The following is a 136,510-nucleotide window of genomic DNA, read 5'->3' as shown; positions in this document are numbered from 1 at the left end:
CCTGCGGTCACATAAGTTGTGAGCGTTGGTTCACTGCAGTTCTCTTTCCTGTCCCTTTTGGAACAAAACTTCCGAAAGCGTACTGTATGGAACCTCACCGAATGAGTTTCAAATCTCCATCAGTGATGTTCAGGCTTACTGTTTTGAAAAGTGAAAGTAGCTCAGTTGTGACCGACTCTTTGCAACCCCATGGACTATACAGTCCATGGAATTCTCCAGGCCAGAATACTGGAATGGGCTCCAGTGGATCTTCTCAACAAAGGGACTGAATCCAGGTCTCCCACATTGCAGGCGGATTCTTTACCAGCTGAGCCACAAGGGGAAGCCTTACTATTTTAAGTGCAGACAAAAATTAAACAAATCAAGTACTAGGCACTTAGGAATAGGTTTGGATGTTTGATCTTGAAAGGCCTTGTAGACCTCTTTTTTCCTAACTTTTTTGCTTTTTTTAATCTATGGTTCTAACAATATAAAAGCCCTTAAGAGATTTCTTTTATTCACCCTCCCAAGTTAGTGTGTTAGTCGCTTAGTCGTGTCTGACTCTTTGTGACACGACTGTCACAAGAGGAGTCTGCCAGGCTTCTCTGTCCATGGGCTTCTCCAGGCAAGAATACTAGAGTGGATTGTCATTTCCTTCTCCAGGGGATCTTCCTTATCCAGGGATTGAGCCTGGATCTCCTGCACTAAAGGTGGATTCTTTACCATCTGAGCTATAGGGAAGTCCTAAGGGTTTTAAGCAATAAAACCCTCACTGTTAGCGTAGATTGCAAAGAAAATTCATTTAAATTAGACATTTGGCTCCAAGGATTGTATTAGACACAGGTGAATACAACAGGACCCAACTCTCAAAAAATTCAGTCTACTGGAAAAAGCTACTAATAAATATTTGCAGTTACCTTTGTTGGTGTCAGACACTGGTAAGCACTAGTCTCATCAATAATTAATGCTGTTTACCCTCTTTATCTCCAGAGGTGACTGCCCCACCACCAGCATCCAAGTCACTTCAAGTAAACACAAAATCTAAGCGAAAACAAATATGCTTACTTTTGCAATCATAGTGTTGTAGCCACGGTTCCAGGAAACAAACTCACTCAGAAGGACAATGCAGATAGATAGTGGAGTGCAGTTTATTACACCGGCAGGCCCAAGGCAGAGTCTCCTCTTACCCAAGGACCCTGACCAGTTTTTGTGAAAACCTTATATACCCTAAGTGTACTTGCTCAAACCCGCCTCCCCAAATTCCTTGAAATTAGTCTGGACAAGGTAAAAGAGAGATACGATCAAAGTTAATCCATGATTCAAGTGTCATAAGCCTAGAGAGTTAACAGTGGACATTTATCAATAGGCCTGTGGTCATATCCCGATAAACATAATGGAATTTCTGTGTTCTGTTACAGAGATAATTAGCATATTCTTTTAGGTGACGGAGAGTCCAAATACAAGTCCTAAGGCTCTTTTATCCCGGGGGTCTGATTTTCCATTGGTATGCCATTTCTATAGATACGGGGCACAAAGTTCAGAGTTCATTGGGAGGGTGACCCTGCGTGTAGCCTAATGTTCGCAGCCTGGCCTAGGATGGAGTCCAGCTCTGTCTGTTTCCTCCTTCACTAGGTTAGGAAAGTCCTGTGGCCTCATTTCCACCAGACTGCCATCCTTCAATCTATCCAGTACAGCAGTGCTGGAGCCACCAGCATCGCATTGCCCCAGTTCTCAAGAGGAAGAGCAGACGCAAGGAATTAGCCCCAGTCTCACAACAAGTTATTGACAGAGCTGGGATTCCAACTCAGGTGTTTCTGATTTCAGAGCCCAAGTTCTAAACATTATAATTACACAAATTAGGAAGGAGCACCATAAAGTGAAAATGTTAGTCGCTCAGTCGTGTCCCACTGTTTGCGACCCCCATGGACTGTAGCCTGTCAGGCTCCTCCGTCCATAGGGATACTCCAGGCACGAATACGGAGTGGGTTGCCATTTCCTTCTCCAAAGGATCTTCCTGACCCAGAGAGCGAACCTGGGTCTCCTACACTGCAGGCAGATTCTTTGCCATCTGAGCCATCATGCGGGGATGTGACTATTTCATCTGCTGGGCAGCCTCCCAGGAGCACCCTGAGTCTCTCTCTCCTAATTACTTTCTAGGTCTCATTCAGGGGCCATGGAAAACTGTGGTATTGAACCCAGGTCTCCCACACTTCAGGTAGATTCCTTTCTGTCTGAGCCTTCAGGGAAGCCCTGGCACAATGAAAGAGTGGTCAGTTCTATTTGAGAAGGTCAAGTCAGGCTTCATAAAGCAAGACGCTCCTTAGGGAGGTGCTGGGAATGAAGTTATCTGTGGGGACTAAGAGCATCACTTTATATTTCACAACAGCTTTTACTTTTCAAGGTGAACCAGCAGGGTAGATTTTTAGTAGTCTACGAAATTTTAATTTCTGACTTCTTCAAAGGACTTTGAATTTTCCAGGGCTTTCCCAGTGGCTCAGATGATAAAGAATCTGCCTGCAATGTGGGAGACCTGGGTTCAGTCCCTGGGTTGGGAAGATCCCCTGGAGAAGGAAACGGCAACCCATTCCAGTATTCTTGCTGGAGAATTCCATGGACAGAGGAGCCTGGTGAGCTACAGTCCATGGGGTCACAAAGATTTTTACAGTCTGAACAAATTTTTACTTTCTGACTTTATCAAAGGACTTAGAACTTTCCTTGATCTTCTACCATAGTCAGGATATTAGCATGGATGCCCGTGGCCAGGGCTTGCTTCTTGCAACCAGCACAGTCACCCAGGGTAGGCACTTAGAAGGTCTTGGGGCTTAATGCTCTGTGATTGTGGCCTTCAAATTCTGAATAATTTTATCTTTAAATTTGTGTCTGCTGGGACGATGGAGCAAGCTCAGGGGTCTTAGAACCTCAGCTGCTGCACAGGCCTCTCTGGTGTCCACTATGCCCTGGCATCCTGCCCTCCTCCTCAGCCTAAGACCTGCTGGGGACCTCTGTCAGGGCAATAACCGGGCCTCATTAGAGGGGGCCTGGTGAGCAGGAAGTCTTGTGTTCAGCCGTGGTCATCCACCCCTCTCCCCATGGGTGCTTGAACATTGACAAGGAGATGATCAGGCTCAGGTACAGTTCCCCCAACACCTTCCTGTGTCTCTGGGGGGCGGGGGGTGGGTGTTAAGCCTCCACCCCTGCCCTAGGCTGGCAGTTCCATGGCAACTGGCCGGCAGTTACTGCACATGGCCAGGCACAGAGGCTCCAATCCCGTGGAAGGCAGGTCCCCACCCCATGTGGGAAAGGAAACTGACTTCCCTGTCTTAGGCCAGGACCCCACATCTTCATTTTGCACTGGCCCTGACTATGCCCTTTATTATCTGTGTCCTCGGGCAAGTTACTTCATCTCCCTGGGCCTCTGTTTCTACCCAGGATAAGAGTAATAACAATAACTATGTCAAAGTGGTTGAGGACTGTTATGAAGATTAAAAGAGGTAATCCAGGTGATCCCTGGTAGGCAGCAAGAATTGCACAGGTGCTGGCTGACCTTGGTACAATTCTACCAAGCAGGACATAATTGACATCTTTTCCAGGACTGTAGAAAGAGAAGCAAAGTGACTTCCCTCAGTGCTGAGCTGTGGCACCCTTGTTAAACAAAGATTTTTGTTTGTTTGTTTCCTTATTTTTGTTTTTAACTTCTGGCCCAATCCTTGAACTAAAAATAATGGCCTTTATTTGTAGTCCACCATATCAAATTTTCCTCCCTTCAAACCATCCTGTCTTATGATAATTACTTTATCCTGTTCTTCCGTATCCATTTGTGATCAAATGGGTTTGCAATGTGGTGATGCTGGAAACTTGATATGATCACTGCATCCATATAGCCAGCAGGTGAGGAATGTTTTTAAACACTGAAGATGGCTGCTGCTTCCAGGGGCAGTTTCCACTCAGTGAAGAAAACCTACATTGTCTTTAACAAGCAGTAAGGGGGTGAAGGGGGGCTTCCCAGCTGGCTCGGTGAGTAAAGAATCTGCCTGCAATGCAGGAGACATAGGTTCAATCCCTGCGTTGGGAAGAACCCCTAGAGGAGGGCATGGCAACCCACTCCAGTATTATTGCCTGGAAAATTCTATGGACAGAGGGGCCTGGCGAACTACAGTTCATAGGGTCACAAAGAGTTGGACACAGCTGAAGTGACTGAGCGCGCAAGGGGGTGAGGACGGAAAATAAGCCAACATCTGTTTCCATCTTCCTCTTAAGGTTCTCCAGCTATCAGCATATTTTCACTTGATCTTTAGGGTGTGGAGCAAATCTCCTTGGGAGAGGCCCTCCCAAATGACTGAAAAATTCCTGTCCTGCTGAGGTCAAATAATTCTCTGTCTATTAATAAACACAGATGGTGGCCCCTAGACTTTGAAATATTTTAATTTACACACAATAGTTTAAGGTCACTCTTTTCTCCTAATGCTGCCCTAAGTTTTCTTGGAGAAGTATAAATAGGAACAAATCTTAGCTCACACAGAAATGAGTGCCAGACCAAAGACAGTGCCGTTTCTTCCCACAGATGACGGAAGCCAAGAGTGCACTCCCGCAGAGTTGGGGGTGGGGGGGATATTTTTCCTCTGGCAGATAGTTAAGTCTGGATATTTGCATTTCCTCCTTCTTGGAGTTACTTGAAGAAGCCTACAGGCGCATGTTATTCATCTCTATCTGCTAGGTACCAGGTTCATAGTTCAGTTCAGTTCAGTCGCTCATAGTAGGAATTCAACAAGTATTTGTACCTGAATAAAAGTGTATTCAATGAAAAGCAGCCTGGGCAACAGTTGATTAGATAGCAGGGGAAGCGAGAATTCAAACTGCAGGTTAGAGTCTGCACTTTTAAGTCGCTTGGATACAAACAAAGACCTAATTTTTAAATGAACACAATAAAACAAATACATAAAACTCAAGGACTAAAATGCACATATTATTTAATGGCCACTTGCCAAATTCCAATTTTAGCAAATGGTACGGGTCTGAAGCCTTGCCCTCTTCTTTCACTGAAAATAGGAAATTCCTTAAGCTCTTGCGGCAACTATGGGTCTTCCAACCCTTCCCTGAAGATGGTGAGGAACAGACCTGGATGAAGAAGTATTTGAATCATCCTCCACCACGTGGGGCAATAAAATGTGAGCCTACTGGGGAGACTCAGTGATTGTGAACAAGGACCTCCTGGTGATTTTTTTTTTTCTTTTTCACAACACACAACCTAAACTGGTCACATGGTAGGGGGCCTGATGAGACCACTCTATGATTTGTATTCTGTCTGTTTTAAAATGAGACAGGCTGGGACCTGGGACCCTTTACTTGCTTTCACCTAGACAAGGGTCTCCTCCAGGATCTGAATACAAAGAAACTTGAAAGGACTGAAAACAACTACATGCATGGATAGTAGGGGCAAATTATGAACAAGATACAGAAAGGCCAAAACCCAGCTGCCACTTCTGAGGTGTCAGGAAATAAAGCAGGGTACCATACATACACCCTGCACACATCACCAGTGAGGGGGGTGGGCAGACCACCTAAGCTACCCCTCTGGCCTTACCCACCAATCCACCCCTCACCTCCCCTCATTTCAGGGACCAGCTCACCACCCACTCAGGGAGTAAGCAAGGGAACCTGTTCCTTGTTCTTGCTTTCTCGTCTGGCCTCTTAACAATTTCTGTTGATTAAAGAGGCCAAGAACCCAGGTTAGTAACCAAAATGAAAGTTAATGGTCTGACTCTTTCCTAAATAAAGGTTTACTGATGGCCCTCTGTGATTTGTCTCCCAGCCTCTCCCAATAAGACTGGAAGTTTGGGGGGCTTCCCTGGTGGCTCGGTGGCAAAGAATCCACCTGCCAATGCAGGAGACACGGGTTCAATCCCTGGGCTGAGAAGATCCTATATGCTGCGGGACAACTTAGCCTGAGCTCTAGAGCCGGGAGCCACAACTGCTGAGCCTACTACACGTTACAACTACTGAAGCTGAAGCACCTAGAACCTGTGCTCCACAATAAGAGAAGCCACTGCAATGGGAAGCCCATGGACCCGCACTTACAGAGTCGCCCCTGCTGGCTGCAACTGGACAAAAGCCCTCAGAGCAACAAAGACCTAGCACAGTCAAATAATTAAATGATAATAATAATAAAAGACTGGAAGTTTTTGAAAGCAGGGATGGTCTCCTCCATAGGAGGAGACCTATAGAGGTCTAGCACCTAACTAGCACCTAACTACTCACTGGACGCTAAAATATTAAGTGAGCCTCAGTGAGGACTGGAGAAACAGGGATTTGCATCCAATACTTCAGGAAGGATGAAAATCAATAGGGCAAGAGGAAGGGCAATTTTGCGATAGCCATCAAAAAATATGTCAGGAATTTCATTTTGAAAAATATATCCTGAGGAGACACGTACATGTGACATGCCATCTATCCGAGCTTATTCTCTGAAGCAATTTTTTTTTTTTTTTGGTAACAGCAGAAGGTTGGAACAAAAACCCTAAATGTTCATCAGTAGGCAGGGGTTGAATAAATTATGGTACTGCCATACAGTACAGAATGGGATACTACGCATCTATAGGAAAGAATAAGGAAGTTCCTTAGGTAGAAGCTATAAAGCTGAGAGGTTAAAAGCAAATATTCTTGTGTCAGACTGGGTTTATGTCCCACCTCCACCAGTTCCTAGATATGTGACCTTTAGGTATTGATCTTCTTGGACCTCAATTTTCTTGCCTATATAAAAAAAAAAGAAAAGTGATGAAGATTATAATGGCATCTGTAGATAATGTATCACAGGAATGTTAATATCAAATTATTTAGAGAGTTGGTATATAAGGTATGAGAGCCAAGATGCATTCAGTGATCAAAGCAAGGTGCCCAAACACATGCAGAGTAGGCTACCATTTGTGTAAAGGAAGAATGGAAATAAAGACTACATATACCCGGTTCCCTGTGTTTGCATAGAATATCTTTGGATAAATACAAAGGGAACTATGGCATTAGCAGCTTTTCCAGTGGAACACTGGGCATTTGGAGGAAAGACTGGAAAAGTGTTTACCATATATCCTTTTTGGTTTGTTTTTTTCCAAACTTTAAACTTTTTGTGCTGGAATATACCCAGTTAACAATGGTGTGATAGTTTCAGGTGAATGGCAAACAGACTCAACCATACCTACATATGTATCCTTTTCCTCTAAAATCCACTCCTATCCAGGCTGGCACATAACATTGTTGGAACAGAGTTCCACGGTACACTTAAAAAAAAAAAACATTTATTTGTTAATTTATTTGGCTATGCCAGGTCTTTGTTGCTCTGTATGGGATCTTTTTAGTTGCTGCATGCCTTCGTTGGGAATCTGTAGTCTTAACCACTGGGCCACCAGGGAAGTCCCTATATGTTTTTTTATCTTTGGATTTTGAACTATTACCTAGTGCAACAATAAATGAATTATGTATATACACACACACACACACACATATATATATACATATATACGCACACACACACACACAGAACCATCTCATGCATTTTAAAAAAAATTTTAAGTGAAACATAACATAAAATTAGCCATTTTAAAGTGAACAGTTTAAGCACACTGAATTTTGATTTTAATGCAAGAGATTTTAACAAGACCTTACCATTTTCTGTCTCTGTTGCCTTGGCATTGGTCCCCAAATCCATCAAGGTCTACTTCCAATGCTGCCACCTCTTTGACATCTTCCCTGGAGACTGTTGGCACCTGTCTAGATGTCTTCCGGATTTCTAAGTGCAGGGAACCTGTATGCTGCCTTGACCCAGGAACTTGGCTATGTCAGAACCAGTGCAATTGTCACCTTCCCTAGAGTTGAGCCAGGAGTTTCTCTCGTCCCGAGGCAGCCCCATGCTTCTCCATTTTCCCAGGAGTACTATCCTCGGGGCTTTGAGGAGGTTATCCGATGGACGGAACAGTATTCAGAACCTGACTCAGCCTCCGCAGCCTCTGGGACGACGAAACTGCGCCCTCTACAGGACTGTTTTAAAATAGCTGATGAGGAGGGTGTTCTCAGCCCTGGCCGGGGAGTTCCCTCAGCTGGGGAGCTGGGACACCTGATGAAGGGAAATGACAGAGAAGGCGGCAGAGCCCTGACCTCCCTGTCCTCCTCCACCCGCCTCCTCTGGGCTCACCGGCTTCAGGGCAACAGAAAACATGCAGTAGAAACCGGGCTGGAGTCAGCTGCTGTCCCACCCCTAGAGGCTGTAGAACAACTATCAGAGCTGGGAAAAAATTTTTTTCTTCATTTTGAACAGCCAGGGGTTGTGGGCAGGTGAACTGCACGGTCGTCACAAAACCTGGAGAAGCAAAACAGCTTGCCCAAGATCCCACTGCTAGTCGTGCCACCCTGGGACTTAGACAATCTGATTTCTGAACACGAGTGTTAAGCCACAGCCGTCTGACACAGGCAACTTGGTCTGGTTATTTCTGAGCTTTATCTTTGTCACCTCAAGTCTTCTAAGCCACTCACAGTCCAACTCCGAGCTCCTTTCCATGTTTCTCCCCTGCTCTCTGTCCTGAGTTGAAGCTCCGGGTCCCCAAAGCTCCAGCCAGCCCTGGGCTGGGGTGGGGCAGGCTGCTCATCTCCCCAGCTGGTTCTATTGCTCGGCCTGTTTGTCCCTGGACACAGAAGGTGCCTGGTTCAGAGGATGCCAGCCTCACCTTGCCCCTGAGCAGACGGCTGGCAGGGCGATTCCACAGAGATGCAGCCAAGTCCTCATCCCTGGGATGCTTTGTGCCCTATCCTTGAATGAGGGGCTTGAAAGTGTTGCTCGTTCAGTCATGACAGACTATTTGGGACCCCATGGACTGTAGGTCACCAAGCTCCTCTGTCTATGGGATTCTCCAGGCAAGAATATGGGAGTGGGTTGCCCTTTCCTTCTCCAAGGGATCTTCCTGACCCAGAGAGCGAACCTGGGTCTCCTGCACTGCAGACAGATTCTTTGTCCTCTGAGCCACCATGCGGGGATGTGGCCATTTCCTCTGCTGGGCAGCTTCCCAGGAACACCGTGAGTCTCTCTCTCCTAATTACTTTCTAGGTCTCATTCAGGGGCCGTGGAAAACTGTGGGTCATTTCCAAACCCCTTGGGAGATAAGAAGAGTCAAGGGGCTTTTGCAAGCTCTCCAACACCTGGAAAGACTGTGCTACCATTTCAACTACTCTCTGCGCAGGCCCAGGGGAAGGGAGAGCATCAACAAGGCATCACACACTGGAAGTCCCATACAGGGGGGCCAGACTCGGGCCCACTCTTCTCTTAGGTCCCCTGAGCCATAGGGTCACAGGGTGGGGAGGGGGTGAAGGTGGTGGGTAAGTGCAGGGACACTTCGTGCTGCTCACTCTGCTCTTTCTCTCTGAGGCTGGTCTCTCCCCAGCTCAGAACTCTGGAGAGAGAGAGAGAGAGACAGTGTGTGTGTGTGTGTGTGTCTGGAGTGGGAGGGAGAACCTGTTATTTTGCTTGGCTTTTCATCTCACATCTCTCTTGACCCTTTGACTCCTGGGATAATAGAAGTCAAAGTCTGGCCTCTGATTCAGGGATGATCTCCAGGAGACAGCAATGAGAAAAGCTTGTTGGTGTCTCACATTGTGATGACTGACAACTTAACACTTCACACATCATCCAAGCGTATGAAGGCTGTGTCTCACAAACTTAAAAGGATGTGTTGTTCCTTCTTGAATTTTAACTGAGGTCAAAGTGTTGAGTTTAGATCTTAAAATTTCTGATACTCCAAAACAAAACGAAACAAAATTTCTGATACTCCAGAGCTGGCTGGAGAAAAGTGAGGGACCTGGCCTCCAGGCTATTTCTCCCAAGAGTGGCACTTGAGAGAATCTTCTCTTCCTTCCAAGTTTTGCTCGGGGCTGAATCTGGTTTGAAAGTCTGGTAGAACAGTGGGAAGAACTTCCGGGCCACAGAGGAGGACCACTCGCATTTGGAGCCTACTAATCTCAGAGGGAAAGAGGAAGCTGTTGTTGTCATAGGGCCAAGAGAACTCTCTCTAATAAAAGCAGGCAAGCATGCCTCCCCAGTGGGTTATTTGAGCTCAAAGTGCAGCCAGGTTTGTTCTGAGCTTGGCTTAACCCATCCCCACTCACTGAGAACCTGAAAGGCTTATTGTTCAGGTGTTGCTATAAAAGGACACAGAGGGTGTGAAAGACCCACTGTTTTCTGTTGGAAGTAGTCATCTGCCCCAAGGTTTAAATGTAATCAAAATTGTTTTTTTTTAAAAATCTTTTTTGTCTAAAAGTAAAAAAAAAAAAAAAAAGAATGTAAGGAATGGAAATGGCTGAGCTGCAAACAAATATCGCACTATTTTTGAGAGTAACTTTTTCTGCTTGAGCACTGTTAATGACCAGCCATTCCCCCGTCTCCCCATTTCCCTCCAGAACACTGGAGTCTATTCACCATTCATTCATCTGGTCTCTGGAACAGAACCTGAGGGCAGCCAAGTAAAGCACCAAGCCAGGCAATCTCAGACTTTGCAAATATCTGACGCAGGTCTAAGAAGCCTGAAAAAAAGTGTTAGGGCTCAGCTGAATTGGGGACCCAGAAAGAGAGGGGAAAAAATGCAATCCATCCTCTCATCTCACATGAGACAACTCAGACTAAAGAAAAAATACAAAGAGAAGGTTAATTTGGAACCATGTGTGTGGTCAGAAAAATAATCAATTCATTTTCATTTTTTTAATGAGATTTTTTGGTCACACTGGGTCTTAGCTGTGTCCCATGGGATCTAGTTCCCTGACCAGGGATCAAACCCAGGCTGCCCGCATTAGGAGCATGGATTTTTAGCCCTGGACCACCAGGGAGGTCCCTCAATCTGTTTTTAGAAAGAAGTCTCTCTGCTCTGCTTTTTTCTTGTGTCCTCATATTGCCAGGATGCCACTTGCCTCAACCTAAAAGAGAGACTCTGCCCCTCTGGGTCATAGAAGGAGCCCCTCATACACTGGTGAGGCTGACCTCAGAGGGAGCGGAACACAAACCGCATGCAGAGTGGGGAGCAAGCACTGTGATGCGCAGGGGACAGGCAGGCAGGTCCTAGTGCAGGGAGTGGTGGGAGGGGAGGCTTGAAGATCAGCCTGAAAGTACAGCTCACAGGGCCCTGAATGTCATGCTAAGGATTTGGGGATTTATCCTTAGGCGTGTGGAGCTATAGTGGGGTTTTTACACCATAATGATTATTTAAGTATTATTAGGTAATCATTTCCTATTACACAGTAAAAGTTATCAGAGAAACATAGAGATTAGCAAATCTCCTAATCAGAAACACAAGTCATAACCTGCTGCATAGGGGTCACCACCAGGAACATTTAAGGGAAGAATGGGCTATATATACATCTTTCTCTAGTAAAACAAAAAGGGAGCATTCTTCACACATGGCTTTATAATCTGATTTTTTTCATTCAACATTTGAAAGTAACTTTCTTTATGTGTTAGGGCTCCTACATAGTTATTTTTAGTTTTTTTCCTGACCTAACATTCTTGAGGAAGCTAACACCATCTCAGGGGTTGAACGAGTGGGTTTTTTTTGTTGGTTTGGGGGGGAGATTGTATTTTTGGCCATACTGTGAGGCCTGTGGGATCCCAGTTCCCAGATAAGGGATCGGACCTGGTCCCTTGGCAGTGAGAGTGTGGAGTCCTAACCACTGGACCACCAGGGAATTCCAAACGTGATTTTTAAGGAGGGGGGCACTCCCTTTTAGAAGCATTGGTCTATAATAACACTTAGGTGATAGAACTGTATTTCATTAAAGTTCTTATTGGATATATTAATTGATTCTAATCTTACTCACTTGCCAATAATTCCTCTGTAGATATATTTGAATTTATAGTTTGCTATACTTATCTCGTTAAATTCTTTTTTTTAATGAAAGAAATGGAAAATTTTATTTGAGCCAAATTTGAGGATTATAACAAGGGAACAGCATCTCAGAAAGCGCCAAGAAATGTTCACTAGACTTAATTCTTTAAGATAACTTCTTTGAAGTTCAATTTCTGGGTCAAAATCTCTATCTGTATATTTGCATTAAAGAAAAAAGAGATAATTCAGATGTCATCAGAGCTGGTGACCTTGTTTTTGCTTTTGAGATCTTGGTATTACTTAATATTTTCAATCTTTATAGTCTTTGTCAATATGGTTGACAAAATGTTTATTTTTAAAAATTTGTTTTTCTAGTAGTCATGTGTGGATATGAGGGTTGGACCATACATAAAGAAGGCTGAATGCCTAAGAATTAATTCTTTTGAACTGTGGTGTTGGGGAAGACTCTTAAGATTCCCACGGACTGCAAAGAGATCAAACCAGTCAATCCTAAATGAAATTAGTCCTGAATATTCATTGGAAGGACTGATCCTGAAACTGAAGCTCCAATACTTTGGCCACCTCATACGAAAAACTGATTCATTAGAAAAGACCGTGATGCTGGAAAAGATTGAAGGCAGGAGGAGAAGGGGACAACAGAGGATGAGATAGTTGGATGGCATCACCGACTCGACAGACATGAGTTTGAGCAAGCTCCAGGAGCTGGTGATGGACAGGGAAGCCTGGTGTGCTGCAGTCCGTGGGGTCGCAAAGAGTTGGACAGGACTGAGCGACTGAACGGAACTGAACTACACAGATGTTTCATTTTTCTAATTCTTGACCATTCAGGTGGTAAATCATTATGCTGTGTCTAATTCTTTCCTTAGTGGAATCAGATTCAAATGATTTGAACATATTTACTAATATTAACTCTTTGATATAATAGTTTCTCTAGTTAGTTGTCTTTAAATTTTATAGTTTTACATTTTTAGTGCTAAAATTCACGTATTCATTTTCATACTGAGCCATTCTTGCATTCCCAAGAGAAACTGCTCTTGGTTGTGGTGATTATTCTTTCTGTATATTACTGGATTTGACTTGATAAATCTGTTAAAGAGTCTTCAGTCTAATTTCATCAGGCATATTGGTCTGGAGTTTTCTTTGAATTGTTTCTACCTAGTTTCGGTATCAGGATAACGTTGGTTTAATGAAGTAAGTCGAGGTTGAGCCTCAGAAAAAGAAATTAATATAATAATTATAGTATGACTTATAAATAGCTATATGGGGTCACTTGCTCTCTCTCCTTCCCCTCGCCAGTCTGCATAGTGTGTTCCAGTTCACCCAGATGCCCCTTTTCAGCCCTCTGGCCCAGAAATCTGGAATTTTAGTTATTGCATTCTACCGCACACTTTTACGGCTGCACTCAAGCCCAAGGCTAAGCAGTGAGTTTACCGCTGGAAGGGGTTATATGGCAAAATTGTTGGTTTGATGATACTTCTGGTCTTTTCCAATCTGCATGCTACTAACTGTGGTTCAGGGGAGACTAACCTGGTGGTCCAGTGGCCAAGACTCCATGCACCACCTGGGTTTGATCCCTGGTCAGGGAATGAGTTCACACAAGGCAACTAAAGATCCTGCATGCCACAACTAAGGCCCAGTGCAGCCAAATAAATAAATAAAATGTTAAAAAGAAAAAACGACTATGGTTCAGGATCCTCACATTGTGGTTTTATGCATTTTATCCAGATTTTATAGTTGAATTCTGAGGGAAATATGGGGAGGAGAGTACTTACCTCGTCTTATCAGGACCTGGAGCTCATAAATTTGGTTTTGACTAATATGGCTGAGTTTCTTCACTGTTCACCTGAGACTATCATGACATTTTTATTTTTTTTTCTTTTTTCTATCATGACATTTTTAATCGGGTGTATCACACTACAAATAAAAAAGTTCAAAAGTAAAAGAAAAATTTGTTGTAGCTGCCCTTCCACTTCACCATAGTAAGCCCTCTCCTTCTACTTCACCATAGTAAGCCCTCTCCTGTTTTAAATCTCTTTTGATATGCACTGATTCTATAAAAAGAAAAAAGAACTCATGTAATTAAGATCTTGCCATCTAGAACATCTAGAAGCATTTTCCTGTTAGCCCATTTTCCTCTCCTCTTAGCCCAATCAAACAGCAGACAGGAAGACAGGCAAGCTGCTCGACTGTTACTGTGAGATTTTTAAAAGAGAGGTTTTGTTCTCCATTCTGAAATAAAGGATTCCCTTGAGGCTATGGCTTGCTTAAATTTCAAGCCTCCTTCCTGACTTTTCTCTTGAAACAACCAATGAAGGAAACGTGTCAAGTGTTTCTTTACTGCTGTCTTTTACATTAGGTCAGGGAGACATCAAAAACCCTAGTTTTTGAAACATGTGATTACAGAATTGAAGGATTTTGGAACTGACAGTAGTTTTACAGTTTGTCTGCTCCCTAGTTTAACATATGTGGTTGCACATGAAGATTGGAAGTGTCCATAGGTAAAATGTCAGGGATCTGAAATATAATAAAACCAGATCCCCACAGGGTCAGACTGGTAGACAAAAGTAGAGAACAGTAGAGGCTTTGGTAAGCTGTCCAGAACAGGCTTTATCTTAAATTTTTCCTCTACAGGGAGTAAGTAGCCATTACTCTCATCATAGGAACTTTGCCTTATGTCATCAGATCTTCCAGTTTGATAGAAGTCAGATTGGGATTTTCTAGTGAAATCTTTGTTTAATACTGGCTCAAAGTTTCTAACAGTATTTGTGCCAAATGAGACACAGTTACATCCTCGGTATAGTACTTTAGGTATCATTTTTGATTTATGGCTTAAGTAAAAATGCAGAGCAAAGGAGATGGAATTTCCTCTTTTTTCCTACCCTTACTTAAACATTGACCTTTGAAAGAGATTTGGCTTTACAGGTTCTTTAGAATAAACTGGGGGAAAAACAGCTGATGAAGTCTTTGAAGCAGACCAAAATTGGGATACTTGAAATCTATTTGCATATGTCTTTTTAAAATTTTTAATTGGAGGATAATTGCTTTACAATGTTATGTTGGTTTCTGCCATACATCAACATGAATCAGCCATAGGCATACATATGTCCCCTTCCTCTTGAACTTCCTCCCACCTCCCACCCCATTCCACCCCTCTAGGTTGTCACAAGTACCAGGTTTGCGCTCCCTGCATCATACAGCAAATTCCTACTGGCTCTCATATGGTAATGTATGTTTCAATGCTATTCTTTCAGTTCGTCCCTCTGTCTCCTGTACATCATGTCTTAAGCATTAAAATTCTGCAGAAAGAGGTTTGACTAAAGCAAAAATTAATACAATGTTGTAAATCAACTATATTTCAATAAAAAATATTTTTAAAAGGACAAATCTATAGGAGGTACATAGCATAAAGGTTTAAAGTTCAGGCTTTGAGGCCAACAGGACTTTTCAGGGAGGTAGATTTCTGATGCTCTGACACATTGGAGAGGTGATACTCACATGATCGTTACAGCAACAGCATGTCACGTCACCTCAATCCCTGGATGATTCATGTGTGATGAATATCTACCACCTAGTGATGTCCTGAAGATGAAACCACATATACCATATTAGCACAGTGATGTGGAGTTGCTTGAAGGTGTTTTGAGTAGCAGTGATCAAATGGATGCTTTAGGAGGAATATACTGGGGGTTGTAGGTTGAACAGTGTAAAAACTGGAGACAGGAAATAAAAAGGCAAGATTGGAGACCGGATAGAAAGAAAGGATTTGGAAATACATTTAATAAAAGGAGTATCTGAAACTTGGAAGATGGATGAGGTCGCTATCGTATATACATAAGAAGATGCTGATGATAGAGCCATGGAAAGTACTACAGCTGACCCTTGAACAATGTAAGGGTGGGGGCCCAGTTAGAGGAGTCCGTCCTCTGCAGTGGAAAATTTGCGTAACTTATGGAAGGTCTTCCGTATCCGGTTTCTCTGTATCTGAGATCGTGCAGCGGGGCTGTATTTACCACTGGAAAAAAGTCCGCATGTAAGTGCACTGCTGCTGCTGCTGCTGCTAAGTCGCTTCTGCCGACTCCATGCGATCCCATGGACGGCAGCCCACCAGGCTCCCCCATCCCTGGGATTCTCCAGGCAAGAACACTGGAGTGGGTTGCCATTTCCTTCTCTAATGCATGACAGTGAAAAGTGAAAGTGAAGTCGCTCAGTTGTGTCCGACTCCTAGCGACGCCATGGACTGCAGCCCAGCAGGCTCCTCTGTCCATGGGATTTTCCAGGCAAGAGTACTGGAGTGGGTTGCCATTGCCTTCTCCATGTAAGTGCACTAATGCAGTTCAAACCCATGCTGTCAAATGTTGATTGTACTCAAAAGTGGCGGAAGCAGAGAAGGAATGTTCAAAGGTAGGAGGAAAAGATCCAGGGAAAGGGAAAAGTTGAGGTGTAGAAAAACCAGCACCCACTTTTTTCTAAAATATTATTCATGTTTGTATTTTGACTGACATGAAATAGTTCTTATCACCTTTAAGAACATTGATCATTTTGAGTTCCTTTCAAATGATCTTTACTAGGTACATAGGGCTTCTCTAATAGATCAGTTGATAAAGAATCGGCCTGTAACACAGGAGACCCCAGTACATGGACCAATAGTATAAAACCATTTTAAACTCAGAAAAGATGTTTTTATACCTAATGCCAAGAATCTTTTTCAATTTTTTATTTTATATTGGAGTATAGCCTATTAACCTTGTGATAGTTTCAGGTGGACAGCAAAGGGACTCAGCCATACATGTATGTATCTGTTCTCCTCTAAGCTCCCCTCTAATCCAGGCTGCCACCTAATATTGAGCAAGAGTTCCCTGTGCTACACAGTAGGTCCTTGTTGGTTATCCATTTAAAATATAGCAGTGTGTACACGTTGATCCCAAGCTCCCTAATTATCCCTTCTCCCCATTATTCCTCTGCTGGGTTGTTCTCTGAGTCTGTTGTAGATAAACTCATTTGTATCATTTCTTTTTAGAGTCCACATATAAGGGATGTCTTATGTCTCAGCTTCCTTCATTCAACATGGCGATCTCTAGGTTCATCCATGTTGCTGCAAGTAGCATTTATTCTTTATAATCGCCGAGTAATATTCCATTGTATATATGAACGTCTTTATTCATTCCTGTTATGGACTTTTAGGGTGCTCCCATGTCTTGGCTACTGAAACAGTGCTGCAGTGAACATTGAAATGTATGTTTATGTTTGAATCATGGTTTTGTCTGGGTATATGCTCTGGAGTGGGATTACTGGGTCATATGATAGTTATTTTTAGTTTAAGAAACCTCCATAGTGGCTCTATCAATTTACATTTGCATCAACAGTGTAGGAGGGTCCCCTTTCCTCCATACTCTCTCCAGCACTTACTGTGAGTGGATTTTTTGATGATGGTCATTTGGACTGGTGCTAGGTGATACCTCACGGTAGTTCTGATTTCCATTTCTCTAATTAGTAACGTTGAGTGTCTTTTCAAGTGCTTTTTGGCCATCTGTGTGTCTTCTTTGGAAAACTGTCTACTTAGATCTTCCACTCATTTTTTTGAACGGATTTTTTTTTTTTTTTTTGATACTGAGAAAGGTGGTTAATTTTGAACGTGGTCAACAACTTCTTTGCAAGTGATCCTATCCATTTTATTGTTGCAGTTGTTTAAAAAAAGCCATTTCAACTTTTTCCCCTGTAGGTATTCATATCAGATGGTACTTAGAATCCATTCTCTCCCCAATGTCATCTTTTATTCCTCTTCTGCGGTTCCAAATACATGCCATACTTTTGAACAAATTCACTATCTTGGTCACTCTGAGTACCACATTAAAATTAATGCCCAGAGCACATTATCCAATTACACACAGATATATTCCATATCTATTTAATAACATCCAAAAAGTTACCATCAAGCAATTACTGTGTCCCCTGAGGTTTCATCTTATATTTAGTCTGGCACCTCCCACCCCAAGTGTGGGCCTCTATCTGGGCAGCCTTAGCATCTCTGGGAATAGTCCTACTGCAGACTCCTCCCACCGAAGAGAATCAGAATCTGCATTTCAACCAGACTTATTCACACATCAAAATTTGAGGAAAGCTGGCCTGCCTCGAACTCCAAGGAGTGTGGGCACCTTAGTTAGTTGGACTGCACAGGATTTTCTGGAAGTTATGTTTGTGATTCTGTCCTACAACCAAGTTGCAGTTTAATTTTCTCCATAGTCGTCATGTGTTTAGAATGTAAGCTTCATGAAGCAGGATCTGTGACAGACCCATGTACAGAGAATCTTGCCTATAAAGGCTTACAGAACTATCTCACTAAAATTAGTTGTGGTTGGTAATGCAATTAAAAAAATTTTTTTTATTTATTGGTTGTGCCAGGTCTTAGTTGTGGCATGCAAACTCTTACTTGCAGCATGTGGGATCTAGTTCCCTGACCAGGAATCGAAGCCATGCCCCCCTGCATTTTGAGCATGGAGTCTTAGCCACTGGACCACCAGGGATCCCAGTCATGCAGGTTTTAACTTCCCTCCAGCCCTCCACACTGTGCATTAGTAAAAGACAAGCCTTGTTTCTAGCTACATTATAATACACTGAGACATAACTTTCCTTTAAACAGCTTATGGCAAAGCTCAAGGTAAATTACAACACCCTGGACTTTTTCTCAAGAACCTGTCATACTGCATTATCCTGTATTTATTTAATATAGGGTCCATACTGATCCAAGCCCTAGGTATGTCCTCTGCTGTTTCCCTTTCTACATCTGAGCTAATCTGTGTGTATTTTAAGAATGATTACTTGGGATCAGACTTAACTGCCTTTTCATACTTTCATTCAACAGATAATACTTGATTTTTAGGAATATTTCACATGAGGTTACTAACTGATCAGTCCTTTCTAAACTGAAGACCCTGACTCTAGTACCATGTATTTACTTGGGACTATGTTAGGATAGAGTGAATAGAGTAGCTTTATATTTACCATGGAACCAGCTTAAGTATTGTTCAGAAAAACTACTCAAGCTTTTAAATTAGCTGTTTCCTATTTTCAGTTTTTACATCGAATATTATTACACTAAGCAAGATAAAGGACTAAAATTACCTAGATGATGACTAATCAATAAAATTGTTTATGGAATAGGGATATTATGATTTGCTGAATATTACAGGTAACATTGCTATATCATAAAACCCCTTTGTTATTAAATTTAAATAATTTAAATTGTAGAGCATGCTTATTAAAGCACGACATCACAATCACCTATAACTGAAGAAAAACATTACTTGGAAATGGGCCTACAGTACTTGTTAAAGATGCAGTTTCCCTAAGTGGACTTACCCAGAACAATCTCCAAGACTCCAAAATATACTAAATGAGAAAAAGTAAAGTACAGAACAATGTACACAATATGCAACCATCTGTACAGAGACAAGTGGGGCACACACGTAAGTGCACAGACCATGTGTGAATGCACAAATGGATTAACACTGCCTCTAGAAAGGGGAGCCATGTAATTGGAAAACAAGGGGAGGCAGAAGATATTTTATGCTGTATACTCCTTTACACTTTTTGACCTTTACAACATGTTATGAACAATCTGTTCAAACAAATAACTAAGATAAGTCATCCTAAAATGCACTTTCTCAGGCTTATTCTGGCCCTCCTCAGTCAGAATCTTTGGAACTAGGGCTTAGAAATGTTAATGTTTAGAATGGTCCCCAGATGACTCTCATGAATAAATTTGAGATCACTGCTTTATTATCTACAACACTATAAAATTTGCCCTTTATTGGGAAAAATTTAAGATAGCTCTGCCAAATTCAGTAACAACAACAAAAAAAAGGTGAATCCATTAAAGTAACTGTTTATAACTTAAATTCACAACTTATACTGACAACGTAATAGCATGACCAAACAAAAGGCTTATTATGCTCTTTTGTCAATAAGCAGGAAAAAAATGACTTAAAATACCATTAACAAAAAAATCAGAGATCCTTTCTTATAGCAAGTTTGCATTTTTGATACCAGCTTATTCAAAGACATCAAAGAAACAATAGTGGTGAAGACAGAAATCTAATTTGGAATGTATATCATGTAACTAGGGAGTGGGTGAGATAAATCAGTTTATCTGGGTTATCATTACTGGAACATAAGCATGCACTGTAATAACAGGGAGAGCTAGTCTGAGATGCAGAGAATAAATCAGCTGCCAAAACAACTGGTTCAAGAACGCATTAGCATGGTGAGAACCGATGCTTGACTAGAGTGTTTACAGTTTTAAAAATTGTCAAAGCAGAAGAAAAGATACTAACAGATACTGAAGTCAGCCTTATTTCATATAAGATAGTTAATGCAGATCTAGCTAGAGCTATGAAAACAATTAAGCCATGCAAAAAATAAATAATACTGAAAAAAATTTTTAGTGGTATCACTTGTGTATCTGGATGAAGACAGCTAAAACTAAATGCAAAAGTTGGGAATTTGGGTTGAAAACATTTTTAGAAGATAATTAGTTGCAAGATCAAAGGAGCAGACTCAGCTTTGCTGAGCATAAACTTTTGATATCTATCAATTTCAACCCTGTTACTAAATCAATGTACTAGCTTTGGTTAGCCACTCAGGGCTTCAGTTTCCTCATCTGGAAAATAAGTAATATAGTACCTTCACTTATTGTTATGATAGTTTTAAACAGGAAAACATATGAAAGATCTAGCATGATAATTATCATTAGTACATGATAAGTATCAGCTTTTTCCTTCTAAGTAAGAGAACTGTGAGAAACATAATTCCAAAATTTTCACTGGGTGACTAAGTATTCAAGAGTAAAATGAGACCTGGAAAGATTAAAAAAAAAAACACACTTGCCCAAAATAGAAAGATTGCGTATCACAAATTCGGAAGAAAAGCCCAAGTCTCTTGTTCCTCTAAGAGTCTGGGGGAAGACTGTGCCCAAGAAAGAAACTGAACCAATATGATACTGAATGATACACTTTTCTGGAAATTATGTGCCCAGGAAGTACCATTTGTCAGGAATAACAAGATATAAGTACCCAATAAATTTGAATATGGTTTTACGGAAACATTAAGTCATTTCAAAGCAGAAGTACTTATGTCAATTCTAACATATAATACATTTAAGCCATTATATGAATTTAAGTTTTTATTTGTGTATTTCACTGTAGTGCTGTGACAACAAAATGACATCTGTATACCAGAGCATACATAGTAACAGTAAGATGTAACTTTTCATTACACCACTGCTAGAATATTTAGCTTTTTGTAGGACACATAAGCATGTAAGATGGCCACACCAAATAATTTTCTGGTTGTTTTCTTAGATAATCTTAATTTTTTTTTCAGTAATACTTTATCAACCTCACTGTTAATAGAACTGTAAATTATCTGGGTGATGGGGTGTAGGGGCAGGGGGAGGGATCATTCAACTGTTATACTGTAATAGTTGCTAGAGTAATCTCACACACACACCAATAAGGAACTGTCTTCATAATTAAGGGCTAGTTATTGTTGTTAGTTGCACAATGATAAAGTTCTTTGAAAATATTGGTTAGCCCACTTATATATGAAAAATGCCCTTTCCACTTATGCAGAAGAAAAAAATATTCAGAAAGTTATTTTTGGCCTTGCTATGTCAAAAAGTCAACTGTACAAAGATCTATGTGTCAAACCTAAAATTATAATTTTAAAAGTCTATTAAAAACAAAAATGTCATGCATTTTTATTATCAATTATGCAGAGGCTTTAAAACTGTTGCAAGACCATATATTATATATTAGCTTTTATACTGCTAATGCACAACTAACAGCAAACTTGATTAGATTAACAGAAATCTGTCTTAATTACACCTTTATATATCACACTAGAGAGACAAATGCCACAAGATCTGCAGAAACATTTAGTTCTGAGCACTTAAATGGCAGGATAACTTTTTGTGTTGTAATCCATCACATAAAGAATAACAAAAGGAAAAAATTCTGCAGTCTCACGTTACAAAAAAACGTACTGCTGTAAAATATTAAGAAGGCGTAAAGGATATCTGTAACACAAAGTAACAACTAGTATCAAACAGCAAACAAAACTAAATAAAAATATCAAAATACACATAGTAACTGAAGCACAAATACTGCATTAAATACAGTAAAGATTTAATAGGACTAGTTAATAAAAGACACAAATATAGGGGGAGCTAGGGCAACCAGTAAATAAAAACTGAAATAACGGGAAAAAAATCAGAACCATTGTAATTCCCCAAACTGGAGCACAATTTTGTGGGGGTGGGGTTTCTTTCCATTCATATAATACCTAACACTGTACATTAAGATTTTAGTATCATAGAAAAACTTGGTTCTTCCATGAAATTCTTTGAATTCTCAATAATTTTTTCGAAGTAGACATCATTATGAATGAAAAACAGCCAACGAATGGGCACCTGTTGTTTTTTAACACTGTAGATTTACAGAAACTTTTTAAAAGTTATCATAATCTTTTTTGTCTTTTTTCCCCTCAGCTTCAAATCCATCAACTCCATCACTATCCCTTCTTCGTTTTCTGTTGTTGTGGATGTTGAAACGCTGGTTCATCTGTGGTAGTGGATCCATGCCTAGAACTTTGTGTATCTGGCGGAATGCAAGGAGTCGCAATGCAAACTGCAACAAAATGAAAATTTAGTCAAATTAAAGAACCAATATTAATTCTTATTAGGTTTACAGCCCAACATAACAATATAAAAAAGCATGTTTAATGAAAGAAACACCTTAAACAATATTAAGGTTCACAAATGAAAGACTCTGTATGTTCTGAAGTTTTTATTTTCAGGCTTTTCTGTGTGCATGCTATTTTTTTTTTAATGTAAGTTAAAAAAAATCAACAAAATTATTATGCTCATTAAAAAATCCTAAGACAGTATACAGCAAAGAAAAAAGCATCTCACTCATCAAATGAACCTCTCTTTGGTTCACATTCATGTATCTTGCAACTTTTCCTATGGATGCCCATGTGCTCATCCTCAGGCACATGTGCCTCCCAACACACACCTCCCCAGGTTTACAAAATGAGGACTATACTTCTTCAACTTGTTACTTAGTGAACAAAAAAAGATTTTTCACTTCTGTGGCTATGTATATATATAGGAATACATTAGGCATCAATGTCACAAGACCTCATGTGTCATAAGATATTTTGAGACATAGTTTCCCAATATTCTGAGGGATATTTAAGGAGATTCTACAGTCATTTGATTAAAAGACAACTTTCACTATGTGGTTAAACCTTCAATAGAACTGTTTAGACTACTTCCTGAGATATAATTCCATATAAGACTTGTTTTTTTTAAGTGTACAATTCAGTTGTTGCTTTTTCTTTTAGTATACTTACAATTTTTCAACATTAACTACTCTCTAATCCCAGAACATTTTCATCACCTTCCCAATGTTCCACCCTCCCCTCACCCCAAAACCCCATGGCCCAACAGCAGTCATTCCTCAATTCCTTTACCATGAGGCCCTTGCAACTACTAATCTACTTTTGTAACTTGACAGATTTGCCTACTATGGACATTTCATATAAACAAAACCATACAATATGACTTTTTGCATCTGGCTTCTTCCACTTAGCATAAGGTTTTCAAGATTCATCTATCTTGTACATATCAGCACGTCATTCCTTTTAATGGCTGAGTAATTTTCCACTGTACGAATATATCACATCTGTTTATCTACCCACCCATCAACTGATACACACTTGGGATGGTTCCACTTTCTGGTAATTATGCATAATGTTACTATTTATGAGGTGAAATTAGGGATTATTTATCATAATAGGATATAGCATTTATTTAGAGTTACTTAAAAAAAGGCAATTTCCCAAAGATAAACAGAAAAAGGTTTTCTTTTACATTTAAAGAAAATATCCAAAGTTAGCTGCTGCACCATAATGAACAGTAACACACTTTTACTATAGAAATATTGCTACTGATCATCAGCCTATTCTCATACTACTGCTACTACTACTACTAAGTCGTGTCAGTCGTGTCTGACTCTGTGAGACCCCGTAGACAGCAGCCCACCAGGCTCCCATGTCCCTGGGATTTCCAGGCAAGAAAACTGGAGTGGGTTGCCATTTCCTTCTCCAATGCGTGAAAGTGAAATGTGAAAGTGAAGTCGCTCAGTCGTGTCCGACCCTCAGCGACCCCATGGGCTGCAGGCTTCCAGGCTACTCTGTCCATGAGATTTTCCAGGCAAGAGTACTGGAGTGGGGTACCACTGCCTTCTCCAATTAGGAGTTTCTAAATAGAAGAGTACTTCAGTAAGGAAAACTACAGTAGCATCTGAGGAGCACTGTAAGCATCTGAGCACTCTGTAAGCTCTTGTTCTGCATGTGATTTGCATGTACTTCTAAATTCTAACAAGAGACATTTCTAACATATAATTGGAAATTATTTAAAAGCAAATGAAAGTTGATGATACGGAAATTATTCCCATATGAAGTCATCTTGGAATTTTAAAAACAACATAAAAGAAGATGTAACGGTTTACTTAATCCTTTTTTGAGAGGGAAGATAACCTTACAAATGTGCCCTTTTAAAGATATGCTGCTCTATTGGACACTTACAGGAAGGCATCTGAATAAATGACAAAAGCTACATCTTGCAGAAGCAACTCAAAAAAGATCACTAGAGAATACAGATACAAAAACAAAGATAAATATTACGGAAGGAAAAGAAGAAAAATCCCAGACAAAGGAAAAAAGCAAATTATTAATATTGGCACTATGGCCCACTAAGAAAGAAACAGAAATGGACCTAGGTCCAATCCATAGAGCTTATTCAGATTTCACCAGTTATACACACACTTGGTTTATGTGTGATGTATATAGATCTATGTAACTTTACCAAATGTGCAGGTTTGCATTAACCACCATCACAAGGCACTATACTATCACCACAAGACTCTCACCAGCCACATCTATCCTCACCCCTATCCCTAACTCTGAGGAATCACTAATCTGTTAGTTCACAAATGTTATATAGATGGAATGGTGCAGTATACGTAACTTCCTCACTTTTATTTATCCAAGTATAGTTGATGTACAGTTATTAAATAATTAAAAGTGCCCAATACAGTGACTCATAATTTTTAAAGGTTATATACAATTTAGTTACTAATATATTGACTATTTCCCTATGCTGTAAATATATTCTTATAGCTTATTTTATATGCAATAGTTTGTACCTTTTAATTCCCTACCCCAATACTGCTCCTTCCCACCTCCCTCTCCCCAATGGTAACCACTAGTTTGTTCTGCGAGTTTGCTTCATTTTTTTGTTATATTCACTAGTTTGCTGTATTTTCTACATTTCATATAAAAGTGATGGGCTTCCTAGGTGGTACTAGTGGTAAAGAACCTGTCTGCCAATGCAGGAGACAAAAAGAGACATCGGTTTGATCCCTGAGTCGGGAAGATTCTCTGGAGGAGGGCATGGCAACCTATTACAGTATTCTTCTCTGGAGAATCCCATGGACAGAGGAGTCTGGTGGGCTACGGTCCATGGGGTTGCAAAGAGTCAGACACAATTTAAGTGACTTAGCGTAAGTGATACACAGTATCTGTCTTTCTCTGACTTACTTCACTTAGCACAATGCCCTCCAAGTCTATCCATATTACTGGAAATAGCAAAAATTCTATTCTTTTTTATGGCTGAGTAGTATTCCACTGTATACATACCACATCTTCTTTATCCATAACTCTGTGCTGGTGGCTAAGACAGCTAAGCATCTGTCTACGATGCGGGAGACCCAGGTTCGATCCCTGGGTCGGGAAGATCCCCTGGAGAAGGAAATGGCAACCCACTCCAGTACTCTTGCCTGGAAAATCCCACAGACAGAGGAGCTTGGTGCAGGCTACTATCCCTGGGGTCGCATTAAATTAAAGTTTTTTGTTTTGTTTTCTGGCCATACACCTAGGAGAAATTGTTGGGTCATGTAGCTCTAGTTTTTCTGAGAAACCTCCATACTGTTCTCCACAGTGGTGGTACCAACTTACATTCCCACCAACAGTGTATGAGGTTCCCTTTTCTCCACTGACTTTTAACACTTTTTACTTCTTTACTTTTAACAAGGACATTTCTAACTACCTCCTAAAATCAGACCACTTTCTTCAAAGTCACATTAAAGGTTTCCTTCCTTCCAACTAAGAATTCTCTTATTAAGTTTTCAAATGCCCTGCTTCTTACCCCAAAAATAATTTAAGTACCAACGAAGAAAAAAAAGCCACTTAGGGTAAATTGTCATCTTTCCTAGAAAATTAAACCCAAAGAAATTAAAACAAAACTTGTTTAATACACACAAACTGGAAATCTTGTGAGTCTGTAAAATATTCATAATGTCCTATTATTACTGACTCTTCAAGTTACTTTTAACCTAACAATTTACTTTAATCCTGACCTCTTTCAAATTATCCTTGCCAGAAGAGACAACAGAACAAAATCTTCAGTCCAACGAGTGTAACTGCTTTAGACTAGATTGTTATTGTTTATAGTTGGTAGCCATTTCTCCTCTTAGTACACTTCTGGAGTCAAAAAAGCTGTATACCCAGAGGACATGAATAGTTGCTCTACCGATCCTGACATAAACAACAACTAGATTTAATGATCCTGAAAATACTGCAGTATTTTTATATTCATACAGGATACACACAGAGTTAAAATAATAAAACTGAAGACTAATGAAATCTAGTTTAAATTATATCCTCTCTAAGAGCTTACTTACTAACGAAGCAGAATAATGAATACTACATGGTAATTTCTTCTAGAGGACAACTATAAAAAACCAAAACGGTAAGGGAAGTGATAAAATAAAGCCCTGGGATTAGGAACACAATGGTACCTGTGCACTGGATGTGATGTCTTCACGCTGCTGGTCAGTCATTGTTGCCAAGGTATCGAAGGGATCCTTCTCACAAGGATCCAGAAGTCCAGGACTACCTACAACAATCACCACAGGCAGAATAAAACATCATCATCATCCATTTGTAGAAGAATGAGTAATTCTCATTCAACTATCAAACACACAGACAAACATTAAAAATGAAGTAAAACTTACCTTTAAGAATAATCCCTGAAGAAATGCACTCAAAAACTCTTCTCAGAGCATCTCCAGGGCTTTGAGGACTAGAAGCACTACTGATTGCTTTCTCTACTAGTAACTCCATCGCCTAAAAACAAAAACATAAAAATGTGTTTGACAGCTTACAGCCCAAAGGAATTATTCATTTTCAGAATGACAAAATACTTATGAAACCGTCATTAAAAACTTTAGAGATTGGGGCTTTCCTGATTGCTTGGTAGTGAGGAATCCACCTGCCAGTGTAGGGAACGTGGGTTTGATCCCTGGTCCGGGAGGATCCCTTATGCTGCAGAGTAACTACGCCCGTTGCCACACTATTGAGACTGTGCTCTAGAGTCTGGGAGCTGCAACTACTGATGAGCCCATGGGCCACAACTGCTGAAGCCTGAGTGCCCTGGAGCCTGTGCTCTGCAATAGGAGAAGCCATCGCAATGAGAAGCCTGTGCATGATAACTGGAGAGAAGGCCCTGCTCGCCTCAACTAGAGCAAAGTCCACACAGCAAAGAAGATCCAGTAAAGCCAAAAATAAAAACAAACAAGAAAATTATTAACAAAAAATTTTAAAGATTGAGAAAATCACACTGAACAAGTCACAAAATTAGAAAATAAAAATTACATGTAATATAAAATTAAAAACAATAAAAAAAGGCAATATATAACTTATATCTTAAAAATTATTTTGGAATGTGTACTTAATGAAGAAAAATAGATTAATGGGTTTTTTGTTTTAGATTTTCAGTTACTGCTATCCTTTTCCATTAAAATATGACAGTCCTTAAAATTCTTTAGATATTTAGGGCTCACATATACTTGTTCTTTAATGCCTACATACTAATACTACTGAAGAGCTATAGCAAGACCATATTCTACCAAGTAAAGATGACTTTCATTTTTTCTTTAAGAACAATTATCTAAATTTTCATTTAACATACAACTGTACTTCTATTATCCTTAAAATATAAATTATACTTTCACTGTAAATTATACTTGAGACTCAAAATGAGTTAATATCAATGAATAAAAGAAAGAAGTATGGATTTAGATCCAGAAAGCATTTTGAAGAGTTTATTAGAAAAATCTGCTTCCATTTAGATTCTAAAAATTAAGATATAATGTACAATTCAGTGGGTTTTAGTACATTTACAAAGTTTTCAACCGTAACCATTTTCTAATTCCAGAACATTTTATCACCATCAAAGAAACTCCATACCTACTAGTAGCCATTCTCCATTCTCTTTCCTCAGCCCCTGGGAACCAATAAACCACTTCCTATTTATATAGATTTGCATTTTCTAAATATTTCATACAAATGGAACCATATAACAAGTCATTTTTTGTGTCTGGTTTCTTTTACTTAGCATTATGTTTAAGGTTTATCCACATTGCAGCTTTTACTCAAATTTTAAATAAAATCACGAGTAACAATTCAAAGAATCTAAACAGACTGAAACTAGAATGAAACCCTTAAAATGATAATGAAGTTTAAAATACTGAGGATCCATTTTTAGTTGTGTACTTAAAAAACTCATAGATTTAATTAAGAGTAAAAACTACATTCACCTACTCACCCCAAGGCCATTACTCAGATCTTTTAAGTAAGAATAATTCTTAAAAGACTGGACATGTGGAGGTTTTAGTTCCAAACAAATGAGGAATAAATTGTAAGAGAGATACGAATCTGAAGAGAGAGTACACATAAAAAGCTAAAAAAAAAAAAAAAAGACGACAGCTAGAAGCATGAAGTTTAAAAATCTGAGAAAAACAGGTGTTAATAATGATAGATGTAAATTACAACAACAAAAAATTAAGATGGTTCAGTCTAATTCAGCTGAAGAACGTAGGAAGTTATTCAAGACACTTAAAGTTGTTCAAGACACAAGACCCTTAAAGAGTCTTCATTTAAAAATTTTAGTATTTTAAGGTGTCAGCTTCAGTTATCTAGGCAACTCTATGAATGCATATTAAACACTTTTCCTGTTCAGACAATTATTATTTCAAGATGTCCAAAAGATTGAAATCTTTGAAATTAAGGATTGTCAATTGTCATTTATGGAACCCCTTTGCCTAGCATAAATGGCTGGCATATAGAAAATACTTAATAAGTATCTATGATCAGAATACTTTTGGAAAGAAATGTGAAAATAATCCTGCTAATTAAAGAAATCAAGGGTTGTAATTAACAAGTTACTAAAATACAAAATTGATGTCTTAAAATACACACCATTCCAAAAATACCTCAAATTTATAAGTACTTTTAGAGAATGTTAAGGGAAAAACAAAGGTTCAATAATCAGCTATAACACAAGTGCGTGCATACTAAGTGCTCAGTCATGTCCAACTCTGCAATGCTAAGGACTGCAGCCTGCCAGGCTCCTCTGTCCATGGGATTCTCCAGGCAAGATTACTGGAGTGGGTTTTCATGCCCTCCTCCAGGGGATCTTTCTGACCCAGGGACTCAACCTGAGTCTCTTAAGTCTCCTGCGTTGGCAGGTGCGCTTTTTTAACTACTAGCACCACCTGGGAAGCCCCAGAATATAGATATGTCAAGATACAAAAATATTAAAGGTAATCAATGCTTTTTAAAAACCTGCTTATTGACTGACCTCTAGTGGGAATATGTAATTTATACTTATGTATTAAGATAGAAACTAAGTAAGAACCAAGAAAGAAATTTATGAATCACATATATTGAATCACAGTAAAACTAAGTCAACTATCTGCCTTCTGAGATCATTTGCTGTGAAGCAAGCAATTTAAAAATGTTAATTTTCTACGGAACATGGCTGGTCTCCAAGCAGATGTCTACAGTTAGGAAAGCAACAAAAGTAGAACATAGGAGGTTTATATACTCTTAAATGCATGCATTCAAAAGTAAAAGGACCAAAAAAGTAAAAGGACAACATCAAAGACAAACAGAATCAAATAAGGGAAATGATTACTTAGGCAATAATGTAAAGGATTCTGATGGCAAAAGTTACTTAAAATAGAAATGCTCTCTTAAATATTATATGTTAAATGACATGAAATCCAGGATTGCAATATTTGCTTTAGGAAAACATTCATGTGGTATATATTCTTCCTTCCCATCTTTAACAGTAGTAACTTACTCCTACAAGCGAAAAGAAAGTTATTTGCCCTGTGATGTCAGTGTTCTATCATTTAGAATCTCCTCACTGGTTCTAAAACTGACAGACAGGAGCTCTCTCACTACAAGTCATCATCACTAAAATCTAATACACTCTTCCAAAAAAAAAATAGGGTTTTCCAGGTGGTTCAGATGGTAAAGAATCTGGCTACAATACAGGAGAGTGGGTTTGATCCCTGGGTCAGGAAGATCACTTGGAGAAGGGAATGGCTACCCACTCTAGTATTCCTGCCTAGAGAACTCCATGAACAGAGGAGCCTGGGAGTTACAGTCCATGGGGTTGCAAAGACCTGGACACACGGAGCAACTAACACTTGAAAAATAAAATATGTGAAAAGATATGTGGAGCACATAATTTAACTGCTGTATGAACAAAAAGAACAATTATGGCCTCTCAGCATCTTCTGTGGGGACTATCTCATCATTTCACAGATAATTCTTTTTTTTTTTTTAAATAAAAAAAAATAAAATTCACATAATATAAAGTTAACTATTTTAAAGTGAACACTTCAGTGGCATTTAGTACACCTACTATTATTATGCTGAACAACAGCCACCTCTATCTAGTTCAAAACATTTCTATTACTCCAAAGTAAAACCCTCGGCCCATCATACAGTTTCTCCTCATTCTCTCATTCTCTAAGCCTCAGGCAACTGCCAACCTTCCTCTATCTATCTGGATCTGCTATTCTGGATATTTTATACAAATGCCATCATATAATGCATAATTTTTTGTGTCTGGCTTCCTTCCCTTGGCATGATGTTTCGGAGGTTCATCCATGACAGATCATTTTCTTTCATAAAATATTCCTTAGCTTAATGTAGATTTAAAAAATAAAATATACAATAAACATTAAAACACTAACTTTTTGCAAAAAAAAAAAAAAAAAAAAAAAGGCCTTTTTGCAATTTACAGCAGGTATACCACTCTAAAGGAGTACTAATCTAAAGGAGATTTCTATTCTACACAGCAATTCTTAAGTCAGATCAACCTTACAAGAGAATTTACCTATAGCTTTCTTTACTCATCACTATAGATTTAGGACAAAAGAAGAACTAACTTGAAGGCAGTATATTATTTGCTGTACTCATTGTAGTGGTAAACATTAAAGGCAGGTGTTAGGACTTAGATTTATTCAAAGTAAGTAATCTGAAAGCTAAACAAAACTGAAGATCAAGTTCACAAGAACTTCAAGTTTCTTTCATGCAAACCAAGAAAAAAGCTACTCTCTGCTTAAGGTGACAGTACAAAGCCAAATCGCAAGATCTTTTGCCCCCCAGACCTGGTTATGATTAAAGAATTATGTATGAAGCACACTACCATCCCCCAAACAAATATAAAATGGCTTCAATTAAATGGAGGAAAAGGCCAGTGAAAGAGTATTTCTAAGAAAGTGAGTGGGCTTGGGCAACTCTCCATTTACAGTTCCCTAACTGGCTCTATAGAAGAAAATGGGGAAGGGGTTGGCAGTTGAGTGGGAAAAAAAATCCAAAAATTTCACCAGAACTCTCCCAACTCAGAGAGTAAGAACAGGTCATGTTGTGGGCAGCCTGAGGCAAAGAAATTTTTCTAAACATAACCACCTTTCATCCAAAAAGAGAAAGGAAAAGCAACAGAATTCATCAGTTTGAAGGCTCTTTGCGGAAGACAGGTAGGGAAAAGTAAAATTCCAATTATCCACATCTAATTATCTCTAAGAATAGAGAGAGATTTGACTAACATGCAGATAAAACAAACAAACAACAAAAAAAAATAAGATCTTTCGAAGGAGGAATAGGGGGAAATTAATATCAAAGCCTGCTCTGAACTCTCAATGCAAGTTTCCCAAAGTGGCTTCACACACCTCAAACCTTCTGCTGATTCAGGTAAACAGAAAGCTGTTCTTGAAAGGAGATGGTGAAGAGTTTCAGGAAAAAACCAGAGCAAATTCTGCACAGGCAAAGGCTCTAGGAGGCCATCGTGGGTTTTAAATCTGAAGCCTAAAGGTGTGCCAAGGGAATCTATCTCAAAGACTACCACAGCACACTGAATTAGGGAACAGAAGACAGAAAGCCCATGTCTGGAAACTCCCTGGCAGTCCTGTAGTTAGGACTCAGAGCTTTCATTGCTGGGGCCTGGGTTCAATACCTGGCCAAGGAACTAAGTTCCTTACATGAGGCAGCCAAAAAAAAGAAACAGGACACACTCAAGAGAGAAAGCCAAACACTACTCCTTTCCGTAAGCAATCCTTAAAGCAGAGCTCACGGGGGAAGAAACAGAAGTATTTTAAAAGGTGTGAATAAACTAAGACAGCTCTTGTTTGCATGTTTTAGTATCAAAGAATGACTTAGAAATAGAACTGACAATGCTAAGCCCTAAAGAAATGAAAAAAACTGAAACAAACCAGGCGTGTTATCTTTGAATTTGGGTGGAACACAGAGTGAAATATTTCCTATGGGCTTTGAGAGTCCCTTGGACTGCAAGGAGATCCAACGAGTCCATCCTAAAGGAAATCAGTCCTGAATATTCATTGGAAGGACTGATGTTGTAGCTGAAACTCCAATACTTTGGCCACCTGATGCGAAGAGCTGACTCATTTGAAAAGCATCATCTTTCCTGATGCTGGGAAAGACTGAAGGCAGGAGGAGAAGGGGACGACAGAGGATGAGATGGCTGGATGGCATCACCAACTCAATGGATATGAGTTTGAGTAAACTCTGGGAGTTGGTGATGGACAGGGAGGCCTGGCGTGCTGCAGTCCATGGGGCTGCAAAGAGGTGCACACAACTGAGCGACTAAACTGAACTGATGGACTCTGAATGATACCGTTAAGTCACTGCTTTTAATAAATGTATCCATCTGGTGCAAATATTGAGAAGGAGATTTTGTATGTGTAAGGACAGACAGTATGTGAGAACTCTGTACTTTCTGCTCAGTTTTGCTGTGAATCAAATTTTTATTATTTAAAAAATAATATTTATTTAGAAAATAATTTATTCTGGAAGACTTATAATTTAAGGGAATGAAGATACAAGTGTCAACATTTTGAGTTATAGAGAACTTAATAAATAAAAAAACCAATAAAATTAAAACCTCAAGGTTGAAATGAAAAGGAAGACTGCAGAACTAATTAAGCAAACTGAACATTACTATAAAACTAATAAATGAATTATAAATAGTAAATATTGGGACATGGGTGAAAACCAAATTACTGCCAAAGAAACAGTAACAGGGGACAAAAGAGGAAAGAGAACAAAGATTAAAACAATCACAAAGATAATAAATATATAGGACAAAGGGAATTCAATATAAGGGTAATTGGTGCTAGATAGCATATTCAAAAGCAGAGACATTACTTTGCCAACAAAGGTCCATCTAGGCTATGGGTTTTCCAGTGGTCATGTATGGATGTGAAAGTTGGAATGTGAAGAAAGCTGAGTGCCGAAGAATTGATGCTTTTGAACTGTGGAGTTGGAGAAGACTCTTGAGAGTCTCCTGGACTGCAAGGAGATCCAGCCAGTCCATTCTGAAGGAGATCAGTCCTGGGTGTTCTTTGGAAGGACTGATGCTAAAGCTGAAACTCCAATACTCTGGCCACCTCATGCGAAGAGTTGACTCACTGGAAAAGACTCTGATGCTGGGAGGGATTGGGGGCAGGAGGAAAAGGGGACGACAGAGGATGAGATGGCTGGATAGCAACACCAACTTGATGGACATGAGTTTGGGTGAACTCCAGGAGTTGGCGATAGACAGGGAGGCCTCGTGTGCTGCAATTCATGGGGTCGCAGAGTCGGACACAACTGAGCGACTGAACTGAACTGAAAATAGAGGATCATATTAATCATTTGTCAAATGTGCAGACAAAGATTTCAGTGAAATGACAACACTAACAACAGATTCCAGGACATTATTGGTTAAGTTACTAAAATTCAAGGATAAAGACAGAATTTTTTTAGCAGAAAAAGTAAAGGCAAGAAAATTAGGCTGGACTTATGGTAGCTCAGATGGTAAAGAATCTGCACAAAATGCAGAAGACCTAGGTTCAATCCCTGGATCGGGAAGATCCCCTGGAGAAGGGAATGGTTAACCACTTGAGGATTCTTGCCTGGGGAATTCCATAGGCAGAGGAGCTAGGAGGGCTACAGTCCATGGGGTCACAGAGTTGGTGACCCCATGACTAAGTGATTAACATAAACTAGATTTAGCAATACTCAATGCTGAAAGATAATGGAGCGGCACCAAGAAATGGAGGAGAAAAAATTGCGACCTAACAATATATTTTTCAATAAAGTAATGGTAATTTGCAAGGATTCTCAAACATGAAAGAAATTTTAAAAACTTAAAACACTTTTTGATAAAAACTACATGATAATAAAATGCAGTCAACCAAGAAATAAAAAGAGGAAACCCCAGTAAAGCCCTAGTGGTTGGCACCAAAGCATTTAAATAGAGAACATTAAATAATTAAAGGGAATATATTGACACATAAGGTAAATGTAGTTATTTTTAAACCTTTAAGATTTAAAAAGCATTAAGTGTAAACTTTCCTGTTTTCTAAGTGGAATCAGCATTCACTGAGTAAAACAGATAAATCAAGAAACAGGTTTTGACACATTAAAATAAATGAATGAAACAAATGAAAAAAAAATGAACAAAAACCCAAGAGGACAGGAGGAGTAGGAGGAAGTGATCATTTTCTCAGCTTTTATAGATGAGAGGTTAACAGACATTATCTAAAATTGTTAAACAGATGCATGAAAATACCACATAAAACGATATGGTCAACAACTAATTGTCTAAATAATCAGAAAAGAAACATATTCACACATAGAAAAGAACAAGAAAAGGATAAGAATTATGGCAAAGGATAGAAAAGTACCAGAAACATATCAGATAAATGCTAATAAAAACTAGAGTTTAGGAGGGTGCAGTATAGCACCCTTCATGAAATATATGAAGGGGATTTAGAGGTTAAATTTCCAGCTTTTAGATAAGAAAGTCACAGGTATATAAGTGCACATAGGGAATATCGTCAACAATATTGTAGTAATTGGTCTTACTGCAGTAATCTTTTCACAATGTGTTAAAATATGGAATTACTATGTTGTACACCATAAAACTAGTAAAACTGCACTATAATTGTCTTTTTAAAAAGGCTAGAGTTTTGGCAGAAAGTGTTAATTAAATGCCCTTTAGAATGACAAAAAGTTCAAACTCACAATAATGATATAATTATTAAATGTTTTTATGTCCTAAATGTTACTGCAACAAAATAATACAGTACAAACTCTAAAAAACACAACAGAAAGAGCAGATTTTAACTTATCTTTGTCACTCCATGGACAGATAAAGTAGACAAAAAATATGAAGGAAAAGAGATAGAAAAACAAAGTAACTGATGAAGTTGAACTAAGAGGTACATATTATATGCTGAGAACACATTTTTTAAAGTGCCCACACTTTATAAAAACTGTACAGATTAGACCACAAAGAAAATCTTAAGATTCCCCATATTGCAAATAGAATATATTTTCTGCTTCCCAGGTGGCTCAGAGTAAAGAATCTACCTGTCATACAGGAGACTCAGGTTTGATCCTTGGGACAGGAAGATATCCTGGAGAAGGAAATGGCAACCTACTCCAGTAATCCTAGCCTGGGAAATCCCACAGACAGAGGAGGCTGGTGGGCTATAGTCCATTGGGTTGCAAAAAGTCAGACATGACTTAGCAACTAAACAGCAACAGAATATATTTACTGGATTATATGCTAGATGGGGAAACAGTGGAAACAGTGTCAGGCTTTATTTTTGGGGGCTCCAAAATCACTGCAGATGGTGACTGCAGCCATGGAATTAAAAGATGCTTACTTCTTGGAAGAAAAGCTATGACCAACCTAGAGAGCATACTCAAAAGCAGAGACATTACTTTGCCAACAAAGGTCCATCTAGTCAAGGCTATGGTTTTTCCAGTGGTCATGTACGGATGTGAGAGACTGTGAAGAAGGCTGAGTGCCGAATTGATGCTTTTGAGCTGTGGTGCTGGAGAAGACTCTTGAGAGTCCCTTGGACTGTAAGGAGATCCAACCAGTCCATTTTAAAGGAGATCATCCCTGGGTGTTCTTTGGAAGGAATGATGCTAAAGCTGAACTCCAGTACTTTGGCCACTTCATGCAAAGAGTTGACTCATTGGAAAAGACCCTGATGCTGGGAGGGATTGGGGGCAGGAGAAGAAGGGGACGACAGAGGATGAGATGGCTGGATGGCATCAGTGACTCGACGGACCTGAGTCTGAGTGAACTCCGGGAGATGGTGATGGACAGGGAGGCCTGGCGTGCTGAAAGAGTCGGACACGACTGAGTGACTGAACTGAACTGATGCTAGAAAAATGGAAGTTATTTACAAAAGAAAGAGCAACTCTTCTTCAGTCATGTAGCATTAAAAAACTGCCTCAAAATTACTCTTGGCTTAAAGACAACACTGAAATCAATTTCAAACTGCAGAGAATATAAAGAGAAAATATTACATATATAGCCAAAACCTACGTTCAGCCTTAAATAACACCTTTAAAATTTATCTATATAATTAAAGAATGAGTAAATTAAACAAGTATCCAACTCAAGAAGTTTGGGGGAAAAAAAAAGAAATTAAACCCAAGGAAAATAGAAAATTAGAGATGAAATTAGAAATTAATGAATTATGGGAGGGTGGACAGGAGGGAGGTCCAAGCGGGAAGCTATGCATGTATTCATATAGTTGATTTACTTCATTGTACAGGAGGAACTTATACAACATTATAAAGCAATTATATTCCAATTATAAAAAGAAATTAATGGATTACTAAGAAGGAAAATAGCATATCTGGCAGCTAAATCCAAGGAGCTGGCTCTCTGAGGCGAGAGGGAAAAAAAAAGGCAAAATGGATAAATTACTGCCTAAGTTGACTCACTGGAAAAGACCCTGATGCTGGGAGGGATTAGGGGCAGGAGGAGAAGGGGACGACAGAGGATGAGATGGCTGGATGGCATCACCTACTCGATGGACCTGAGTTTGAGTGAACTCCAGGAGTTGGTGATGAACAGGGAGGCGCGGTGTGCTGCCAATTCATGGGGTCGCAAAGAATCGGACACAACTGAGCGAGTGAACTAAAAGGATATAATGTTGAGAGCTATTTAAATGTCAAAATACTGACATTCTGGTGTGCTTTAAACTACCAAAATACTGGTATTTTATGTTATATGTACATGATTCCAAAGACTGGCCAGCAGCTTTCTCTGCCCTCCCTGATTTGTCCATCATTACTGTGCCAAGGCCCATGTTCCCCCAGTTCCTTTGACCTGTGCATCCTCTCTTTCCACTCAGTTCTTACAGCTCTGCACCCTCAAAGCAGAGAGGGTCCCTTGAAGTTTATGGCTCTTTCTGAGAAAGAGAAAAAGCAAGGTGTAGGGTAAAGGCCCATCTGCAGTGAGACTTGCAGACTTCAAGAATAGCTGAGGAGTGCCTGAGAGTCCAGTCTCAAAAGTACTGAAGCTTAGATATACTACAACAGAAAAAGTCTCAAGGACACCTGGGTTGTACGGACTGAAGCTGAAAGAAGCAGGAAGTAAAATGATAATGTAGAATGCTTCTACATATTAAAAAAAGTTTAAGTTATATAATGCACATACATTTTTATATTAAAAATCTATCAATAATTCAATGAATTTTCATCACAAGTAAATACTGAAACACCTATTGGTTATTTTGCTCCAATACTGCACCTGCTATTACTGACTAATCAATCAGAGAATTGAAACAATAAAGATGCTATAATAGGCATTTTTAAAACTTTAAGAGCACAGAACTCTATTATATAAAAATTTGAGTATCTGGTTGAATGGGTCAATTTTTCTAGGAAAAGTTGCCAAAATTAACCCCAGGAGAAGGAAAAATTAACAAAACAGTTACTCACAATAAAAGAAATCAAGAAAGCGCTACCCTCTTTATAAGGGCCTGGGAACTGATAGTGTCAAATGAATTTTACAAATGATCAAAAAACAGTATTTTTGATGATCCTAAAAACTGTTTCAGAGTTCAGAGAAAGAACAAAAGTTCTAAATTAATTTTTATAGAATTAGTCCAAATCTAACAAAGAAGACAAAAATAAAACAAAAAACTTCATCAAACTGAACAAAATGGCAGTCAAGTTCTTTTGGAAAAAGAACACGAGAAAAACAAAACAAAACAAAATACACTTAAAACAAAAACAGAAACAAAACCCTGAAACAGTGCAAGATGGTGTTTATAATGAGCAGCAGAGAACGGAGAGGGGGAAACTGATGAAAAGGACATCAGAAGTTTAAAACACACTATGAAGTTTTAAAAATTAAAAGAAATTAAGGACTTCTTTGGTGGTCTAGAGGTTAAGAATCCACTTTGCAATGCAGGGGACATTGGTCCAATTTCTGGTTGGGGAACTAAGATGCCACATGCCACAGGAGAACTAAGCCCATGAACTCCAACTGTAGAAGCTCAAGCACTCTAGAGCCTGTGCTTGGACTAGGATCCATGTACTGTGAGGAAAAATCCCACAGGACACAATGCAGATTCCGTGTGCCATAACTAGACTCGATGCAGCCAGTTAAAGAAATACGTAAAAAATCAATAGAAAAAAGCGTTTAACAGAGAAGACTGAGGAATGAAAGACTATTGTAGAAACAGGCCTGCAACAAAAGAACTTTGGTTTAAGAAAGGGTTCCTCTTCCTCAGTGCCATTGATAACGAGTATCGACAACCAAAAATATCTCCAAACATTACCAAATGTCCCCTGGGGGCAAAACTGAAATGCGGCTGAGAACCACTGGTTTATGATAATGGTGATATTTCAAAATGGAGGTTGGGAGAACGAACATCACTACTAAATAAAATGCTAAATGGTATTGGAATAACTGACGATTGGTCTGGAAAGACATATTGCTGGATCTACCTCTAGTCCATTTATGATTTTCAAATTAATTTATAATTATACAAATAATGTCTGTATATTTTATCCTAGTAAAATCCAAACATTATAGATCTCTAACCTAAGCCCACTTCTCACTACTGAGAGACAACTCCTGTTGTAATACAGAATATATCCTTCCAGGAGTAAATAAGCAAACATCTATAATAAACATAACTTGATTGGGGGAAAAAAGCTCTAGAAGAAAGCATGTGAATAATCTATAACCTAAAACATATGAGAGAGTATTTTGTAGACAGAATACAAAGTTGTTAAGTCATAAAACACTAATGGATTAGAATTTGTGAAAATTTTAAACCTTTTATAAAACAGCAAAAATTATTAAGTTGAAAAGCAAATGAAAACTAGAAAAATTATTTTAATATAGGTAAGTGCTAATTTCTTACAGAAATTATAAATTATGAGAAATATGAATAATAGGAATTGGCAGTTAAGAGAAAAATACTTATAAATGCCAATAATTACTTAAAGAAATTAAAGTAAAAAATGAGACTCCATTTTTTACCTAACGTGTTAAGAAGTGTGATCTTATCCCAAAGTTAGTGAGGATGTGAAGAAAATGCTAAGTTCAACAATTTTTGGTAGTTTTAAATGATCCACCTTTCCCAGTTACAATCAAAACATGTTCTTTGACCTTGGAATTCTATAGCAATTGACCCTAGCCATCACATGTATATAATACTCATAAAAGCATAACCACAATACAATGAAAATTTAATAGCAAAAGACTGCAAACAATGCAACTGTCCATCAGACAGATACCAGTTAAATAAAATATGGCATGTCCATACACAGGAAATACCAAGTAGTCAATATAGCTCTCAAAGAGCTCCCAGAATTAAGATAACCCTGGCTAGTCAACTCTCCCTAACCCAACTCTAGAATCTGTAGGTTCAGTTATACTTTTGAATGATCCTTCTATATCTGAATTTTTGCTATTTAGAAACTCAAATATTTGAACATCAGAGATATTTGCACATAAATAAAAAAATAGGAATATACACGATGTGCATATAAGCATTTCTCCTTCTTGGAAAAAAAATCACAACAAATTGTGCCATGATAACTTGCCTTTAAATGATGAGAAGGCTTTCACTTCTTATTTTGTGCCTTTCTGCATTATTTGAATTTCCTAATTTTATGCATTTTTTTGGATAATGCTTATTTTTAAATGTTAAAAATTCCTTATACATCATTAAAATATCAACAAAATCCTGCATAGGGAGATTAATAGCTCACTTAAAATTTTCTTTGTATCTTTATATATGTACAACTAATAATTGCATCTATAAAAGTAATAAACACTGTGTGAAGAGTTAAAAAAAAAAGAGGAAAATACAAAAAGAAAATCAAGTATAATTCTTAGCAAGTTAAACAGTCTGATAAGACCCTAGGATTTCTCATGAGAAAAAGAAAAAACTCCATTTAGGAAATGGAAATAAAGCTGATAATTAGATGTAAGATAAGGCTATAAAAAACTGCAGAAATATTTCTGAGATGTTTATTTTTCACATACAGTTACATATTACTTACCCAGCTTGGAAAATCAGACCAAGTTGGAACTCGCTGACAGAGGTCCCGGAGAATACGTATGATAATCACACAGGACTGTAGACCATTAGCTCTAGCCTTGAGAGCAACACAAAAATCAACTGAATTAATCTTAGAAATATTAAAAATATCCCTTGATGAAAAAAAAGTTAAAATACCACTGTTCAATGGAAGCTCAGATAAAAATAAAACAAAAATAACCACACTTAAAATTGGATTCTATGAGCTGCCATTTACAGCAATATTTTATGCCAGGGTTAGTATTTAAAAGCTGATATTTTAGGTCAAAGTAAACAGATTATACAAGAATAATTGTTCTTGATCCCCTGTGAACCTTGACCTGTGTTCATTTAAATCAGTAAACTTAAAAAAAAAGTCTGCCTACGTTAGAAATAAAAGAAAAAGTAAAGAGCTAAAAAGTTTGTCTAGGGACTGAAAGATTAAGGAAATCTGTTTGGTTTCCTTTCTGTGCCTTTGCATAACTGCAAAGTCACTAAACCAAACAGCTGCTTCCTCACCTTTCATTCCCTACACTTATTAACTTAAGAGAAAGAGGGGAAAAAATCTTAAAACTATACACAAAGCTTTAAACACATATTCCATTATTTAAAGCAAAGTTAATCTGCAGCCTTATGGAATATAATATATATACACAAACATGTGATGTTCCTGAACAAGTCAGCTTCAAATATAGCCACTAAAAATAAAAATAAAAAAACCCAAACTACAAAACACCCCCAAAATCCTAGTTTATTGTCAAATTAATAGTACCTGCAATATGCAGATCTTCATACCCAGCTTTCTATGTTAACATATTTTCTGATATTTAAAGTAGTATTGCTTGGGCAATCTTTTGAAATGTTTAAACACAGTTAAACATGTTGTACTGAACTACTCTCTCATAAGGCTACAAGAAAAAAGTAAAATGATGTTCCGAACCTGGAACCACTTAGCGTGGCGTAGAGCAGCCAGAGCGTCAAGGCATTTTTGCCTGTCCAAGACGTCCGGTGGGTCTTTCACCATACCCGAGGTTACATCTAAAATGGATTGAATTGGCAAAATGCAGTGAGGAATGGGTGTTTGACCAGGTGAGCAAGACACTTCCTTAAAGTAGCATCAGTGTCACACGAGCCATTTGAGGGTTTTGTCAGCACTTTAAAGTAACCCAGGAAGTTATTTAACAAATTTACATAAATCTAATATGAAGATCAAGAATTGAACTCTTTTAGAAATATAATAAGTAATTTCTACAAATATAAACCCTACCCCACCAAAAGAAAATCAAAAGGAAGGATTACTGGATACAGTGCACCAGCACAAAGACAACAAGAGGGAACACAAAAATCCACCTTAATAAATGAGAATGTACAGTAAACTATCCTGTTTGTTCAGTATTTTAAATGGTCACAGGTTATTTTGGGACTAAAATGTCAAAGAACTAATGATAAATATGGGATGATCAATGTAGTAACAATCACAGAAAAAATAAGGAGCCAAAAACAGGCATTTCTAGGAGTTCAATGATTTCTCTTCCACAAGAGCACTTTAGTTGTAAAGGAATATGAAATGCCCTTTAAAATTCAAAGTTCCCATAAAGTATTCCAAAGAAAGAATAATTGGAGAGAAACAATGAGTAAAGTAGAAAAGGGCAACAGGAACTAGCCTGTTTAAACAGATTAAGTATAGAAATAGAACAGATACAGTAAGCAGAATGGTTTGATGATAAATATGCACAATCTTTTACGTTACAGAGTTTATAATAACTGATTTTAATCAGTTATTATATAAAATATAAATGAGTTATATAAAACTTGAGAAGAAAATCTGAACCTAAATCAGGGCAAAAACTTTATATTAATAAAACTAATTGGAGGGCCAGCTTACATTAATCTAAACATATAGATAAAATGTATATAAAAGTTGCTAATCAAACTATTCATAACTAAATCTAATTCACAATTCTTGGTGATATTTAAACATTTTCTAAATATAGGAAAATAACATGCCAGGCAAGTAATTTATTGAATTTAGCAGTCTTCTCGATAGAAAGCACCCAAATTAAAGCACATTTAGTATATGATTTAATAAATCATTGAGGGTACCAAATGAATATGAGACAAACAATGAAATATATGATAAAAGAACACATGAAGGATAATTTTAAGAGTACCACTGCAACTCTGGGCAAGTTATTTGATGGTATATTTTTATATGAACATTCAGAAATCTTAAAAGATACTTGTCCTTATTTGAGTAGAAGATATATTAAAAAGCATATTTTAAAAGTGATAAAAAATTGTATCCCTTGTCTGGGCTTTCTTTTCTTAGTTCTTACTCCTTAAACAATCAGATGGCATGGATTTTCAGAGAACATATTAGAAGGGAGATTTACAGACACTCAAAAAACACTGTGTGGCATTCTGAAAATGAACACTGAAAGAGGAACTTGGGCACTAAAAAGAGAGTAGCAAGTCAGAAATACTAGTAATTTTAAAAAACCAATAAATAACCTCAAAATCTGCAAGATCAACTACTGAATCCAAAACTATAGTGAACGTAATTAAGAAATGGGCTATTCTGAAAGAAGGAAAAAGGACACCGGAAAGCACAGCTAATTGAGGAACTAAAAAAAGAAACAACAACAAAAACCACTCCCCAAAGCAAGGTTATAGAACAAGCTGAAGAACCCTTTCCATGTCTCTTATTTATGTTATTTGCTAAAGCTAAAATGCAAATAGGTGATTTTTTAATCTCTAAAGTTTCTGAATTTTAATGTTAATTCATGTTTTAATTTCCTCCAGTGTAAGAAAAGTTTTCTTTTTGCACACAAACATTTATAACTTCGGAAATTTAAATTAATGATACAATTTCAAAGATGCCAAGACACCTATTGCAATTTAAAAACAAATTAAGAGCTATAAGTAGGAAACTTCTGTCAAATTTAGAGTGTGGATTTTTGCACCCATTCTGTATTTCAAGTGGATTAACCCCTTAGATATATTGTACTAAAATCATACTTGCTTCCTAATAACCCAGTTAACAAAACAAAAATTAATTTATTAAAAAAAAGCAAATTCTTACCCTACAAGAGGTATTTTATGAATTTTAAGGGGTTAATCACCAGTTAGAAGACACGCTGTGTCCACACTATTTTATGATTAAAAGTTAATGGGAATATATTAATTTAAATTAACATGGTTATGTAAAATATATAATCCGCCCAACAATTTAAAAACTAGTGTGAACACTGCTCAATTCTAGAAGAGACAAAGACAAAACAAACAGAACAGCCACACAAAGGACAATAAATGCCAGACTCTGCATCCAATATCCCTCTTTAAATCAAATGGCAGGTGTGACACTGAGCTTTTGAAAACCTTGGTCAAAAATCCTTCCGATGTCTTGGCAGCAACCCCTGACAGGAATCAATTCCCTCTGCTAGAAGGCTTTGGACCGGGCCTGATAAGCTAAAGGTGGAAAAAAACACACACAATACTTGACTTGCTACAGAAGAGATGCTGTAGCAAGGGTTAGAACATTTGAACATTTTAAGCTTCACGTCAATTAAAGGTTTACTTAATGTTTAACTGTCAAACACAGTACTGTAAAATAGATCTGTCATGTGTTTAACAGTTATTTGGGAAATTTAATCATATCCTTTAAATAATTTTTGGTATTAAACAGGACCATTACGCATTTAAGAGCCTACAACAACTATGTGCAAGTCACCAGTCTCACGGTTTACAAGTATTCTTCCGGCAAAGCCTTCCTTACCCTTGGACTAACTCCCCAAAGCAAGCTAGAGGCTTTAAATGATTTTAAGACACAGAGCATTCAGAGCTGCAGTGAGGGAGAATACATACCGTTATTCTGCAGCAATCTTCATAATGAGGCTAAAGACATGGTTTACTGCAGTTATCTGCAGCAAGGAACACTATCAGTGTTTCTACACTTTTTGCACATCCAACTTTTCAGCTCAGTGTCTTGAAGAAAATCTTTCAATTTTGGACTGATCATTTCTTTTACCGTAATACTTATGAGATTCAGAACAATAATTCTAACTCAAGTCTGGGTCAGACAAAAGTATAATTTTGTTTCCTTTAGAAGGGATAGGTTATTAAAGATGACTACAAATATGATAATTATTAATACTGCACAAATTTAAGTAAACCTAAATATAACTGGACAAAATGTGCTCTGAAATAAAGTTAAGTGGTTATGAGTATAATTTCATACTAAATACAGTAACTTTTATCTATAACATAATCAAAGATTTCCTTTTCAAATCCTAAGAGTCATATGCTGCATCCGAATTGATCAGATTGACTCAGAAACTGTTTTTCCAGCAATATCCACAGCCAGACCTTGAGTGGAAATTCATGCTCATATAAAAGAACCTTCACACAAAACCCACTTATTTTTAAGATAAAAGCTTATACAACGTACAAGTCCTGATATGTGGTATATCTATATTATGTATGCAAAGTTAGGCAAGTCTCTTAATGATCGCATTTTTAGTAAAAATGTTGTTTTCCTGGGTTGTGTAAAGCCCAGTGCCTTAAAAAAAAAAAGAAAAACCTGCTTTGCTGTAAGAAAACAAATTTAAAGGGATAGTAATTGAGAGCCTACTCATGCTATTTTAGACAAATTAATTTTAAGTATTCGTTTCTCCTCTATCCGTATCACAAAGAAATATTAGTGTAGACCATATAACTCCATATTCAACCAATTAAGATGTACAAAAACAACATGAAAGGAAACAAAGTAAATTTTATCTGACCCATAAAACAACAGAACCAACATACCGCAGACACTGACCATGCTTTTTGGCTTAAAAGCTTTTGAAGCTTTGAAAATGTTATAGGACAGTCCCTAAAGCAACATTGCTGGCACCAGCAGGATTTCACAGTCTACAATTGTAAAGTAAGTTAAAAACCCCTAATTGTGCTATAACTCATTAACTACGCCTACCATCATTTATTTTTCAAATCTCTGGTAGAAAAGCGGGGGTCAGATGCCCAAATCTAAGTGCATTAGGATGCTCTGCATTTATGAAAGCGCTCCAAACCAAAGAGCAACCTCAGAGAACCAGAAATATTTACCTCAGGACAAGCCAAATCCATGATTACATATATAACAATGTCTCTTAAACTGTTATGAGTATTCAACCAATTTTACTTATGAAACTCCCTTGTCTTTTTTAAAGACAAGAACAATGACTTAAGAGAAGTTAAATTTGTGGCCCTTTACTAGCAATAGTTAATTTTTCATAAGTCAACTATGCTTATGACTAAGAATAATTTAAACTTTTTCCAGAAATCTGAGGTTAGCAAGAAAAGAAAAAAAAAATCAAGAAAATGAATACTGTGAGTGTTTTATATAAAAGTACATTACTAAAAACACACTAATAAAAGATCTGGGAAATAATCTTAAGCAAAACTAGTTGCTATGTAAGTCAAATCTATCAGATTCATATGTAATGCCAGCATGTTGCCTTCTAGGGCTTAATGCCATCTTAAAGAATAGGTAAATGGAAAAAAAAGAAGTTAATAAAAAGTAGAATGTTTAATGGCTTTCCAACCTCCTTCCCTCATGTTCTCTTCTCGAATAATTGGAGATGTCAGGGTGATAGTGACTTGCATTTTGGGTTCCACACATGAGTTCAAAATTATTGCCGCTTCAGAAACAGCACATTTTATGTCATACTTCTCAGGACTTATAACCTATATAATGAAGAGTACAAGAAATTAGCTGGCCCTCTTACATTATCAAACAAAGCAGTTTCATTATGGCTCTTTCACTTTCTCACACTACTTTAACCATTTTGTAAGGACTAGATCATATACTATTTCCCTCCAAGCCTTGCAAAACAAGCAAATTATAATCTCTTGCTCCTTTTTCCTTTTAGAATTCTTTGTTGAACTAATATTTACCATTATTTGTATCATATGAGTTATCTACATGTGTGTATGCACCTTTTAGATGATGAATTTTTGGATAAAAGAAACACTGCTATAGTTATTACCATACCTTCCTAAAATAGCATCCAGGTAGCTAGTATTTGAGACTAAAATAGATACCTGAAACTAACAGGAGCCATAATTCAACCATACCCAGTGCACCTTGTCTGTGAAATCAACAGATCTACATTTTAAATCAGGGAGCAGAAACTTTTGCGCAACAGAAAAAAAACCACCCACAACAGGATTCACTGCAATTTAGTATACATGTAATAAGCTTCAGTACAGTATACATGAACAAAGGAAGACTCTAGAAATTACATGGAGTGTTCCCAGTATAGTATCTAAGTTCACTGGAAGGACTGATGCTGAAGCTTCAATAGTTTGGCCACTTGATGTGAAGATCCAACTCATTGGAAAAGACCTTGATGCTGGGAAAGACTAAGGGGAGGAGAAGGGGCAACAGAGGATGGGATGGTTGGATGGCATCATATTCAATGGATATCAGTTGGAGCAAACTTCAGGAGACAGTGACAGACAGGGAAGCGTGGTGTGCTGTAGTCCATGGGGTTGCAGAGTCGGACATGACTTAGTGACTGAACAGCAATAACAATCTAGGTTCAAATCCTAGCTCTGCTACTTTACTAATGATGTGAAGTTGGGCAAATATTTAACTCCCCTATACCCATTTTTATAAAATGGGAACAGTACAATTTATCTAACCTGTAAGACTGTAGGAAGAATGAATGAATGAACTACACAAAGAACTGAAAACAGTGCCTGGCACACAGTATCATGTAGACGTTAACTACGATAGTGATGATGATAATTCTATCTCTTCTGCTTATCCACTGTACAAGTACAGATTGATCTGGAAACTGTATTTTGTTTTGGGGCTTCCCTGATGGCTCAGATGGTAAAGAATGTGCTGTAAAGAATTAGCTTAACTACTGATTGTTCAGTTAGAATATAACATTTTCTCCTTTGTAGTTTTACAAAACACAACAATTTAAGATTTTTCTTTGTAAACTACATACTTTTTCTAAGTCCTCAAGCTTCTTTTCCTCCCTTTCACTGCCCTAGCAGCCTCAAGGAAGTATAACAAGTAGACACACAATGACAATTCTCCTGGCTCCTATGCTTAAGAAGACTCATCTACAATTTAAAAAAATCTCACATCTGGAACAATGGTAATAGACAGCAAACAACAATAAGTGCCAGAGTCATCAGAGCTCAAGTTTAATGGTATGCTTCACTATCCATTTTGGTATCAGCTGGTTTGCTGTGGTCAGGTACTATTTATCCTAACATTACTGTACAACACATACTACCAATGAAATGCCAATTCTTGAATTTCAAATACCTAAATAAGTTTTATACATTAAATTATTCAAGGAACCTTTGTTTTAAATTCTAGTCTGTGATTCTGACAAAATACTATAATAAAATTTTTTTTAATTCAAACTTAAAAACTTTTGTTTTTGTAGGACCAAAAAGGGATATTCTATTAATTGAATTTGCCACAACTTCCTGGATGGAGACAGCAACAAGTCATTGTTACCATTATAACATGTACAAAATGGAAAGTAATCATAATAAAGCTGGGAAAATTCAAATCAGAAAGTCTCTATTTTAGTTACTATACTTTATTAAAAACATGTATTCAACTAAATAGGCAAGAAGTTCATGAATTCTAAAACTTTAAGCTTACTATACATACATGGGCTTTGTTTAAAAAATAAAAATAAAAAAATGAAAATTTTCCCTGAACAACTGTCTTCTCTTATGATTCAAACCTTGGAAAAAGAATAGGAAGAGGACATGTGCTGTAGCTTTACATTTTAAAATAAATTAGCAAGATGGCTTCATGTTGAAGCGAAGCACCATAAAACCTAAAAAAACAAAGTAGAAAACTGTGCTACCAATTTGTACAATCAAGCAATTTGGAAAGTCAAGCCAAAACTTTAAAGGCTGGCTTAGGTTTAAGCTGAAGCAGTTAGTCCTGCCAAAAACTTTTGAACTAGACAAGGAGTAAAAATGAACATTTCCATAATACTTACAGCAAGCTGCTTGGGTAGGTTTTCTGCAATACGGCTTAATAATGTCTTTGAAGGTTTCTCTGAGCACAGCAAAACAAGGTTGACATTTCTATCTCCTCGGAGAAGTAATCCTTTCGCCAATACTCCCACTCGCAAAACTCCTTTTAAAGCTCTGTGGTGAAATCAAGTTATATTATGACATTTCCCTTCTTAACCACAACCATGATAATCTCTCAACACACAGTAGTAAATGAAATAATTTTTACATCATTAAAATTTGCATCAACTATAGTATAAGAACATTTAATATTTTTGGAAATACCCTTTATTTAGATAAGAAATATGAAAAAATTAATAAATCAAGAGCTAATTTCTCAGGAACAACTGAAAAGCAAAGGACATTAATGCTTTTCTGTCTCATAAATTAGAATAACAAAAGTCATGTTTAGTATACACAGATATAAAGATGTTGCTAAAGTTTGAGCTTATTCATGCTTATGGGTAAATGTGTTAAAGATAAAGTAAGCTGTTAAAAGAACGAACGAACATGAACAGATGCAACAAATGAATAAACACTGAATAGCTGAATGCAACTGGAAAACTACAACAGCTGCTTTGAAAACAGATTTGAAATAGTTTTATATAAGTTTAAATACAGTGAGTAAATTACAAGGTTGGAGATTGTATGAAATTATTTCTCATTTCAGCAGAAAGCAGCTGAATACATTTAAAATCTAACACAAGCATAACACATGTAGACTACCAGAGAATTTTTAGTCTTCGTTAACTTTTATTTCAAGTATAAGGTAAGTCTACAGAAGGAAAATCAAAACTATACAAAAGTAAAAAAACTCGGCAAACACACCTGTCTTTACCTCCCTCTTTCTTATCATCTCCCTCTTTGCTCTTGCTCTTCTCGTGTTCAGACAAGCTGTCTGAAACAAGTTTTAAAGCACGTTCAGTGATAGAAACAATCTTCTGAACTGCCTGTAATTCCTCTTCAGTTGGATAAATGGTAGCATGCTTTGTCATTACGTAACGGTCATCAGATGAGTCAGGACGACGTAAGGGCTGGAGATTGGGAAAAAAAGAGGAAACTCCATTAAAACAATGTTTCCCAAGCAAAAGTAAACTACTATTTTTCAACTACACATACGCTTGTTGCATTTTTCAGTAAGAAAGCCAGTTATACAGAATGTCCATTTAAAGCTATCTTCTCCTTTTTTTCCCATTTTGGTAAAAACAAAAATGTAAACTGTACAAAGGTACAGTATTGAAAGTGAGTATGTAAGTATGTATGTTATGCACTCAAAACAAGTTATAATACATACCATCTTAAAGTTATGAAAATACATTTTATACAACTTTAAAACCAGTTCTCAAACGTTTTGCTTTTAACAAAACAGATTTTACAAATGCTTATTCTACGGAAAGACAAATGAGAAAGAATAGGTTAAAGAGCAGGAATTTAGACTGTTTTCTTCTAAGTGCTCTCTGGAAAACCAGTACAAAGGAAAAAAAAATCTTGTTTTCTATAGTCTGAACTTATATGAAATGCTCCTCATAAGCCAGGTATCTTTTATCCAGCTTCTACAGAACGCTGACTCTCAAGATGCACCTCTTTCCTACAGTTCTAATACATCCACCGTGTGTTATCTCCAACCATTTACCTACCCCTTATGTGTTAGTTGCTCAGTTGTGTCCAATTCTGTGACCCCATGGACTCTATCTACCTACCCCTTATCATGCACTTAAATTTAGAAGTAGTGGTAGGTTTTGAATGCTAAACATTTGAAAAAAGGACTCTAAACCATACATAATGGGAAGACAGAAATAATCCTGAAGCCAAAGCAACAGCCTTCAAAATTAGTTGTTCTTGACAATCTAAAGAACAAAGGTAAAAAAAAAAACCTCTTAAGATCTGCTCCCTTAGTTTATACTGAAAAAAGAAAGATTCATGGAAATTCTACAAAGTCCTTATACATAAGTACACGAGTTGAGAAAGTATAATAAAAGGAGAGAAAATTCTAAATCAGATGAAAAACATACTGAGATTTGGATATTATTAAGCCTAAAAATTAGCTCTTCAAACTGTTATTTTCTAATGCTGAACCAGTCTTACACTTTCACTATCTATGTAAACAGAGTGGACACTCACTGCAGGCCCCTGTGGCTGAGGAGGCATGCCTGGTCGGACTCCCAGAAGGCCTAGTGGGCCCGGGGGACCATGAGGATAGCCTCCATCAGGCATTCGGCGGCGATCATCCCAATGATGCTGTTCTTCCTCCATTCTTCTCCAGTACATGTCCTCTTCGTAACGTCTGAAACATAAAGAATGATACTGTAAGCCACTTCGAAAAATACATCCCCAGAATTTACATCAGTAATAATATAGAAAGCAATAAAAAAACCCGATCAGTCTAGCTAACACCTTTCTTTCCCCCTCTATCAGATTACATTTGCTTTCATTAATTAGTGAATGAAAGTGAATCCCAGTGAACAGAAGAGAAAACAAAGATAAAAGCAAAAACAAAATTTCACAGTCTGAAGACAGAGTTGAAAAAACAAGCACCAGAAACCTCACAGTTCATTCCAACCTCTTCCTCGTAACAGTAGACATTGTAAACTTAAACTCCTACCTCATGTGGCCAGACTAATAAAGTGTGTGAGTGAAAGACCCAAAGCATACATTCAGGTATTTTCCTCATGTCTTCAAAGAAATGTGCTCTCTATTTTTTTTTGTAAGAGAGAACTTCTTAAGACAACCTTTAATTTCCTCATCTGATACAGAGAGAGACAAAGACATTTTTCTACAATGAGGAAAAACAACAGGGATAAATGGCAACTCACATCCCATTTCACTTTTGGGGACATGCTAAGGATGATGGGAAGTATGGTAAAGAAGGAAAACACATGCTCTGGCTAGACAAGAGGGCCGCACAGCTATTAATTACTGTCACAAGGGAATACCAGATGGTTACCCCAAGGTCAACCAGGACTTTTGTGAAATCTCATGGTCTTTAAATGTTGATTCATGTTGGTGTCCAAAAAAATACTATGGGCACCAAATAAAACACCCATGGGCTGAACTTGGTGGGCAGTTAGCATGTAGCCTCTGTTTTAATAGTCAACATTTTTGGAATCTAATTTTTCACCATATGACTCTCTCCCTCTCAGTTCTATCTTTGCCTTCAGCTTCAAACTAGGATACCAATAATTCCCTAGGCAGTCGTGTCTTTATAGCAAATTTTTGTTAACAGTAAATTTTTACTAGACAAATTCATTTAATACAAAACGTAAGAAAGAAGTATGCTTCTCAAGTAGTACTGTAGAAACCATTATTTCTTCAGGTCAGGAATAAGTAGTGCTTTCTGGGTCATCCAATTTAGGACAGATAGAATCATACTTCTGATTTTATTCAGGTCATGAGAGAAAATGAATAATAACAGCTTGAAGGCCCTGGAAAACCATGTTCATTCTAGTTTTGAATATTCTATTATTACTAATGATGTTTAGGTTACATAAGGGCATATTTAAATATTGATTGTTTACCAATTCATACTTGGTAAACATAGTATACTATAGTGCCTAACACACTATATGCTACTTCCTGGCATACAGTATAGCAGTAAAACAGGAAGTAACTGCATAATCTAGGTATAGGGAAAAATTGCCAGTGCATTACAAAGGCAGAAATTTCATAAGAACAAAGTTAAATTTAAATACATAAAAAAGAAAAATTGATAAATAAATAACATTAAAGATTATTTAAAGATAACATGTTAATGGGTTAATAGCTATAAGAAGTGTCTGTACAAATCTGTTAACAGGTAAGTTAACAAATGAATAGGCAATTCACCACAAAAGAAATGTAAGTGATTAAGCATAAAATAAAAACTTAATTTGCCAGTAATACAAAGTTGAAATAAAACTGGCTTTCATGTTTCTATTTCTCACAGGCAGATATTTTAATAAATTATAGGAGCAGCCCTCAAAGTGTGGTCTGGGTAGTCTAGGTAGTCCTTGAGACACCTTCAGGGGGATTCATGACATCAAAGTTACTCTCAAAATAATATCTGCTTTCTCTATTCTCTTTATGAGTCTACAGTGGAGTTATCCAGAGGCAAAATGTGTTATCACAACCTGTTGAGCACAGAAGCAGAAGGAGAATGAGGCTGCCTTAAGCTAGACATTAAAGAGATCTGCAAAAATGTAAAAAATGTCATTATTTCTGGAGGAGAAACAATTATTATAGTTAGCATATTATATTCACCATTATCATATTAATAAATACACCTGATTTAATATAATTATTAATAATTAACTATATCTAAACAAAGTTATATAAAAATAAGTTCATAAATACTGAAACTTCTCAGTTTTCCTTTCTAATACAATGTTGACAGCCTATAACCCACATACACAAAAACTCTTCAGTCTTCAATAATTAGTGTTATTATAATATTATAAAATAATTAACCTCCAATTAAAATAAATTTATATTAAAAAATAATTATTGAGTTATAAAAGGTCCTGAGACCAAAAAGTTTGAGGATCACTAAGTTAAACTATCTAGCACAGGCAAAAGTACAGGTATCTGTCAACATTTTTGCTTCTGGGATTTGATTAGTGTCAACTGATAGTGATTTATGCAATAATACTGCCTCAAGGTTGGTCAATGTAATAACAATAGGGAAATACCATAAAAAACTCTAAATATCTAAAAACATAGGAAATGGGTTATAAAGAAAATTTTACATCTGCACAAAAAAGTATTACATACCCATGGAAAATAATTTTAGCTTACTTACAAGTTGGTATGTAAATGAAAAGAAGTGGGTTATAAAAACTTGTACACAAACACTTATGGCAGCAGTATTCATAACCCAAAAGTGGAAATAACACAAATGTCCATCAACTGATAAACAGATAAATAAAATGTGACACATTTATGTAATGAAATACTATGCATGCATAAAAAATAAAGTACTGATATATACAATAACATGCGTGAAACTTGAAAACATCATGCTAAGTGAAAAGTAGCCAGACACAAAAGTCAATATGTTTTATGATTTTATTTATGTGAAATCTATAGTATAGGCAATCTACTAAGATGAAGTTTATTAGTGGTTGCCCAGGAGCAGAGGGAGGAGTTGGTAGGGAAATAGGTACTGATTGCTAAATGGGTTTATAGTTTCTTTTGTGGGTCATAAAAATGTTCTAAAACTGACTGTGCTGGTAACTGCACAACTCTGTGAATAAAATCAATGAATTGTGCCACTTAAAGATATGTCAGTTATATCAATAAAACTAAACATTTCTGTATCTACTGAACATATTTTCTCATTTATCCTTTCTTGTAGCTTCTACAGTTTTTAAAACAAACCCTACACATTATTAATGTCTAGAATCTACTCAATCTTATATTTAGGATATTTTTTTGTCATGTAACCAAATGCTCTATTTTGCTTTAAATTAAGGCATTTATTTATGATATTAAACTATTTATGTATTTAAATATATAAAAGTTATTATTTACAAAATAAGTCCTAATACCAAGGACATGGTCAAATATTAGAATAGCCAGTAACTTAACTGTAATGCATTTCTTCCCTAGACCTAGTGTCTCCCTCACAAGTGAAAACTAAAAATATTTCAAATAAATCTGGATTGCTCTGAATGGGAGTCACATACTCAGAACAGCTAAGTTTCTTAGAAAGTCTAAACCACCTATCATGGTACTAAAAGTTAAAAATACTACCTCATTTCCATTCTCCAGCGTTCCTCCTCTTCTCTCCTTCGCCAGTACTCCTCTTTCTGCATTTGCTTTCTCATTTTCTCTTCTTGAATCTTTCTTGCTCTAATACTGGGCTTTACTTCTACTTGCAAATCTGGATTTACTTTTTTCTGTTAACATAGACAAGATGTTTGAAAAACCAGCAATCCTTCCAACAATCTACAAATATCTTAAATCATACAAGCCCACATATTCTTTCATCACAGAGGCTTTTATTTGCAAATCTATTATAAGAGTAAATGTAGTAAAACAAGTTGAATCAGAGAAAAATTCAAAATATATTCATAAACATTCTTTCTTCCTTCCCATCCCCAAAATTCTTGGTTCTTCAAGTTTAGTATGCAAAAAGTACTTAATTTACTGTTAACCAATAAAAGAAATCCTTAGGAGACTGATGGGTATTTAGTATTCCTTTGTTTGTTTGTAAATAAATGATTCTAGATATCTGAGTATGGGGTTAAAAACTTTTTTTCATAGAGAAGTATTACTGCCCATTAACGAATTATTTTTAATCTCCACCATTTCTGTGTTTAGAAAACATGAATCTAGTACATAAGTCCAACCTAATTAAAAACTTTAAATATAGTAGTTAGATTTAACTTATTACTTGGAAGTGTTTTCAATGAAGAATTCCTCATTTCAAAATCCACTTTAACGGAAATTCTGCCAAGATAAAGGAAATTGGAGACCTGACATTTCTTTCAAACACTTCCTTTGAAGCAACTATTTTTACATGATTACTTGATCCAAGTAATGTCAGTTTTATTTTGACACTAGAAATAATGAAATATGACTACATTGCTTTTTCTTAAGTATAACAAAAGTGATAGGTACTCAGTTGTGTCCAATTATGTGACCCCAAGGACTGTAGCCCATGAGGCTCCTCTGTCCATGGAATTCTTTGGCAAGAACAATGGAGTAGGCTGCCATGCCCTTCTCCAGGCAATTTTTCAGACCCAGGGATCGAACTTGGGTCTCCTGCATTGTAGGCAGATTCTTTACCATCTGAGGCACCAGGGGAAGCCCTAAGTATAACAAACTAATCAATAAAAATTAAACATCTGACTCTCTAAGTGAGACATGACATGCCAATCTGAGAGTGGGAGTTCATGGATTTAGTGAGTTATATTTAGATGCTTTATTTTTGCATCTAGAATGTTCCAAGCCGTATAAAAAAGAGAAAGAGAAAAATAGCTGAAAATTTCCTCACTTTATATTGAAGTCTGTGTCTTCGTCCTTTTAAATGCATCTCCTTAGCATTGGGATCATTAAAGCTGCACTCACATAATTTGCAATGGAATCTAATCACTTTTCCTTCATCATTTCGTACCTTGACGTCGGGGGAAAAAAAAAGTCAAGAAATCACAACAGGAATGTCACAGGTAAACATTTCAATATAAACCCATCTCATGAGTTGTTAATAACTTTCAGAATTTATAGTCAGAAAAGGCGGGGGGGGGGGGGCAATGTCTATACTTTTTAAAGAGGATAATCTACAGAAATGAACAGGGTTAGAATTCTTAACTGTACAATGCAAGATGTACTACTATGTATTTGGCTCTTATAGTTAAACGTCCCCTATATGTAAACATTTAGATTTTAATGCAATAGACACCTTCAATTATTGAAAAAATATTTACTGAATACCTGCTCCTGCCAGGTACTGTTCTTGGAAATGGAGCTGAAGATGATCAAAGGCATTATTCTCATTTCTACAAAGCCCAAGACTTTATACATGTACAACTTATTCTCATTTCTACAAAGCCCAAGACTTTATACATGTACAACTTTATTGAAAACCAATGTCAATTTTTTTCTAACTGCACAACCAGTTAGGAAGACAAGTAGACTAGAATGTTATTAAAAGTTATTAAAACTTCAGCAAGTTTTAAAGATTGGTTCTAAACACAATCCTCTGAAGTTAAGATTACTTAACCAGTATTATTGGTGATTAAATATTCTGGCCAGATGTTCTGGCTGTACTTTTTTTTTAAGACAACCAAGTCTTACTATCAGCTAAAAGTTTATTATTTATTTAAAAGTTTATTAACCTTTAAATTTATTTTTTTTTGCCTTACCGTGTTGGCATTGTGGAATCTTAGTTCCCTGACCAGGGATGAAACCCATGCGCAATGAAGTAGAAGCAAGAAGCCCTAACCACTGGACTGCCAGGAAATTCCCAAGATCTATAACTTTAAATTAAAACTGCATGTGAATAACTTATAAACTATACAGCCCAGTTTTCCATCTTGTAAACAAAGAATTCAATAAGTAATTTTTCTTGATGGAAAAGGGTGAAGAACAAATAAATATTTGTCAAAAATCTACCATATGCTAGGCACTGTGCTTAGGTACTTTATTTGATCTAAGCTTTACACCTTCACTGAGAGATACCCAAATTTTACAGATGTAGACACTGAAATTTAGAGAGCTTGTTCTGTTCAACTGTTCTATAATACAGCAAAAGCAGAATAGGGCTACACCACTGTATGTTCATCTTTCCACTAACAGCAAATATCTATTAAGTCCCTTCTGATACTTCCTTATCCTCCATTTACTAAGTTATTTTGTAAAACAGGAATAGTTTTCTAATCAGCTTGAGAAATCAAATAAAAAGTCATCTGTTATATCAGCAATCTAAATTTTACACACAAAACTGTTCAGAAAGAAATATTTGCTGTCTTTGTCATTTCTGCTGTTCACATTTTTGTTTTTACTTTTTATTTTCAGCACAGTAGAAGGCTTATGTTACAAGAAGGCCTGACAAATAAATAGAAAGTTACTTCACATACTACAGTGATGACGTCAGCAGGGAAAGAAAAGTTAACAAAAAAATTGTGATGTCACTTAGGCAAGCTCAAAGGGCAGGCTTAAAAAAAAAAAAACAACACAAAACCTTCAACAAAGATCCCTTCAATATCCCTTTGTAAGTAATCTAAACCTAAAATATAACTGAATTTCACATGTAAAGCACACTTGTGACAAAGTGACACACGTCTTTCCTATCTAATCTCACAATAGGAGTATTCTCAAATCAATACCTCCTCCACATAATCATGGCCCACTGGCTGCACATCGCTCTGCAAAGCAGCAAGAGACGCAGGTGTGACTGGTTCTGACACTGTGTCTGGCTTTACTTCTGGAATTGGTACAGAAGTGACAGGAGTGTTTTTAACACATTCAGTTCCTTTTAAGTCTTCTGTTTTATTTCCTGTTGACTGCAGTTTATTACCACCTAGAACGTAAAAGAATTAGAGTAATTTTAATTTTCTTCTTGTATAATATATGAACTGATACAAGATCTCTAGATAAAGTTCTGATCTTTCCTACCAACAAACTCCTGATTGACATACAATAGATCAGAATTTTGAAGAACCATAGAAACCATTTGGCTTTTTTATGCTATTAATGAAATACATGTCTCAATCTCCCCATTCTCTCTCTCATAATATTCAATGGTTCTCTCTGTCCTCACCATGGCTCTTATAACATCAAGTACCTAAAAAGTAAAGAGCAAGTACCTGAAATGGTACTGTCTAAGCCTAAATCACTGCAGATGGTGATTGCAGCCATGAAATTAAAAGACGCTTACTCCTTGGAAGAAAAGTTATGACCAACCTAGATAGCATATTAAAAAGCAGAGACATTACTTTGCCAACAAAGGTCCATCTAGTCAAGGCTATGGTTTTTCCAGTGGTCATGTATAGATGTGAGAGTTGAACTGTGAAGAAAGCTGAGCGCTAAAGAATTGTTGCTTTTGAACCGTAGTGCTGGAGAAGACTCGAGAGTCCCTTGGACTGCAAAGAGGTCCAACCAGTCCATCCTAAAGGAGATCAGTCCTGGATGATGCTGAAGCTGAAACTCCAATACTTTGGCCACCTCATGTGAAGAGCTGACTCACTGGAAAAGACCCTGATGCTGGGAGGGATTAGGGGCAAGAGGAGAAGGGGACGACAGAGGATGAGATGGCTGGATGGCAGCACCGACTCGATGGACATGAGTTTGAGTGAACTCCGGGAGTTGGTGATGGACAGGGAGGCCTGGCGTGCTGCTATTCATGCGGTCGCCAAGAGTCAGACAGTGTGCTGTCTTTGAGGTGTCAATAATTTAAGGTCAGGTATGGATGTGAGAGTTGGACTATAAAGAAAACTGAGCACCAAAGAATTGATGCTTTTGAACTGTGGTGTTGGAGAAGACTCTTGAGAGTCCCTCGGACTGCAAGGAGATCCAATCAGTCCATCCTAAAGGAGGTCAGTCCTGGGTGTTCACTGGAAGCACTGATGTTGAAGCTGAAACTCCAATACTTTGGCCACCTGATACGAAGAGCTGACTCATTTGAAAAGACCTTGATGCTGGGAAAGATTGAGGGCAGGAGGAGAAGGGGACGATGGAGGATAAGATGGTTGGATGGCATCACTGACTCAATGGACATGGGTTTGGGTGGACTCCGGGAGTTGGTGATGGACAGGGAGGCCTGGCATGCTGCAGTTCATGAGGTTGCAAAGAGTCAGACACGACTGAGTAACTGAACTGACTGACACGTTATTATAGCACAATGTGTTAATAGAGTATTTTGGGAACATAAAGGAAAGGAACCATCATCCTTTAACCCGATTCAGTTAGGAATAGCTTCAGCAAGTATGACACCAGGGCTGGGCTTAAGTGTGCTAAGTATGAACTGGTCAGGCAGAAAAAAAGAGAATTATATCTAAACAGAAAGAACAGTATGCACACGCAAGACACAAAGACATGGAGTTAAAAAGACTATGGTAACAGAATTGAAAGAGACACGTGTACCTCAATGTTCATTGCAGCACTGTTCATAATAGCTAGGACATGGAAGCAACTTAGATGTCCATCAGCAGATGAATGGATAAGAAAGCTGTGGTATATATACACAATGGAGTATTACTCAGCTATTAAAAAGAACACATTTGAATCCGTTCTAATGAGGTGGATGAAAGTGGAGCCTATTATGCAGAGTGAAGTACATCAGAAAGAAAAACACCAATACAGCATATTAACGCATATATATGGAATTTAGAAAGATGCTAATGATGACCCTATATGCGAGACAGCAAAAGAGACACAGATATATAAGAACAGACTTTTGGACTCTGTGGGAGAAAGAGAGGGTGGGATGATTTGTGAGAACAGCACTGAAACAAGTATATTACTATATGTGAAATAGATCACCAGTCCAAGTTTGATGCATGAAACAGGGCAATCAAACCTGGTACATTGGGACAACCCTGAGGGAAGGGATGGGATGGGGAGGAAGGTGGGAGGGGGAGTTCAGGATGGGGGACACATGTACATCCATGGCTGATTCATGTCAATGTATGGGAAAAACCACCACAATATTGTAAAGTAATTAGCCTCCAATTAAAATAAACAAATAATAATAATAAAAAAGACTATGGTAAATTTAAAAAAGACTTGGTAATTCAATAGGACTTATCACTGAGGTACAGGGCTTCCCTGGTGGCTCAGATGGTAAAGAATCTGCCTGTAATGCAGGAGGCCTGGGTTCAATCCCTGGGTTGGGAAGACCCACTGGAGGAGGGAATGGCAACCTACTCCAGTATTCTTGCCTGGAGAATCCCATGGACAGAGGAGCCTGGCAGGCCACAGTGCATGAAGTCACCAAGAGTCTGACACGACTAAGTGACTTAAGCACAGCACTGAGGTAGAGGCAATGATATCTGAGGTAGGGGTTAATTTGTGAAAGGACTTGGATGACATCATTAAGGAATACAGACATTTTTCTTATATGCAAGGGGGAGGCCACAGAAAATTTTTAAATGGGAAACTAACACAATCTGATAAATATTTTTTTACAAAATAACTTTGACAAAAGTGTTGCAGAAACTGGATACAATAAGAGACAAAGCTCTGAGGAAGCAGCTTTGAAGGCCTAAAAACAAAGCAGAGGCTATGAAGAGAAAAAGACACTTTTTTGGAGAGTATTGTAGCAACAGAAACAAAAGGATTAGAAACAACTGGAAGAGGCAACAAGTAAGAAAAAATGTCAGTGGACTTTTTCATGTGAAAAAGCAGCAGTTTTATGAGATTAGTTCACAGTACTCTTGTGATGAGAGAAAATGTTACAAACAGACACTAACAGGCATCAACAGAACCATACAGATAATGACCAGGAAATACTTAAAATATGGTTCTAGAACTCAGGTGGGCGTCCTGAATTTGCCCAAACGATTTTAAAGGTACTGCATACACAATATGTATACTCATGAATACTAAGTGAGTGAGATGAGAGAATCAGAATCTTAGCAATACTACCAGCTAATGAACATGAGAGCCAGAGAACCAATAAAGATATCTGAGGAAGGAGCCAGTGGACCCAAAATAGAGAGAGAGACATAACTAAAGCTTTAAGGTATAGCAGTCAACTGTTTCAAATGTTAGAGAGGTCAACAGGATGAAACAGAAAACTGGCCATTCAAGTGGCAAGTAGGTTTTTGGTGATTTCAGAAAAGGGTAGAGTTGAAATACTATAAGAGACTGAGGACCGGATAGGAAGTAGAGCAAGTAAGAATTAGGTTAGCAGCCTGAGGAATAGTAAAATAAATACATATATATTTTTAAGTCTGTGGCTGAAGAAAACGGAACTGAAAAAATTTCAAGGAAAAAAAATACAGATATGTAATTAAATAAGGTCCCAGAAAAGAAGACAACTGTGTAAGTAGAAGAGCTACTCCTGGGGTGGAGGAGAAATACCACTTTAACAGAGTTAGAAGGAACACAAAATCTTCAGTACTTGCCAACAAAGTTTATTTTGGGTGTAGATGTTTTCTTGGCAGCCATATTTGCAGGCACTGCTGATACTTTACTGTTGGCTGTGCTATTAAGAGACGAGTTTCCTGTAGCTGTAAGACCTTTCACTGAAGAAGTTGCAATTGATGAAGTATTCACAGTACAATTGCTTGCTGCAATGCTTGAAGGAGAGGCAGTTGGCTTTGAAGCAGATACAGCTGTTGAAGAAGTAGCTTGGCTAACAACGTTTGGTTCTGTTGAAGGAATGGGTTTACCAAGTTTTGTGTGTAATTTAACCACCTACAAAATAAAAGCATATTTATCTGTCAGAAGACTCAGAGAATGTAGATTTTTTTAAAAAAAGTTTGCCTAAAAGATGCTATAAAATGAAAATCTTAACCATATTTTTCTTTGTTGTATTTTTTTCTCTTATACACTTTTAAATAAAAACTCATTACTTTCAAAACAATCTGTGTGAAACAGATTCGGATGCATATTACATCTACCACTTGGTGAGGAAATGACTTGGCTACATGCATACCAACCTATACTTAAGCCTAACAGAAGGCAGAAAACAACTACATGATTCAATTTCAGTTGGTGGGAAAAGACCAAGTTCAATTTTAAGAAGGGTCACCAGTCTTTTCTTCCTTAAGCAATGACTATTTGATGTCACCTTTATATATACATTAGGCATGTAATACCCTCAAAAATTTCCAAATTTTGAAGCCTCCTTTACTTTACCCCCAACCCCACCAAAAATGGAAAAGAAAAGACAGTTAAGACATAAGGTTGTGTGGGAAAAAAACACCTACTTTCTGATGCTTAGCACCACGAATGTGGGCAGCATATGCATCTGCTCCCGTACAAGACACATCGCAGAGCTCACAACGTAGCTGATTTTGAGTCCCACGAGTAGAGTTGCTGCTGCTGCTGGTATTCTGTGAGGCTTTCAATGCAGCTTCTTTTTTTTTATGTTTCTGCCCTTCTAAATGTTCTTTATAAGTCTGTCTCAAACAAAAAGAATAATTTTGCTTCACTACTTTTCTATCTTCATTATTTGCAATGATTCATTCCAATCTCTAACACTCATTAAAATCTCAGCACTACACCATTTTATTTTTTTTATTTTTTTTTCTAGCACTACACCATTTTAAAAGCAACTGAACAGGAGCATGTGGCTTCCCTACCTACATGATGTATTTGTGGTTCTCTGTACCTTGTTTACCAAGAACATACTTACCTAACACGTTAATTAACAAAGGACTTTCATCCATAGCCAAAATATCAATATAAGGTAACTGCTCTCAGTTTGAAAGAATTTATATCTTTTAGTGCTTATGTATAATGTTGGGTAGAGATTATTAAGAGTGATCATTCCGAAAGAAATTATTTAATTATAGGATTATGAGGAGGGAGGAAAAATGTATCTGCCACATGAGAAGAAAAAACAATGTTACTACATGTTAACAAGACTCTTTATAAACAGGTATGATTACTTATAAAACTGGCTTAGAAGTCAGTTGCATCTGAGAAAACTTAAGAATGCATTTTCACAATCTGTGTTAGAATCCATTCCACCCTGAACAAAAGTCTATTTAAAGCATTTAACTGTCAGAATTGTATCCCTTTTGAAGGAAAAATAACATTATTGTAATAGTAGCCACCAAAATAGTGCAAGTACATATTAAAAATTGTCTTCAATGTCAATGACCAAGGAAGGCAGTTTTATAAAAATGAGAGGTCAATAAGGACCTTGAGTGGGGCCAGTTTATTATTTCCTGTATTATTTAAAAAAATTTTATACACACATATGATGAGCATAAAATTGCATAGATAGCATAGAATCTCAGAGCTGAATGGGACTTTAGAGGTTACCTAAAATGATTTTCTAAGTTTGAAACAAGAAAATCCTTTCTCAAAATGAAATCTTATGCACAAGTAAGGAAAGTTACTGTATTTCAAACAACAAGAGGAAGACCTAAGACCTAGCCATCTGATTCTCTTCTCACCATCTGTAGCAGTCTAAAGTGGCTTCGTGAAGCAGTGTGAACCTCAATTATTTAGGGACAAGTGCCTATTACAGAAGTGAGGAAACAAAGGCCCAGACAATTGACTTAGCCTCCAACTTGCCCAAGGCCACAAGTTAAGTCACAGACACAGGACTGAAACAACAGCCCCTCATACTGGAACCAACTTAGTCTCCTTTCTTATATCTACACTAGTCTCAAACTCACCATCTCATTCACACTGTATTTTTCTCCATAGGTTCATTAACCCCTTACAGCACTGCCTCTGACTTAACAGAGGTACTCTTGGCCTGTTCTTGTGTAACCATCCAGCTCCCCCAAATCAATGGTCAGCCTTGCATATATAGGCTGATTCTAAATGCTATTAACTTATCACCCTAGAGCTATGTGCTATGCTTTTGTATGTTACCACATAGCCAAGTCTCTTAACATTTGTAATTGACGTTACAACTGTCACAAATTGTAACATTTGTGATTGATGATGCCACATCATCATTCACCCTAAACAGTCATTACTGAGTAGGATACACTCCTCAATACTAAAGCCAACATTCTTGTTCCCCTTCATGTTTGGTCCTGGGTTGCTGCAAACATTCCCCATGTCTCCTCTCCCCCGAGCATGTTATCACAATGAAACTGTTTTCTATCAAACTTAAAATAGGAAAAAAAAAAAAAGGTCTTATCTTAACAGCCACATATATTAAACTAGTTTGGTGTAACTCAAGAGAATGCTGATAATTGAAAATAACTCCCAAATTCTATACTGAAAAGCAAACAGAACTGATCTAGTAAATTTAAAAGAATGTACACAGATTGGGAAAGGGTGATAGATGATGTAACTGGAAGAAAACTACTAAAAACTCAAAATCTGATCTTTTCAAATACTATGCCTTTTGCTTGCCAAACTGCTTACCAAATTTTTATATAAACACTAGACACTTTTAAAGATATTAACAAGTAAAGTTGGGAAGGGAGCTGAACTCACTAGATTTTATAAACAGATCCTTCCCTAAATCACTTATTTCATGTTTAGAAACAGCAAGAAAACAATAACAAAAAACAACAACAAAAAAAAGCAAAATAAAGGAATAAAGGTTCTGCATGCTTCTTTGGTTGATATTTTTGAAAAAGACACTTTCCTACAGCTTTCTTATTCCCAAAGTCCCTACAGCCTCATGGAGGAAATAAGTATATAGAAACAAGTAACATCCCATAAAGCATATACAAAAGTCAGTCTCATGAAAAATGTTATCCTAAAATTATAGATTATTAAAATAGCTTAAGGATTTTTAATACTAGAGAAAAGCAACTTCTGCTATTTATATCTGACAAAGTCTTCTCATCTCATCATCCTTTTTCGACTACAAAATTCTACTCATACACTCAATATAGACCTTGAAGAACTAAGAAAATCAAAGTTCAAGAATTTTGCATAAAAGGCTTAAAAAGTAAATCATAAATGCCAAGAAAGAAATAAAAATTCAATCTTATTCCAAAATCCCAACTAATCTGAATATAAAACTTTTAAGCTAAATTAAAAGTTTTATTTAAAGAGCCAAGTATCCTTCCTAAAGAAAAGCTCAATTTGTTCACCTTTTAATAACATTCATAATTATTTTTACTGTATTTTTCTTAGAATTCTTGTATGTCAATACAAAAACCTTTAAAAAAAATGGTCATTTGATGAAATATGTACGTTAACTAAAAGCTAGCAGGAGAGAAAAATGTAAACTTTCTTTGTAGGCATAAGAATTATAATAATCAATCATACTTAACTATCAAAGACAACCACTCAAGACTTATGGTGAAGCATACAACATACGTACCTGTGGTCCAGCACAGCTGATCTTACAGACATCACAATAGTGAATCTGGGGTGGTTTGGGAGGCTGTTTTGGTTTCAGTTGTTTATTTTGGAATGGTGCTTTTTTAGTAAAGGTGGTCCCTGTCCAGGCAGCTGTTGCAGCAGCTGCTGCCGCCGCCGCTGCCGCCTGCTTCTGTTGCTGCTGCTGCTGTTGGTAGTAGGAGGATGCAGCTGAATACACTGCTGCTTCATAACCTGAATAAGATGTACCTTACAAATAAAATCAAACAAAGATTCTGTTACATACCTATAAAAGGCCAAGAAAAATGATGAGAATTAGGGAATTTAATCCCAATAAATTCTCCTTAAAAAGACAGGTTACATGTGCATATTTACGAATAAATTGTATCTCACAAAACCTAAGAAAAATGTTACTTATCCTTCTTTTAATGTAAGTCAAGCAACCAAGTATTTACACAATACATGTCAAGTGTTAGGATAAGATTTGGTCACTGCTTTCAAGAAGGCTTATAGTACTGCTGGAAGGCTGTGATAGCATGTCTGATAAACTTCTGTGGTTATAGAACTGTTATACAGTATTTTCCCCAAGCAGAATTCTCCTGAATACAATTAAGAAAGTGCTGGTTTGAGGAAAAGTCTGAACCAGAATACAGAAAGGAAAAAAAGTCATGAAAGTTAAGACTATACGTGCTTCGTGGTTTAGAGGATAAAAGATATAAAAGAGGAAATTACACAAAGATGACACCAAGATTTTGAATCCCAGTGACTGACTGAAGGGGTTGCACAGTCAATAAAAGTAAGGAGCTGATAGAAACTGGTTTGGAGAGGTAAGGTGACTAAAGCTTGGCAAAAGTCTGTAATATGGAGCTGGAGTTCTGATGAGTATCAGGACAACAAAAGACAAGATTTGAAATAAAGAACCAAAGACATTGGTTCTCAACTTCCAAAAGGTGAAAAAGCACTGAATTTCCTGGTTAAATGTATCAATTTTATCCTTCCATTGTTCAAAGTCTTTGATGAATAAGCATATTAAGCTAGCTACATATATACAATATATATAAGCTGTTTATGTGCACTGATTTATAGATTAAAAAATCTATAAAAGCTTTACATGTGAAAAAGTTGCTGATTTTATTTATAACACTATGTTAAAACTGGAAAACTTACTGTTTCTTAAACTAAGATCCCTGGAAATCTGTTAGACTCCCTAATTGTCATCCTTTCCCCTGAAGAGGAAATGAGTAGGTCAAAAGTTAAGGCTCAAGAGAGAGATTCCTAGTTGCTATGACATCTTAGAAGAACTACTTAAGGAAAACTGAACTTTTTGATTTCTCAAATGCAAACTGCTATACTGAGGAGTAAAGATTTATGACCCACTCACTTTAATATATTTTACACAGGGAAGAAAACACGAATTGGAAAGGTGAAGGTTAAGATGCATGGGAAATCATAATCATAAGATTCTGAAGTATTAATAAAAAATTTCCAAATGACTAGTTGTGTGCAAGAACTGTAAACATACTACTTAAAATGCAGCTTCATGAATTATGTATCGAGAAAATAAAAAGGAGGATAAGATCAGCAGCATCCTACAATGCTGGATGATCAGAAGTTCTAGGCTCTAGGTTTTTTTCTGGCCATGCTGCATGGCTTGCAGGATCTTAGTTCTGACTGGGGACTGAACCTAGGCCTAAAGCAATGAAGCGGTCAGGTACTAATCACTGGACCATCAGGGAATTCCCTAGGTTTCTTTGAAAACTGAGAATCCATACTACAAGAGGCAGTGTTCCAGGAACAGTGATATCTCAGAACACAACTATAGGTAGGTATATAAAGTACGTATTACTATATGTAGTTTACAGATGAGAAAACTGAGGCTGTGGCTCAGATCATGAACTCCTTATTGCCAAAATTCAGACTTAAATTGAAGAAAGTGGGGAAAACTAGACCATTCACTAATGTCACTAGACCATTCAGGTATGACCTAAATCAAACCCCTTATGACTACACAGTGGAAGTGAGAAATAGATTTAAGGGACTGGATCTGATAGAGTGCCTGATGAACTATGGATAGAGGTTCATGACACTGTACAGGAGACAGGAATCAAGACTATCCCCAAGAAAAAGAAATGCGGTCTGAGGCCTTACAAACAGCTGTGAAAAGAAGCGAAGCGAAAAGCAAAGGAGAAAAGAAAAGATATACTTATCTGAATGTAGAGTTCCAAAGATTAGCAAGGAGAGATAAGAAAGCCTTCCTCAGTGATCTGTGCAAAGAAACAGAGGAAAACAATAGAATGGGAGAGACTAGAGATCTCTTCAAGAAAATTAGAGATACCAAGGGAACATTTCATGCAAAGATGGCTCAATAAAGGACAGAATGGCATGGACCTAATAGAAGCAGAAGATATTAAGAAGAGGTGGCAAATATACACAGAAGAATTGTACAAAAAAGATCTTCACGACTCAGAAAATCACGGTGGTGTGATCACTCACACTCACCTAGAGCCAGATATCCTGGAATGTGAAGTCAAGTGGGCCTTAGGAAGCATCACTACGAACAAAGCTAGTGGAGGTGATGGAATTCCAGCTGAGCTATTTCAAATCCTAAAAGATGATGCTGTGACAGTGCTTCACTCAATGTCAACAAATTTGGAAAACTCAGCAGTGGCCACGGGGCTGGAAAAGGTCAGTTTTCATTCCAATCCCAAAGGCAATGCCAAAGAATGTCCAAACTACTACACAATTGCACTCATCTCACATGCTAGTAAATTAATGCACAAAATTCTCCAAACCAGGCTTCAGCAATACGTGAACCATGAACTTCCAGATGTTAAAGCTGGTTTTAGAAAAGGCAGAGGAACCAGAGATCAAATTGCTAACATCTGCTGGATCATTGAAAAAGCAAGAGAGTTCCAGAAAAACATCTATTTCTGCTTTATTGACTATGCCAAAGCCTTTGACCGTGTGGATCACAATAAACTGTGGAAAATTCTGAAGGAGATGGGAATACCAGACCACCTGACCTGCCTCTTGAGAAACCTGTATGCAGTTCAGGAAGCAATAGTTAGAACTGGACATGGAACAACAGACTGGTTCCAAATAGGAAAAGGAGTATGTCAAGGATGTATATTGTCACCCTGCTTATTTAACTTCTATGCAGAGTACATCATGAGAAACGCTGGGCTAGAAGAAGCACAAGCTGGAATCAAGATTGCCAGGAGAAATTTCAATAACCTCAGATATGCAGATGACACCAACCTTTGGGCAGAAAGTGAAGAAGAATTAAAGAGCCTCTTGATGAAAGTGAAAGAGCAGAGTGAAAAAGTTGGCTTAAAGCTCAACATTCAGAAAACAAAGATCATGGCATCTGGTCCCATCACTTCATGGCAAATAGATGGGGAAACAGTGGAAACAATGTCAGACTTTATTTTTTTGGCCTCCAAAATCACTGCAGATGGTGACTGCAGCCATGAAATTAAAAGATGCTTACTCCTTGGAAGGAAAGTTATAACCAACCTAGACAGCATATTAGAAAGCAGAGACATTACTTTGTCAACAAAGGTCTGTCTAGTCAAGGCTATGATTTTTCCAGTGGTCATGTATGGATGTGAGAGTTAGACTGTGAAGAAGGCTGAGTGCTGAAGAATTGATGCTTTTGAACCGTGGTGTTCCAGAAGACTCTTGAGAGTCCCTTGGACCGCAAGGAGATCCAACCAGTCCATCCTAAAGGAGATCAGTTCTACGTGTTCATTGGAAGGACTGATGTTGAATCTGAAAACTCCAATACTTTGGCCACCTGATGCAGAGAGCTGACTCATTTGAAAAGACCCTGATGCTGGGAAAGATTGAGGGCAGGAGGAGAAGGGGATGACAGAGGATGAGATGGCTGGATGGCACCACCCATTCAATGGACATGGGTTTGGGTAGACTCTGGCAGTTGGTGATGGACTGGTGAGGCCTGGCAGGCTGAGGTTCATGGGGTTGCAGAGTCAGATACAACTGAGCGACTGAACTGACCAGCTTCTAAGATCCTTTGTGTTATTTAAACAACAAAAATCACTAAGCATAATATTTACAAAATAACCTCCTTCATTTGCACACATGTAGTCTAAAACTAATAAAAGGTAAACTTAATTATAGTTTACTATTCAGCATTTTAAAAAAAATCAAAGCATAAACTGAAAGGTATGCTGAAGGTTCTGGAACTCTGCTAAGGGATCTCCTTTAAATTTCCTATAACTACTAGCAAACACACATACATTTCTCGTAAAGCATTAAGGGAAAATAAATACAATGCTATGTCTCTAAATTAAGTAAAAGCTCAATCCTGAAAAGCTAAAACAATTTCACCTAAAAAGCACCTTATTATAAATACTTATCAAATAAGAAGTTGCATAACTAGAACAGTTAGAATACAATTTTTAAAGGTACAGTATCAGAAACAAAGACTACCACTTCAGCAGTAAATACATTATATCACAAGCCATCATTTAGTAGGTACCAACACTAGAATTCATTTTCAATAAGAGATAAAAAGAATAGCTGACCTAAGCTGTAGCAGATATAAAATTGCAGACACAGAACTCAGAAGCCCTAATGATGATCTCTTTGGATGGCAATTTCACATTGTGTATCATATATTCTTTAAAATGTATTCTTTGATATAAGCTATTCTTATAAGCTATATTCTTTGATATAAGCTACAAATCTAGGAATTTATCTGAGAAAAACAATCGGCCAACAGACAAATCTGTACATGAAATGATTATTTTACCCAGTGCTATTTCAAGCTTTTCCTTAATATGAAACTAAATATTCCCAACAGAAACTTTAAAAGGTAGCACAGGCATACAATATAACAGTATACAATGTAACAGTATTAGTCATTAAAAACTATGTTTTTCTAAGCATAGATCTTGGTTTCTAAATACCACTGCCATACAAGAAACCAAGGTTCCTTTGCCAAATGGCTAATTGTGAGTCTATGGCAGGAAAGGCTCAAAGTTTATTGTTGTTTTGCATTTTATTTATTCCTTAATACTGTCTTGTTCTGCATAGGTTATAAGGTGATAAGGGCCATTTCAGTTCTTGCCTCTTGATGTTTTGTTATAGAGCTTGAGTGTGGGAAGCCTAGATACTGAATTTTTAAAGTATTTTTTTTAATTTCTCAGAGATTTTATCTCCTACCCTATGTCAGGTGCTATGCTGGATATTAGGGATGCAATGGTGAATCAGTCAGAGCAACATCTTACTGTGCCAGAAAAGAAAGAAATGCTCAAAGACTAATGATGTCAAATTCAAAAGACTCAGAATTGGTTTGAAAAGGATCCTTTACTATCCAAATTTGGGACACTGTGTGCCTCAAAAAGAAAAATGAAAGCAATGGATTACACTAAACTGAATAAAAAAGAAGCCTATAGTAACACTAAAAAAGAAGGGGTGATGGGACTCTTCTTCAGGGAAGAATTCCTAAGAATCCAACTCATTTCACACTGATTTTTCTTTACCAATGGAGAATTAAAAGGATTTTTAGTAAAAGGATTTTTCATTCACCAATGGAGAATTTGATTCAGTTACTGATTTTCAAAGGATGTAACACCTTAGAAAGATAGCTGGGCCAATAGGCCCATAGATAACTTGGTTCATTACAAAATGGAAAAAGGTATCTTTAAAAAGGAAAGATCTGGTAGTCACTACTTCAATTAGTGATTATATTTGACACCATTAATAAGGAATAAACTGACATTATTTGTTACATGGCTGGCTTCTCTGATAGCTCAGTTGGTGAAGGATCCATCAGCAATGCAGGAGACCCTGGTTTGATTCCTGGGTTGGGAAGTTCCACTGGAGAAGGGACAGGGTACCCACCCCAGTACTCCTGGGCTTCCCTTGTGGCTCAGCTATTAAAAGAATCTGCCTGCAATGTGGGAGACCTGGGTTCATCCTTGGGTTGGGAAGATCCCCTGGAGAAGGGAAAGGCTACCTACTCCAGTATTCTGGCCTGGAGAATTCCATGGACTGTATAGTCCATGAGATTGCAAAGGGTCGGTCACGAATGAGCGACTTTCACTTTATTACATGCACCTGATGTGCTGAAATGAAATGCTGACATAGGTACTTTTACTGACTAAAAAACTGCCAGAATCTAAATATAAAGAAAATCAGATAAATCCAGATTGTGGGATAGTCTACGAGACTAAAAAACTGCCAGAATCTAAACATAAAGAAAATCAGATAAATCCAGATTGTGGGATAGTCTACAAGACAACTTGTCTGAATTCTTCAAAAACATCAAGGCTGGTATCTTCCTGGTGGTCCAATGGTTAAGAACACACCTTCCAATGCAGAGGACATGGTTCAATCCCTGTTCCTGGAACTAAGATCTCACATGCCACAGGGCCTGCACACCACAACTACTGAGCCTGTACTCTCCGGAGCCCATGCTTGTACTGAGCCTGAGCCTGAGCCTGTACTCTCTGGAGTCTGTGGCAAGCATATTGCTTGCCACAATGAAGGCCCGGTATGCCACAACTAAGACCTGATGCAACCAAACAGTAAATAAATAATATAAATATTTTTTAAAAAATCAAGGTCATGAGAGATAATATAAAGATAGAAGTTATTCTGTGGTGGTGGTGGTTTAGTCGCTAAGTCATGTCCAATTCTTGTGATCCTGTGGACTGCAGCAACCGCCGGCTCCTCTGCCCATGGGATTTCCTAGACATGTATACTGGAGTGGGTTGCCATTTACTTCTCCAGGCAATCTTTCCAACTCAAGGACTGAACCCGAGTCTCTTGCATTGCAGGTGGATTCTTTACTGTTAAGCCACCAGGGAAGCCCCAGGGATTATTCTACATCAAAGGAAAATGAAACTAATAACCAAATACAACCTATAATCCCTGACTGGATCCTGAATTTAAGACAAAGTACAAATACATCAATTATGGAGAAAGTCCAGCCATAAAAGACATTTGTGGACAACTGAAGAAAATTTATTAGATACTATCCATGTCCAATTTCTTATCTGCATTTTGTTATATAAAAGAATGCTCCTATTTTTAGGAAATACATGTGGAAGAATTCTAGGCAAGGCACCAACTCATCGACAACTTAGAAAACAAGGAAACATTGCTAAATCATTTGAAAATGTGTTTAAACAGAGGAAAGTTAAGCAAACGTAACAAAATAATATTTGGTGAATCTACGTAAATGTTGTATGGGCATGTGTTGTCTTTTTTTTTTTCCACTTTTCTGCAAAAGGAAAATTTTCTAAAATTGGGGAAAAAACATGAACCAGGGAATGGTGTATCTCTATACTTAGGGCATTCACAACAAGGAAAGCAGTTTACACTGTAGTACATATAAGACAAAATTCACTTTTTATAAAGAAACCATTATGTTTATATATGCATAATCCCATGGAAGAAAGTATAGAAAGACATGCACTAAAAAGTTAATGGTAATTAGTGTCTAGGGATAGATGCCTAGTAATTTAATTTTTCCTCCTTTTTAAATCAATAGCTTTGAGTTTTAAAATGATACATCACTTACATATGAAAGCAGTAAACATGAATAATTAATTATCTTCATGCTGTGTAAGGTATATTTAAGCAACTGAGAAAGACAAAGGCTGAGAGAGGCAGAAAGAAAAAGGGAAGAATAGATGCAAGGGAAAAACAAGGAATAGGAAAGGATAATATCACATTCCTTATTTATTAAAGCTGATGTGCGTTTTTTTCCTTAAGTGTCTAAATAGATTTCACTCAAATAACTCCATTTACAGTTATAACCAGTTAACCAGAGAAAGGCAGAAAAGTTGTATCTGTTCAATCATGAGTAACAAATCAAAGAATAATATCTCCTTATGTCAGTTCATTTCCACACGGCTGTCTTAATTAACTTACAAATCTGTCCCCATTGCTCCCTTTCTTGAGCTCTCTTTGGCATCCTGTCTGCCCACAAGATAAAGACAAGACAACACAGCAGACCATACAAGGCTTTCCACACTGACATTTCCAGCCTCAATTTCCTGTTATCCTGTGTATCCTGTATTTCAGCCACAATGAACTCTTGATCCCAAACATATCATGCCTGACTAATTTGTATCCCTAACATCATGCACAGAGTTCGACATAGAGTAAGAGATTAAAAATAATCTTTGAGAAATAAAAAAAGTTTAAAAATTCAGTGGCTACTTCTAACACCTCAACTACCAAAAAACATCAAGATATGAAAAATGAAATTACCTATGCCGCCTTAAATCCTCCATGAACAAGACAGCATACTAAGGAATAAGTAAAATGCAAAACCAACAACAAACTATACATTAGTACATCACTAAGTGTCTCCAAAAAAGCCATGTGTGACTTTAAGCACTCCAATACTACAACGTACCTCAGTGGAAAATTAGGAAGTACAGTGGGCACAGCAAGGTTTTAGTAATTATTCTTGGCCAGGAAAAATATGTGATTACTAACGAAAATAAATCTACTCTGTTCTTCCAAAAGATGTGTTATATAACCATCATCTATGGATGTTTATAAAGGCCCCCAATATTTTCAAATTACTTATTCCTGATAGTAAATATGAAGATATAACTCCTTGTGAGCTGGAAAAACAATGTAAATATGTCAGTGGTACCTCCTGAAGTTAACCTTGAACTTTCAAATTCATTTGGAAAAGTCAGACAGGAAATGACCCTGTAGAATACTGGATGTTATTTTCTCTGACTGCAATGCTAGGCCCAAGGTTTTAAAAGCCCAGAGGGCATTTTTACATTCTGCGAAAATTTCCTGGCATTAAAAAAAAAACAACCATACATCATAAGAGTATGGTTCATCTGCCACACTATGTACAAATATTTGTATTAACACCTATCAATTAATTCAATTCTTGCTTTACTGGGAGTAAAATCATTCCACAGAAAACCGAGATAGTGAGTTTAATTCGCTTACTCATTTAAACACACTTTATCAGTCTTACCAGAATAAGTAACTGCCGTGGTACTATAAGTAGCACTCTGGGTATAGGATGGCACCACAGTAGCTGCAGCTGCTACTGGCTGTACGGTGGAGGATACAGGATAAATGGAGAAAGTAGTGGTAGCTGGACTTGGTGTGGCTGGTTTTATGGCTGTCACTTGTCGAGTTTGCTGGGCTTGTGTATACTGAGTTGCACCTTGGCTATAACCTGCTTTTGGGGCTAAATTGGGAAAGAGACATAAGAAAATTAGAAAGGTGAACCAGTATAGTTACTGTACCAATATCCTAGAAAAAACAAACATAAACATCATTAACTGGAAATTTTATGCTAGCAATTTCTCCTTGATAAAAGGAGTAAAATTCTTATTACCAACTTCATAAAGTACAACATCTATATAAATTACTATTCTTCCCGAGATGCTTTCTAAATATTTCCAAAATGACATTTGGTCAAGATTTGCCACTAATTGAAATACCAGTACTACTTAAACCATGTCATTAACAAATAGTTTTAAGGAAAGAATGTGTGTGTGTGTGTATTTAGGCTACTCAGTATACTTGAGAGTTATGCTTAATACTGGGAACAAAACAGAGTGTGCCTCAAAGTATAATTTAAGTCACAGTAAAATTTTCAATGCTTGATTATATGGAACTTGTTCAAATACCATTTAAAAGAAGTTTACTGATTTGTCCATAGTAAACTTCAAGCTAATTACAACCCACAAGGAGCTACTTAATTCTTCAAATGTCAATAGCTCGAGTGCAGCTGTTCTTACACGGCTATCATTAATGTCTCGCCTGAACTTTCTGCTGTCTTTGAACACATTACAACCAGTGTATACCTGGGGTACAGTGTTAAAGAATCTGCCTGCTAACGCAGGAGACTCAAGTTTGATCCCTGGGTAGGGAAGATCCCCTGCAGTAGGCAATGGCAACCCACTCCAGTATTCTTGCCTGGAAAATTCCATGGACAGAAGAACCTGGCGGGTGGGCTACAGTCCATGGGGTCACAAAGAGTCGGATATGACTGAGCGCACACACACTTATTTGAATACCTTAAGAATCTTATGAGATTTACCATCGCTAAATTAATAATTAATCCCTCATTAAGGATCACTAAAGCATACAAATGTAATTTTCTGAGAAAGGCCCAAATATATCAGGGACCAAACTCATTTATGCTTAGTTAAGTAAATGTACTTTAAATAAACAGCACTTAACAGTTTATAAAACTTTTTCTACACATAGTATGAACTCTGATCCACATAACATACAGATGTGTACAACATTTTACAAGAAAACTCTGATGTCCAAGAGCTAAATCATTTTAAAAAGTCACATGGTCATGTCACATTTTAAACTATACCATGGTAATCTGACTCAAGATTAATTCAGTACTCTTCAGCATAATCCATCAAACCTTGGTAATTAATCAAGAAGTTTATTAAAGCTCATTGTACCCACAAATCATTAGAAAGGAGACTATAAGAAAAGTGAGGATCATTATAATTCAAAGTACTTTTAACCCACTTTCTAAGGGACTCATAAAATCAATTCTAGATCTAAAACTAACCTAGAAAGAGCTGAGTCAACTACCCCATTCACAAATAAGAGAAGAGATGAAATGAGGTAAAAAATCACTTGCCCATGATACTGGTAACACCAGGGCTAGAAACCAATTCTACTCTTTCCTAATTCAAGGCTCTACCCGCACTCTCATGGTCCTTCAAAAATAAACGAGTCGCCTACTTTTCAGGCTGTATACTGTCATTCCGTTTATTTAACTTATATGCAGAGTATGTCATGTGAAATGATGGGCTGCATGAAGCTGGAATCAAGACTGCTGGGAGAAAAATAAATAAACTCAGATATGAGGATGACACCACCCTTATGGCAGAAAGTGAAGAACTAAAAGAGTCTCTTGATGAAAGTGAAAAAGGAGAGTGAAAAACCTGGCTTAAAACTCAACATTAAAAAAGCTAAGATCACAGCATCCAGTCCCATCATTTTAGGGCAAATAGATAGGGAAACAAATGGAAACAGTAACAGACTTTATTTTCTTGGGCTCCAAAATCACTGCAGATGGTGACTGCACCCATGAAATTAGAAGATGCTCGCTCCTTGGATGAAAAGCTATGACCAACATAGCATATTAAAAAGCAGAGTCATTACTTTGCTGGCAAAGGTCCATCTAGTCAAAGCTATGGTTTTTCCAGTCGTCTTGTATGGATGTGAGAGTTGGACTATAAAGAAAGCTGAGTGCTGAAGAATTGATGCTTTTGAACTGTGGTGTTGGAGAAGTCTCTTGAGAGTCCCTTGGACTGCAAGGAGATCAAACCAGTCAATACTAAAGGAAATCAGTCCTGAATACTCATTGGAAGGACTGATGCTGAAGCTTCAATACTCTGGCCACCTGATGTGAAGAAATGACTCCTTGGAAAAGACCCTGATGCTGGGAAAGATTGAAGGCAGGAGGAGAAGGGGATGACAAAGGATGAGATGGTTGGATGGCATCACTGACTCGATGGACATGAGTTTGAGCAGGCTCTGGGAGTTGGTGATGGACAGGGAAGCCTGGCATGCTGCAGTCCATGGGGTCATAAAGAGTTGCACACCACTGAGCAAGTGAACTAACTTTTCAGAACTCAAGAGAGCTTTGGTCTTAAAGGTGCTCAGTTAAATTTCTATGAAAAAAAAATCCATCTTTTAAAGACTACAGATATGTAGGCTTTGCAAACAAAACAGTTTCTGCATTCAAACCGTTAATATATATTGTACTATCAGTGGCTGATAACAAAACCAACTGTCATTACAGATCAGAGAAAGATGAATTAAAAATATGGATCCACAAAATGGGAACCACCATCAGGGCCTCCACTTATTACAAAGGAAGGTATGTCTGGGCATTTCTGGGCCAAAAGCAGGCAGCCAGAAGTTACTGCCACAACTTCTTTTATACCGCTTATTTCAGCAGAAAAGAACTGTAAGCTGAAGACCAGACATTAAATACACTTCCAAGAGAGAAGGATATGATTATGAACTGCCTTCAGAGCCTTCTCTCTTTGGGACTCAAAGGCATTTTTATACAGAAAACAGGACATGGCTAGAACCTGCCTCTCAAGGTAATATAACACAACAAGTTTAGATGGATTCAAAAGCCTATCTTCATTGAATAACACCTTGAATAATATGTTTCAACAGTGTACAATGGAAGGGTGGTATGTTAATAAACTCACCTGTCTGATAGTAGGTCTCAGCAACAGAAGGCTGAGGCTGGGCGGCGGCAGCTACAGCAGCAGCAGTTGCTGTTGGTTGTTGGTAGTACTGCTTACTATCATAAGCTACAGCAGGAGCTGTGGATCTTACATATGAGTACGAATCCTAAAGAAAGAGAATGAAAGAAAATCTTGCTATCAGTGAAGTGGCAGAGGAAAAAACCTCATCTTTGCCACATTAAAAATCCAATAAAGGAAAAAAAAATTCAATAAAGGAAAACAGAAACCTAAATATGTATGAATATAAACAGAAGACTCAAATTCAATACAAAGGGGATTCATTTGGGACTTCATTAAATAAGATCAAATCATTTTAAGCAGCATGCTTAACTTTTACAGTAGAAAAAATCATCAAAACATTTAAAAATAAACATTACCTAAAAATTAATTTTACTTAAAAATTGAATGGTGGATCTGCCTTAAAGATGGATTCCAGAGTAAAGAACACCTGGGTGTTCTAAGATTTGTGACTGTTTCAGCTTTCTTTTTGTTCATCCTTATTTACCACTATTTATTAACATAATGATGAGTAAGAGCTTCCAGGTGGAGGGAAGGTAAACAGAGGTTCTAAGAGAAAAGACTATTAATTACAAATCTCAAAAGCAATGAAGATCAAGATGAGCTGGTTGAATTCTAGCACTGTATATAGTGAGGAGGGCTTGGGAGGCACACAGGTAGAAAGACTGAAGAAGTAGGCAGGACCCAGAAAATGATGGGCTTCATACACCCTATTAAAAATAATAAAATTTATTATATTCTGTCTATGGACGTAAGGAAAACAATCACACGTCAAAGTAAATCTGAGTTTAGAAACCTGCTAAATATTAATAGCAAATGCTAATAATGCTGATCCATATGTCAATTTCTTGGATAACAAAATAAATCCCTTTATTTTAGAAAGAATATTAAAAAATCAGAAGCCCCAAAGTTTAAAAACTAAATCTTCAAAGTAAACAAACAAAAAATGGGTTAAAAGAATTAGCACCAAATTTATTAATTAAGCAAGTTGTAATTTAGTGCCGTAAGAGACATAAAGAGACCATATTTTTATGAAGAGAATTAAGAGCTTTATGTTCCCATAAACCTAACAAGAAGCAATTAGATGACTTAAGGGCAGGATCAATTTCTGTTATAAAGAAACAGTATCTCGAGGGGAAGAAGTACACATAGGCAATAGAATTTCCACAGTGTTTCAGGAGGACATCATGTAATTTGCTTTGTTTACTGGCATTCCAGCATGTGGGTTCCCACACCAGAGGCTAAACCCAAGCTCCCTGCAGTGGAAGTGCCAGGTAACCACTGGACTGACAGGGAAGTCCTAACACTATGTAATCTGTTTGTCCCACACAGCTGAAGCTCATGGTTCTCAAAACAGACATAGGGGTGTCCCAAGTGGATAAATAATGCCACAGTACCAACAAGGGGCAGAAGACCTTATATGTCTTAATTCTTCTCAAAACCCTTGTTAAATTAAAATATTTAGAAAGTAATTTTTTTTTTAATTAAAGCAAACATATATATAGAGTGAAGTGAAATGGACTGGGGGATTAATAATATAAAACTCACTGCAAGGAAGCTTAACCTCTGGAGTATGCCCCTGGATTACCTAGGAACACACACTCACTTTTCTCTATCATTAGAGGTATATTTTGCAAGACTCAAGTATGAAAAGCATTGGCTTGGACATTACATTAAACACTGATGCCACTGAACCTGTATGTTAAAGCTAATGAAAGCAGAAGCTTTCTTACCTGGTAGTTCTGTGTAGTAGCTGGGGGTGGTGGTGGAGGTGCTTCTTGTTGCCTCTGTGTATAACCATAGTCAGTTGCTGTGTGTGCAGTGGGGTAACCTCCATAAGCAGCAGCTGTTGCAGCAGCTGCAACAGCTACTGGAGCAGGCCTGGCAACTGCAACTGTGGCGGCTGCTGGTGCATAGGCAGCAGTAACTGTGTGAGCAGCTACTGGAGCCTGATGGACAGTGTAGCTAGCAACGGTGGTTGGATGAGAGTAGGCTACACCCGAAGCTGGCTGCTGGCTATATTGTGGAGTAGAAGAATAAACAAAATACAATTTAATTTTTAAAATTTAGGAATTCAATCAACTTAAAAGCACATTTCCCAGTAATTTAATCATGGACTACAAAAGAACAAGTATGAACTTAATAAACCACCTAACCAAATACCCTATTTGTTACTGTTGCATAATTTTAATCCCTTAATCTGAATAAATTAAGACAGTCACCCTTATTGTTTCAGATCAAAAGATCATTATCACAAAGCAGGGAGGACAAACTGAGATAAGAAGCAGTATTAGGAAGAAAAACTGATCAAATTAGGAGCTTAAAAAAGTATTTGCTGTATGTAAAGTTCTTTATTATGTTCTATAGTTTTAAAATATTGTATTCTAGCTCCAATTAAGGAAAACATTTAAGGTAGAAATTGTTACCGACATGACTTAAGAAATACTTCTGCTGCTCTAAGGCAGTGGTTCTCAACTAGGGGAGACTATGCTCTCCTATAGATACCTGGTCATGTCTGGAGATATTTTTGATGATCAAACTGCAGAGGAGAAGGTGGTAATGTGTGCTACTCATATTTAGTGGGTAGAGGTCAGTGATGCTGTTATATATCCTATAAAGGGCAGCTATCCACAACAAAGAATTATCCAAAGAATGCCAACAGTGCTGAGGTTGAGAAATCCTCTAGAGTACAGATTTTACAATGCAGTATCTATTTTTTAGATACATTTTCCAGGTTACAGGCAGCAATCATTATACACATTTCTTTCTCTCTTAAAAATGTAGCGCATGCTGCAAAAGGAGACCTAAGTCAGATGTTTTGCAATCATAACCATTTAGACCTCAAAGAGACAAAACCATTTTCCGAAACTCTGAATCAAATGAATCTTCAGGTAAAGTTCTTAAAGTAACATTTACTTTAATTTTTAATTTGAGAGCCTATGTCACATAAAACAAGGCCCACAGATGCTAGCATATAAAAACGTTTTTGTTGTTTTAGGTTCTCTGTTAAGTAATACATTCACAATCACACCTGCTAAAGCTCTATTACCAAGGCAGAAATGCCTTCTTAAAAAAAGGATAGCCCCAACAGTTATTTACCTGACAGGTTTTAGTTGACCATACATTTTAACACGACTCAAAAGTTAAGTACTGCTAAGGAAAAAAAATACCTGACATAGCTGAAGCTGCACTAATAAACTAGTGTGCCTGATTCATGGGTTACAGTACAGGATATTCTTCACTGGTATGCACAATACCAAAAAAATATGGCATAGAATTAAAATCTGGGGCCATCATATTTTAACTGTATTATGGAAGACACTGACAACTAGAATGTATTCAAAAGGAATCAGTATGAAGTTTATAAGTATGGGTATTATTTTACATAAAAAGTAGAGGACCTGGGGACATTCAGTCTAGAAAAGGTGACCTTGGAAGATATGATAGCTGCCTTCTAATAGAAGAGACTTACTCCATGCTGCTCCAGAGAACAGAACTAGAACCAATGGATGGAAGGGTGGCAGATTTCAGCCCAATATGAAAAAGAAAAAAAAACAAAAACTTAGAACAGAGTCCAAAGAAACTCTTATAATTTCTATTTGGATGAGGTTTTCCACATTTTGACACTAAAAATTAGCTAACATTTTCTACATATATGCCAATTATAAGACAGGAAAAAGGAAGTTTAAACTGCAATAGTGGGAAATTAGATGGGCATTGACATTTTCTATGGATAATTCCACATTGTTAAGAAAAATTCCAGTTACGTATAGTTCTTCAAAATTCCTAGAACCGAGAAAGAGAATCATGTTTAAAATATAAATGCACCAGTTCTGTGGAACTTGTAATTAACATTTACTGGTAAGATTTCGCACATACAGGCTATACGGATACATAAAAATCCAGAGAGTCTTGAAATCCTATACTGTTTCCATTCATCCCACTGCTCTTCATCGAGCATCTGTTCACATTTTATGCTCCCCAAAATGTGTCCTATAGGACAAAAAGCAAAAGTTGGAGTAGAATAGAAATATCAAGTATGCTAGGCAGGCAATTTGATGCATACTGCCTCTGATCTTTAGAAGTCCACACAGCTTGGGGATGGATGACCTTGTGCTCTGGTTTATGCCTATTGCCCCACATATTTATTAATAGTATTCTCACTCAACTATGTCTCAATGTGAACAATAAATTTTATAGTCACCCTTCCCAGCAGCCATATAAAAAAGATGCCAGTGCATTTAGCAATTACCATATATTTACATCCTTAACTAATCTAACTTGCTCTCTACAACCAGGTCCCTAACCATCATCTGGACTGGAACCACAGCCTCCAACAAAGCATCATGAAGGATGATGATCCACTCTCAGTTCCCAGGGAGTCAAGGGCTAGGGCAGCTGACAGCAGTTAAGAATAAGGATTCTCTGATGTGTTATCTTAGATTCATCTGGGAAATTCTCTTTCAATTTCAAATACCTTTAGAAAAACGGTCTTTTACATGACACAGATGACCACACTGGACTATACTAATGCAATTAAATATCAAGCAGCTAAGTCTAAACAATTAATTTTTAAGAATTCAGGTCAAGTTCAAATTAGTTTATGTAAAATTAGTCTTAAGTTGAAACAGTTCAAATCAAGGTTTTTGCCTAGTCTCAAGTGTTAGAATAAAAGGTAAGTTATACCTCTATATAAAATTTAAGACTTAACCATCTTTATGGAAAAGAAAATGGCAAACCACTCCAATATTCTTGCCTGGCAAATCCCAAGGACAGAGGAGCCTGGTGGGCTACAGTCCATGAGGTCGCAAAAAGTCAGACACAACTGAGCACACATGCACAACTGTCCTTAAGTTGTTTCTTAAATAGGGAACTCCCTGGCAGTCCAGTGGTTAGGACTCTGAACTCTCACTGCCAATGGCCCCAGTTCAATCCCTGCTTGGGAACTAAAATCCCACAAGTCATGTGCTCCCCCCCACCAATCTTAAATAAACCAGGACATAAAATAAAAACCCACATCCTGTGCCACAGAAATAATCTGTAAAATGAGATTTTCATTTACTAAACAACTAGGAGAGCAGAAGCTTTTATTTAGATGATAATATCCTTTGTGAATAAATCTAATCAGTTTCAGTCAGTTTTAAAGTGCAACAAACTAAAAAAAGCAAATTATGAAACAAACACAGGAAATCAACATGGGTAAGAAAGCTTAAGAAATAATCAGACATAAAATAGGAATGGTATTTCTCTTGGGGGGGGCGCATTTAGGATATTATTGATATTAAAGAGTAAAAAAATGTTTCAGATTCCTGAACTGTTTACCTTCAGCTTAAGAACTGAAGCTAAAGATGTTCAAACTACCTACCACACAACTGCACTCATTTCACATGCAAGGTAATGCTCAAAATTCTTCAAGCTAGACTTCAATAGCATGTGAACCAAGAACTTGCAGATGTATAAGCTGGATTGAGAAAAGGCAGAGAAACCAAAGATCAAATTGCCAACATTCGCTGAATCATAGGGAAAGCAAGAGAATTTCAGAAAAGTATCTACTTCTGCTTCATTGACTATGCTAAAGCCTTTGACTGTGTGGATCACAATGAACTGTGGTAAATTCTTAAAGAGTTGGGAATACCAGACCACATTACCTGTCTCCCAAGAAACCTGTCTGCAGACTGGGAAGCAACAGTTAGAACCAGACATGGAACATGGACTGGTTCAAAATTGGGAAAGGAGTACATCAAGTTTGTATACTGTTACCCTGCTTATTTAACTTCTATGCAGAGTACACCATGCAAAATGCTGGGCTCAATGAAGTAGAAGCTGGAATCAAGAAGAGTGCTGGGAGAAACAGCAACTACATCAGAAACGCAGCCCATACTGCCCTAATGGCAGAAAGCAAAGAGTAACTAAATAGCCTCTTGATTGATGAAGGTGAAAAAGGAGAGTGAAAAGCTGGCTTAAAACTCATCATTCAGAAAACTAAGATCATGGTATCTGGTCCTAACACTTCATAGCAAATAGATGGAGAAAAAGTGGAAACAATGGCAGATTTTATTTTCTTGGGCTCCAAAATCATTCTGGATTGTGACTGTAGCAATGAAATTAAGATGCTTGCCCTTGGAAGGAAAGCTATGACAAACCTAGACAGCATATTAAAAAGCAAAGGCATCACTTTGCTGACAAAGGTCCATATAGTCAAAGCTATGATCTTTCCAGTAGTCATGTACAAATGTGAGAGTTGGACCGTAAAGAAGGCTAAGTGACAAAAAATTATGCTTTCAAATTGTGGTGCTGGAGAAGACAACGAGAGTTACTTGAACAGCAAAAGTTACTTGAACCAGTCAATCCTAAAGGAAATCACCTCTGAATATTCATTGGAAGGACTGATGCTGCTGAAGCTCTAATACTTTGGCCACCTGATGCGAAGAGCCGACTCACTGGAAAAGACCCTGATGCTGGATAAGGTTGAGGGCAGAAGGAAAAGGGGGTGACAGAGGAAGAGATGGTTGGATGGCATCATCAACTCAATGGACATGAGTCTGAGTAAACTCCTGGAGATAGTGAAGGCCTGGTGTGCTGCAGTCCATGGGGTCACAAAGAATCAGACACGTCTTAGCAACTGAAAACCAACAAAGCTGAAAGTGAAGACAGTCAGAAGCCTTATCAAAATAAACAGCCAGCCAAAATGACCAGATATTACTACAAACTGAAAAAGAAACAAGAATGATTCCATGGGAAATGGATAACTCAAAGCAACAGGTAAGAATTTTCAAAATCTCCAATTTGTATCTATAAAATAAGAACTTTACACTTGTTAGAAGATAAAAGGGAAGGACATTAACAAGATAAAGAAAATGATTAAAGAGAAAGGATAAATATAGCAGGTCTTAAATTCTAACAAGAAGGAATTCTAGAGAAAAGAAAAAAAGCAGATGGAAGAAATTAAGAAATAAAATTTTCCCACTCGAAGGGAGGAATGTGTTTTCAAATTCAGAGGTCTACAGAGTGCAGAACAGAAAGAAAGGACAACGCTGACATTTAGCTTTTCATAACACCTCAAGACAAAGAGAAAAAAAATCCTTTAACTTTCCAGACACAAACAAAACAGGTTACCTACACACAACTAAATGAAAATCAGACTTATTTTTAACACTAGTGGCTGGAAGACAATATGGTAATGTCTTGAAAATTCAAGGGAAAATGGTTATCAATGTGGAATTCTGCACCCAGCTAAACTATTAACACAGAATATAGATTCTGACATTTAAGGTCTGAAGTTTACCTCCTATATGCCTTTTCTTAGGAAGCTACATGAAAATGTACTTCACCGAAAAATAAAACAAGAAAAATACCATGGAATTCCACAAACAGTGGATTCAAACGGGCAGAGTGATAAAAGCCCAGGTCAGCAGTAATACAAAGGCCCAGATGAGACCGCAATCAAAGGAAGGACAGAAGCCTCCAGGAGAAAGATGTTCAGGAAAACAGATGACTGGACAATAGACAGCAGATCAGGAGCCTGGGGAAATCTCATGATATAATCAAGGCACCAAGAAGACTTGGGTGAAAAACAGGTTAATGAAAGACTTCAGGAAATATGAAACTGGTCAAGAAAAATCATGATAACAGCTGAGCAACTAGAGTGTAAAAAAAAGAAAACCCATTTGAACTTGAGCCTAGAAAGATTATTAGGTGATACAGGGTTATAAAATGGAATACACTAGGAATTCTTTTTTTTTTTTTTGTCCTCGGATAGAGGACGTATCAGATATTAAACTGATAAGAACAGATACTACACTTGATCTTAGCCAAAAGGCCGAGAAGCGATCTACACTAGGAATTCTAATCATAGATCAGTACTTGGCACCACAGTATATACTATTTACAGTCATAAAAATGAAATGGTTTTGCTTTCAAGTTTTAGAATAAACCTAAATCACTGAAGATAAACTATTACAGAACACAATGTAAATGCTATCACAAGGAAAACTACTGCTGAGTAGAGGGATGGAGTGGAGAAAGAGGGAGAGTGAAGCAGAAGAATTAAAAGATTCTTAATAGTACCAAGATACTATCAACTTGTGATGGAACGACAACAGAACTGACAGTACTGTTGAAGAGAGACAGCCATATTACTGGATTTCGGAGGAGAAACATGAGTTGCATGAGAAAGTATATATGAACTCCTCACCACGATTGTAAGAAGTCAAATTAATGTATAGTTGATAAATTAAGATATAAAAATGCAGCATACTATTTAGTGATATGGAAGTTAGAAATAAAACCAAGATGTATTAAAGGTGAGGGTCCCTAGGAAGTGGAATTAGGAGGCAGGGAGAAGGAAAATAAGGGACTTGTTATCATTAAGTCCTTCTATCTATTTTTAACTGGCTAATGCATTATTCTGGGAAAAGGGAAGCATAAGATATTAGAACAGAATTCTAAGACAGGCAACTTTAATGACTAACAAATCAGCCCTAAATTTAAATACTCCCTTATAGTTATTCCAATACAACTCTACACCTACATTTCTGGCCTCGACCTGAATCTATACCCGACTCTGGGCCCATCTTTCAAATTCCATTAATATGACCTGGCTTTATATTACACTACTGAAACCACAACAAGTTATGTATACAAATGGCTTGTCCACAAAAATGGCATCTAGTAACAGGGGAAACCTTCCTACATCTCAGTTCTCAAAACATGACCCAAGGACAGCTAAGGGTCTCTAAGATTATTACACAGGGTCCACAAGGTTGGTTCTCTTTTTTCAATTACAAATTGCCTTCATATATTTTAATCCAAACAACTTATTGCAACAGACTAAATGCAAAAGCAGACATGGGAATCCAACCATCTTATCTCTATATCCAAGGAGATATTAAAAAGATTTGTAAAAATGAAAAACAATGCTTCTCATCTCACTACTTTTTTCGTGGTTGGAATACTTTTCATAAAGATATTCTTGGTTAGCATGTAGTGGCTTTCAGTTCAGTTCAGTTCAGTCTCTCAGTCGTGTCCAACTCTTTGCGACCCCATGAATCGCAGCACACCAGGCCTCCCTGTCCATCACCAAGTCCCGGAGTTCACTCAAGACTCACGTCCATCGAATCAGTGATGCCATCCAGCCATCTCATCCTCTGTCATCCCCTTCTTCTCCTGCCCCCAATCCCTCCCAGCATCAAAGTCTTTTCCAGTGAGTCAACTCTTCGCAGGAGGTGGCCAAAGTACTGGAGTTTCAGCTTTAGCATCATTCCTTCCAAAGAAATCCCAGGGCTGATCTCCTTCAGAATGGACTGGTTGGATCTCCTTGCAGTCCAAGGGACTCTCAAGAGTCCTCTCCAACACCACACTTCACAAGCATCAATTCTTCGGCACTCAGCCTTCTTCACAGTCCAACTCTCACATCCATACATGACCACAGGAAAAACCATAGCCTTGACTAGATGGACCTTAGTCGGCAAAGTAATGTATCTGCTTTTGAATATGCTATCTAGGTTGGTCATAACTTTTCTTCCAAGAAGTAAGCGTCTTTTAATTTCATGGCTGCAGTCACCATCTGCAGTGATTTTGGAGCCCCCCAAAATAAAGTCTGATACTGTTTCCACTGTTTCGCCATCTATTTCCCATGAAGTGATGGGACCAGATGCCATGATCTTCGTTTTCTGAATATTGAGCTTTAAGCCAACTTTTTCACTCTCCTCTTTCACTTTCATCAAGAGGCTTTTGAGTTCCTCTTCACTTTCTGCCATAAGGGTGGTGTCATCTGCATATCTGAGGTTATTGATATTTCTCCCGGCAATCTTGATTCCAGCTTGTGTTTCTTCCAGTCCAGCGTTTCTCATGATGTACTCTGCATAGAAGTTAAATAAGCAGGGTGACAATATACAGCCTTGACGTACTCCTTTTCCTATTCGGAACCAGTCTGTTGTTGCATGTCCAGTTCTAACTGTTGCTTCCTGACCTGCATACAGATTTCTCAAGAGGCAGGTCAGGTGGTCTGGTATTCCCATCTCTTTCAGAATTTTCCACAGTTTATTGTGATTCACACAGTCAAAGGCTTTGGCATAGTCAATAATAAAAACAATTTTATAAATACCTTAGAAAGGTCCCAGAACCTGAAAGTTTGAGAATCACCATTTTATTATAAAACAGAACATTAACTTAAGGTCTGTGATGGTATTCATCATTCATTTTTATGCTCCTTACTTATAACCTCTTTAAGCAAAATGCTTCCATCTTATGACAGAGAAACAGTATTTGTTGTCCGTTAAAACAAAGAGTGCACGAGTGGCCAGAGGTCTGTTGCCTAAACCTAGGGCTCCAAATCTCCTCCTGGTTAACTGCTATACATACCAATTTCTGTGTTAACAGAGACATCAAAGGCATTGGGAAGTAAAGGCTCAGAACTGTGGAACCCCCACAAGAAACTAACAGAAAGTGAATTAGGAAAAAGCCCACTTCCCCCTTTAAGGCAGAAGTATATGGAAACTTTCTTGTCTGAGCCTTGGCTCTAGGTAAAGGAGAGAAGGCTCTTCTTTGATAATTCTTAACAAGTGAGCACTCTCCTAGCTTGGGCTCTGGAATTCACATTATCTGACCAGGGAAAACACCAAACCAAGTTATCTCTGTGCTGACAATGCTTCCAGGTGCCACAGAATCCAGATTTCTCTCTAATGCTACAATCCTGCAAGAAAGAGATCTCAATCAAAAATGAAACCCATAAGGAAATAAGATACTATGAGCAAGAGCTTGTAAACTTATTTAAAAACAGAAAACTACAATTATTAGAATTATTGGATACAAAACAGAAAATAAGCACACTAAAGAGATAGTCAAAACCAAGACCAAGAGGTCAATCAAAAACAATTAGATGAATGGAAACAATTTCCAGAAATGAAATACAGTACATAAAAATTAGAATCTTAGAAAGGCATCACATAACTGATTAGACATAGCTGGCAAAAAAAAAAATCTATAAAACTTACCCAGAATGCACACAAAGAGATGAAAGATATTAAAGAGGTTAAAAGACCAGGAGGAAAGAATAAAAAATGTTAACTTGCAACTCACTGGAGCTACAAATGAAGAAAAAGAATGGGAGAGAGGACATCTAAATAGAATGTCTGATATAACAATCCTCATATCCAGGAGTCCCAACTACTCCAAAGTAAGATTAAATAAGGAATTCTCACCAAAATCCATCTGAGTGAAACTGTAAACACCAAGGAGTGAAAAGCACAACTAGTCTGAGGAAGAAAATTCCCTAGAGACTAAGTGATGACTTCTCAAGAATAAGAAGGGAGAAATGAAGATACTTTGAGATTAAAAAAACAAAACAAGAAAATCTGTTCTTAGTAAACCCATATTAAAGGACATTCTCAAAGATATACTTTAGGAAGAAAGAAAATGATCTCAGGATGAACGAACGTCAAGTTGAAAAAAAAAAAGGTAAATTTGAAGGCAAATTTAAATAATTGCTGGCTATATAAGACAATTTTGTCCAACAACTGTCACACGGTTTAGAAAATCTAAAAACAACAAAAGCACAAAATCAGCACAACTCATCAAAGTTAAAGCATTTTAAGTCCTTGTTCTGTTTAGGAAGGTAATGTAAAGGTACCTTCCTAAACAGATAAAGGTAATGATCACCTTTGAAGTGAAGTAAAATCACTTAGTCGTGTCCGACTCTGCGAGCCCGTGGACTGTAGCCTACCAGGCTCCTCCGTCCATGGGATTCTCCAGGCAAGAGTACTGGAGTGGGGTGCCATTGCCTTCTCCAGTAATATTTCTTTGAGCCCCCCTTTTTTTGTGGTGGGTGGGGGGCAAGAATACTGGAGTGGGGTGCCATTCCCTTCTCTAGGAGATCTTCCTGACCCAGGAATTGAACCTGGGTCTCCTGCAGTGTAGGCAGACGCTTCACCGTCTGAGCCACCAGGGAAGTAATTAACTTTAAATTAAAAATGTGAAATTTCTAGAGGAACCACCATAGGACAGATGCAGAATGTTTAATTTTCTGACCTTGAAAGGCCATGAGGGGAAAAATAATCTCAAGAAAATGTAGGTAGCTTCTGTCAATTATATTATTAAATGTGTGTTTTTTACTCTGTTGAGTGTATCTGTTTCAACTTTGGATAACACAATAAAGTAACTGATAAAACATTTTTTTCCTTCTTTTGGCACACAAAACACAACCCTTCCATTAGCCCAAATTTAATGTTCAACATTGTTGGACTCTTCTAGGTCAAATTATAGGATTTTCTATGTCTACAAAACTTCTGTCAAATTTATCTTCTTTATATTTAATATTTTATAATGTTAAGAATGATGAAAAAAGACATACAACCTTTAGATATTCCTTAAACTTGCTACGTCATGCTCTATTACCTTTACAATGATATTAAAACAATAACTGCATCATTGCAGAATTTTGGAAGAAACTTAAATTCAGGCTCTATTTTCTTCTTAAAATCCAGAACCAATAAAATAACGAATCCTACAATTTCTACCAACTCATTAGATTTGTAGACTACAAGGGAGAAAGATGGTTAAACATCTGGATTAAATATCCCAGGTGTGGATGTGACTGGTGATGTAAGTCAAGTCTGATGCTGTAAAGAGCAATATTGCATAGGAAGCTGGAATGTTAGGTCCATGAATCAAGGCAAATTGGAGTGGTCAAACAGGAGATGCCAAGAGTGAACATCAACATCTTAGGAATCAGCGAACTAAAATGGACTGGAATGGGTGAATTTAACTCAGATGACCATTATATCTACCACTGTGGGCAAGAATCCCTTAGAAGAATCCCTTCTAAGAATCCTTAGAAGAAATGGAGTAGCCATCATAGTCAACAAAAGAGTCTAAAATGCAGTACTTGGCTGCAATTTCAAAAATGACAGAATGATCTGTTTGTTCCCAAGGCAAACCATTCAATATCACAGTAATCCAAGTCTATGCCCCGACCAGTAATGCTGAAGAAACTGAAGTTGAAAGGTTCTAAGAAGACCTACAAGACCTTCTAGAACACACACCCCCAAAAGATGTCCTTTTCATTACAGGGGACTGAAATGCAAAAGTAGGAAGTCAAGAGATACCTGGAATAACAGACAAATTTGGCCTTGGAGTACAAAACAAAGCAGGTCAAAGGCTAATGGAGTTGCCAACAGAACGCACCACTCACAGCAAACACCCTCCAACAACACAAGAGAAGACTCTAAACATGGACATCACCAGATGGTCAATACAGAAATCAGACTGATTATATTCTTTTCAGCCAAAGATGGAGAAGCTCTTAAGAGTCATCAAAAACAAGAGCAGGAGCTGACTGTGGCTCAGATCATGAACTCCTTGTTGCCAACAAGACTTAAATTGAAGGAAGTAGTTCCCTACTAGACCATTCCGGTTTGACCTAAATTAAATCCCTTACGCTTATACAGTGGAAGGGACAAATAGATTCAAGGGATTAGATCTGATAAGCAGAGTGCCCGAAGAACTACGGACAGAAGCTCGGGATATTGTACAGGAAGCAGGGATCAAGACCATCCGCAAGAAAAAGAAATGCAAAAAGGCAAAACTGTTGTCTAAGGAAGTCTTACAAATAGCTAAGGAAAGAAGAGAAGCTAAAGGCAAAGGAGAAAAGGAAAGATATATCCCTTTGAATGCAGAGTTCCAAAAAATAGCAAGGAGACAGAAGAAAGCCTTCCTTGGTGATCAATACAAAGAAATAGAGGAAAACAATAGAATGGGAAAGACTAGAGATCTCTTCAAGAAAACTGGAGACACCAAGAGAAATTTCATGCAAAATGGGCACAATAAAGGACAGAAATGTTACAGACCTATCAGAAGTAGAAGATATTAAGAAGAATATAGAATATATTCTGTGGCAAGAAGAACTACAAAAAAAAAAATCTTTATGACCCAAATAACCACGATGGTGTGATCACTCACCTATAGCCAGACATCCTGGAGTTTGAAGTCAAGTGGGCCTTAGGAAGCATCACTAAGAACAAAGCTAGTGGAGGTGATGGAATTCCAGCTGAGCTATTTCAAACCCTAAAAGATGATGCTGTGAAAGTGCTGCACTCAATATGCCAGCAAATCTGGAAAACTCAACAGTGGCCATAGGACTGGAAAAGGTCAGTTTTCATTCCAATCCCAAAGAAAGGCAATGCCAAAGAACGTTCAAACTACCGCACAACTGCACTCATCTCACATGCTAGAAAGGTAATGCTCAAAATTCCCCAAGCCAGGCTTCAACACTACGTGAACTGTGAACTTCCAGATGTTCAAGCTGGATTTAGAGAAGGCAGAGGAACCAGAGATCAAATTGCCAACATCTGCTGGATCACTGAAAAAGCAAGAGTTCCAGAAAAACATCTACTTCTGGTTTGTCGACTACGCTAAAGCCTGTGACTGTGTGGATTACAACAAACTGTAGAAAATTCTTAAAGGCATGGGAATACTAGACCACCTGATCTGTGAGAAATCTGTATGCAGGTCAAGAAACACTTAGAACTGGACATGGAACAACAAACTGGTTCCAAATCGGGAAAGGAGTACGTCATGGCTGTATACTGTCACCCTGCTTATTGAACTGATATGCAGAGTACATCATGAGAGATGCTGGGCTGGATGAAGCACAAGCTGGAATCAAGATTGCTGGGAGAGATGACACCACCTTTATGGCAGAAAGCAAAGAACTAAAGAGCCTCTTGATGAAAGTGAAAGAGGAGAGTGAAAAAATTGGCTTAAAACTCAACATTCAGGAAACTAAGATCATGGCATCCGGTCCCATCCCTTCATAGCAAATAGATGGGGAAACAATGGAAACAGTGACAGACTTTACTTTCTTGGGCTCCAAAATCACTGCAGATGGTGACTGCAGCCATGATATTAAAAGACCCTTGCTCCTTGGAAGAAAAGTTATGACCAATGTAGACAGCATATTAAAAAGCAGAGACATTACTTTGCCAACAAAGGTCCGTCTAGTCAAAGCTATGGTTTTTCCAGGAGTCATGTATGGATGTTAAGAGTTGGACTATAAAGAAAGCTGAGCACCAAAGAATTGATGCATTTGAACTGTGGTGTTGGAGAAGTCTCTTGAGAGTCCCTTGGACCGCAAGGAGATCCAGCCCGTCCATCCTAAAGAAAATCAGTCCTACGTGTTCAACGGAAGGACTAATGTTGAAGCTGAAACTCCAATACTTTGGCCACCTGATGTGAAGAACTGACTCCTTGGAAAAGACCCTGATGCTGGGAAAGATCAAAGGCGGGAGGAGAAGGGGACGACAGAGGATGAGATGGTTGAATGGCATCACCAAGTCTATGGACATGAGTTTGAGTAAGCTCTGGGAGTTGGTGACAGACAGAGAAGCCTGGTGTGCTGCAGTCCATGGGGTCACAAAGAGTCAGACATGACTGAGCGATTGAACTGAATACTGAGTAAATTCAGGCTCTATTTTCTTCTTAAAAACTAGAACAAATAAAATAACCACTCCTGCCATTTCTACCAACTCATTAGATTTATAGACTACAAGGGAGAGGGATGGTTACATACCGTATGAACTGTTAACAGTTTTCTTGAGATCTTTTAACTCTCAGTGTTGTACTGTTCTGTGTTTGTCGCTCAGTCATGTCTGACTCTTAGGAACCCCATCAACTATAGACTGCGGGTTCCTCTGCCCTTCGGGATTCTTCAGACAATACAGGAATGGGTTGCCATGCCCTCCTCCAGGGGATCTTTCCAACCCAGGGATCAAATCCAGGTCTCCCATATTGCAGGTGGATTCTTTACCATCTGAGCCACCAGGGAAGCCCAAGAATGCTGAATTGGGTATTTCTACCCTTTCTCCAATGATCTTCCTGACCCAGTAATCAACCAGGGTTTCTCCTGCATTGCAAGTGGATTCTTTATCAGCTGAGCTACCACCAGGAGAAATGTCATTTGGATCCACTGAACCTCATTCTCTCCTTTTCAGTATTTTTGAGGTTATTTGACCATTTACATAAGAATAAGGGATAATGAAAAACTAATAGAAAAATTTCAATATGAATTATAAATTAAAATTCTTATTCCACATATAGACAAAATGGACCATGTTTTCTAAACATAACTGCTCATCAACTTTCATGCATAAACATGAAACATGTCCATCTGTAAATGCTAGTTCCACATTTTAAGTATTTCTCTAAGTGAGTTCCAACTCTTCATTACTTCGGTGGTTCTTCTACATCTGAATTGTCAACATACAATGCTTTAAAAAGTTCTGAAATGTTTTACGGCTCATATTTTTCTGAAGAGAGAGAGATGATGATGATGAACATATTTGATTCATAATTGTAAAACATCAATTTTTGTTCTGGAATAATCTAATGAATTTTTAAATTTCTACACCATCTATTTCCTTCCAACTACCTTTGTATACATATCTCCCTTGAAGATTTGTCCACTAACGCATCATATCAAGTAAATTTTAGTTCACAAACATCACAAAACAAGAAAGATTTCTGCCACATATACTTCTAGCAAAATGGGATGTTGCTAATATTGTCACAGAATATTACATACTGAAGTCCTTCTTATTAACTAGATGAGAGTACTTTCTTTTTTTATCCTTAGAAATATATTGTTCATTTACTGATTCTTCAGTGTGAAGAAACTCATCTCAGACAGTGGTCCCCAACCTTTTTGGCACTAGGGACCAGTTTCATATAAGACAATTTTTCCACAGATGAGGGGAGAGGATGGTTTTGGGATGATTCAAGTGCATTACATTTATCGTGTACTTTATTTCTATTATTATTACATTGTAATATATAATGAAATAATTATACAATTGCCACCTGGGCTTCCCAGGTGGCACTAGTGGTAAAGAACTTGCCTGCCAATGCAGGAGATGGAAGAGATGCAGGTTTGATCCCTGGGTTGGGAAGATCCCCTGGAGAAGAAAACACAACCCACTCTAGTATTCTTGCCTGGGGAATCCCATGGACAGAGGAGCCTGGCAGGCTACAGTCCACAAGGTCACAAAGAGTTGGACACAACTGAAGTGACTTAGCATGCACACATACAACTGCCACTCACTGATAGGGTTCTGACAGGAGTCTGCACGCAACTGATTGTGGTCTCTGTGCAGTCCAGCTACTGACTGTGGTCTCTGTGTAGTCCAGCTACTGATTGTGGTCTCTGTGTAGCCAAATCTCTCTGCTAATAATAATCTGTATTTGCAGTGGCTCCCCAGCACTAGCATCACCTCAGCCCCTCCTCAGACCATCAGGCATTAGATTCTCACAGGAGGAGCTACAAAGAGAATCTAATACTGAGAATCTAATACTTCTGCAGGTCCGACAGCAGGTGGAGCTCAGGTTTAAAGGGAATGATCGGAGCCTCTGTTAAACACAGTCGGAAGCTTCCCTCACTGGCCTGCCACTCACCTCCTGTGTGGCTGATTCCTAATGGTCTGTGGCCTGGGGGTTGGGGATCCCTGATCTAGGATATGGTATCTAAAGACCCTTAAGCTGAGATTTTGCTCATGCAATCAATTTCACCATCATCATTTGTCTTGAGTAGTGTCACTTTGTTCTTGCATTCATGTTATTTATGTAATAACTGTCAAATATTTTCTTGTGTTAACTTTCTTTTCCTTTGACAGTATGAACAGAGAATGACTAATTCTGACTCCCCAACTGTGTTGAAGGAAAACTAAAAGCCAACAATTAAAGGTAGTGTCTCTCTCTTCTTTCATACCATCTTGAAAGATGCAAAATGTTGGGCAATGCAATATCTTCCATTTATTTCACTACCATACCATCCTTCGAGGTGCTTCCAAAACCATTTTGCTATTGTATTACTTTTTTTTTCATAGCATAGCTGGAAATAAATGATGAGTAAACAGAAGATAATTTTTAGGATCACAAAATAGCAAAATGTTTTAAGAAACAGAAAAACAAGATCACTAAGATAAATCTTAGACTTATAAAAAAAGATCCAGTGGATCCATATGGTAATTGAGATAAAAGAAATTTTATTCCATTTTGAAAATAAGCAAACCGTTTTCTTTGGAAGACACCTAAAAGAAAAAGTCATGCAATGTTAATCCTTGTAAGTATTTGTAAACAGAATTACTCAAAAAAGAACCAAGCTATTGGGTATAATTAAAGCGGATGGATACCATAAATTAAACCAAAGTGCTCTATAAATTCCTATACTCAAGAAAAATACATCTTTCATTGTATCTCAAATATATTAACATTTCTTCAGAGAAAGGTATGGATACTTAGAGAGGTGAAAACTAAAAAAAATTACATCCCACCTACCAAAGACAGACAGAGCCAAAGAATGTTCAAACTACTGCACAATTGCATTCGTTTCACATGCTAGCAAGGTAATGCTAAAAACTCTCCAAGGTAAGCTTCAACAGTATGTGAATCGAGAACTTCCAGATGTGCAAGCTGGATTTAGAAAAGGCAGAGGAACAAGAGATCAAACTGCCAACATCTGTTGGATCACAGAAAAAGCAAGAGAATTCCAGAAAAACATCTACTTCACTGACTATGCTAAAGCCTTTGACTGTGGATCACAACAAACTGTGGAAAATTCTTAAGAGAGATGGAAATATCAGGCCACCCCACCTGCCTCTTGAGAAACCTGTCTGCAGGTCAAGAAGCAATAGAACCAGACATGGAACAACAGATTGGTTCAAAATTGGGAAAGGAGTACGTCAAGGTTGTTTATTGTTATCCTGCTTATTTAACTTATATACAGAGTACAGCATGAGAAATACTGGGCTGGATGAAGCACAAGCTGGAATCAAGATTGCCGGGAGAAATACCAATAACCTCAGATATGCAGATGACACCACCTTATGGCAGAGTGTGAAGAGGAACTAAAAAGCCTCTTGAAGAAGGTGAAAGAGGAGAGTGGAAAAGCTGGCTTAAAACTCAATATTCAAAAACCTAAGTTCATGGCATCTGGTCCCATCCTTTCATGGCAAATAGATGGGGAAACAATGGAAACAGTCACAGACTTTATTTTCTTGGGCTCCAAAATCACTGAAGATGGTGACTGCAGCCATGAAATTAAAAGACACTTGCTCCTTGGAAGAAAAGCTATGACCAACATAGACAGAAAATTTAAAAGGAGAGACATTACTTTGCTAACAAAAGTCCATCTAGTCAAAGCTATGGTTTTTCCAGTTGTCACGTATGGATGTAAAGAGTTGGACGATAAAGAAGACTTGAGTGACAAAGAATTGATGCTTTTGAACTGTGGTTTTGTAGAAGACTCTTCAGAGTCCCTTGGACTGCAAGGAGATCAAACAAGTCAATTCTAAAGGAAATCAATCTTGAATATTCATTAGAAGGACTGATACTGAAGCTCCAATACTTTCACCACCTGATGCGAAGAACTGCTCATTAGAAAAGACCCTGATGCTGGCAAAGACTGAAGGCAGGAGGAGAAGGGGACGACAGAGGACAAGATGGCTGGATGGCGTAACCTACTCGATGGACATGAGTGTGAGCAAGCTCTGGGAGATGGTGAAGGTCAGGGAGGCCTGGTATGCTGCACTCCATGGGATGGCAAAGAGTCAGACGCAACTGAACAATGAGCAACAACCTACTCTTCATGTCAGTTTTTCTTTTTACTAGTATTTTTTCAGAATTTTTTGGATATCATTTGAATAATGAACTGTAAGTTTATATAATAAGACCCCCAAATCCTCTAAATGTGAAGCCAGGATAACCAGATATTCTGAAAGTAAAGGTTAGCAAATGAAGGATTTTAAGCATAAGAGTATTTTGATTAAACTTATAATGACTATGTCTGCTTATAGTAAAAAACTGGTTTGGGATGGGTAGAACTGGGGTAGTGAAAAAAGCAATAAAGTCATCTTCATAAACCATATCACTCTTTGCCCTCATTTATATGTATTTTTTAAAGGCTCATTTTTTTTCTATCAAAAAGTATCATTCTTCAAATTTCAAGTTCTCTGCCCATTTAATGCAGACTACTATACCAGTATAATGCAATTATACACTATATTATCTTTTTCAAGAAATAAAAAATTAATTCAAAATTTTATTTTCACTTTTTTTTAATCTTTAAACACGGTGCCTCCCAATACTTTAAGCCCATTTAATCTCTAGGACCCTCAATAATTTATTTGTGGATAAACAAAGTCCTACTGTAGAGCACAGGGACCTATATTCAATATCCTGGGATAAACTATAATGGAAAAGACCATAAAAAAGAATGTGTATACAACTGAGCCACTTTGCAGTACAGCAGAAATACAGCCTTGTAAATCAACCATACTTCAACGAATTTTAAAAAAATTATTTGAATACTAAGTTAGACTGCAAAACCTATTTTATGCAAAATTTTATGCTTGTCTTTGATTCTAGTGTTTCTATAATGGCTGCCCATGAAAATTAAAGCAATGATTTTGATAACTGTCAATTCTTTACTTGGCCTCTCTAAAGCCTTAATATTGCTGACTACTTTATCTTCTTTTAGTTTTTATGAACACTACATTCTCCTAGCTCTGTTCACCACCACCCTGGCCCAGTTATTTGTTTCTTTCTCTGGCTCTACTTTCAACACGGAAGTTCCCCAAATTTGTAACCCTGACTCTATTTTTTTCCCCCACTCATTCAAAAAAGTTTACTAAATGTTTAAATGTTTGATGCATGACAAGTAGTTCCTCTGGTTCATCCATACTCACAGCTACAATGGTGGATTCACCACCATATGGCTAATATTCACATTTACACTACGACCCTTATCCCAATTCTGAGCTCACTCCCAAATGCCTACTGAATATTCTGAGCACCTTACAAATGTTATCTCATTGAATTCTCAAACCACAATGGAGAATGTAGAGGCCTCCTGGGATGCTGATAATGTTGTTTCTTGGTCTGGGTGCTGGTTATACAGTGGTGCCCAGCTTCTGACATTTCATCAAGCTATACTCTTATTATATGTGTTCTTTTCATATATATCACACTTCAAGGGAGAATTTTTCAAAAAATTTCAATCCTGTGAGATAATTATTGGTATTATCTCTAATTTATAGATGAAGAAACTCAAGTACCAAAGGATTGTTTGCCCAATGTCACATGGAAACTGGTAGAGGGAGCCAGGACTTCAGAACCCACCAACTACCAACCATATTAAGAATTTAATTCATGGAATTTCCTGGCAGTCCAGTGGTTAGGACTCTGTGCTTTCACTGTTGAGGGCACATGTTCAATCCCTGGGGAACTAAGATCCCTACATGCCACATGGTGTGTCCAAAAAAACCTACACAAACCGAAAAAGAATTTAATTTCTTCTTGCCTTGGCCAACACATTTTGTCTAAAATGACCCTGCCTTGATTTTCAGAATTAAATACCATGGAGACTACCTCAAACCCCATAGCTGAAATGCTCCAATTCCCCATTTAAGTTTTTTATTAAAAGTCAGTATGATTGTTACCATGGCAGAGTTACCTGTAGGTATACCTGCCCCTACTCTCATTTTCCAGCAGAGTAAACTCCTTGAGAGCAGGAACTATGCGTACTGCAAGTTACTCCCTACAAATGCATTTTAATGTACTTATTACATTAGGAGACTAATAATAAAAAAACCCAAAATGTCAAATGTTCTTTATTTCAATAATTGGCCCTGTGTAAGGGTGAATTAAGAGCTGCACTGTACACAGCTTTCACAAAACACTTAAGCAATGTTGTGCTTAGAACAACGACCCCAGTTATGATAGAGTGATGCCAAGGACAATGTATGGATAAGTACCGTAGGCACACTCCCCACCTTTAATCTCTTTCTAGTAATTCTAACATACTTTGTCAGTTACTACATTTACAAGCCGAAGGACTGTTTTCTGATTATTCTGATTATTTATTTCTGAATAAAAATTTGGCTGATTTGTTTTTTTTGACAAGTATCTCTACTTAAACAGCCATATATTCTAATCCACTCCCCATAAGCACACATCTATTTCTGGGATCTCTACTGTAAGCCAACGATCTGTCTGTCCCTCTACCAAAACCACATTTTCCTGTTTAATGTCTTTTGGTCCCTGCTAAATGCATGATATCATGACAGGACTGTCTTGACTGCTTTTGGACAAATACTCTCTTCACTGTCAACGTAAGAATTTCTTTGTCAAGTTACCCCAAAAAGTCTGCTGTGGTTTTTATTGGAATTACATTAAACATACAGACTACTCAGGAGAAAACTGATTAACTTGATAGTATTGATTTTTTTTCACTCCATGAACACAGCCCATCTTCATGTGTGTCTTCTTTTATGTTCTTTATAGCCTATTTTTTCCTTAAAATGTTTTGCATTATCTCATTAGTTTTAGATCTACCTAATAGATTTTATGGCTATGTACAAAGAACTTATTTGAAATATAATTATCTAATCTGACATTGATGAAACATGAGTGTTACCAATATTTCCCTGATCTTAGATGCAGGAAATCTGAATTCTTATTATTTCTCATATTTGTCTGTTAATTATAATCATGTTACTTGCAAGTAATTAAAAATTTGGAGGTCTCTATTAAACTGACACTGAAACTGAGGCTGTCAACTGATACTCAAGTACCTACTTTTAACATTGAGATAGATGCTGCTGCTGCTGCTCAGTTGCTTCAGTTGTGTCTGACTCTGTGCGACCCCATAGATGGCAGCCTACCAGGCTCCTCCGTCCCTGGGATTCTCCAGGCAAGAATACTGGAGTGGGTTGCCATTTCCTTCTCTGCTGAGATGATGAAACTTCATATATTAAATGTAGGATAGATATCAACTAAGGATAGCTTTTAGAACCCTTTTAATATTATTATGCAAATCTCTGCTGAAAACTAACATGGGTAAAGTACCTATTGAAAATCAGGCACTAGGCCAGGAAGTTTTATATTTAATCTTCACCTCAAAGCAAGTCAGCTGAAGAAACCAAGTTGTAGAAAAATTAAGGCACTTGGACAAGTGCCTAAAGAGAGATTCAAATCCAAAGTGTGACTAGCTCATTCCCTTTTCATTGTAGTATACTGTGAAGCAGGCTACAAAAGCAAAAGCACAGTCAAGAATACACTTTAAGCATTCTATAGAGTGCTATTTTGGCTCACACTGCCCTTAAGGCTATTAATAACACATACAGGACACATCCCTGTAATAGCACTAATCCTTTTGGAAAGAAAATGTTCATTATTTCAAATTCATCCATGCAATATGAACCCTAAGATCTCTAATTCAACAATGGAAGAGTTAACATAATTAGCAGCTGCAGTAAATTTTTTTCAGTAGAGCCAGTAAATTTCCATCACTAACATTGGTTTCAAAAACCTGTTCATCTGGTTTTTTCACAGTCTCTGTTAGTGACCTTACTAGTGTTACTTTTATTCTTTCCTCCAAGATACAATATTCTTAACTCTACACTCCAATAAAAAGGAAAAAAGAGAAGGAAAAAAAAGAAAATTCACTGCTTAATCAGCCTATCCTAGTTACCTTAGTGATGTGAAGAGATACTCATCCTTTAAGAACAGATGTCCAAAAGACATCTCAAGAATCACTAGATGAGATGACTAGCAGATGTTTAAGCTAATATCCAGACAACAGTCAAAATCCACTTAAGCATTTATTATTTAGGAATATTATTATTCTAAGATATGGGGGCAATTATCTCGGATCGCTATATAATCATTACTCAAGTTTTTACACTCAATAAATTCTAGATATTAAAAGGGTAAAAAATGTTGCTAAATGATTATTTTAAATAGCTAACTTTATTGAAGGTAGAATAACATTCAGATAAGAATTATAGACAGAACAAAGAAAGTTTAAGCACAAACTAAAGATTCAGGTTATGCAGGAAACAGACAAGTATCTTGAGTAGATAAAAAGGTGACAAGAACTGAAATATCCATGGCTTTTCTAAGGAATAAGAGAAACTGGCTGTTTAAAACTCTCAAAGAAAAGATTATGTCCTAATACTAGTAAACTATAATGGGATTACGTTAGTTTGTATTACGTATAGTGTATTTGTTTATGCCACAAAATTCCTTAAAAAACTGAAGAACTTCTATGAGAACTTCTGTATAACTCCCAGTAAGAGAGGAAAAAAACTGATTTGATCCTATGAAACATTAATTTTTAGCAAGTTTTTCCACTAAGTATTATGTTTCTCACATTCTTTGCTACGGTAAGTCCTTACAACTGTTAAAATGGTTTTCTCCAAAATTTATTATAAAATTATGTCTAAAAGTTTTAAAGTATATATTCTCAAACAAAAAAAGAGTACTGTACTGAATGAAGTAGGTACCTATCCAACCAAGTTCTCTTTCTGCCATGAAGCCATTCCGATTTTTTTCACCATGCCTGAAATCTGCTTTGTCCTGCACACCCCAAATAAACATTCTATCAGAAACATATACATATAAACACAATAATTAATAATTTTTTTGATTTTATAATTTCCAAGAGGGGAAAAAGCACATGAATGGTAAGAAAATGAAAAGATTACATTTGCAATAGTGGCCAAATGGCACGTAGGTTTATTTAGTAGTGGTAGAAGAAATACAAAAAGAAAAAAAAAAAGAAATATAGAAAGCAGGAAGAAAAATTATTCAGTAGCTGATGGAACATGTAGCACAAAGATTGAGTAAAAGCTTATCACAAAATATCTAATATGCATTATACAAAAGAAAAACTTGGTTTATCTAAAAATTATTAGTAGCAGGACTTAGATTCTTATAACATCTCTTAAAGAACTTTGCTATTTAGCATACCATTATAAATCTCAAATACTAACAAGCAAAAAGAAAGCTTAAACTTAAAATAAATTTAATCAAACACTTTACATAGCTGTAACTAAGAAAACTAAGAACCACAATTAAACCTAGACTTAAGAAACAGTTACTTTCAGTTATCTGTACTCTACAAGTGAAGCCAATTATTCATGTAATCCAACAGGTAAATGTTTAAGATTTCCTTGAGTTTATATCCTTTAAATTAAAAGGAAAAAATTTTTTGGTAAGTAATCCATGGTTTTCCATGTCTGAAAGTTGTATTTTAATGATTTCTAGACAGGAAGAAAGATGAACACCATCACTGCATTTTTTGCATATGCTTTTACTATTATTTGTTGATCATCCTTGAACAAGTATTAGCATTACTGAATCTCATTTCATTCCATTAAAAACAAACAATTCCATGTAACATGTTATGTACAAGAATAAAGTATCTTAAAAATTAGTTTTGCCAATATATACATAAATAAGTAACGTCAAAAGACTAGTCTTTTCTCATTAAAGTGTTAGTCGCTCATGCGTGTCAGACTCTGCAACCCCATGGACTGTAGCCTGCCAGGCTCCTCCGTCCATGGTATTCTCCAGCCAATAATGGAGTGGGTTGCCATTTCCTTCTCCAGATCTTTCTGACCCAGGGGTGGAACCCAGGTCTTCCGTATTAGACACACATAAATATGTAACAATCAGTTTAATATTTTGGATTGACCTAACAGTTTACTAAAACTATTAAGATTCAAAGTTAAAAAAAAAAAACAAAAAAAAAACTAGATACAGAAATTCTGTAATAGCTTCCTATACTGGGATAAAATACATATATGCAAATATTTTCATCAAAAAGTGATTAAGTATCTTTAAATTGGCATTTCCTGCCCTCATTTCTATCTATAGGTTTGCATTAGGAAAAAAAACTTCAAAACTGCCACAAAGCTACGTTTTCAGTAAACAGTTAATAAATAATCCAACAAATCTATCATCACTCTGCAACAGTGTAACAGAAAAATAGTGTTAAACAATTAAAATGTAGTGGTTAAATAGTCTTGTCTAGAACACATAGTACTTGGTACCAGTAGATATATGACACAGATGCTCATTAGTTATCTCCTATTTTCCAGAGAAAGAAAAACGGCTTGATTTTTCTCCCTTCACGAACATTATCAGCTGTTTAAAGTAGCTGAAACTTCGCCAGTGTTTAACGATCACAACTTGTAAGCAAAGACTTTTTTTTAACCGTTTTTGCTCCAATAATCTGTCATCTCAGTCCTTTTTCTGCAAGTAAGCGTCAAGGTAAAAGGACTTGTAAAATACGCCACATACGTTCAAGGCGTTCAACAATTAGTAAATTTCAATTTCATCAATAAAATATTTATATATCTCTTAAAAATCAATGGTGTCTTAAGCATTGAGCGATTTCAATCGGTAGTGGGGTTTTTTTAAGTGATACATAAAATAATGAAACCCTTTTCTTTACAATATATGGTCTTGTTTAGTTGCTACTCCTGTCTGCCTCATTTACAACCCCATGGACTGTAGCCCGCCAGGCTCCTCTCTCCATGGGATTTTCCAACAAGAATACTGCAGTAGGATGCCATTTCCTTCTCCAGAGGATCTTCCCTACCCAGGGGTCGAACCGAAATCTCCAGTATTGGCAGGCGGATTCTTTACCGCCTAGCCACCAGAGAAGTGCTTCCAAGACATAGCATCTTATTATTCCATGAAATATGGCAACTGTGTTTCAGAATTACAAGTTTTAACCACAAAAGGCAGCCTTATTTTACAGATGAGGAAAATGACAGCTCAATTAAGAGATACTCCCACTTTCATAAAACCAGGAGCAAAACAGACTGGAACTCAGGTCTTCTGGTTCCCAGTGATGTCCTTTCCATTAGAACACCCGCCTCCTTAAATGAATGACGTGAGAAAACTATCTAGGTTTTAAACTGCCTACTACACAGATATCTAATATAATCTTTCTATATATAAAAAGTTCATCACTTAGGAGCCCTGTATGCCTGAATCTAGAGCCTCTCAGAATGACTCAAAAGTAACAGAATCTAGTTTTCTTTCTTTTGAGAAGATATATAACGAACTACAGACATTTCAGAAATTAGAACTTCCCTTAAGGTAGAGATTTCATATGGGGCATTTCACTAACTCTGTACCTCACTAGCCCTTTTCATTTCTCGGGAGGAGAAAGACCCACCCAGGGGAATTACTGGCCCACCTGGAGCCTAATCACAATAGCTGCAACAAGGCAGTGGACTCATTTGTCAGCACTAGAAACTTCGCGCATCTTTTCCAGTCTACCAGCTACACAATTCACAGGTGGTTGGTGTGTTTACCTCTCCTCTCACAGGGAAAACTAAATCAACCAAATGAATGCGATGACACCCGCAGTTGGTTTTGCGGGGCTCGGGTGGAGAGCCAGGTGAGATCACGGGACGCAGGAGAAGGCGCCGAGAAAACGACACGTTATCTGGGCTCGGGGGCCCGAACACCCGGCGAGGAGAGGCAGCGCGCGGGCCGGGGCGACCCCCACTCCCTCAGAGAAGCCCTCGCCCACTCTCTCCATCCCCAACTGGGAGGAGGATCGGAGATGGGGACCGGCCCGCGGGGGCGGGGGGACCGCGGGGACCTCGGCCTCCGCTCCCTCCCCCAGCCCGCCGGGCGGGGGCGGCGGCGCGGCTCCGAAGCCGCGGGAGGCCATTTTAGCTGCGGGGCCGCCGAAGGCCCGGGCGGCCCTCCGCGGCCCCCAGCCTCGCCGTCTCCTCGCTCCAGCCCCGGGCCGGGAGAGGCCGTGGGCCTGGCCTGCCACCGGCCGGGACTCCGGGGGCGGAGGGAGTGGGGGCGGGCGCGGGGGTGTCGCGTCGGCGGGATCCCGGCGGAGGGGGGGCAGGAGGAGAGGAAGGAAAGAGCGGGGAGCCGTTACCTATACTGGGCCGCAGCCGCCGCCGCCGCCGCCCCGCTGTGGGTGAATCCAAAGTAGTTGCCGGTCGCCATTTTGGCATCTTCCCCCAGCCGGCTGGGCACTGCGGCGGCAAGGAGAGTCGGGTCCCATGGCGGGAGAAGAGGCGCCGAGGGGCAGAGACGCCGAGGGAGGGAACGGGTAGAGAGAGAGAGAGAGAGGCGCCGTGAGAAGCCGCCCTCGCCGGGCCGCGGCCGCGCCGCCTCCCCCTCCCGCCTCGCACTCCCTCACTCACTCGCACGCCCGGGTGGCGGCGGCCGCCGCCTCCTCCCCGGAGCCTGCCCCAACCCCCGCGCCTCCCCGCCGCCCCGGGCCGGGGAAGGGGCCCGGCGGGGACCCCGGAGGGGCACATTATACTCACCATAGGTGAAAGAAACTACAGGGCATATGGGAATCATGGGCTCGGGCTGCTGCTGCTGAACTCTGAACTCTCACCCGCTGCCTCCCTCCTCAGCCCCGCTCCTCCTCAGCGGAGAACAGACCGCCGCCTCCCGCTGCACTGCGCAGGCGCGCCCGCGCGCGGCACCCTGGGAGCTGTAGTCCCGCCGCCTTCGCGGCTCGGGCGGGCGCGTGCCGGGCCTCAGCCGAGGCGGGCCGTGGGCATTCTCCGAGAGAGGCGGGTCTGGCTTCCTCCGCGCTGGTGACCGAGGCGAATCGCCTCGGGCCAGCCGAGAGGAGGAGTCAGAGAGAGTGAGTGGAGAGAGTGACGTCTACCAGTCTTTTCTTCTTACTTTTCACTTCTTTTCACTGTTGCGTGTGCATTTGTTTTTCTCCCTTTCAGCCCTTCTCCAACCCTTGCACTTTTCATCAGGATTTGAACTGGACTAATCTGGATTCTTTTTCTTCGTATTTCTCTCATTCCTGCTTCTTGTCCTTAGCCTTTGAAGTGGAGAGGGAAAGACGGGGAGGGGAGAAAGAGAAAAAGAATGGCAGGTGTGCTATTCCGTTAGCTGCTGCTGCTGCTGCTAAGTCGCTTCAGTCGTGTCCGACTCTGTGCGACCCCATAGACGGCTATCCCTTCCGAATTAATCTCTTCCGGTTGCCTTTCTCTCACCCGCGCCCACTCCCTTGATTCCGAGGACGTGTATGGAGCCTCCACAAAGCGTCAGGCCCCGTTCTGGGTACTGGAGATAGAGCAGTGAGCAAAACAAAGTCCCTGTTCATACGGAATTTACCTTCTGGGAAACGGGGAGGCGGGTGGTGTGAAATTCAGACAATAGCCAAATAGTCTGTCGGCTGGTTGATTGCAGCTTTAAGAATAAAGCAGTGTAGGAGTTAGAGAGCGAGGGAGGTGCTACTTTACTAGGGTGTGGTTAGGGACGCCGTCGAGTAGAGAGAGCCCCAGGAAGTGAGGAGATAAACCTGGTGTAGATGGTTGCGGGAAGAACAGCAAATGGAGGGCCCTAAGGCAGGAGTGCTCAAGAGCGGCAAGGAAGTTAGTCTGGCTGGAGTCGAGTGACAGGGAGTTGGGATCATAACAGTCTGCTAAGACAGCCTAATCTGTCAGGGTCAGGACAGGAGGGTACTCTTCCCCCCCTGCAGGCGCGTCTTTGTTCCCTCTGCTTTCTCACCGTTTTCTCTCTACTTTCCCTGTGCGTTTTCAACCATTCTCTTTCCTCTTGCAATCCCGCTTCGGTTTGTTTCTATTTCTCCCACCTTATCTCTTTTCCTGCCTTCCATCAGTGCGTAAGTGCTGCACTTCACCTCTTCTTCACGGTGTTTACGCCCATCCCCCAGACCCTCTGCTTGGTGTCTGTGTGTTCAGTCCCCTCCCTACTCTGGACTGTGGCCCCTCTGTCCACAGGATTTCCCAAGCAAGTTTACTGGAGTGGGATGCCACTGGGGAATCTTCCCGACCTAGGGATCCTACCTGCGTCTCTTGGGTCTCCTGCATTGGCAATCGGATTCTTTACCACTAGGCCACCTGGGAAGCCCTCTCCTGCCAGAGCAGAGATAATATCTCAGTTCTTATTTATGCCAATCCTGCTCCCCCCATACCTCCTACAAAGAACAGGTTCTGAAATCCTGTCTGTATTATCCTCTTACTCTTTTCAAAAAAGAGAAGTGTAGTATATTTGAGATAAGTCAATGTCATTGTTTTTGAGAATGCAGATGTTTCCCCAGGCAAAAGTTATTTGTGCTCCAAGTGTGTTGCTGCTCAGGATATTAGAACTGCATTTTAAAAGTAATTTGCCTTGAACTTAAGGGAGCAATCAAGCCTTCAAGGTGCTGACTGTAACTGCTTTGATAAATTTGCACTATTAGTTGCTAGGCTACTTGAATAAAACTGGCGGAGAGAAGACAGGTGTTAATCACCTGACCAACAAGGTTCTTTTTTGGCCAGTTTTGTGTTTGGTTGCTTGGCAGGCATTTGAGGATAGAGGAGGACTGTGGGCGCACCCCAATGAGCAGGCAGGTGACTGGAAAGAGGGGGGCATGTCTTTTCTCTTTGGTAACTATTCCTAGAGATCAGGGTAGGTGTGGCACCAGGAAAGGCCTCAACTTGCTCTCCACTTGGGTTTATTTAAGGAAGGAGTTTTGGAAGCAGCTGGGAATCAAGAAGACTCAGGTCCTTTTCCAGGTCATTTAGTAGTGGAATGACTTGAGCACATTGTTTAGCCTTTTTAAACCTGTATGACTGGAGTAACAATAATCCTCACAGGATTGTGGTGGGGTTTCAGTGAAGTAGCATTTCTATAAAACAACAGTCCTTCACACTTCAGACAGACTGATGGGTTCAAAACGCAAATCTGATCAAACCCCTCTGTGCTTCACCTCCCTCTTAGGATAAATCAAAAGTTCCACATGAGTTACGAGCCCTGTGTGGTCTGACCTTGCCACCTCATCAGTATCTTCTTTCTGTTAACGGAAATAGTATGTGGGTCTGGCTGCTTGTTACTCAAAAGCCAATAAACAGGTCAGCTTGGTAGAAAGAAAAGTTTGCTTTATTTCAGATGCTGGCAACTGGGGGGTGGTGTGGGGAGCAAGGGCATATGTCCAAAGGCTGACTCCCCCAACCCTGATGAGCAGGAGGTGAGAACTTTATAGACACATTGGGGGGTTGGGGCTGCTACATGCAGAAACAGCACAGTCTTCTCTGACAGTCCCCTTCAAATTGGTCATCAGTGGTCTGAGCAGCATCACCTCGGTTGTTTTAGGTATGCAGTTAATCTTCAGTTCCAGGGTCCATTTGTTCCCATTTCTTTGTGGCTAGTTCTTGGTATTGTGGCAGCTCTTGTCCTGGGGACAGTCTGGTCATCATGTAGTTAACTTCTCCACCTGGTGTTTTGGTATCTATAAGACAGCTTATAGGATATAGCTGAGAATATTATCTATAGCCCTTGAGAAAAAGTTAAAGTTTCTTGGCATACTTAATGACGACATTACTATTGTTTAATCTCCTTTGACTGTTTTACTTTGTTTTAGTATGTCTCACTTCTCTGATTAAACTTATTTTTTGACTAAAGTTTTCCACAGACAAAAGGCAGGCAGAGAACATGGGTGGGGGGTGGATTGGAAGGACTATAGGGTCCTGCCCCGTTTTACTCCCGAGTCTCTCCATTCCAGCTTCCTTAGCCTGATATTTACCATGCTCTGTCCCACCCCAGGACTATCATGTTCTTGCCTAGAATGTTCTCCCCACCTCACTTTACCCAGTTAATCCTCATGCTTCAAGGTCTCCACTCAGCCAACCCCTCCTCAGTCTTCCATGATCTCCTGGCTGGATCAGACCCTTATTATGCGTTCAGTACTTAGTTGCCCTTGTCACAGAATTGTTTGATTAATATGTATTTCCCCCCATCAGACTGCACTTTGTTGAAGGTGGGGTGCCAATACTGGGTGCCTGGTGGTAGACCTTATTTAGTGAATGAACCAGCTGTGCTCAGCTTAATCTTCTTGGATGATTCAGAAGGCAGTTCAGGAACCTGTAGCACCTCAGGGTCATCATGAGAAACCTTAAATGGCATCTGAGGTCAAAGAAGGAAATGTCAGTTGGCAGACAAGGTGGACCTAGGAGGACTACTCTCCTGAAATATATCTAATTGCCTTTCCTCACATCTTTCAGTCAAGAACTGGTATCCTAAAAGGGTTTCTTACAATACAAACATGTCAGCCAGAAAAGATAATATAAAATAACTCTATACCAAGACAGGGCTGCCCAGGTGGCACAGTGGTAAAGAATTTGCCTGCCAATGCAGGTGATGCAAGAGACATGGGTTCAATCCCTGGGTCTGGAAGATCCCCTGGAGGAGGAAATGGCAACCCAATATTCTTGCCTGGAAAGTTCCATGGACAGAGGAGCCTGGCAGGCTACTGTCCATGGGGTCTCAGAGAGTTGGACACAACTGACCACACTGACAGGGATACCAAGAGGAGTACGGCATAATGAGTAAGACTCTGATGCTGGGCCCAACTGGCTTCAGATCTCAGCTCTGTCACTCACTGCCGTAACTCACCTCAGCCACAACCTCTTTGTGCCTCATTTTTCTCTTCTGTAGATAGAGATGATGAAAGTACTACCTACAGCAGGAGGTTGTTGGTAGAGTTTCACGGTGTCCTAGATGCCTGGCCATTGCAAGCACTTTGTGAGTGTTGGCTATTATTCCAACCACCACCCTCTCTTGTTACAATAAAAAATAAGCCGAAGGATGGGAACGTATTTTTGTGGCAAGGGGGGAGGGAGACCAAGCCCCACATGGCATAAAATGGGAGGTACCTAGACAGTATGATGGTGAAAGACCAGGAAGCATCTAAAGTCCTCCTTCCCCACGCCTTCTTCTCTCCTCTGCCCTCCCTTTCCTTCTGCTCTCCTCACCTCCTTTGGAGGAATAACTGTTGTCTCAAAGATATGTTGAGTGAAAAGATAGTCTGTAGAAGCCAGTTAAAGTTTTTCCTTGAGTTTTGGCCAGTGGATGGTGGATGGTGGATAAACGGATGGATATCCTCTGGAGAAGGAAATGGCAGCTCCAGTATTTTTGCCTGGGAAATCCCATGGACAGAGGAGCCTGGCAGGTCACAAAGAGTTCAGTACAACTGAGTGACTAACACTAACACTGGAGAGCTAAGATCCTACATGCCTCAAGTCAACTAAGCCCATGTGCCACAACTAAAAAACCTGCACAGCAATGAGAGAAAACCCTTGTGCTGCAATGAAGACCTTGAGCAGCAAAAAAATAAATAAATAAAAGATAGTAGTAATTGTAAGAAAAACATCAAGGTACATTGCAAACATTTATTCTTTGTAAAAACCTATGAGAGAAAAAACTAAGAGGTAGGAACTATTATGCTCATGCCATTTGAAGATGATAAAACTGAGTTCCTGAAGTTCATCAGTGGTAGAGGCAGAATTTGTATCTTGACCAACATGACTCCAGGATGCCTAACCTCTATAACATACCACCTCCCTAGAACACCTCCATGCAACATGTCTCTACCCTGCTGAAAATCTTACACAGATTCCCACTGGTCTAAAGTAAGAACATGTCCTATTAGTATACATGGCTATTTCTTATTTATAAACTACTAGAGCACTTATATTATCAGCTCTTTAGTTATTTCCTCCCAAAGCATGCCACACTTTGCATTTCCTGATACACAACTACTGCTACTACTAAGTCGCTTCAGTCATGTCCGACTCTGTGCGACCCCATAGACGGCAGCCCACCAGGCTCCCCCGACCCTGGGATTCTCCAGGCAAGAACACTGGAGTGGGTTGCCATTTCCTTCTCCAGCTGATACACAACAGACTTACTATTTCTTACTCAATGTCTTTCTTTCCTCAAGCAAAGAACAGAAGTTCCACAGTGTTGGAACCTATGTCTGTTTTATTTGCCTCTAAATTCCTAATGCCTAGGATCCTGGAAGGAACATAGTAGGCACTAAATAAGTGTTTGTGTATTACTGTCTAATCCCATATCCTTTATCTCCTGAGAACAATGGTGTTATGATATATATCTTTGGTATCTTCCTCCACCCTCCTCCAACTGCCAGCTGATACAGTACCAGACATATAAGCAAATGCCAACCTATTTTAGTCATCTGTGCAACTTTGACACTCTAGCATGTGTAATCTGCTGCAAAGTCTCAACACCCAACACCAGTACTGTAAGGGTTTCGTTATGTCAATAACATTCTTTGGAATCCGAGCAACCTGCAGAACTCAGGCAGACACAGGGAATAGCTATTTAGGGAACTGGGGAAGAGTCTGATCCATATTGCAACCTGATTTAGAACTTGATATAATCCTTAATGAGAGATGCTGAAGGTTGTATTGGTTTAGAGCCAACACTCTAGAGCAACACTGCCCAACAGAATTTTCTTCAAAGATAGAAATGTTCTATATCTGTACTCTCCAAATGGCAGCCACTAGCCACATGCGTCTGTTGAGCACTTGAAATGTGGCTAGTGTGACAAAAACTAAACTTTTTACTTACTTTAAATCTAAATACCTGTATATGGCTGGTGACTATCATATTGGGTACTAGAGTCAGATGCGTACATGCTAAGTCGTTTCAGTCGTGTCTGACTCTTTGCAACCCTATGAACTGTAGCCTGCCAGGCTCCTCTGTCATTGGATTCTCCAGGCAAGAATACAGGAGTGAGTTGACGTGCCCTCCTCCAGGGGATCTTCCTGACCCAGGGGTCGAACTCACTTCTCTTACATCTCCTGCATTGGCAGGCACTTTCTTTACTACTAGCACCACCTGGGAAGCCCATGATCTAGGTTCAGATCCTGGCTCCGCTATTTACTGACTATATGACTTTGGCCAATTTACTTAAACTCCTCACTTCTTGGTCTGCTCATTTAAAAACTAGGAAGAATAATAGTAGTGCTAATCTGACAAATCAGATGTGAGCATAAAATGACTAAACATACACTTTGTACATGGGCCCATCAAGCTAGCACTAGGGTGGCTGGGGAGAGTGGTTAACCCACATCCATAAATGGGTCATCTTGCCCTCTGCTTAACAGAGTGCCCTGTCCTCTGAGAACACCCTGTGGTGAACATTCACATCATACAGCAAATTACCACAGACTTCCTGGCTTAAAATAACACATTGATACGTTATTATTCTGTAGTCCAGAAATCTCACTGGGCTGAAATCAAACTGTTAACAGGGCCACTTTCCTTCTGCAGGCTCTAGCGGAGAATCCATCCTTGCCTTTTCCAGCTTCTAGAGTTTGCCTGCTTTCCTTGGGTCATGGCCCTTTCCTTTCTTCAAAGCTACTAGCAAAGCATTTTCAAATCTCCTTCTGTCAGACATTTCTGTCTTCCTTTTATAAGAACTCTTGTGGTTATATTAGATCTACCCAGAAAATCCAGGATAATCTCCCTATCTCAAGATCCTGAACTTAATCATATCTGCAAAGGTCTTTTTGCCATGTTTATTTTTTTATTTTTTATTTTTTATTTTTTTTTTGTTGGCCTTGCTGCTCTCAAGGCCTCCAAAAATTGAGGGTAACGCAGTGATGTTTCTCCCCAAGTCCTAACCTATCAAGTTTTTTTGCCATGTTTAGTTCAGTTCAGTCCCTCAGTCATGTCCAACTCTGTGACCCCATGGACTACAGCACACCAGGCCTCCCTGTCCATCACCAACTCCCGGAGTTTACTCAAACTCATGTCCATTGAGTCGGTGTTGCCATCCTATCATCTCATCCTCTGTCGTCCCCTTCTCCTCCTGCCCTCAATCTTTCCCAGCATCAGGGTCTTTTCAAATGAGTCAGGTCTCTGCATCAGGTGGCCAAAATATTGGAGTTTCAGCTTCAACATCAGTCCCTCCAATGAACACCCAGGACTGATCTCCTTTAGAATGGACTGGTTGGATCTCCTTGCAGTCCAAGGGACTCTCAAGAGTCTTCTCCAACACCACGGTTCAAAAGCATCAATTCTTCAGTGCTCAGTTTTCTTTATAGTCCAACCTCACATCCATACATGACTACTGGGAAAACCATAGTTTTGACTAGATGGACGTTTGTTGGCAAATGAATGTCTCTGTTTTTTAATATGCTGTCTAGGTTGGTCATAACTTTCCTTCCAAGGAGTAAGCGACTTTTAATATCATGGCTGCAGTCATCATCTGCAGTGATTTTGGAGTCCCCCAAAATAAAGTCATGTAAGAGAACATATATTAGGTTTGAGGGTCATTCTTCTGCCTACTCCTCATGAGATATGAACATTTTCACATTCAGTGACCATTCTGGAAGATCGATCCATGTACCTCTCCCCCAGACCTTCATGTCACATTTCCTGTCCTTGTTTGTTCTTTCCCAGTCCCTGATCAGCTGTGAGGGCTTATTAATAAGCATAGATCTGGGAACTTCCCTGGTGGTCCAGTGGTTAAGACTCTGTGCTTCCAATCCAAAGCTGCTGGGGGTTGGGGGTGGGATTGGGCTGTGTTCAATCCCTGGCCAGGGAATTGATTCCTCATGCCACAACTAAGATCCAGCACAGTCAAATAAATAAATAAATAAATAAATATAATAAGTATAGATCTGTACTCAGTTTATCTTTACTTACATATGAAGTAAAGAATAAAGTGCACACCCCAAATCCTGCCCTCTCAGAGGACTTTTCTTTTCCACTGTACCTCAGGGTCACCTGAGTGGAAGGGCAGCAGTTGTCCCATTTCAGCTGGAATGGCAGACCATGCAGATGGATCAATGATTCAGGAGCTTGATTCCCCTTATTTGCCTCCTGCAATAACTGGTCATGGGGAATTCCCATGAGGCTGTGAGAATTACTAGAGGAAGAGAATGCAAGGCAGTAGGAGCAGGTACCATGGGATTCTGGGCCACCAGCTTGTGATAGTTTACCTGTACCTTCAGACTGCTCCAGCCTCATTTTATGTATGTAAATATGTTAGTCACTCAGTCGTGTCCTACTCTTTGTGACCCCATGGATTGTAGCCCGCCAGACTCTTCTGTCCATGAGATTCTCCAGGCAAGAATACTGAAGTGGGTTGCCATTTCTTTCTCCAGGGGATCTTTCCAACTCAGGGATCGAACCCGGGTCTCCCTCATTGCAGGCAGATTGTTTACTGTCTGAGCTACCAGGGAAGCCCATATATGTATAAAATATAAGCCCATATATATGTCGGAGAAGGTGATGGCACCCCACTATAGTACTCTTGCCTGGAAAATCCCATGGATGGAGGAGCCTGGTAGGCTCCAGTCCATGGAGTCGTGAAGAGTCGGACACAACTGAGTGACTTCACTTTCAGTTTTCACTTTCATGCATCAGAGAAGGAAATGGCAACCTACTCCAGTGTTCTTGCCTGGAGAATCCCAGGGACGGGGGAGCATGGTGGGCTGCCATCTATGGGATCGCACAGAGTTGGACATGACTGAAGCGTCTTAGCAGCAGCAGCAGCAGCATATATGTATTGCTTCTACTTTGAAAGGCTACTGTTTAGGTTTAGTTTTATAATTTGGAGGATAAGATAATACCTAGTTTATGATAGACAGTTCTCATAGTCAACTGGTGTCCCATCATGTCCAGGGCCCAGAAGCCTCCCAGGCTAGAGGTAAATTTCTCAGTATGGTACTTAACTGATTCTGATCTGCTATAGATTGTAAAAGCGAAGAAAAAAACTATAATATTTGTAAGACACCATCGATTATGAGATGCATTCCAAGTTCAGAGATGTATCAATGTGAAACAAACAAATAAAATCATCAAAATCAGGTACTGCCTGTTCCACCCTTCCATTGTATACATAAGGAAACAGGTCTAGAGAAGTAAGTGACTTTTCCAAGGTCACACAGCTCCTTAGTGGCATTGCCATAGCCAGACACATCTGACTTTCAACCCAAAGCCAGTCTCATTATTTATTTATATTAAATAATAAATATAAATTTATTATTCACAATTTGTATGAAAACTAAAACCCTCAATTTTGCAAAATAAATGTTTTCACTTCCCTTATTCGGCTTTATGTCAGGTATACCAGGAAAAATAGAGCCTGAATCTTTAGGGTCTGTAAGCCTCTCTGGTGTCTCAGCAGTAAAGAATCTACTTGCCAATGCAGGGGACTTGCAGCAGACCTGGGTTTGATCCCTGGGTTGGGAAGAGTCGAACACGACTTAGGGTCTAAACAACAAACTTTATGGTCTGTACCCCTCATACCCACCACCTGTTTGCCTGGGGCAAAACCAAATAAAATTATAATAAAATTATTTTAATCTCAGTATTCCCTTCAACTTTCTGATAATAAGAACCACCTAGTTAGTTTAGTCATTCAGTCATGTCTGACTGTTTGCAACCTCATGGACTGTAGCCTGCCAGGTTCCTCTGTCCATGGAATTCTCTAGGCAAAAATACTGGAATGGGTAGCTATTCCCTTCTCCAGGGAATCTTCCCAACCTAGGGACTGAACTGAGGTCTTCCACATTGCAGGCAGATTCTTTACTGTTTGAGCCACCAGGGAAGCCCAAGAATCACCTAAGGAGTCTGTCAGTAATAAAAATTCTTAATTGCAGTTGCAGTCCCACTAAGTTGGAATCTTAGACCCTGTGGCCTGGGAAACCATACCTTGAACAAGTTTCCTCAGGTACTTCTTATCAGCAAGGAAGTTGGACTATGCCCAGTCCCCTCATTCTAAGGATAAAGTGATGAAACCCAGAGAAGCTTAATAACTCACTGAAGATGTATGCTTAGTTGCTCAGTTGTGCCTGACCCTTTGCAACCCCATGGACTGTAGCCAGCCAGCCTCCTCTGTCCTCTGGGGATTCTCCAGGCAGTAATACGGGAGTGGGTTGCCATGCTCTCCTCCAGGGGATCTTCCGAACCCAGGGATCAAACCTAGGTCTCTCGCATTGAACCCAGGTCTCCTGCAGTGCGGTAGATTCTTTACCATCTGAGCCATAGCTCTATGTCTGTTCTTGGGTAGGCACAGGCTGCTTCTGGAAGGATCATGAACCAAACACTGAACATAGCTTTTGTCTTAGAGTTTTGTTCAGTTAGCAAAGCAAAAATTGAAGTTTTCAACCAGCCATGATAAAGATAGTAAGAAGGGCTATATGGTGTTGGAGAAGACTCTTGAGAGTCCCTTGGACTGCAAAGAGATCCAACCAGTCCATTCTAAAGGAGATCAGTCCTGGCTGTCCTTTGGAAGAAATAATGCTAAAGCTGAAACTCCAGTACTTTGGCCACCTCATGGAAAGAGTTGACTCATTGGAAAAGACTCTGATGCTAGAAGGGATTGGGGGCAGGAGGAGAAGGAGACGACAGAGGATGAGATGGCTGGATGGCATCACCAACTCGATGGACATGAGTTTGGGTCAACTCCGGGAGTTGGTGATGGACAGGGAGGCCTGGCGTGCTGTGATTCGTGGGGTCGCAAAGAGTCGGACACGACTGAGCGACTGAACTGAACTGAACTGAAGGGCTATATACTCATGAACTAATTAAACAAAAAATTAGCTTTCACAGGTCTAAAGCATGGTTTCAGGTCAATTAAAATCGATTGAGGTATTGTTGGAAACAAAAGTAAATCTCTAGAGAAAGAAAACATCAAGAATTTTAAATTATTTGTACAAATTTTCATGTATCACATCAGAATTCAATAAAATAATGAATATATAAGTAAGAAAGACATACAGTTTATCAAATATGGACTGGAAATTAACTTTAATTACCTGATCAAAAGTTAAATGACAAAATAGACAATTTTGACAGAGAACTGAAGCCTTTCTTGGGGAAGGATCCTGGAAGATTGGCAACCTAAGAGGCAAAGAGGTTTTATTTTTTCATGGTATGAAGAAACATTTGTGGTGGTTGGGGAAAAGTTTTCCCTGTATAATGAATTAAATTTTTGATTAAAAACCTAGTTCTAGTGCTTCCCTGGTGGCCCAGATAAAGAATCTGCCTGCCAATGCAGGAGACACGGGTTCGATCCTTGGTCCAGAAAGATCCCACATTCCAGGGAGCAAATAAGCCCGTGTGCCACAGCTGTTCAGCCTGTGCTCTAGAGCCCAGGAACCACAACTTCTGAAGCCTGTGTGCCCTACAACTTGTGCTCCACAACAAGAGAAGCCTCCACAATGAGAAGCCCCTGCACTGCAACAAGGGGTAGACCCCGCTCCCCACAACTAGAAGAAAACCCGTGCATCAAGGAAGACCCAGTACAACCAAAATAAGTAAATAAAATTATTTTTTTAAAGAAATGAATAATAACCTTAATTTAAAAAAAACAGTTCTAAATATATCAGATTTGCAAACATGTTGGAACTATATAACCATTTATACCCCGACTTTGGCTATATAAATGGCCATATTTCTCTGGCTTTCTTGCCTGGAGAATTCCATGGACAGAGGAACCTGGCAGGCTATAGTTCATGGGGTCACAAAGAGTAGGACATGGCTGAGCAACTAACACACACAAACACACACACACACACACACATACACACACACACACACAGACACCCTGAGTTTCCCACTCCCACCTACCTGGAGTCTGCTCTCTGGCTGATAGCCTGCTCTGCTTACTTCACTCTCCACCTGTGCAGGAGGCTGGAGCCTAGGCTGGAGGCCAGGCACATTCGAACAATTTCTTCTCTGCCTGAAGGGCCTTGGTGTTGAGTCATCCTCCCCCTGAGATGCAGTGGGAGCTCCAGAGCCCCAGAGATGGCTGCGCGTGGCTGTCACTCAGCCAAGCCCTTGCTCACAGCACTCACCAGCTATGCTCCCCGGCAACATTCAGCCTTGAGCACATTCAGAGAGCATTCTGTGCTGAGGGGATCACCCTCCATCCTTGCTAGTTTCTTAAAGCCCGGAGGGAAAGATTTGTTATCAGGTGGGGTTGGAAGAATACATTTAAATGTCTAAACTTGAGAGTGTAGAGCAAATGGAACTCTCATAGCTGCACAGGAAGGGCAAATCATTTCAACCACTTTGGAAAACTGGCAGAATCCATTAAAGCTCAACAAATGCACACTTATGATTCAACAGTACTACTCTCTAGGTACACTTAGGGAAGGGAAGTTGCTCAGTCGTGTCCGACTCTTTGCGACCCCATGGACTGTAGCCCACCAGATTCCTCTATCCATGGAATTTTTTAGGCAAGAGTACTGGAGTGGGTTGCCATTTCCTTCTCCAGGGGATCTTCCCAACCTGGGGATCAAACCCGGGATCTCCTGCATTGTGGGCAGACACTTTACCGTCTGAGCCACCAGGGAATCCCCCTAGGTACACTTCTGGAAATATATATATATATATATATATATATATATATATATATTTAACAAAAATATTTACAAGAATACTTCGAGAAGCAACTATTCTTATAGTCCAATATTAGAAACTACCCAGATATTCATCAACAGTCAAATGGGTAAAATATATTCCATTACATTTGTACAAAAGAACAGTATCAGCAATGAGAATGAGTTACCAATATGTGCAGCAGCATAGATGGTTCTCACAAATATGATGTTGATCAAAAAAGTCACACATACATAAGTACAGAATTTTGTGACATCATTTAAATGAAGTTTTTTTTCAGTTTTATTGAGATATAATTGAAATATGCTGTGTAAGTTTAATGTGTACAATGATATGACTTGATATACTTATTGAATATTATATATATTGTGAAATGATGGACAGAATAAAGTTAGTTAACACAGCCATTGCCTCACATAGTTATAATCCTTTACTTGAAGTTTTAATGAAAACTTGACAACATTGGGAGTTCCCTGGTGTCATAGTGGTTAGGATTCACGGCTTTCAATGCTGTGGTGCAGGTTCAACCCCTGATCGAGAAACAGATCCCACAGACCGAGCAGTGTGGCAAAAAAAAAACCCTCCAAGACAAAAAGTAGGCAGTATTAATCTCTGGTGTTAAGATAGTGAGTGAGAAGTGACCAGGAGGAGGATAAAGCGGAGTTCTATGGAACTGGTAATATTAGGATCCATCTGAGGAGATGAGTAGGTTTTAAAATTTTAATTTATAAATTAAATTACATTTTTCTGCATGTATGTTTACTTCAGTGTAAAGGTTACTTAAAAAAAAAAAGTCCCCATAGAGTAGTGGTTCTCCATTTTATCAAACGCAAATACCCCTCCTTTATAACAAATGTTTTGTGACATCCTCTGTCCTCTCCTGAAATGAAGGTTGTAGATAATTGTACATACCACTTGTATAATTAAATTCTTTTCTTTTTAAAATAAAATTTTAATTTTATAATTAAAAGTAAATTAACATAGTACCTTAGTAGGGATATAAAGAAAAGAGAAGAGGGGAAAACTTTTAAATAAGATAATGTGTATTTCAGTGTGTTGATATTTGGTCAGGACTGCTCTAGAAGACAATGGCACCCCACTCCAGTACTCTTGCCTGGAAAATCCCGTGGATGGAGGAGCCTGGTAGGCTGTAGTCCATGGGGTCGCTCAGAGTTGGACAGGACTGAACAACTTCACTTTCACTTTTCACCTTCATGCATTGGAGAAGGAAATGGCAACCCACTCCAGTGTTCTTGCCTGGAGAATCCCAGGGACGGCAGAGCCTGGTGGGCTGCTGTCTGTGGGGTTGCACAGAGTCGGACACGGCTGAAGCGACTTAGCAGCAACTCTGGAAGACACTGAGTACAACAGGTGCTTGCACCTAGAGTGAAAACCTCCATGAGTGCAATATTTGCAAGTGCAGATGGCATCAGGTAATATACTAGCTAATTACTAGAATGCTGGTGATGGAGTTTTCTGAAATGGTAAACAATCTGCATTAACATTTTAAACAGAACACAGCCCAACCATCCTTCCATCTCCACAATAATGACGTTCCTTTCTAATCTAGAGCATGTTAAAACCGTGCAAAAATACTTTGGTTTTAATATCAAAGCCAACTTAGATTCTAGGCTTCTTATAAACACACTTTGCATGTACAGGAATATCCAATTGGATGCTGAGATAATCCATTGCCGTATAGAACTGTCTTGTGTATAGCAAGATGTTTAATATCCATGCCCCCTGACCATTAAATGCCAGGGGTGTCATTGCAACAACCACAAACTTCTAATATTCCCCCAGGACAGGGTCACTTTGATGGAGAACCATCTGTGTAGAGGGCAAGTTCTAGGCCATAAGCCATTAATGTTCTTATTCATGGAGCCTTTGAAGATCTACCAGCATCAAAGTTATCTGATGGGCATAATAATTTAAGTAAACTCTCTTAGGTCTTTAAATCTTCTCCACTCATTGCACTGATGATCCATCCCAAATTAGGCTCCCTAGGGTCTTTGTTTACTGACAATTTGAGTGTTGATGCCTGAGGTTAAGCACCAATAAGGAGATGAGTAATGAGTAATGTTCCTAAGGACTTCCCAGGTGGCTCAATGGTAAAGAATCTCCCTGCCAAGGTAGGAGGTATGGGTTCGATTCCTAGGTGGGGAAGATCCCCTGGAGGAAGGCATGGCAACTCCCTCCAGAATTCTTGCCTGGGGAATTCCATGGACAGAGGACACTGGCTACAGTCCATGGGGTCAAGAAGAATAGTACATGACTGAGCAAGCACACAGAAAGTTTAAACGTTTCTAAACAACCAGACGAAAATTAGGTCGGAAAATTTCAAGCTATATCCCTACCTCTGCCTAGGAGCCTCACTCCCTTTATAACTTAAAACCCCTCAGACATTCCAAAGCAAAAGTTCTTCTTGATTTGTCAGCCTGTATGATCAAGAGTTGCACATATCTATGTTGGACATTCTTGTCCACTAAATCCTGAAACCTTACACTTCATCTTCTGTCATGGAGCATAGTAAATATTTGAGTGATTATTATATGCCATGCTATATACCTTGTGCTAAGCACTTCATAGGTATCATCTCATTATATTCTCACAACAACCCTATGAGTTAATCGCTATTATTATTCCTAGGTTTTGATGGGAATAAAACTGAGGCATAGAGCAGTTGAGGAATATTCTTAGGGTCACATAGTTAATTAGCTTAAAAGCTAGGGTTTGAACACATGCATCTGATTCTAAAGCTAGAGCTCTTAACTTTACTGGTAAGGAGGCACTTTCGCTAAGCATACCCTGGGTATATAGAAATGGTACAGCCTTCCATTGGCTAAATGCCTTTTGGAATTCAGCTTGCCTGGGGAGGAGTCTGGTGACTTCCTCCTTTATCAATGCGATTATTCCATTCAGCTTCAAATAACAGAAAGCTGACAGATGAGTGTGAACAATAAGGACATTTATTCCTTACTGAACATGAAGTCCCAGGGCTGACTAAATGGCTCACTAAAATCTTGAAGCACCCTTGGCCTCACCATCATCAGGGTATTAGCTTGTCTTCCTCATGTATCTTATCTCCTGGTTACAAGATGGCTGCTGCAGCTCCAACCACACTAGAGAAAGGAAGGGGAAGAATAAAAAGGATATTTTTTAAAATTAAATTTATCTTTTCCCTGTTTCTTTTTTATTGTCTTTTAAATTTATTTATTTTTCATTGAAGGATAATTGCCTTACAGAATTGTGTTGGTTTCTGCCAAACATCAACATGAATCAGCCATAGGTATACATATGTCCCCTCTCTCTTGAACTTCCTTCCCATCTTCTTCTCATCCCACCCCTCTAGGTTGTTACAGAGCCCCAGTTTGAGTTCCCTGAGTCACACAGCAAATTCCTACTGGCTATCTATTTTACATATGGTAATGTAAGTTTCCATATTACTCTCTCCGTACATCTGACCATCTCCTTCCTCCATTCCCACTGTGTTCATAAGTCTGTTCTCTGTGTCTCCATTGTTGTCATGCAGATAATTGAATCAGTACCATTTTCCTGGATGTATTAGTATATGATACTTCTTTTTCTCTTTCTGACTTACTTCAATCTGTATAATAGGCTCTAGGTTTATCCACCTCATTAGAACTGACTCAGATGTGTTCCTTTTAAGGGCTGAGTAATATTCCATTGTATACATGAACCACAGCTTCTTTAACCACTCATCTGTCAATTACTATCTGGGTTGCTTCCGTGTTCTAGGTATTGTAAATAGTGCTGCAATGAACATTGGGGTACATGTGTCTTTTTCAGTTTTGGTTTCCTCAGGGTATATGTCTAGTAGTGAGATTCCTGGGTCATATGGTGGTTTTATTCCTAGTTTTTTTCTGTTTTTCTTTTTTAAGGAATCACCATCCTATCTTCCATAGTGGCTGTATCAATTTACGTTCCACCAAAAGTGCAAGACACCCTCTTTTCTTTTCTCCACACCCTCTCCAGCATTTATTGTTGTTGTTGTTTTTTTTTTTTTGATGATGGCCATTCTGACCAGTGTGAGGTGATATCTCAGTGTGTAGTTTTGATTTGCATTTCTCTAATAATGAGCGATGTTGAGCATCTTTTCATGTGCTTGCTGGCAGCAATGACCAGGTATGGCCCTGATGCTCTTGCACCATCCATTTTCAGGGCTAGTTGATTTGACAGGTGAATTGTTACACACTCCTTAGCGGATTCTGACTTTCATGGCTGAAAGTGAAGTCACTCAATCGTGTCTAACTCTTTGCAACCCCATGGACAGTAGCCTACCAAGCTCCGTGATCTGTGGGATTTTCCAGGCAAGAATACTGGAGTGGGCTGCCATTTCCTTCTCCAGGGGATCTTCCCAACCCAGGGATCAAACCCGGGTCTCCTGCATTGCAGAAAGACGCTTTACCATCTGAGCCACTAGGGAAGCCCTACTTCCATGGCTAATGTCATGCTAAAAACAATTTTTTATGGCCTTTCATCCCAACTTTCTTTTGATTCTCATTGGCTGATTGACATGCCCATTCTTAAACCCATTATTGGAAAAGGGGGATGATATTATAATAATTACCTTAGACAAATCATTATTTATCCACTAGAATTCTGTTACCAGAGGTTTCCACTCATTAAAAGTAAGGCTTCTATTAGGAAAGAAAGGGAATTGCTATAGTCATCTAGGGCTACCATAAGAAAATTCCATAGTCTGGGTGACTTAAACAACAGAAAATTGGAGGCTGGAAAGGCCAATATCACAGCCCAGCAGGGTTCAATTTGCTTTCTGTTTGGACATGGCTACCATCTTTCTGTGTGCTCATGCGGACTTTCCTGAGATGTGTGCTGGGAGAAAGAGAGAGACTCTTCTCATAAGGGCACTAATTCCATCATGAGGGTCCCACCCTTCTGAACTCATCTAACCCTAATTACTGAAAGACCTCAGTTTCAAATACTATCACATTTAAGGATTAGAACTCTGACATAGGAATTTTCAAGGGACACATATATTCAGCCCATAACAGCTGCCAAGTAGGTAGCAAACAACATCTGCCATTCCTTCTCAGTGAGATAATTAGATGGTCCCAGCTTGTGTAGCAGACTGAGGATAACACTGGTTGCAGGGGACACCAAAGTTGTGATTATGGTGAGTGTGTGAGTGATAGTCATTCAGCTGTGCCTGACTCTTTTCGACCACATGGACTGTAGCTCCTCAGATATTTGGATTTTCCAGGCAAGAATACTAGGGTGGGGTGCCATTCCCTGCTCCAGGGGATCTTCCCAACCCAGGGATCAAACCCAGGTCTTCCACATTGTAGGCAGACTGTTTACCATCTGAGCCACTAGGAAAGCCCTCTCCCCTTGTGGCTCAGCTGGTAAAGAATCTGCCTGCAATGCAGGAGACCTGGGTTCAATCCCTGGGTTGGGAAGATTCCATGGAGAAGGGAAAGACTACCCATTCCAGTATTCTAGCCTGGAGAATTCTATAGGCTGTATAGTCCATGGAGTCCCAAAGAGTTGGACACAACTGAATAACTTTCACTTTCACTTTCAGTGATTAGGGTATTCTCAGTAAAAGTGAAGTGAAGTGAAGTCACTCAGTCGTGTCCTACTCTTTGCAACCTCATGGACTATAGACTACCAGGCTTCTCTGTCCATGGGATTTTTCAGGCAATAGTACTGAGTGGATTACCATTTCCTTCTCCAGGGGATCTTCTCAACCCAGGGACTGAACTCAGGTCTCCCGCATTGTAGACAGACACTTAACCATCTGAGCCACCAGGGAAGTGAAATCATGTGTATTTAGCCCTGACACATTCTCATACATTCTCCCTCATAGACATCTAGAGCCTCAAACAACCCTATGCACAGAGGGTATCATCTTAGCCATCAAGGTGTGGGTTGAGTGTGGGTGGGGCATCACTTCTGTGAGGACAAGATCTGTTTATTGCAAAGAGTTCAAAATGTATGGAGATGTATATAGTCTGCTGTGATTGTGGTTTTCATTCTGTCTGCCCTCTGATGGATAAGGATAAAGGCTTGTAGAAGGTTCCTGATGGGAGGAACTGGCTCTGGGATAAACTGGGTCTTGCTCTGATGGGTGGGGCAGTTTAGTTCAGTTCAGTAGCTCAGTCGTGTCCGACTCTTTGCAGCCCTATGAATCGCAGCACGCCAGGCCTCCCTGTCCGACACCAACTCCCGGAGTTCACTCAGACTCACGTCCATCGAACCAGTGATGCCATCCAGCCATCTCATCCTCTGTCGTCCCCTTCTCCTCCTGCCCCCAATCCCTCCCAGCATCAGAGTCTTTTCCAATGAGTCAACTCTTCTCATGAGGTGGCCAAAGTACTGGAGCTTCAGCTTTAGCATCATTCCTTCCAAGGAAATCCCAGGGTTGATCTCCTTCAGAATGGACTGGTTTGGATCTCCTTGCAGTCCAAGGGACTCTCAAGAGTCTTCTCCAACACCACAGTTCAAAAGCATCAATTCTTCGGCACTCAGCCTTCTTCACAGTCCAACTCACACATCTATACATGACCACAGGAAAAACCATAGCCTTGACTAGACAGACCTTAGTCGGCAAAGTAATGTCTCTGCTTTTGAATATACTATCTAGATTAGTCATAACTTTTCTTCCAAGGAGTAAGCGTCTTTTAATTTCATGGCTGCAGTCAACATCTGCAGTGATTTTGGAGCCCAAGAAAATAAAGTCTGACACTGTTTCTACTGTTTCCCCATCTATTTCCCATGAAGTGATGGGACCGGATGCCATGATCTTTGTTTTCTGAATGTTGAGCTTTAAGCCAACTTTTTCACTCTCCTCTTTCACTTTCATCAAGAGGCTTTTTAGCTTCTCTTCACTTTCTGCCATAAGGGTGGTGTCATCTGCATATCTGAGGTTATTGATATTTCTCCCGGCAATCTTGATTCCAGCTTGTGTTTCTTCCAGTCCAGCGTTTCTCATGATGTACTCTGCACAGAAGTTAAATAAGTAGGGTGACAATATACAGCCTTGACATACTCCTTTTCCTATTTGGAACTAGTCTGTTGTTCCATGTCCAGTTCTAACTGTTGCTTCCTGACCTGCATACAGATTCCTCAAGAGGCAGTTCAGGTGGTCTGGTATTCACATCTCTCTCAGAATTCTCCACAGTTTATTGTGATCCACACAGTCAAAGGTGTTGGCATAGTCAATAAAGCAGAAATAGATGTTTTTCTGGAACTCTTTTGCTTTTTCCATGATCCAGCTGATGTTGGCAATTTGATCTCTGGTTCCTCTGCCTTTTCTAAAACCAGCTTGAACATCAGGGGGTTCACGGTTCACATATTGCTGAATCCTGGCTTGGAGAATTTTGAGCATTACTTTACTAGCTTGTGAGATGAGTGCAATTGTGCAGTATCTGAGCATTCTTTGGCATTGCCTCTCTTTGGGATTGGAATGATAACTGACCTTTTCCAGACCTGTGGCCACTGCTGAGTTCTCCAAATTTGCTGGCATATTGAGTGCAGCACTTTCACAACATCATCTTCCAGGATTTGAAACAGCTCAACTGGAATTCCATCACCTCCACTAGCTTTGTTCGTAGTGATGCTTTCTAAGGCCCACTTGACTTCACATTCCAAGATGTCTGGCTCTAGATTAGTGATCACATCATCATGATTATCTGGGTCGTGCAGATCTTTTTTGTACAGTTCTCCTGTGTATTCTTGCCACCTCTCCTGAATATCTTCTGCTTCTGTTAGGTCCATACCATTTCTGTCCTTTATCGAGCCCATCTTTGCATGAAACATTCCCTTGGTATCCCTAATTTTCTTGAAGAGATCTCTAGTCTTTCCCATTCTGTTGTTTTCCTCTATTTCTTTGCATTGATCGCTGAAGAAGGCTTTCTTATCTCTTCTTGCTATTCTTTGGAACTCTGCATTCAGATGCTTGTATCTTTCCTTGTCTCCTTTGCTTTTCGCCTCTCTTCTTTTCACAGCTATTTGTAAGGCCTCCCCAGACAGCCATTTTGCTTTTTTGCATTTCTTTTCCTTGGGGATGATCTTGATCCCTGTCTCCTCTACAATGTCATGAACCTCATTCCATAGTTCATCAGGCACTCTATCTATCAGATCTAGGCCCTTAAATCTATTTCTCACTTCCATATTGCATAGAAACCTGAAATGTCAGGTCCATGAATCAAGGCAAATTGAAAGTGGGTGGGGCAATACAAAGTAAATCTTTAATCCAATTTGCTGCTGGTGGGTGGGCCTGTGTTCTTTCCCTTCAGTTTGGCTTGAGGCCAAACTATGGTAAGGGTAATGGCATAATGTTCCCTTGTATCTCTAATTTTCTTGAAGAGATCTCTGCTACTGCTTCTGCTAAGTCACTTCAGTCGTGTCCAATTGTGTGGGACCTCATAGACAGCAGCCCACCAGGGTCCCCTGTCCCTGAGGTTCTCCAGGCAAGAGTACTGGAGTGGGGTGCCATTGCCTTCTCTGGAAGAGATCTCTAGTCTTTCCCATTCTATTGTTTTCTTCTAATTCTTCTCACTGGTCACTGAGGAAGGCTTTCTTATCTCTCCTTGCTATTCTTTGGAACTCTGCATTAAAATGGGTATATCTTTCCTTTTCTCCTTTGCTTTTTAATTCTCTTCTTTTCACAGCTATTTGTAAGGCCTTCTCAGACAACCATTTTGCTTTTTTGCATTTTATTTTCTTGGGGATGGTCTTCATCCCTGTCTCCTGTACAATGTCATGAACCCCCCTCCATAGTTCATCAGGCACGCTATCAGATCTAGTCCCTTAAATCTATTTCTCACTTCCACTGTATAATCATGAGGGATTTGATTTAGGTCATACCTGAATAGTCTATTGGTTTTCCCTACTTTCTTCAATTTAAGTCTGAATTTGGCAATAAAGAGTTCATGATCTGAGCCACAGTCAGCTCCTGGTCTTGTTTTTGCTGACTGTATAGAGCTTCTCCATCTTTGGCTGCAAAAATAAAATCAATCTAATTTTCGTGTTGACCATCTGGTGATGTCCATGTGTAGAGTCTTCTCTTGTGTTGTTGGAAGAGGGTGTTTGCTATGACCTGTGCGTTCTCTTGGCAAATTACTGTTAGCCTTTGCCCTGCTTCGTTCTGTAGTCCAAAGCCAAATTTGCCTATTACTCCAGGTGTTTCTTGATGTCCTACTTTTGCATTCCAGTCCTCTATAATGAAAAGGACATCTTTTTTGGGTGTTACTTCTAAAAGGTCTTGTAGGTCTTCATAGAACCATTCAACTTCAGCTTCTTCAGTGTTACTGGTTGGAGCATAAATTACAGATACCAAGGGAACATTTCATGCAAAGATGGGATCAATAAAGGACAGAAATGGTATGAACATAACAGAAGCAGAAGATATTAAGAAGAGGTGGACAGAATACACAGAAGAACTGTACAAAAAAAGATCTTCAAGACCCAGATAATCACGATACTGTGATCACTCACCCAGAGCCAGACTCCTGGAATGTGAAGTCAAGTGGGCCTTAGGAAGCATCACTATGAACAAAGCTAGTGGAGGTGATGGAATTCCAGTTGAGCTATTTCAAATCCTAAAAGATGATGCTGTGAAAGTGCTTCACTCAATATGCCAGCAAATTTGGAAAACTCAGCAGTGGCCACAGGTCTGGAAAAGGTCAGTTTTCATTCCAATTCCAAAGAAAGGCAATGCCAAAAAATGCTCAAACTATCACACAATTGCACTCATCTCACAAGCTAGTAAAGTAATGCTCAAAATTCTCCAAGCCAGGATTCAGCAATATGTGAACCATGAACCCCCTGATGTTCAAGCTGGTTTTAGAAAAGGCAGAGGAATCAGAGGTCAAATTGCCAACATCTGCTGGGTCATTGAAAAAGCAACAGAGTTCCAGAAAAACATCTATTTCTGCTTTATTGACTATGCCAAAGCCTTTGACTGTGTGGATCACAACAAACTGTGGAGAATTCTTCAAGTGATGGGAATACCAGATCACCTAACCTGCCTCTTGAGAAATCTGTATGCAGGTCAGGAAGCAACAGTTAGAACTGGACATGGAACAACAGACTAGTTCCAAATAGGAAAAAGAGTATGTCAAGGCTGTATATTGTCACCCTGCTTATTTAACTTCTATGCAGAGTACATCATGAGAAACCCTGGGCTGGAAGAAGCACAAGCTGGAATCAAGATTGCCGGGAGAAATATCAATAACCTCAGATATGCAGATGACACTATCTTTATGGCAGAAAGTGAAGAGAAGCTAAAGAGCCTCTTGATGAAAGTGCAAAAACTGGCTTAAAGCTCAACATTTAGAAAACGAAGATCATGGCATCTGGTTCCATCACTTCATGGGAAATAGACGGGGGAACAGTAGAAACCGTGGCTGACTTTATTTTGGGGGGCTCCAAAATCACTGCAGATGGTGACTGCAGCCATGAAATTAAAAGATGCTTTTTCTTTTAAAAGGAAAGTTATGACCAACCTAGACAGCATATTAAAAAGCAGAGACATTACTTTGCCAACAAAGGTCAAAGGGTATGGTTTTTCTAGTGGTCATATATGGATGTGAGAGTTGGACTATAAAGAAAGCTGAGCACCGAAGAATTGATGCTTTTGAACTGTGGTGTTAGAGAAGACTCTTGAGAGTCCCTTGGACTGCAAGGAGATCCAACTAGTCCATCCTAAAGGAGATCAGTCCTGGGTGTTCATTGGAGGGACTGATGTTGAAGCTGAAACTCCAATACTTTGGCCACCTGATGTGGAGAGTTGATTCCTTTGAAAAGACCCTGATGCTGGGAAAGATTGAGGGCAGGAGGACAAGGGAACAACAGAGGCTGAAATGGTTGAATGGCATCACCGACACAATGGACATGGGTTTGGGTGGACTCCGGGAGTTGGTGATGGACAGGGAGGCATGGAGTGCTGTGGTTCATGGGGTCGCAAAGAGTCGGACATGACTGTGCGACTGAACTGAACTGAACTACTTCACCAATAGTAATTCTTTGATACCCTCAAAAGTCTTCATTTCTACCACATTCACCCCAGATAGCTATACCTGAGCTATCCACTTCTCTGGAGTGTAAAAATTAGAGATCTTTAACTGTAAGCAGTAGAAACCAATACTTGCTGGTTCAAGTAATAGGGAACTTTTTAGAAGAGATTTTAGAAAGCTCACATACTTACAATGAAAGCATATGGCTTGGAATTGGGAAAGCTAGGCTTGGAATTAGGCAGGAAGAAAGTCAGCTTTGGAGGGTAAAGAAGCAGGATACACAGAAACAGCCTGGACAGGCACAACTATTTAAAGACTGAAAACCAAAAATTATCAATTTAATTCCCTGCAGAAGATTCAAACTGGAGTCAGGATCAGTTTCAGAAGGACTTCAAATTTAAATGTGAAGGGGCAAAAAAATCAATAAATGCTTTAGAAGAAAACAGAGGCAAAACTCTTGGACCAGAGCTTCAACATCAATCCTTCCAATGAACAGTCAGGACTGATCTCCTTTGGTGTAGACTGGTTGGATCTTCTTGCAGTCCAAGGCACTCTCAAGAGTCTTCTCCAACACCATGGTTCAAAAGCATCAATTCTTTGGCACTCAGCTTTCTTTATAGTCCAACTCTCGCATCCATACATGACTACTGGAAAAACCAAAGCTTTGAGGAGATGGACCTTGTTGGCAAAGTAATGTCTCTGCTTTTTAATATGCTGTCTAGGTTGGTCATAACTTTCCTTCCAAGGAGTAAGCATCTTTTAATTTCATGGCTGCAGTCACCATCCGCAGTGATTTTGGAGCCCAAAAAATAAAGTCAGCCACTGTTTCTACTGTTTCCACGTCAATTTCTTGTGAAGTGATGGGACTGGATGCCACGATCTTTGTTTTCTGAATGTTGAGCTTTAACCCAACTTTTTCAGTCTCCTCTTTTCACTTTCATCAAGAGGCTCTTTAGCTCCTCTTCACTTTCTGCCATAAAGGTGGTGTCATCTGCATATCTGAGGTTATTGATATTTCTCCCAGCAATCTTGTTTCCAGCTTGTGCTTCCTCCAGCCTAGCATTTCTCGTGATGTACTCTGCATGTAAGTTAAATAAGCAGGGTGACAATATACGGCCCTGACGTACTCCTTTTCCTATTTGGAGCCAGTCTGTTGTTCCATGTCTAGTTCTAACTGTTGCTTCCTGACCTGCATATAGGTTTCTCAAGAGGCAGGTCAGGTGGTCTGGTATTCCTATCTCTTTCAGAATTTTCCACAGTTTATTGTGATCCACACAGTCAAAGGCTTTGGCATAGTCAATAAAGCAGAAATAGATGTTTTTCTGGAACTCTCTTGCTTTTTCAATGATCCAGCAGATGTTGGCAATTTAATCTCTGATTCCTCTGCCTTTTCTAAATCCAGCTTTAACATCTGGAAGTTCACGGTTCACGTATTGCTGAATCCTGGCTTGGAGAATTTTGAGCATTACTTTACTAGCATGTGAGATGAGTGCAATTGTGTGATGGTTTCAGCATTCTTTGGCATTGCCTTTCTTTGGAATTGGAATGAAAACTGACCTTTTCCAGACCTGTGGCCACTGCTGAGTTTTCCAAATTTGCTGGAAATTTGAGTGCGTATTGAATGCAGCACTTTCACAGCATCATCCTTTAGAATTTGAAATAGCTCTAGCTGGAATTCCATCACCTCCACTAGCTTTGTTCATAGTGATGCTTCCTAAGGCCCACTTGACTTTACATTCCAGGAGTCTGGCTCTGGGTGAGTGATCACAGTATCGTGATTATCTGGGTCTTGAAGATCTTTTTTTGTACAGTTCTTCTGTGTATTCTGTCCACCTCTTCTTAATATCTTCTGCTTCTGTTAGGTCCATACCATTTCTGTTATTTATAGTGCCCGTCTTTGCATGAGACATTCCCTTGGTATCTCTAATTTTCTTGAAAATATCACTAGTCTTTCCCATTCTATTGTTTTCCTCTATTTCTTCGTATTGATCACTGAGGAAGGCTCTCTTACCTTTCCTTGCTATTCTTTGGAACTCTGTGTTCAAATGAGTATATCTTTGCTTTTCTCCTTTGCCTTTTGCTTCTCTTCTTTTCACAGCTATTTGTAAGGCCTCCTCAGGCCACCCTTTTGCCTTTTTGCATTTCTTTTTCTTGGGGATGGTCTTGATCACTGCCTCTTGTACAGTGTCAGGAACATCCATCTATAGTTCTTCAAGCACTCTGTCTAATCCCTTGAATCTATTTGTCACTTCCACTGTATACTAATAAGGGATTTGATTTAGGTCATACCTGAATGGTCTAGTGGTTTTTCCTACTTTCTTCAATTTAAGTCTGAATTTGGCAATAAGGAGTTCATGATCTGACCCACAGTTAGCGCCTGGTCTTGTTTTTGCTGACTGTATAGAGCTTCTCCATCTTTGGCTACAAAGAATATAATCAATCTGATTTCGATGTTGACCATCTGGTGATGTCCATGTGTAGAGTTTTGTCTTGTGTTGTTGGGAGAGGGTGTTTGCTATGACCTGTGCATTCTCTTGGCAAAACTCTATTAGCCTTCACCCCGCTTCATTCTGTAGTACAAGGCCAAGTTTGCCTGTTACTCCAGGTGTTTCTTGACTTCCTACTTTTGCATTCCAGTCCCCTATAATGAAAAGGACATCTTTCTTGAGTGTTAGTTCTAAACGGTCTTGTAGGTCTTCATAGAACCATTCAGCTTCAACTTCTTCAGCATTACTGGTTGGGTGGGTCATAAACTTGGATTGAATGGTTTGCCTCAGAAACGAACAGAGATCATTCTGTTGTTTTTGAGATTGCTTCCAAGTACTGCATTTTGGACTCGTTTTTTGACTATGATGGCTACTCCATTTCTTCTAAGGGTTCTTGCCCACAGTAGTAGATATAATGGTCATCTGAGTTTAATTCTTCCATCCAGTCCATTTTAGTTCTGATTCTGAAAATGTCAGTGTTCACTTTTGCCATCTCCTGTTTGACCACTTTCAATTTGCCTGGATTCATGAACCTAACATTCCAGGTTCCTATGCAATATTGCTATTTACAGCATTGGACCTTGCTCCTATCACCAGTCATATCCACTACTGAATGTTGCTTTTGCTTTGGCTTCATCTCTTCATTCTTTCTGGAGTTATTTCTCCACTGATCTCCAGTAGCATATTGGACACCTACTGACCTGGGGAGTTCCTCTTTCAGTGTCCTATCTTTTTGCCTTTTCCAGACCATTCCTTGGTCTAGACAAGGAGTGGGAAATGGAAGCAGAGCCCAGAGGCTTGGAGGCTGGGGCCTCCTTGTGGGCAGCGGGTTTGAGAAGCAGAGCAGATATAGGCCTGTGGCAGCCATGGAGGGATTCCACATCCCGTCTCTTGTGGCTCAGGTTTTATCACAGCATCTCCTTTCTTGACCAGGGCCAGCTCAGTTTGCTGCCCTCCTGGGCCACAGCACAGCATGAAGAGGTATGGACTCATGCATCTCTTCTCCCAGTAAACCAGCTTAACTAGCGGGCACAAAGGCTGAGGAGCCAGTTTAGAGGTTTAGCAGTGTGGAAATCCAGTGTTCCTGGAGGAATTCTCAGGAAGAGAGTGCAGTACACAGCTCTGAAGTCCAGAGGCTGAAATTTGGCACTACTGGTGACCTCAACAGGGGATAGAGCAATGAAAACAGAGACCTTGTGTTTTATGTTTTAATGAAAAACAACTGTTTAGCACAGGGAAGTCTACTTGATACTCTGTAATGACGTATATGGGGCTAGAATCTTAAAAAAGAGATTGTATGTATATGTGTAGCTGACTCACATTGCTATACAGAAGAGACTAACACAGCATTGTAAATCAACTATACTCCAATAAAATTTAATTTAAAAAACCCCAACTATGACTATTGTGTCAGGCTTGATCTAAGCACTTTACATGTGCAATCTTATTTAATCCTCAGTTGCTATCATTCATTTTACAGATAAGAAACCAGGCTCAGGAAATTTAAGGCCCTTGCCCCAGGTCACCCAGCTATTTAAAGAGGCAGATCTGGGTTTTAAATGTTGCCAATATGGCTCCAGTGAGTCCTAAAGAAAATCAATCCTGAATGTTCATTGGAAGGACTGATGCTGAAGCTGAAGTTCCAGTACTTTGGCTACCTGATGCGAAGAGCCAACTCATTGGAAAAGACCCTGATGCTGGGAAAGATTGAGGGCAGAAGAAGAGGGCAGCAGCAGATGAGATGATTGGATACCATCACCAACTCAGTGGACATGAATTTGAGCAAATTCTGGGAGGCAGTGAAGGACAGCCATGGGGTCACAAAGAATTGGACACAGAAATACATTCTACACCTCATATTGCCTCTTACATAAGCCAGACAGATAAATATAGACCTGAAGCCAACTCTTTGAGCAAGGGCAGCAATGAAAATGCATTAGTAGTCAAGGAGACACACACACAGGTACATTTCAAGGATGAGAACCAGAGAGCCAAACGGGATGGTGAGCAGGAGAGTGTGAGAAAGTCACGGTGTGACTGTGTTGAGGTAAACATTGTACACTCTGCACCTCTCTTTTGGAGGGCTCCCCAGTTCGGTTTTCAAAGGTACTGTAACAGGAGGGAAAGGGGCAGGGCACAACTTTTGAAAGAAGGACATAGCCCAAGGACACAACCTGAACTGATTGAAATCAAATGGGACCAAGAGAGCAGACAAGACTAGACCTTGATCCTCAATCAGCAAGTGAAATGACACACGCAGAGGTACCATGAAGGTTCCAAGGCCTGTTAAAAGACCAAGGAGTGGGCGGTGGCGAATCCTGGAACTCTCTGCCCCTTCCCCAAAATAGTTGGAATAATCCTCCCACTCATTAGCATATGACATTACCCAGCCTACCCAGCCTATAAAAACTAACCACAAATTTCGCTGCGCATTCACCCTCTGCAATGGCCCACTCTCTGTCTGAGGTGTGTGCTTCTCTCTGTATCTGAATAAATGCACTTCTTACCTCTCACTTTGTCTCTTACTGAATTCTTTCTGCGATGAGACATCAAGAACTGGAGCTTCATTAGATCCTGAAACCAGGTACTGTGGGTTTTGCCTGGGTTTGAGTCCCAGCCATGTGGGTTCAAGTCCCAAGCAGGGTTTTGGCTGGGTTCGAGTCCCAACACATGGGTTTGAGTCCCAATCTGAGGTAAACGGTTTCAGCACCATGTTTTGACACCAGGTTGATAAAGAGAATCTTGAGTTCTTTCAGAATTCCACAATGGAGCTTGTCCCGCAACTCCTGTTACTTTCAACTGTTTTTCGTATACATCAAATTTCTTCAACACTTGCCTCTTATCTTGGACTACAGTTCTTGCTTGCCTGTAGGACTGTCACATATTTCTTACCCTGGCCTCCAAAACCCTGCATAACTCAACAATCCCAAGTCTCAGCTGCAGTCTGTCCTGTCTCCCCACCAAGACCCATTTAACAGATACACATTCTAGATGTTTCCACTTTGTTATCCCTTCCCCTTGTCTTTAACCATTTAAATGTCAGCAATCCTTCATGGCCTAGCTCACCTTCTATCACCTCCACTTAGTCTTCTGTATTAGGGCTCCAGAGAGCCACGACCAGAATATAAAAACAGAATACATGTATATAGCATGTGAGTGAAAATCGCTCAGTCATGTCTGACTCTTTGTGACCCCATGGACTGTAGCCTGTCATGTTTCTCTGTCCATGAAATTCTCCATGCCAGAATACTGGAGTGGGTAGCTGTTTCCTCCTCCAGGGGATCTTCCCTTCTCCAGGGGATCTTCCCAATCCAGGGATTGAACCCAGGTCTCCTGCATTGCAGGCTGATTCTTCACTGTCTGAGCCACAAGGGAAGCCCAAGAATACTGGAGTGGGTAGCCTATCCCTTCTCCAGCAGATCTTTCCAACCCAGGAATCGAACCAGGGTCTCCTGCGTTGCAGGCGGATTCTTTACCAGTTGAGCTACCAGGGAAGCCCATATAATAGGTATATATTATATATTAATATACTATATATTATATATGTATGAGGAATTGACTTACGCAGTTGGGAAGGTAAGAAGTCCCAAGACCTGTAGTCAACAAGCTAGGGGCCCAGAAGAGCTGATGTGTAGCTCCTGGCCAAGTCCAAAAGCTTGGGAACCAGGAGAGCTGATGGTGTAAGTTCTAGTCCAAAAGTTGGCAAGTTTAGGACCCAGGAGGGGGCCAATGTTTCATTCTGGGTCCAAAGGTTGGAAAGACTAATGACCCAGCAAGCCATCAGGCAAGAGGAGTACACTTTCACTCTAGAGTGGGCTAATCTTTTTGTTCTATTCAAGACTGATAGGATGAGCCCCACCCACATTATGGAAGGTAAGCTACTTTACTCAGTCCATAGATTGAATTGTTAATCTCATCCAAAAACACCATTGCAGACAGACCCAGAACAATTTTTAAAAAATATTTATTTTTTATTTGGCTGCTCCAGGTTTTAGTTGCAGTACTCAGGATCTTCCTTTTTTATTGCAGGATGAGAGATTTTTAGTTGTGGCATGCAAACTCTTAGTTGTGGCAAGTGGGATCTAGTTCCCTGACCAGGAATGAAATCTAGGCCCCTTGCATTGGGATTGTGGAGTCTTGGCCATTGGACCACCAGGGAAGTCCACAGAAAAAGTTTTGACCAAATATCTGGGCACCCAACGGCCCAGTCAAGTTGACCCATACATTAACCAACACATTCTAAAATTTTTCTTCATTTTTAAAATCTGAACTATGTCCTTCAAGCCCCACATTGTTACCTGGGATTACTCCTGAGGGATGGGATTCCAGCATGGGAAGGGAGAACTTCCATTTTTACTCTTTATTATTGAAAAAGAAGTTTAGGGACTTCCCCGATGATCCAGTAGTTAAGACTCTGCCTTCCAGTGTAGAGGGCATAAGTTCAATCCCTGGTTGGGGAACTAAGACCCCACACACTGAGGGGTGTGGCCAAAAAAAAAAAAAAGAGGTTTAAAAGTGGTAAACTTTGAGTAAATTGTCCTTTCTTTTTGGTTCTTTTCTATTATTACCTTTTGTTTGTGTACAGCCAGCCCTCTGTAGCTGCAAGTTGCAAGTCCACAGATTCAATTAACTATG

The 136,510-nt window shown here is 39.0% G+C and overlaps 1 protein-coding gene and 1 pseudogene across 4 annotated transcripts; both read right to left on the bottom strand.

Moving 5' to 3' along the window:
- Positions 1-21,011: 21,011 nt before the first annotated feature.
- On the bottom strand, positions 21,012-105,778 carry ZFR (zinc finger RNA binding protein). Of its 4 annotated transcripts, XM_069556110.1 has the most exons (21): positions 105,522-105,671; positions 105,125-105,224; positions 80,852-80,875; positions 79,113-79,395; positions 77,323-77,467; positions 74,088-74,306; positions 65,106-65,353; positions 62,065-62,256; positions 61,258-61,549; positions 57,517-57,710; positions 55,686-55,805; positions 54,440-54,585; positions 50,834-50,996; positions 49,541-49,746; positions 48,697-48,847; positions 46,258-46,399; positions 41,616-41,713; positions 40,659-40,754; positions 26,981-27,092; positions 26,765-26,862; positions 21,012-22,528 (listed from the first exon to the last, which is right to left on the bottom strand). In XM_069556110.1, exons 1-21 carry the CDS (start codon positions 105,556-105,558, stop codon positions 22,349-22,351), a joined length of 3,246 nt encoding a protein of 1,081 aa, XP_069412211.1. In that variant the 5' UTR covers positions 105,559-105,671; the 3' UTR covers positions 21,012-22,348. The 4 variants fall into 4 exon arrangements, 2 of the variants coding, with proteins under 2 accessions (XP_069412211.1, XP_069412212.1); XR_011249616.1 differs by lacking the exon at positions 41,616-41,713; XM_069556111.1 differs by lacking the exon at positions 80,852-80,875 and having other exon boundaries at positions 105,522-105,778.
- LOC138422043 (U2 spliceosomal RNA) lies at positions 85,093-85,210 on the bottom strand (annotated as a pseudogene).
- Positions 105,779-136,510: the final 30,732 nt, after the last annotated feature.

Source organism: Ovis canadensis, chromosome 16 (genome assembly GCF_042477335.2).
Source record: "Ovis canadensis isolate MfBH-ARS-UI-01 breed Bighorn chromosome 16, ARS-UI_OviCan_v2, whole genome shotgun sequence".
NCBI classification, from domain to species: Eukaryota; Metazoa; Chordata; class Mammalia; order Artiodactyla; family Bovidae; genus Ovis; species Ovis canadensis.
The sequence above is the reverse complement of the archived record's forward strand: the minus strand, read 5'-3'. Positions and strand labels throughout refer to the sequence as shown.

Excerpts from the sequence above, each read along its gene's own strand:
- ZFR (XM_069556110.1), bottom strand. The coding sequence starts at position 105,558 with ATGATTCCCATATGCCCTGTAGTTTCTTTCACCTATG. Across the intron at positions 62,257-65,105 it reads TCAGCTGTGCTGGACCACAG|ACTTATAAAGAACATTTAGA; the intron begins GTACGTATGTTG and ends TGTTTGAGACAG. Across the intron at positions 27,093-40,658 it reads GGTCTGATTTTCCAAGCTGG|GCGATGGAGTTACTAGTAGA; the intron begins GTAAGTAATATG and ends TTTTGTTTTTAG.